The following is a 144179-nucleotide window of genomic DNA, read 5'->3' on the forward strand; positions in this document are numbered from 1 at the left end:
AGAGGCTATCTTTTCTTTAATGTGTGTTTTTGGCGCCTTTGTCTAATATAAGGTAACTATAATTATGTGGGTTAGTCTCTGTGTCCTCTATTCTGTACCATTGGTCTATCAGCCTATTTTGGTGCCAATACCATGCTGTTTTTGTTACTATTGCTCTGCAGTGTAGTTTAAAGTCTGATATAGTGATGCTACCTGCTTCACTCTTCTTGCTAAGGATTGCTTTAGCTATTCTTTTTTTTTTTTTTCATAAAAAATACCACTTTTAATAACAAAATTACAAAATACTTAGGAATAAATCTAACACACACAAAAGATGTGATGACCTTCATGGGGAAAATTAGGTGCAATGCCTGAATGGAGTAGAACTGTGCTGTCCAAAATGGCCACTAAGCACATGTGGTTGTTTAAATTTAAGTATAAGCCAATTTAGATTAAATGGCTTTCAGAACTCAGTTTCTTAATCATATTAGCCTATTTCCAGTGCACAATGGGCACATATGGTTAGTGACTATCCCTTTGTCAGTGAAGATAAAAAAAAAAATCCATCATCACAGAAAATTCTATTAGGCAGCACTGGATTAGAATATGTCCATTCATCACACAATTTTCAATTAGAATGCAATAATTTATAATACATTGTATGTTATACTCCCATAAAGGGAAGCATGACTTAGTAAGAAATATGAATTAGGAGTTGTAAAGGTTGCTTATCTTCTAAGAGTTTGTAGGAGATATTTATCTTTTGTGGGGGACAAGCTTTGCTTGGCATCTGAAGGTCCTTCTGATGTTTTGTGAGTCTTCTCATTATAAAAGCCCCTAAGGGACAGATATTTGTTCTTCCAGTACCCTGGCAACAAAGATACAGGCAAGAGACCAAGGCTAGCTAATCAGATACTCTCTTTGAAGATCTGAATCTTTCGCAAGCAGTACAAGCTATTCTTATTTTTCCAGATAAATTTTATGACTGCTTTTTCTATTTCTATGAGGAATGTCATTGGGATTTTGATTGGAATTACATTAAATCTGCATAATGCTTTTGGTAGTATGGTCATTTTGACAATATTAATTCTGCCTATCCAAGAACAAGGGAGATCTTTCCATCTTCTAAGGTCTTCTTTAATTTCTTTCTTTAGCATTCTATGGTTTTCATTGTAGAGGTCTTTCACATCTTTTGTTAGGTTGATTCCCAATTTTTTTTTTTAGGCTATTGTAAAGAGGGTAGTTTTCCTTGTTTCCCTTTCAGAGGATTTGTAATAAATGGGCCAAGGAATTGAACAGACACTTCTCAGAAGGTGATATACAATCAATAAACAAATATATAAAAAAATGTTTACATCTCTGGCAATTAGAGAAATGCAAACCAAAACTATTCTTAAGATTTCATCTCACTCCAGTCAGAATGGCAGCTATTATAAAGACAAACAATAATAAATGTTGGCGAGGATGTGGGGGAAGACACACTCCTATATTGCTGGTGGTACTGCAAAATGGTGCAGCTAATATGGAAAGCAGTATGGAGATTCCTTGGAAAACTGGGAATGGAACCACCATTTGACCCAGCTATCCCACTCCTCGGTCTATACCCAAAGGACTTAAAAACAGCATACTACAGGGACATCAATGTTTATAGTAGCATACTACAGCATACTATAGCCACATCAATGTTTATAGCAGCACAATTCACAATAGCTGAACTATGAAGCCAACCTAGATGCCCTTCAGTGGATAAATGGATAAAAAATGTAGTATATATACACACAATGGAATTTTACTCAGCACCAAAAGAGAATAAAATCATGGCATTTGCAGATAATTGGATGGAGTTGGAGAATATCATGCTAAGTGAAGTTAGCCAATTCCAAAAAACCAAATGCTGAATGTTTTTTCTGACATAAGAAGGCTGATTCATAGTGGGGTTTGGAGGAGGAGCATGGGAGGAATAGACGAACTCTAGATAGGGCAAAGGGGAGGGAGAGGAAGGGAGGAGACAAGGGGGTAAAAAAGATGGTGGAATGAGATGGAAATCACTACCCTAAATACATGTATAAAGACACCAATGGTGTGAATATACTTTGTTTACAACCAGAGACATGAAAAATGTGCTCTATATGTGTAATATGAATTGTAATGCATTCTGCTGTCATAAATAACAAATTAGAATAAAAAATTAAAAAAAAAATCACAGGCTGTAATGTGGACAAGACCTACCTCATCACGACACCGCAAAGGCTTTCAAAGCTCTTCCAAAGCTGGTGACTAATCCCTATAATCCTGAGTCCCCATGGAAAGCCTACAAGGATGGCTCCTTCCAGCCCACCCAACATGGGCACTTCCTCTTGGATACTCACAAACTCACTGAGGAAGCTTGTTGCAGTCCAGACCCACCTACTCCATGCTGTCCTGGGAGCTCCTGGTCTGGAGAAGGTGACATGCATACTCACAAATGCCAAGCCCTGCCTTGACACACTGTGCTGAGATGGAGGGCGGAGGTCTATGGCAGGGGGAGTGAGAAAGATCTGGGGATGGGGCACATGGTGGAGCACTTGCCTAGCACACTTAAGGTCCCAGATCTCCAGCACAGCAAACAAACAAAATTATGGGAGCCTGGAGTGAGCCATTTATAGGCCAGGGAAGAGGTAGGTCACAGAAGGCCGCCCATAGGAGGTGACCTCATTCAGCCTAAGAGGTCTTAAGACAGGAGGAAGAGATTGATTCTCAAATACAGCATCTAGGCTGCTATGTCTCTGTTATTCCTCCCATAAATCAGCATCAGTTTGTTTCTCTGTTCAATGGGAGCTGTATAGATCCTTAGAGATAGCCTTCAATATCACGATCATGATCCCAGCAAGACCCCTCACCAAGTGACTCAGCTACTCAGAGGTAATTGCTATTAAAAAATAAAAATAAAAACTGACTTTTTACTTCCTAAGCTAGATAGAAGGAAGTGAGTGATGTTTTAATCTGGGTTCAAGTGCCTCAAAATACTAGGCAATAATGGCTGGAACTGGAGTGTCATTGACATGTATTGGACTTGGCAAAGAACTGTCCATCACAAGTATGAGCTTTAAGGAGAAAGAAATCTACAGAATTAAGTAGTAGGGGCAGAACATGGAGCTGGGAGGACAAAGGACATGCAATTAGACAAGCCTGGATGTAAAAACAGCCCTGCAATTTGGAACTGTGTCATTTTAGGAAATAAAAATTCTGAGACTCAGTTTCTTCAATGTGTAACATGGGTCTATAGTCCCCACTCACCAGGTCACTTTGAAAAGCAAAAATTACAATGTATATAAAGCATTCTGATCAATGCTGGCAAGTAAGGGTACTCAATAAATAGCAGGCATCACTCTTCCTTATCCTCGTGGTTACTATTATTATTATAATTATGAAGATATCTTTAAATTTTCAGGGTGTTTGGAAATAAATTTTCATCCAAACACCTCCTTCTCACCCTCCAATTGATTCCAAAACCCATTCAAAGAAGAAATTGAGCTCTAGAGTTTCATCCTGGGATAATTTGCAGATGGCATTTCTAGACTGTTTTGTAATGGGTATGCTGTGAGAAGACCCCAGAAGTACCAAAGCTGAATCTCAGGTACAGCAGCAGCTCTGCCTCTCAGACTTGTCTATAAAACAAAACAAAACAAAAGGAAGAGCCTATTGGCCTCAGCAGCCATGCATAGATGGTGAGATTTTGATTTGCAAAAATCTCAAGCTTCAAAGTGAAATCTCATCTCAATATTGATTTCTCATAAGTCTTCAGCATTGTGCAATGCAATACTTTCAACGAACACCTTAAATATGCCACAGTGCACATGGTCTAAATAGGAGGAGGATGAGGAGGAAGCAACAGCAATGGTCAATGCTCTGTACCAAGCCCTGATCCTAGCTAGCACCTTGACTTTGGTGAATAGGGGTTCGTCCTCAAGATGAGCATCTAGTCTACATTGAGTTTTCTCTGGAAAAGCAAGGGCAACGCTTCATGTGCAATGTTCTAGAAACCAGGCCTCCCAAGTCTCTTTTGTCTAACTCTCTACCAATTAGCTTCTGCTTCTCTACTACTGACCAAAAAGTATTTGGAGATCATCTTCTCCTATGCCTTCTAAACCTTAGGAACCAACCTCCTCCCCATGAGGCCTCCAGAGACCACTCTCCATTCTTTAGCTTTGCTGAACTCAAATTCACAAACCTTAAGGTTCACTTAAATGACAAAGGCTTCTTACCCCCCTCAAATTCTGCAGGATTCCCAAGCCATCACCAGCCTGCCGCTGAAATATCTCTGGTGACAGAGAGTGCATTACTGAATTGTGGCATTCACAGATTCCCCTCTTGACTGACAAGACACGTGGCCAAACTCACTTTCCCTGCTGCTTCCAGGCCAAGGGTCCAACTCAGCCTCAGGGGCTACAGAGGGCAAATCTAACTCCTCCTCCTCAGCAGGGCTGAACTCATGGCCTACAACCTATGCAGTTGCCCAGGACCTAGGAGGGCCTCTTTAGGATAGGCTCTGCTTTAACTGCAGAGTGTTCAGGGGTGTAGAAATCACGGTGGCTGCCCCCTGTCTGGAAGGGGTGGCAGACAAGTAATCAGATACATCATAAACAAGAGGTTCTCAAAGTGCAATCCCTGGACCAGCAGCAGCACCTGGGAACTTTTCAGAGAAAGAAAAATCTCCAGGCTCCACCCCAGACCTGCTGAACTGGAAATGCTGGAAGTGGGCCCCAATCTGAGTTTTAACAGGCTCACCAGCTGATTCTCATGCACTGCTCAAGTTTGAGAACCCCTGATACTATGCAATACTATGCAGTCATTTAAATGATATTTCAAAAGATATTTAATAACATTGGAGAACAATCCACTTTGGGGCAAATCAGTGTACAGAATGATATACAAAATTATGCCAGTGGGATGGGGGGCAGAAACTGCAGAGAAAGACTAGAAATAACTGCTATAACATACGAATACTGATGCTCTCTGGGATGAAAGTGGTTTTTATTTTGTTTTTCTTATGTTGCTTCATATTATCAACACTTTCCACTTTTATGGGCAAAGCTGTATGATAGATGATTATAATTCACCAAGGTCCTGCCTTCCAGGTCAAGGCCATGAAGGTCCATGCACACCAGGTCAAGTATCTGGCATGTCCCTTTCCTCTCCTAAGGATAAGACTTGGTACATGTGTCTTGATGATGGAGCTTATCCCAGATCTGAATTCTCTCCTTCAGAATGGAAGGAATCTACTCCTTTAGCCTCTTGTTTAGAGAAGGAAAGCAATAACATTTACCTCCCAGGTGCTAACTACTGGCTAAATGCTCTGCACACATTATCACATTAAATTGCCCTGAGGATCCTAGCAAGTTGAATAAATCCATCCTTATTTAACAAATGAGAAAACCGAAAATCAAAAGAATTGAGCAACTTGTCCAAAGATCACACTTTTTTCCATATATAGCACTTCAACTAGTAGTTTTCAACCCTGGCCTCATTTTAATGCCTTCTGGGGGAACTGGAGGAGGAGGAGGAGGAGGAGGAGAGGAGCAAGTCTTATCGCCTCTGCAAATCAATTAAATCATAATCACTGGGACTAAGGCTCAGGCATGGTATATTTAACACCCTAGGTAATTCCAATGAGTAGCCAGAGATGGATGGTGCGAATTCCTTTGGCATTTTACCCCACAAAACCCCAAGTGGGATAGTAAACAGAATTGTCTCCCACCAGGCCTCCTTGGATTTAGTCAGGCCAGCCCGACACATATTATACTTAATATACTTGATAGATACTGTGGGGTGCCACATGCGTATTGTAAAATAATCTGCAGGAACACAAGGAACCACAATAGTTCAAGGGCGAGGTTATATATTAGCATTTATGTGTTGATAGGACAGTCCCAGGCCTCAGCCATGTCTGTGGATGTCCCTGTTCAAACACCTGATGATTCACAAGGGATTTCAAATAGTCACTGGACAATCTAAATTTTTGCTCCGATGGCAGATGCTACACCCAAAGAAGACAGTAAAAGAATTAAAAAAATTAATTAAAGAACTTTTAAGAACTGAAGCATAATTGTTTTAGGGTGCTTCTCAGAGGCTTCTTGGTTCCCCCTTTCCTGTGTAATCACTAGGTGGTGCACAGTACAAAACATTAACCCCAAGACTGCTGATTTTGTCACTTTGCAATGACTACAAGTAAATCAGAGGGCGAGCTGCCAGATTGAGCAAAATAAAAACATGTAACTTGCAGCTAAATTTGAACTTCAGATAAAATATTGCATGGGACACACCTCTGCTAAAAAATAATTACTCTTCATTTATCTAAAATTCTATTTTATCTGGCAACTCTGATGAGAGGGAATTTTAGAGTATACGGTAGCTGTCAGCTTTTTCAAATACTAGAATGTTGGGTATCATCAGAAGACGCAAGCCAACATGAACAAAGCTGGAAAATTATTATGATTATTCCACAAAAAGGAAACTATTGCAATGATGCCTTCAGGGTCCAAAAATTCTGAGTACCCTCTAACCTCTGCTCCCGGGTTTGCCCACGTCATTGTGTTCCCGCCCTGATTGCATGGCTTGTGTAATCAAGACAAAGTTTTTGAATGCTCCAGCAAGCTCCCTTGCTTTCTTTGGCAATGGATTGATGCCTCCTAGCTCTTACAGAAAGTTGGAGCCACTCTGCTTTGAGGTATACAACCTCAATGTGCAATCTGACAGTAAACAGTATAGTCAGGCATGTGGAAGAAAAGGTTTACAAGTGATCAACATTTAATGGCCTCTCTGTAAAGCTTGGTGTCACATCTCCTGCCCTCAGCTGACATCCCTTAGCCAGTCTCAAGTTTAATATTTCCTGGAGAAAAAAAAAAATTAAAGAGAAACCTTATCTGCCTTTAGAGCTCTTTTTGGCCACACACTGGCCAATTTCTCTGCTTGACCACAAGCTCTGGACAGGAGTAAAGACCATCTTTACTGCACCTTGAATAGAGAAAATCTATAGCACAACCTGGAATCCATGGCACCACACCCAAATCTGTGTTATGCTCAATGTACTATCTAGACAACCAGTTGTCCTGGTTTTGTAACCCAAGCTGTGGTCCATGGATCTACCTGTGTGACAATAGGGGTCCCTGAGGCTAGGATGGGGAGAAGACAGAGAAGGAAATTGAAAAAGCTCAGTTTGGAAAAGTTAGCATTGAAGGCCACTCAGAGCCCACTCTGATATCTGACTGCTCCATTCTGAGGGGAGAGGAAGGTCTGAGGGTCAGAAATCTCAGTCTCAAATCCACTGTTAGGATTCTGTTTCTTTCTCCCCACAATAGATATATGGCAGGGGCAGAACCCCTACCTGGTTCCATCCATTTCTTGCTCTAATTCAGAGCTTGTGATCATGTTAGGAAGGCTCAACCCTTTCTTGCTTCCTGAAAGCCCTCCAAAGTAGAACAACTCCAGGGGATGTAGGCTCCATCATAAGAACAAAACCAGAATATTCACCTAGCAGAGGAGGAAGAAGAGTGGGGGGCCAGTGACCTCTTCCTGGTAGATTCCTGACAAACTATGTAAATTCCTGGTCTTTGGGGCATTTGGAGAGGATCATGAGATTTCCATCTACAGAATGGGTACATGATCCCTTTGCTTTGGCTCAGTGATTTTTTTTTCTTTTTTTTCTTTTTTTTTTTTTTATGATGGGGATCAAACCCAGGGCCTTACATATGCTAGGGAAGCATTCTTCCACCATGTTGGACCTTCCATCTCCTTTTAGCATCTTAATTAATATGCCCATGCCTAGAAAAACGCGGGCCTAAATTAATACCCTGTTTGACAGCCCCATAAAAAAATGTCAGGAAGCTGGGCATGAGGGCACATGTCCATAATCCCAGCCACTTGGGAGGCTGAGGCAGGAGATCGCTAGTTGGAGGCCAGCCTCAGTAATTTAGCAAGAACCAACCAACTTAGCAAGACCCTGTTTCAAAATGAAAAATAAAAGTGACTAGAGATGTAGCTCAGTGGAAGAGCACCCTTGGTTCAAGTCCCAGTACCATAAAAAATGAGGGTCTGGCAATGACATGATTTGGACATTTTTGTTCTGTGAGATATCCTGAATTCTTCCTGTATTGTTCTTCCCCCCCTCCCCCCCCAAAAAAAAAACACATGGATAAACTCAAGAAGGCAAAGAGCCTGCATTTTTCAGCTCTTCCTCACAACCCTCAAGGCATAACGGTTCTAGAGGAAGCTGAGCACCTCTACTTGGGAAGGGAGGGTAGAAATCAAAATGGGTTAAAGTGAATCACCTTTACTCTCCTGCTGAGAAGTTCCTCTCTCTGGGAAAGCTGCCAATCTGCATGGATTAATTCTCATGGGTTAATTATTGAGCATGTTTTTGGTGCCAGGTGTGGCAGATAAAAACATCATATCATTTTGCAAGTGAGAAAACTGAGATTCAGAGTTCCCAAGATAACTAGCAAGTGATGCAGCTGTGATGTGAACCTAATAGTCACACGGCAGAGAAGCTGGAGGGTTTAACCCTCATAGGAACTTCAACAACAACTGAAACAACAACTGTTCTGAAGGAAATGTTAACCAAATGAGGAGAGCAGATAAATAAAGCAATAATTAGGTAGAGATGTATCGGAACTAGAGATGAGTAACACAGGAAATCTGTGGAGTTACAACCAGTGACAGATGGGAGGTGAGTACAAGGTGGTCAAGGGAGGTCTCCTGAGATAATGAAGTTTGTAAGACAAGGAAGGATCCACCAGGGAAGGAGAGGAAGGAATGTTTCCTTGCCAAGAAGAGCAGGTACAAAATTTCTGTGTGGTAAGTAGCTTTAAGAAGTCTGTAAGGGCTGAAGAGGTAGCTCAGTGACAGAAAGCTTGTTCAGAATCTGTAAAGCCTGGATTCCATCCCCATCCCTGAAAAAAAAAATGTCTATAGAAGATCAATGATTGGAGCAGATCATTTAAGTGGACCACAAAAGTGAGAGGTAAAGCTGACGAGGTAGGTAGGGACCAGTAACAAAGAGCCTTTTATAACACGCTGAAGGTTAAGATTTTATTCTGAAACCAATAAGAAGCCACTTAAGGGTTCTAAACTGAGTAAGCAAAGTGTTCTAAAACTTTACCAAGTTCACTTCAGCAACACTGTGGAAAATGGATTGGAGGAGATATGCGTAGAGCCAAAAATATTCAAAAACATCTTCCAAACCTCCTCCAGTCTAAACCAGTTGTTCTCCAGGGAAATGCCTATGCAAAAGTCCTAAGAAAAGTTGCTTTATAGGTAAAATTTCGAGGTAGTCAACTGTCTTTATTCTGCCCTTACTCTTGGTGGATAGTTTGGCTGGGTATAGAATTCTATCTTGGAAAACCATCTTCCCTCTGAGCATTGAAGTCTAGTTCTTTGTCCTTGATTGCACATTTATAAGAATTAGTTTTTCCCTTGCATCACTTTGGGCATTGCACTTTATCTATACTGGATTTTTTGTTGTTTTCTGAACATGTCAAACTTTACCACCTACCTACCTATTGCCTCTTCCTGGACTGTTTATCCTCCAAATCCTCTTATGGCCAGCTTCCTTTCCAAAATTAGAACTGAGTTCAAATATCAGGTCTCTGAGAGGCCTTCCCTTGCCAACTTATCTAAACTAGCAATTACTAAATGTGTGAAAAATGTTTCTAAATTAATTGAAGATAGTAAGTTAATTAGTTAAATCCAATTGGGATTCTGTGGGAAATTTTTTAAAAAGAATTTGGACTGGGCCAAATTAACAATCTGATTTATTTTTCAATTGGCAATTTATGTGAAAAAAACTCAAATGCCTACTTCATATTACCCATAAAAATCAATTTGTGTGCCTTACAGACCGAAATATAAAAGAAAAACTGGAATCAAATATAAGATCTCATCATGGCATTGTAGGATGCTATACTATTAAGCAAGACACAATATTAACCATCAGTCAAAACTTAATTGGACTAGATTAAAATTTTAAAATTCTGTTGATCAAAAGACATTGTTAAGTGAATAAAAGGCAAGTGATAAAATACATTTGCAATGTACAATGCACAAAGTTTGCATTTTTAGAGTGAGTGAATCATTTTCATAATTAATAAGAAAAAGAAATACAACCAAAATGTCCCAGTAGAAAAGAGAGCAAAATACTTGAACAGACACTGTACAAGAGACCATATTCAGTGGCCAAGAAATGTGAAAATATTGCTCAATTTCACTATACATCAAAGAAATGCAAGTTGAAATTTCAATCATTACAAGCATTACACATTACACATATTATTACAAATTCACTAAAATGTCTAAAAAGAAAAGTAACAGCAAACATCAGCAAGTTCTTGGGTTCTTGGAGCTTCTAGGACTCTCATATTTTGTGGTATGAAAATATGTGTGTGTGTGTGTGTGTGTGTTATACACATCCTTTTGGGAATAGCCATTTAATCTAAATATATGCATATCCTATGACTTTAGCAATTTCACTCCTATATAACTACCCACTAGAACGGTGTACATCAACAGATTTACCAAAAGATTGTTCACAGGAGTACTATGAATAATAGTCTAAAATGGAATACTACCCAAATATCCCTCAATAGTAGAATGGATAAATAAACTGCAGTGCCAGGCTCTGTGGCACATGCCTATAATCCCAGCAACTCGGGAGGCTGAGACAGGAGGATCACAAGTTCAAAGCTTGCCTCAGCAACTTAGTAAAACCCTATCTCAAAATAAAACATAAAAAGTGACTGGGATGTGGCTCATGGTTAAGAGCCCCTGGGCTCAATCCCCAGTACCAAAAAATAAAAATAAATAAATAGGGCTGGGGATATAGCTGGGTTGGTAGAGCGCTTTCCTCACAGGCACAATCCCCTGGGTTCAGTAAATAAACAGTTGTGGTATAGTCATAAAATGGAATAGCATTTGGCAATGAGGATGAATGAACTATCATTACATGAAATGACATGAATGAAACAACATAAATATATTCTCAGTAAAAGAAGCAAGACACAAAATATTTTCTATTCCATGATTCCATTTATGTAAAAGTAAAATCAGTCAAAAACAATCTGTGTTTAGAATTAAGATATTGTCTTTGCTTTCTATTGGGGTGGGTGGGTAGTAGAGAATTGGGGAGAACCAGGAGAGCACACTAGGAAATTTCTGAAGTGGCAGTAATACTTTAGTTTTTTGTTTTTTTTTTTTTTTTTGGTACTGGGGATTGAACCCAGAGGTGCTTAACCACTGAGCTACATCCCCAGTACTTTTTTTTTTTTTTTTTTTGGAGACAGGGTCTGGGTATATTGCTGAGGCTTGAGATTACCATCCTGCCTCAGTCTCCTGAGTAGCTGGGATGACAGGCCTGGTGGTGTCACCAGGCCTGGCTCTATTTTAGCTTGATCTGGGTGCTAGTTACATGAGTAAATTCACATTGTGAGAAGTCCTCAATCTACAAATGTGTAATTTGTGTGCTTCTCTGTATATATGTATGTTATATTTCAATTAAAAAATTGCCAAAAATTGTGTTGTGAAGATTAAACAAAATAATAAATTGAAGAACTCAGTCCAGTGCTTAGCTAGCACAAGGCAAGCACCTATCAAATGCTAATTGTTAAATTTCATAGTATTAATAGTGACCATAATAAGCCAAAGTGAAAAATGCTCATTTAGAAGCACAAAACATAAATTTTATTTATTTTTTTAAATTTTTTTTGTAGTTGTAGATGGACAGCATACCTTTATTTTATTTGTTATTTTTACGTGGTGCTGAGGATCGAACCCAGTGCCTCACATATGCTAGGCAAGCACTCTGCCACTGAGCTACAGCCCCAGCCCCACAAAACATAAATTTTAAAAACCCAAGTCATACCCATTAGGATGGCTATTATAAAAGGAAAGAAAGAAGAGAAAAATCACTGGCAAGGATGTGGATATTAGAAACCTGCACATTGCTGATGGGAAAATAAAATGGCATTGCCTCTGCAGAAAAAGGGCATGTCATTCCTTTAAAAAAATTAACATGGAATGACCACTTGATCCAGCAATCCCTTTTCTGTGTATGTAACCAGAGGAATTTAAAGCAGGGGCTTAAAGAGATATTTGCACACCCACATTTGTAGCAATAGCATTTCACTATAGCCAAAGTGTGAGAACAGCCCAAATGTGCATCAACAAATGAATGTATAACAAAAATATGGTACATTCATACAGCAGAATATTGCTCAGTCTTAAAAAGGCATGAGATTTTGACACTTGCTGTAACTTCTATGAACCTTGAGGACAGGATGCTAAGTACAATAGGTCAGGCCCAAAAGGACAAATATTGTTGAAAAAATCCTTTCCCCCACTGCTCTGCAGTATTGTCTTTGCCATAAATCAAGTGACTACATAGAAGTTGGCCTGCTTCTAGACTCACTATCCTATTAATCTATTTGTTTACCCTTAGGCCAAAATACCATGCGATCTTATTTCCTGTAGCGTTACAGTAAGGCATGACATATGGTAGTGTGACCTTCCCAGTTCTGCTTCAAGATTGCTGTGGCAATTTGCCTTTCTATGTATATTTTAGACTCTCTGTGCCTATTGGCTTCTGTTTAAAATAACAACCTGGGATTCTGATTGGAAATAAACTGGCTCTGCAAATCAATTTGAGAAGAATTATTATGCTTCAAATTCGGAATTATCTCTATTATAGGAAAGAGAAAACTGAGGTTCAGAGAGATTAAGGAACTTGTCCAAGGCCACAGAGCCAGGATCTGAACCCACACTACACTCTTCACTTTGTGTCTGATTTCAGAGGCTTCTTATTGAACGATTCCTTCCAGGTAGACTGAAATAGTTCTAGAGCTACTGTCACCCCTTGCTACCTAGGGACAGGTATCATCCTAGACAATGCCCAGGATTAGAAAACTATTCAAAGTTTGAGAGGTTGGTTAAATGGTTCAATTGGTGAATGAAGAGCTTCTGAGGACATACACCACACTGGCAGCTCAAGGCACCTGTATGTGTCTCTGAGATATGAATGCCCAAACAACAAAGCCAACATTCATTAAGGTCAGACTTTGTTTTGTTAGATTTAAACCCCTCAGCACCTCAGTCTTACCACCCAGTTATCATCTGATTTCCTCTAGGCCTCTGTCCAACTCACCTTCTGTCACCACTGACTTGGAATAGCAACCACAGTGCCATATGACCAGAGCCATGAGTATGACCCAATTTCACTGGATTTAGACGGTCCTGGGGTCCACTTTTATCTTGACACACGACTAAATCATTCAGGGTCATTCCAGGTGAATTGGGTTTGGCACAAAATAATCACACACACAGACTGAAAGTACCTTTTTCTTAGGGTCCAGTGACAGCTCTTGACCTTAGGGGTCTGTTGGAAACAGAGAGAGCCACCTGAATTCTTCATTCTTATACAGGGGGACACACGAAAGGAAGGTTCAATGGAATGTTCTTTCCAAATAAAGCACAGGGTCAGGTTTCAGGGAGTTGAGTCTAGCTTGCTGATGTCTTGTGGTCAGTAGATTAATTGACATCTTGGCGAGTCACACCCGTCTCAGGTGCTATGTGGAAACACGGGCAGAGCGAGAGGAAAGTGCACATGTGTGTTGCATGGCCCAAAGAGCATTCGACATCAGGCCAGTCCTCTCACATGCTCAAATGCTCATAGCTCCCACACACAGCCCATGGCTGGCCCGCGACACACTTTCTCTCTCTGACGGCATCCCAGTTTCCTGTTTTGGAAAGACATTTTCTGAACCAGGCATGTGGTCTGACGGGTCCTACCTGCTCCTAGCCGAGATGTGGCAGGTGACCCAAGGTTGGCCAATCTGAGGATCCTTCCTTAGAACTGGAATCTTGAGGAGAGAGCAAATAGGCAGGAACTGACTGCAGCACTATCCCACCGTGTCCAGCACTGACCATGCAGCGCCTCCTGGGAGTCACCCTTCAGATTTCCCAGTCATGCCCTTCAACTTCCAGTTGATTCTTTGAACCCCTGGTAGTTTTTAACAAATTTCCTTCCTTCCTTCCTTCCTTCCTTCCTTCCTTCCTTCCTTCCTTCCTTCCTTCCTTCCTCTCAAGCCACATCCCTGCTTCTGCCTCCCAAGTAACTGGATTATAGGTGTGCACCACAACACCCGGCTATTTTAAATTTTTATTTATTTATTTGCCTAAGTTAGAACAGCAACTAAAAGATTCTCACTGATACAGAATCTCTTACCAGAAGTGAGATGTTGCAAGGCTAGCCGTAGAAGCACTTGAGTGAAGGGAAAGAATTGATAGCTAAGAATTTTGTCAGCCTTTGTCACAGTGTGGTCAACAGAGAGTTAAACTGTTGGTTAAGGAGCCTTGTGATTCGCTCTGTGTGCTTCCTGAGGCTTTAACAGGAAAGGATACTGCAGGGAAAGTTTGGGGTTTAGGGTTTGGGAATGTGCTGATGACTTCTCAGTATGTTCTTCCAAGGAAGGAAAAAGCATAGATTGAAACCAGCTCACCCAAAGCAAAGGCTGAAGAGTTGCCTTTTGGGTCATTGACCTATAGCTACAGTTGTCTGGGAATATGGGAAAAGTTCCATTTTCCACTCTCAAATTCCAGTGAGCAGAAGAAAGAAGGGAACATGGGGCCCAAACAGGAAATCAGAGTAAAGCCTGGGAGAGACCCCTCCTGGCACTTCCTCTTAGGCCTTGAACAGAGAAGTCCTGGATGTGGCCTGTGAGCCATGTGCCATGGTGGTTGGGGCTCCACAGAGACTGTGGGTCCAGGCTGCCAGGGTTTGACTCCTGCTCTGTCACCTCAGAGCAAATTTCTTTATTGCTCCATTCCCAAAGTGCCAAGGTCAATGGTTCCTGTCTCATAGGTTGCTATGAGGGTTAAGAAAGCTAATACCCACAACCTTTAGTAGAGTCCCTGCCCCGATAATAAATGTTACCTGTAATATTTTGTGGTAGTTTGGTGAGCCACCCCCACTCAGCCTGTTGTTTGGGATGTTTTTGAGTAGAGGCCATGACAGAAACTGAACAGATAAGGGCATGGTCAGAGCACCTGGGCCCAAAGTGAGGAGGGCAATCGTCTCAGGTAGGTTCTTGTTTTAAAGAATAGGACATGATAAGATCTACAGCTCCGGGTACTATCCATGACATCAGTCAGAACCAGACCAGAATCTTATCAACTGTTCAAGGATGTCATTTTTCCCCAGAGAGATCTCAAGCCTGGCCCACAGTGTTCTGAGTTAGTGATTTCCAGGCTCCCAAAATCATCAGCAGAAAGAGAGTGGCCCAATGGGTACAGATCCCAGAAGGGACATTCCTCTAGACATATGCGTTGTGCAGTCCCAGCAAGGACAACACCCAGGGGAGATTCTCCCAGAGAGAAAAGCAGGGGCCACAGAAGGAAATGGGCAAGGAGACCCTCTCAAGGGGCAGAACTAGGGGAGGCCCCATTCTCACTTCCACGTGACATCCATGTGTTTTCTGGTAGTGTATGAAGGGGACAGTGAACCAGTGACCAGTGTGAGTTGTTTCACTTTCCAAAGGAGAATTCTTATGGCCATTACCTTGTTCTCTCTGCACTATTGTTTTCTGAGTGTCTCTGGGGCTATTAAATTTACCATTTAGCCTCCATGGTCCACACCATGTGTGAAGCCTGCACATCCACCCAGAGAACCCCAGCCGCATGACATGGTGGATTGTCTCTGGGGGAAAGGAGTCGACTGTGTTTTCTATAGAAGGTGGATTTTTTTTTTGAAGGAATATTTATAGGAATGTGGGTAAGTGTGGATATTGGGCAGCTCAAAGGGTGGACTATACTAAATATGTGTTGTTCTGTGTAACCCAGCATCCACACGTTCTTCCGATAAAAATAGTCTTCATATGTGGTTTGGTTGGCATCCCAGTCCTGCCGGCAAATCTAGAGGTGGGTTTTGATTCTCTTAAGCCAATGAGCACATCATATCCCCAATTATGTAACGAGAACTGGTGAATATATGTTCTCTTTGGTACATATATGCTAAGTCTGGGGAAAGAAGATTTCCTCACTTCTCTCTTCAATGGAAGGGACAGGGAATTAGATTTCTCTCTCCCTGGATGGCATCATGTGAAGACACGAGACTTGCCATCACCATGGGCATTTGTGACTATAATGATTTCATAAAACCAGGGGATGAAGCCAAACCTGACACCACAGAAGACAGAACAAGGATATGGGGAGAAGCCCTTAATGACATTGAGTCTAGACTTCACCTGAATGGGTCCTACTTCTGCCCTTCTCAATTACAGAAGTCAAAAATAATCCCCTAGGTCTGGGGTTGTGGCTCAGTGATAGAGTACTCACCTAGCATGCATGAGGCACTGGGTTCGATCCTCAGCACCACATAAATATAAAATAAAGATATTATGTCTACTTAGAACTAAAAAATAAACAAAAAAAAATCCCGTGTTTAAGCCAATTTGAGGCAGGGTCCCTGTCACTTACTAAGGAGTTTCAACAGGTACATTAACACTACTGGTGATTTTTATCTTATAATAATAAAACCTGTTGTTTATCAAGAGCTTTATGGTTTATAAAACATTTGCATGGACAGATCTCTTTTGATCTTGTCACCTCCCCAGTAGGGCAGGCAGAGTTTACATCATTATTCTCCTTTTACTAGATGAGGAAACCAGGCTCTGAAAGGGTCTTTGCCTACCGACACTCAACCAGAGGGGCTGGAGCCTGAGCCCAGGACCCCTGACTCCCAGCCAGTCTGGAGCTTCAGTAGCTGCCAAGACTCACCCATCATAGACCGTAGCTTCTGCTCTAAATTCTGCAAGTAAAATGAGAGCCACACATCTCCCATTGGATGTCCTCTTAGCCTCCAATTCTCAGCAGCAGTGCTTGGCTTTTGCATTGCGAGCCCCAGGACCGGTGGCTTCTGCGGGAGGGGGAAAGGACTGTTGGAGATATCTGGGAGGCAGTCATGCAGGAGATCATTTTCCCTTGTGGTTTCATTGATTTTATGGCGAGGGAGTCTGTGATCTTAGATGGAATTATTTATGCTTTAAGGAGAGAACCTCGGGAGTCTCGGTCGAGTCCGTAGGCCACTGACTCCCGCGGACCTTCTTGATTCAGCGATTCCTCCCTCTGGCCCCCCCTTCCTCTGTCAGTCTTCCTTTTCTGCAGGGAGGGGCTGAGTGGGTGATGTATTTATGAGAGCCGAGCTCCAGGACCCACGTGGAGGAGTCAATTACAAGTGAAAGAGCCTCCAGGATGGGGCAGCCTCCCTTGTCCTGGCGGTACTTCAAAGCTTCCTGAAAATTCTCCAAGGAGAGTGACCAGTCACAGTGGGGTTCCCTCAAACCCTCTGATGGCTTTGCCAGACACCTGTCCATAGATTCGTCAAGATTTGCAGATTTTTTTTTAACTCGTTGGTCTCCATGTCCTCTGCAAAAGGAGACACTGAGGCTCAGAGAGGCCTGGGTTGTAAACTTAGCAGGCTCCGGAGCTGAAGCCATCCCCCAAAAGGTTCCATCTGCCAGAGCTACCATCCCCAAAGGGACAGGACTGTGTCTTATCAACCTTTGAATCCCCATCTCTAATGCCAATCACGGCAAAGGACTTGAGCTCAATAGGTTTTTGTGGAAATTATGGGACTATTTTTGCTATCTGGATTTTTAGGCCAAATTTGATTCAAGTCCAATTTAAATTTGCAATTCCTTCAGGCTACATAGACCAAAGAACACAAGATGCTCATAGACACTGGATAGTGTCCAATCTGATCCCTTGGTAACTCTGCCAGTAACTAAAATAAAAATACTTTACTTTAGTAATATTGCTTGACATGTACAAAGCCCTTGTTCTTATATCCTGCTATTCATCTCTATGACTATGAAATGAGCTAGGCCCATTTCAGAGTTAAGGAAACTGAGATACAGAAGGGTTGGGTAATTCGCCCAAAGTCACACAGCTAAGTAACAAAAGACTCAAACCCAGGTCTTTTTACTCTGAGTCCAGAGCTCTTTGCACTGCATATAACAAGGGATATATTTTGCCACTGCCCTCTCAGGGATCTGAAGGAGATGAAATTAGGGATGGGAAATCCCTGATTCTGCCTGAGGCAATGGAGCAGGAAGAGAAGGGTCGTCTCCATGCTTCTCCCATTTCCTTACCACCTACTACATGCTGGGCCAGTGAACTCAGGGGCACTCAACCAGTGCTGTACCTTACCTCCTTTCAGAGGAGAATTTGCAAGAGAGCTGGAGCTTAAAGCTCCTCTCCTACCTAGGCCCCTCCTATGGACATGGATGATGGATATCACTACCTTATAAAGGTGTTCTCAAATTTGACAACCCTCAAGGTGTGCATGACATTGTGAACAATAAGTTGTGAAGCTGAACAAGCAGCTCTCAATGATCAAAACCGAAATTGGAGCCAGGTACGGTGACACACACCTGTAATCCCAGCAGCTCAGGAGGCTAAGGCAGGAGGATTGCAAGTTCAAAGCCAGCCTCAGCAAAAGCGAGGCGCTAAGCAACTCAGAACCTGTCTCTAAATAAAATTAAAAAAAAAAAATAGGGCTGGGGATATGGATCCTTGGTCAAGTGCTCTTGAGTTCAATTCCCTGGTACCCTCTTCCACCACTAAAAGTATGTAGTCAAAGGATAGAAAAGAAAGTATCTTAGAGTGATAGGCTCAAGTGGCTAATGTTTAAAGCTTCTCACTTCTCTGGATTTTGTGGTATTCATGGCATTTGTTTTTAACGTGTATTATTTTTGCCATTTCTTATAAATAAATGTTTATCTTGTGCCTAACCTGCATTTTTGTATTCCTTATTTTAAAAGAAAGCTTGATCAAATTGTAAAAGCATCAGGTCCCATACAAGTTAGACCTGACCCTGTATGGGTCATCTCATTTAAATATTATAATAACTCTATGAAAGAACTGCTATTATCATCTTCATTTTACAGATGAAGAAACTAAAGTTCAGAGATGATTGTTTTTGCTCCAGATTCCATAAACTGACAAAGAGCAAAACTTGATTTCAAACTCAGATTTGACCCAAAGTCCCGGCTTTTCCTGCTATGCTATTATTACCATGAACTTTTGTGGAACTGCATCTCAGGCCCAACCACTTAATCTGCTGGGAAACTGGTTTTAAAACATTTCCACAAACCCTTTGACACTCTTCCTCCCAGAAGGCAGACTCTAACTCATGGCCTTCCGTGCAGGCTGGATTGAATGATTCGTTCCCGACAAGCAGAACATGAAGACAATGGCAGCAACTGCACTGTGGCTTCATTTTTGCTCTTTTCTTGGATCACTCACTTTGGGGGAAGCTGTCTAACATGCCATGAGGGTTCTCAGGCAGCCTGGAAAGAGGCCCTTATTGTGAGGAACTGAGGCCTCCAGCCAACAGCCATGTAAGAAGCCATCACAACCTGCCAGCCTTAGTTGGGCCTTCCGATGTCTGCAGCCCTAAGAGCACCTTACCAGCAACCTCGTGAGGGAGTCTGAGCCCAAACCACCCTGCACTGACCTGTTCCTGGATTCCTGACCCTTGAATGCTATAAATGTGGGTTGTTTTCAACTGTGGTCATTTGTGACGCAGCAACAGAGAACTAGTATGGGAACTGCTTAGTGCTTTTGAAGTGGAGACTGGTCAGCTGTTTCCACTTAGACTCCGTGAAAAACTGTCACCCCTGGAAACCAGCCTCACACACATTTTGCTACCAGTGGATCAATCACATACTTCATACTGCATTTTCAAACATTTAGTGCAACAGAGGAGCGGTGGAGTGCACGTACTCCAGCTGTACTAGCATCACCAAAAAAAGTCTGTTTCAATTGAGGATCAAAGTCAGGGTTTAGAGGAAAATATTTTCTTTCTTAATTTATAACCTGCCTCATTTGATAAAATATTTATACTATTTATTTGAAGCTATTTATAATATTTCAGTCTGCCCTCCCTGTGATTCTGTATATGAGGATTCAACCAACCATGGGTTGAAAATATTTGGAAAAAATGCCAGAAAGTTCCACAAAGCACAACTTGAAATTGCTACATTCCAAGTACTATCCATTTGAATGATGCACTGTGTCAGGTATTTGAAGCACTTTAGGGACAATTTAAAATATATGAAAGGATGTACACATGTGATTTGCAAACATCATCCCATTTTATATGAGGGACTTAAGCATTGCAGATTTTTACATCCTTGGAGAAGACTGGAATCAGTCCCTGCTGATATCAAGGGACAAATGAATATCCTTATAGCATATGAAAATGGGAAGGAGAAGTCAAAACTAGCAAAATGCTGAGAGAGCTGAAGATCAAGAGTAAAGTTGACACGTGCCACACAAATCTCAGGTCTTCCACAATGATTACAAACAAGCCATTTCCTGTAATCCCAGTGTCTGGGGACGCTGAAGCAGGAGGATTGTGAGTTCAAAGCCAGCCTCAGCAAAAGTAAGGCATTAAGCAACTCAGTGAGACCCTATCTCTAAATAAAATATAAAATAGGGCTGGGGGTGTGGCTCAGTGGTCGAGTGCCCCTAAGCTCAATCCCTGCGCCCACCCCCTTCACCCTGCAGAAAAAAAAAAAAAAAAAGGCCATTGACTTTGGCTCTGAGCTTGCCAGAGGCAAAAGAGAACGCAGAAGCATAGTTAGCTGCACATTCCCATTGTCAGGGCTAGTTTCTTGTGTCTGTAATTGGCACCGTCATACAAGGCTCTGTGCTTAGAAGTCCCAATACTATGAGTCTGCCATTCAAAATGCTTAATATTTTTCTGAATTTGTTTTGTAAGTGGCATCTGACAGATCAACGGAGCATGCTCCAGGAGCTTAGAGATCATTTCACTGGAGGTTCTGCTTCCTGCTGCCTCCCCGCCTCCTTGTACAGGTTCTTGGTTGCCTGTTCCTCTAACCCCTGGTGGCCTCTTCCTGTCCAGGCTTCCCTTTCTTAGCCCACCCTGGCTCCAGGGGTGACTGGATCACACTAGCAGAGGGATGGCAGAATTTTGCCTTCCCTCTCTGCAGGAACAGGGGTATAGACCCAGGTGGGGTAGAGGTCAGGTACACATACCACGGTGTCTAGGGGCAAGGTGGTAGCTGTCCCTAATCCTGGCTGGCACTAGACTACAGACTTGGCAGGGGGCCTTCCACCCACCCCTGATTCAGGTGCCAAGCACATCCTGTCACAGAGCTCGCAATCCCTGGGGGCTGCCCATCCACTGTAGGCTGGTACAGTGGGTCTGTGGAAAGAGACACTGGCTTCCCTAGCCCCGGCCAGGACCCTAGATTTTCATTTTATACTCGGCTCCACAAATGATTTGACCAAGGCCTGTTTATTGTACCTTCCTATGGGCTAAGGAAATTTTTCTGACCCCTAGGTCTGAATGGAATCCCTACTGTGGCTTTCAGAAAAAGAGAGGCTAAGGAGCTTTCTTCTCTGCTATGGCCACACTGAGGCCCAGGGACAGAAGTGAGGATGTGGTGGAGAGACTCCATCCAGCCTCAATGGGTCCCAGTCCACAGCTCAGCTAGGCCCTCCCACTCACCCAAGAGGTGTAGAATAGGCCATGCCGCATTCTCAGTGACCAGAAACTCCTTTTGTGAGCAGCAAGCCAATTTGCGAGGTCTGAGGACACCACAAAGTGTCAGGACACTGAAGGAAAGGGGCACACAGGTTTGAACGGCCGTGTGTCCAGAGAAGAACTTCTTTGCAAGGGGACAAATCCCAGGGCTCTGTGCAGGCAGGCAGGCGGGGTGAAGTGAAGGCCTGGTGCATCCCACTGGGGCTTGTGGGGTCCAACGAAACTGACTTCAAAGCAAGAGAGTCTCTTGGAACGGATGTGATAGGTTTATCACGCAATCCTCCTTGACCCTGTCCTCCCATTTCCTCATTGTCAAGTAAGGCATTTCCTGGCAGTGGGTATGGTCCCATGCAGGGGCTTCAGAGCCAGGCCGGCCAATCTGTGCAGAGTGGGACATGCATTGAGAGGAATCCTTTAGTCCTTCCTCCCTAACTGGTGAGCTTTTCTGATTTCCAAGGAATAAATTTCATTTTCCATCAAAAAACTCCCAGTGAGCCCTTGGACTAAGGAGTCTACGGGATTTGTCACTGGCATTTTAGGGTTTATCCAGGACCCCTGGGGCATTTTTTGTTTGTCCAGGAACAACAGGTTTCCCAGGATGTGGAGTTTTGAGTGTTTACATGGGGTCAATCCCAGGCAAATAGGTTAGCTGGTTGTCCAATTGGCATTTAGATAAGTGGGAAGCCAGGTAAATCCAGATGGTCATTTAACAACAACAACTACAACAAGAGAATATATAAACATTATCACTCACCTTCAGGAGAGCAAATCCTAACAAGAAATCAAACTCTCTGTACTGAACTTCCTCAGAACAGCCCAGAAGTCTTTGTGGGGGAGGGAGTAAGAGAAGGGGGAAGGACAGAGATCTGCTTACCTCCTCCCTCTTCACCTTAAAGTAGAGTTCTATTAGAAGACTTGCAAGTGATAACTTGCAAGAGATAACTCACCTGGAGGAATGCTTTTCTTTCTAGAAAGAAAGCATGGTGAGAAACAAGTTGTTCTGTGTGTGAGTATGCCTGCTAGGGACTAAGCTCTTTCACTTAAAATGCTAGAAAGGCTCTCCCGGGGACACCCGATTTCCCTTGTACTGTTCTCAAAAATGGATATCAGCAAACAAAATTGATTTTGCAAGAAAAGTAAATGTTTCTTTTTAAAAAGCTCTTAGTATATTCTGTTAGGAGTCTCCACTGTACTGAGGTGATACGAAGTTGATCTTAATCAATTCTGGAGTCTCCCCCCCCATATTTTCTTCAGGGTTAATAGCTAGTTTTGGAGGGATTGAGGAGGGATTACTTAATGCAGTGGGGTGCAGGGTCAGGGTCTGGGCAGTGTCATCTCCTACTGCTAAAAGCAAATATTTATGGAGAACTTCTGCTGGGCCAGATACAAAGTGCTACGTCTGTATTTGCTCTCTCTCTCTCTCTTTTTTTTTTTTGAACTCAGATCAGTATTGATCTGTACTATTTTAATTCCTACTTTATAGATGAGGCATAGAAAAGGTGAGAGATTTACCCAAGCATTATATAGCTAATAAGAGGCAGAGCTGAGATCTGAAACCAAAGACCTCGTTCTAGAGCTGCCCACCTAATGGCGTTCATTTACCAACCGTTGATTAACTGCCCATCTCCTGACCTAGCTGCAGGATTGAGCAGTGAATGAAGCAGAGTTTCCATTCTGGCCACTTGCCACCACTTCCTGCCTCAAAACCTCCACTCTGCATCCTGGTCCTGGGGTACCACCTCCTCCTGGTTGCATTTCCCCTTGCTCCCAATCTTTTTTTTTGTATCGGAGATTGAACTCAGATGAGCTTAACCACTGAGGCACATCCCCAGCCCTCTTTTATTATTTTTTATTTTGAGACAGGGTCTTCCTGAGTTGCTTAGGGCCTTGCTAATTTGCTGAGGCTGGATTTGAACTCTCAATCCTCCTGCCTCAGCCTCCTGAGCCACTGGAATTATGGGCATATGCCACTGTACCCAGCCCACTTGGTCCAATTTTAGGGCACCCTTCAGGTCTGGTGACTCTACTCCCACACCTTCCTAGGAAGGTGGACATTCATTCTACTACCTGCACCATACTGCCAGAGGGAAACTTCATGTCCAACACTTTCCTACTTCTATCTGCTCTCAAGCCTAGAGCCCTGCTGTCTCGTCCTGTGCAAGACCAGGCACGATGGCACATGCCTATAATCCCAGCAGCTTGGGAGGCTGAGATCATGAGTTCAAAGCCAGCCTCAGCAAAAAGTGAGGCACTAAGCAACTCAATTAGACCCTGTCTCCAAATAAAATACAAAATAGGGTTAGGAATGTGGCCCAATGGTTGACTGCCCTTGAGTTCAATCCCTTGCACCCGCCCCCCCAAAAAAGGACACAAATTTGAGTTCATCCTCAGAAATTTAGTGAGACCCTTATCAATTTAGTAAGACCCTTTAAAAAAATTTTATTAGTTGCAGATGGACACAATACCTTTATTTTTATTTATTTTTATGTGGTGCTGAGGATTGAACCCAGGGCCTCACATGTGAGAGGCAAGCGCTGTACCGCTGAGCTACAACCTCAGCCCAGTAAGACGCTATCTTAAAAAAAAAAATAAAAGGGCTTGGGGATGTAGATCAGTGGTAGAGTGCCCCTGGGTTTAATCCTTAGTACCAAAAAAAAAAAAATCAGACCTTTGATGCAGGAAAATTACTTTGCCACCCACTTCTAACCTTAGCAGATTATATTCCTTGGAATGTCAGGAAAGAGCTGAGAGATCATCTGTTCTAACCTTGGTTTACAAACAGGGATGATGAGCCCCAGGAAGGGGGGAGTGAAGTGCCTATGATCACCTGGTTAGTACAAGGAAAGGATTTATAATCCAGCAAGGGGGTAGGTATTTTTTTGAGTGGGGATACTGGGGATTGCACTCAGGGGCACTCAAATACTGAGCCACATTCCTAGCCTTATTTTGTATTTTATTTAGAGACAGGGTCTCACTGAGTTGCTTAGTGCCTTAATTTTGCTGAGGCTGGCTTTGAACTCGTGATCCTCCTGCCTCAGCCTCCTGAACCCCTGGGATTACAAGGATGTGCCACCGCGTCCTGCTGGAGGGGGTAGTTTAACCACTTCTTTTGCATGGTTGTCCTCTGAGAAACAGAGCTCATCTCTTCCTCATACTCATTATACATTGACAACTTTAATGTACGCTCACCTGTGGGAAATGTATAGGCGCTGATGCCAAATAGACCAGGGTTCAAATCCCAGTTCTGCCACTTCACACTGCATATCCCTGGATAAATTGAGCCTCACATTGCTCATTTACAAAATGGGACAATAATACAGAATCTGCAGCAGTTTTGTGGGGATTAAATGAAGTAGCGTGTCATGTTTCTAGCACAGAAGAAATGCTGTTCCCTTCCCCTCCACTCTGGAGGCAAACCAGAGAAGCAGAGGATGGGCCCTAGTCCTCAAGGAGATCAGAATTAAAGACATGATTGTATATTTTTGTAAAATGGAGATTAAGCAGAGATGAGCTGAAGGGAACATCAAAGATGGGGAGAAAGTAGTGGGAGATGTTTAGTGGAAGAGGCAGCCCCATTTCTGAAGGAGAGGAGGAGGATAGACTGCCATGTCGAATTGGAAAAGAGGCAGCCCAGCCTCCACCATCACTACCACCATGCCCAGCTGTATTCATTCACTGCATCAGGCCCCAAGCATACCGGCCTACTCATTTGTCTTGCTGTCTTCTGTGTCCCCAGTGTTCACTCCATGAGAACAGGAGCTTCATCTGCTTTTCATTCGGTGCCCCTGTCCCTAGAACAACATCTTGAGCACATAATAATTGCTCGAAAAATTTTATTGGGGCTGAGGTTGTGGCTCAGTGGCATAGCGCTCACCTAGCATGTGTGAGGCTCTGGGTTCGATCCTTAGAACTGCATATGAAAATAAATAAAATAAAGGTATGATGTCCATCTACCACTGTGAAAAATAAATCTAAAGAAAACTTTTTGTTGAGTGAATAAGGAAGGCCAAGTTGCAAAGGTAGAAACAGAGTTATCTTGGGAAGAAAAGAATGATGAGAACAGAAAGAGAGATTATATATTTAAAGGTGGTAAGGTATCAAAGGCTGGGATTTGACCATTTCAGATGGTGGAAAGAAGACGTCTTCTGTGGAGCCGTGGAGGAGCAGCCCTCTTTAGAAGACCCACATTCCTGACCTTTGATGGGTCCTATTACTCTCATCCCAGCTGGTGAGCCCAGGGAGACAACTACCACCCACTCAAGACTTGAGCTCAGCCCCTGCCATCTGAAGCCACAAGTGATTCTCAAGAGCATCCAACTTTTGAGGGTTGGTCCAGCAAAGTGTTAGAGAGCAGGGGTGCTCAGAGCCCTCAAAGCAGCATGGGTGAACCACCAAGCATCTTGTTTGTGTTGGAGGGTGAGGTAAACTCTAGGAGTCGTCACCCATGAAACCTTCTGCAGCATTGAAAACATGTTTCATAAATACCTCCCTGGTGATCAGGAATGTACCCTTCTAATGTGGGAGGTGACTGAAAACACTTCTGAAAACCCTACTACAGGGTGCCCTGTTTTGCTCATGTGCGGTAGGGGGCGCTGTTGATATAAATTATTTTAGTAATACATTGACTCGGGGACATTAACCACGGTCTCACTGTATTTGCAGTATTGCACAGGTGCTTGGCCCTCATTCTTACAAAGCAGGTGTGCCAGAAGAAGAACGATGACTCAGTCGGAAGGATAACATTTTCCTGGTTGGCATCCTATTGACTATAACTAGCTCTCTTCCTCCAAAAAGAATTCTTTCCCCATTTTTCAATTCTTGCCATAGAAGATTGTTTTTTCTCTTAAAGAGACTATTGATGCAGTTTATTCCAAGGATTAATGTTTGGTGTCCTGAGAATCTCTGTATGAGAGGAAGGTTGAGCTATCTGAAATGAGGGAACTCAAATCCCTCCTGCTGGCTTGAAGGAAATCCAGACAAAGTAGGGTGAAGCTCAACTCTCCCCGAAGATAAACTTACTAGGACTTCAAAGGTAATTGGGAAACTGCTCTTGGTTCCCCTATGAGTAATTCAAAGGAAGAAAGCTACTCCTTGAAGACCCATAGCTGGGTACATGAGAGTATCCAAAGGTCCTATGCTGTAGGAATGCTTACCCACGTAGGCATTGGGCAGGAGATTTGCATTTCTGGAAGCTCAGAGCCTACAGAATAAGGGATAGATAAAGGGAACCCTGGACCATAAATAAATAATGCCTTCTTTATCCCCAATCCTTTATCCTCTCTTTAAGCAACAAACCCACACTTCTGGCTTAATTTGACCAGATCCTATGTGAACACTCTAAGATGCCCAAGTCACCACAAGAGTCAAGAAGGAACCAAGATGGCTGGGAATATGCAGATACTTTGATCTTTTCTGAAGTCTAGAGCCTTCACTATCCTCAACAAGTTTGTTTCTAGTTCTTCTAGCAAAAAAAGGACAATAAATTCCCAGGAAGTTCCCGTGCTCCTCGTGGCTCAGAGGCTTTGAGGCTGAGCCTCCAGGCTGACTCCATGTCTTAAGACCAAGCAAGGGGGCAGCCCCTCGACTCCCTCAACTTTCTTCCACATGACAGCCGTGGGTAGAGGTGGCAGAGGGAGGCTGGGAAACAAAGGTGGCTTTCACCCAGAGTCTGCCGAGAGGAGACAACTGAGGCGCAGACTGTAGCCGCAAAGCAGGGTGCCGTCCTGTGACTCTGAGCTCAAAAATGTGTGAAATTTCTTTTTGCTGGGTATTCTACATCAAGCGGAACCTGTTCTCAGAGAAACATTCCATTTCACAGACCCTAATGGCTTTCCTCTGTGCCAGCGCATTAATGAGGCTCTGGCTCGTTCTAATCAGAAGGAAGCCATGCAGATAATTGCCTGAATTTTTAATTCAGGGTTATGATAGGGGAATCAAAGTCACACTGCAGTTGCTGAGCTGCCTCTCGTTCCAGGCCATTGACTTTTGCAATTTTCTTTGATTTCCCCCTCCCCATCTCTTTCTCCCACTCTCTCTCTTTCTCTCTGGCTTGGTGGAGAAGACAGTTTCGGGTTTGGGTGGGGTGGAGGAAGAGGGGAAGCTCTTGGGTTCCCTTACATGGTCTTTCTTCTTCTTCCTCCTCCTCCTCCTCTTTTTTTTCATTCCCTGCCCCCACCCATGCACAAATCCACCCTGCCTGCACCTGTCACCCCAGGGCTGGTTCTGGGAGAGTGCCCTGCAACTGGCCTCTCCCCTCAGGGTCTCCGTGCCCATAAGCAAAGACAGGAAATTTGCCCCAGGAGAGGATCTCCCTTGGCAATTGACTTCTCATTTCATCTTAGTTTTTAGGGCTGGGGAGAGAGATTAAAAAGGAAAAGGGAAAGAAATCACATGTCCAGAACAGCTCAGTCTTCTGATCCTTCGCAAAAGCAATTTGCTCTAAATTGGTGCTGAGACTGACAGTGGGTGGGTAGCTAGAGGAATCCAAGCCTGGGATCCTCCCTGGAGTGATACATCTCCTAACATAACAAACACCAAGTGCCAGGACCTTAAAGAACGTACAGAACTCTGAGAACTACAGGTGTTAAAATGAGATGAATGCAAACTGGTTGAATATACCACCAACCTGCAAATGAAAATTTCCCTGACATTAGCCAGTTTCCCTGATGTTTGGGACCATGGGATGATGTAGAATTTGCCAGGGTGAGAGTCGACCATTTTGGCTCAGCTCCAACCAGGCGAGCTGGCTTTTCCAGGAGAGCAACTATTCCTGCAAGGGAAGTTTGTTCTGCCAGCATCCTCCAGCACCAGCTATACCAACAGTATAAGCAAATGTTCACATTTTAAGCCAGTATGGATAGAGTGATTCTTTCCCTTCCAGATGGGGCTCTGAATCACTGGGCACCACTCATGTGATTTCTAAGAGCAGAATATATCTCCACATCTCTGGCTCTTCAGAGGCCCAGGATTCCTACTTTTGAGAAAGAGAAGATATTTGCATTGTGATAGAGCATCTCCTAGCTGCTTTATGCTGTCATGCCGAATCCTTACAAGTACCTTGTGAAAAAGACACGACTTTCTCTACAGATTAGAAAATGGGCTCACCAGCAAGAGGCAGAGGCATTGATGCCCCCTGCCCACCTGCTCCTCCTCACCTTCCAAATAGAAGTTTTCTGTTTTCTTTTCTTTTCTCCTTCTCCTTCTCCTTCTTTTTCTTTTGTGTGTGTGGTACTGGAGATTGAATCCAGGGACACTTACCACTGAGCTCCATCCCCAGGTGTAATTTTTATTTTGAGACGGGATCTCACTAATCTTTCCTGGCTGGCCTCAAACTTGCAATCCTCCAGCCTCAGACTCCCAGGTTGCTGGGATGATAGGCATGTGCCACTACACTCAGCTCCAATTTGAAGTTTTCTTCTATGGAATCCAGAAGTCCATTTTAAGATGCACTCCCAAACTTACCACCACTATTGCTAACAGTCTTTCCAGTTGCAGGCTACAGATTTCAGAAATTATAAGGGGCAGTTACCTTTATTATGCCAGTGGAATTTGCCCTCTGTGGGGCTTGGGTTTCCTCAATAAAATGTTGCCTCATGCTTGAATGGTATCTCTCTCTCCTGGGAATGCCAAAGCCACCTTAAATAAGCTCTGTGGGCATCCAAAGGTGGGGGGGTTGGCGGAATAAAGTAGAGAATAGTATACTCTTTAAGAATATTCCATCTCTTTTAGACCAGGGGACCTCATCATGACTCTATATTTTATGATACCACAGAGTATCTCAAGAGGTTTGCGAACTTCTGTTGAGCTTTTAAAACACAATCAGTGGGATTGGAGCTGTAGCTTAGTGGTAGAGTATTTGCCTTGCAGGTGTGAGGCCCTGGGTTCAATCCTCAGCACCATACAAAAATAAATGAATAAATAAATAAATAAATTTTAAAAACCATAATCAGTTTACATTTCTTTTAATTTAAAAAAAAAGGGTGTGTGTGTGTGACATGTGCTTTAGAATACCTTCAGACAAAGTTAGGATCTCATTTACTCAATGAGCACCAACCATGTTTCAGGCTTCAGGGACCAAGGATGACAGAATGAAAACCAGAGTCCTTCCCTCCCTGGGAAGCAGGGTAAGTTCATTGGATGAATTTAGTAGGATCAATCGATGGACAGCTACTTACCCTACAGAGAGAGGGCTATAGCAGATCACAATCTGCTCTGGACATCGAAGGGAAGTCCTGAAATCAAGCTAACAAAATGTTGTGTGAACCCCAACAAAATTGAGAGTAACAGCAAGAGCCCTTATTCCTGAGTCCAGAGTATAGATCCATTCAGAAACAAACAAACAAAAAAGCCCATTCTAAACTTTGGTTCCTTCCCACCTCTACCATCATCGTTTTCTTGGCTCCCTGGCTCCTGTGCATTCCAGCTCCAGCCCTGTGAACTTGGAGTTAATGATTAAACCCAGCGTCGGTGCTGAGGCTGGAGGCCGAGGCTTCCTTGGGGTGAGCTGGGCAGCTCAGTCCTGGAAACTGCCCCGCTTCTGGCTCTGCTCCAGCCTGGGAGAGGCCAGAGGCAGATCCCACCCCCGCACCCTCGAAGCTCATTTTCAAAGGCTGGAGTCTCACCGCACCTCCTGCTGCAAACCGAGGGCCCTGTGGTCCAGAGTAAGAAGCGGGATGTGAAGGAGATGGGAGTCTTGGGCACAGATCCTGGCCCTGCTACTAATTAGCCAGGTGACCTTACAATTGTCTCCTTTCCTTTTCTGAACTTCGAGTCCCTCATCCTTAACAAAAGAAGATTGGGACCAGGATGTGCCATGTTCCATGCGTGTGCACAAGCTGTCACCCTTGTCTGGGACACCCTTCCTATCTTTTTTTGTCTTCTTGCCCATCCCTCAGGATGCACAGTTGGAAATCCATGTCTGACCCTCCGTGGGCTGTTAGATGTCCCTCATCTCAGACTCACAGTGCTGTCATGACACTTGGCCATCATCATCATTGCTTTGCTTGTCCCCATCCCCACGCTGACCTACCCCCTACTAGACCACGAACTTCCTGAAGTCAGAAGTTATCATTCATCTATTTTTGTATCCTCAGTACATAGTACAGTGCCTGGTATCAAGTGTGAGCTCAGAAATTTAGTTTCATCCAATTAGATATTTGCAGTTAGTGATATTTGTGGACTTGTTTCTATAATTTTATTCTGTGCCTCTTCCCCTCCTCTTCCTCCTCCTCCTTCTTCCTCTTCCTCTTTCTCTCCCTCCTCCTCCTACCCTCCCTTCTAGCAAAGTGATCCTATTTTATTTTCCTTCTACTTGGAAGTCTTACATTCTATTTCTATTTTTTTAATAGGAGCCCTTGACATTTTAATATAAAGATCTGTCTTGATGAGTCTAAAGTTAATTAGCATGTTCATCCTCTTTCCTCAGAATATAAAAACCTTAGAATACTTGAGTCCTTCCCAAGTCCCTATTGTATCCCAGAACTTTTAGTTCCATCTTATTTTTATACCTGCTAAATTGTAAAATTTTATAGCCAATGATGACTTAGATAGAGCAGGATTTTTTTCCTGTTGCTGTTGTTGTTTGCTTTTTTGTTATTTGGGGGAGTATCTTTTGTTTCATTTTGTTGGTTTTTTGTCTTTTGTGTGTGTGTGTGTGTTGTGTGGTGCTGGAAATAGAACCAGGTCCTGGCACAAGCTAGGCAGATACTCTACCACTGAGCCAGACCCCAACCACTATCATATACATTTAATAAAATGCTTTATTTTATTTTATTTTTGCATCTTGCTTCTTGCAAAACCATTCCTTCCCTCTAAGTTTAATTCCCTTCTTCCTGAAGTGCAGCTTTCATTAGATGTATATTTCATTAGTGCATCTTTCATTAGATCATTCATTGAGAGTTTGTAACAAAAAAACACTTTGCATGAAAATATCATTATTTCCCCATGGCTCTAGAATAATATCTTAGCTGGGTACAAATTTCTACATTGATAATTATTCTTTTGCACTTTAAAGATTACTTCCACTGTGTTCTGGAACTTTGGGTTGTTGATAAGAGATCTTCTGTCAGTCTAACAGATTCCTGTATAACTAATGTGTTTGTATTTATCTGTAGTAGCTTCTCTCTCTCTCTTTCTCTCTCTCTCAGTTGTTTCATCAGCTTCATTATGATATATTTAAGTATATAGCTTAATGGGTCTTGATATACTACTTTCACCTAAGGTCTCATAATTTTTTCAATTTTAGAAGCCAAGATATTTTTTTCAATATTGCACTCTGTACATTTTCTATAGGCAATCTCTAAGGATATCTATTAAAAGTATGTTGGAATCTGGGTGCAGTGGTGCTTGCCACTTGAGTGGGGGCAGGGCTGAGGCAGGGGGATCAAGTTTAAGGCCAGCCTCAGCAACTCTATCTCAAAATAAGATTTTTTTTTTCTTAAAAAAAAAAAAAAAAAAAGCTTGTAATTCAGTGATAGAGTACTTGCCTGGCATGCGTGAGGCCCTGGGTTCAATCCCTAACACCACCAACACAAAAATTAACCTTTGTAGATATATTTATTCTTATTTATTATTTCATTCTTGGCGTGTTTTTAACCTCTCTAAATATTTTAAACATGTGCTTTGTAATCTCTTTCAGAATGTTCTATTATTTGAAGTTTGTGGACACTAATACTATTTGTTGTTTCTGTTAACTCTCCTTTGGGTGCTTGTTTCTCATTATAATTTGTAACTTTTTATTTTCTTTTGTGGTGCTGGGCATTGAATCCAGACCTTGCTAAGAATTTGCTCTACCACTGAGCTACACCCAGCCTAGTTTATAACTGTTATTGTGGGCTCATCTTCCATAGGGATTATCTTTTGTGCAGTTTCACACAGGCCTCTTGAATGGTATTAGTGATTTTGTTAATTTAAACTAGTTCCATAAACAGCCCCATCTGAGTATATCTTAATCCAGACTTCACACCTACATGTTATAGGTAGGTGGGGCTTACAGTTTTGCATGAATGTCTATTTTTCCACCCAGAATCCCAGTGGGTATTGTGCTCTTTGTAAATTCCCTAGGCTGGTAGGCAATTTTCCAGTTACCATTCTTTAGCAGGGTAACCCCTGGAACCCACTCCATATTCCCATTTTTCTCTGCTCTCAAAGTTTCTCTTGTATGCCTTCACTGGGTACCAAAAATTTACTTTCCAGCACCCAGATCAAATCTGAATCTGAGACCTCTCTTTCTTTTTTTCTTTCAAGTTCAATGATGTATTTGGAAAAAAGAAAACAAGTTGTTGTTTTAATTAATCTATATTTTTATATCAGCTCATGTCAGTTTGTTTCATTAACCGGAAGATTCCAGAACAATGCTATTTCTGCATCCTCAAGGCAGTCTCCTGCAATCATGGGCTGGGGGAATCCATCCTCTCACGTACCCACAAATGATGCTACAGCATTTGGGGCCATAACTGGACCAGATCACTTAATCAGATTACATTGGCCCATGCTTCAGTTTCCCAGGCCCCTCCATGCCCACCTGCCCTGGGGAATCTACCCTGGAAAGGCTGTGAATGCCTGAATTCTTGGAATGGTGTTGGGAGAGGGGGAATTGCAAGGACAAGGGCTGGCCATCTGCCTAGGAATCTTCATGCCTGTGGCTGGCACTGCTTAGTGTCAGACCTTCACTGTGCTACTCTGAAACCATGCACCTGGTGGTGGTGTTACTTTTTCTTAATGAGGAAAAACAAATACTAACTTTTCGTACATTTAAGTAGATCGCCCTGGGTATTTTTCTCTTACTGGCAATGAATGTGACCTAGAAACAGTATCTAGGGCCTTTAGATCACAGTCACTTCCTACGAGAGAAACTCAGATGGAGTCCCCTGAGAGCCCAGAGCTGCACAGGTGCTGGGGCCTGCACTGGTCCCCAGTGGGATGCACACACCCAATTTGACCATGAGCTCCCCAAATGGTTCTTTGAAATAGACTGAGAAAGAGAATAAACATGAGAAAGAAGTCCTCCTGAAGGCCATACAAATTGTGTTGATGGGGGCCCAGCTCCCCAACTCTGAATATTTAATCTTTTCTTTCTAGAAGATGGACAGAGGAAGACAATAAAATCCACAGGTACCCAAGTGCAAGGTCAGAGCAGAACAGTGGTCAGTGCAGCAGAATTATAACAACCCTTGACTTTAGCATGGGGTGAGGGCAAGGGACGGCTTTTCATAGGGCAAGGGACCCGAGCAGTTGTCTAAATCAACTCAGGCCCGGCAAGGGGAAGGGATGCCTTACCTGCAATTACCCATAGGGTATTTTAGAAGCTTTTTTTTTTTTTAATGTGGAGATGGATTCTTTCATTAGAATCCCCTTGGCGTATTGTCACCAGAACTTCAGAACAGATTCATCAAAGCTCAAGAGCTGCAAACCAACAATCACCAACCACATGGTCACCACGGCTGATGGAAAGCATCAGAATTTGGGAAAGGAGCAGGGATTTGCCACCCTCACATTGTGAGGTAATGAGAGATCCAGTCCCTGCATCCCAGGACAGGCCAATCCTAACTCAGTGTTTGCTTCACTCCACTGCTGAGATGTGAGATGAAACATACAGTGTAGCCAGGCACAGTGGCACATGCCTGTAATCCCAGTGGCTCCGGAGGCTGAGGCAGGAGGATCATGAGTTCAAAGCCAGCCTCAGTAAAAGCCAGGCACTAAGCAACTCAGTGAGACCCTGTCTCTAAATAAAATACAAAATAGGGCTGGGGATGCGGCTCAGTGGTCAAGTGCCCCTGAGTTGTTCAATCCTGGAAACAAACAAACAAACAAACAAAAACCCCACACAATATATACGAAAATACCACAGCACTGACCTCCACAGCCTCCCAAATAAGAAAATGGAATCTGTGCTCCAGAGTTTACTGATTGGCTAAATGAGATACACAAACCAACCATGTGTTATAAAAAGCAAGCTTCAATGTGTTTAAAAAGCAAGATTAGATGAGTAGAGGAACTGTTTTTAACAATTTAATAAATTCCCAAGGCAGGTGGGGGAGAAGCAGTGAATAAAGAGAAAGAGTTAACTGTAAATGCAAGTTCTAGGCAGAAATTTCATTTTAGTCTTTAAGCCAGAAATAAATCTGGGAAGAGTCATGTTTCCCCATCAAGTACTTGAGCCCCGATGGAGTATACCCAGAGGGTGAATGTCTTCCTTTAGCTGCTCTGGAAGTCTACCCCGCCTCAGTTCCTTTATTTCCATAGTGTCTTCAAATCCCTGACTATGCAAACTGCTGGATCTTGGATCCTAAAGAACATGCTTAATACTGAACTATAATGCTAGCAGTACTAGTCCCACACTTTCCTTGGCCGGGAGCTTAGGATCACAAATCAGTTACTTTGGCAATGACTGGGTGAATTTGCATTCTTTTTCCAGAAAGCAAATTGGCAATGCATATCCAAACCCACAGAAATGTCTGTATGCAAGAACAAAGTAATTCAGACACCAGGAGGAATGGCACCAGGAGATCTAAGAAATGACTATCCCCCAAATTAACAAGTGAACAGAACTCCGGACAGAGAACACCTAGGATGTAGCTTTTGAAGCATCTTTAAAAAACAAAATAAAGCAAAAAACGAAAAAACACCCTGTTCCCCCTGATGGGCAGGATCAGTGTCTCTGGACTCTAGTCTCCTGTATTTCTCTTTTGCTAACAAAGCAATAAAACTTCTTTCTCCTTTTCCTTAAAAAAAAAAAAAAAAAGTCCATCTCCTTGGACTAAATAATCTTATTCCTGGGAAGTTATTATTAAACAAAAGGAAAAGAAAAGTTGTAAAAGACGTTCACTATGATACTCCTGAGAACTACCCAACAACCCATCAACAAGGTGACTGATATCACATCTCTATAACAGCCACCATTTGCTGGAGAAATTCTGAGCCAGTTCTTTATATACTTAGCACCTCTCAACCTCCCAGCAGCTCTGCCACCTCGCTTTACCCTGGCTTCACAGATGTGCAAACTGAGGCTTGAAGCACAAGGCAGTAACCAAGTCAAGGTCACATGTGTAGTCAGTGGCAAAAGCAAGGCTGGAACCTGAGGCTTTGTGACTGTGATATCCCTGCATACCTGCCTGTTCCACTCATCTCAGTGGTTGCTTGGGACCAAGACCCTGGAAAAGTGAGTCTTCTGACGAGCATGCAGAAGGTGCAACAATGTCCAAATAGCCTTCCTGAAATATCTTTTGGGAAGAGGGAAGGAGCCCAAATGAAACCTACTATGATTAGAATTGCCATCTTTAAAAGCCAGGCATGGTTGTGCACGCCTATAATCTTAGTGTTTGGGAGGCTGAGGCAGGAGAATTGCAAATTCAAGGTCAGCCTCAGCAACTTAGCAGGGCTCTAAGCAACATTTGGAGACCCTGTCTCAAAATAAGAAATAAAAAGGGCTGGGAATGTGGATCAATGGTAAAGCACCCCTGGATTCAATGTCTGATATCAATTAACAATATATATTTTTTATATATTATATATGCATATTATATATATATATTTTTTTTTAAAACTGAAGATGATCACAGAGGGAAATCATAGAGAAACATTTGGTGGCCAGGGAAGGAGAAGGGGATTTATTCTATTTGTATTTCCTTAAATGTTGTTACACCAGTGTCTTAAGAACAAGCGTTAAAAAGAGAGAGAGGCCAGGTGCAAGTCTGTAATCTCAGCAGTTCAGGAAGCTGAGGCAGTAGGATCATGAGTTCAAAGGCAGCCTCAGCAACTTAGTGAGACTCTGCCTCTAAATAAAATATAAAAAAGGACTGGAGATGTGGCTCAGTGGTTGCGTGCCCTGAGTTCAATCCCCAGTATCAAAAAAAAAAAAAAAACAGAGAGAAAGAAGAAAAAAGATTGATCTGCCCACTGACTTGAGCTTAACACAAGCACGTGAATGTTTCTCTCTCTCCTACCTTTGAGTAACTTCTCCACCCTGCTGGTTCTTCTCTCTCGGTTTCGGTTTCGTGATGTCTGCACCTTGCTGAAACCACAAGTTCCCCTGGGGGTTGCTGAGCACCCAGGAGGGAATCCCTGGTAGGTCTTTTTCAGTCGAGGTAAGAGGATGTTAGGATAATTGCATCACAATGCAAATGGCGGAGGAGAGGGGGAGAGAACCAAACCACCTCAACCCTCAGGAGAAAACCAACCGGTGACTAGGGGAAGTGCCTGGCCAGCTGACAGGTCAGAAGCTGACACTTCCAAGGCACTGAAGCACTGCATGAAATTGCAAAAATAGAACCTTATAAAGATTCAAAAGCTCATGAAACACCCACTTGACTGTACAGGTTAGGGGCACCATGGCCAAGGTTCTGTCAGACTCTAGAAGAAAAGAACCTTAAATGCCATAGGCCCTTCTCCTAGCAAAACAGATATTGATAGTTATCAACATGCATTGAGTGCTTACTGTATATCTGTCCCTAGGGGAGCTCCTCCTGTACTAACTGATTTAAGACAACCCTATGGATTTAGTATACAGCCTGATGATAGATGCTACTGGTTTACAGATGAGGAAACTGAGGCTCAAAGAGGATTAAAAACTTGCCCAACAGAGATTCAGGCTCAGATCCGCCTGTGCTCTGCCCGCTCCCACATTGCCACACAGAAGCTCTTTGTTTGGTCTGTTTCTCTCAACATTAGGTGACATTAGGTGCTGCCTCCTTCACGTGGAGGACACAGCCCCCCACCCGCGTGATCAGGCCTGAGTGAAAGTTCACTGGGCCTCCTGCCTTTTCAGTATAAGAAAGAGGTAACATGGCCTGTGGATCAAATGCAGCCTTTGGAACACAGTGAATCCAGTTTCGCATTTAGATTTCTGCATTCAGTAACTGAGGAAGTCACTGAGTGTCCTTGAACTTCAACATTTTTGTGTGTGAAATGGGGACCCCTCTCTCAGTGGTGAGAACTGGAGTCCAGCACAGCCTTTGGCTAACCTGGGAGCTCTTTTACTTGGTTACCAGTTCTAGAAGAACCTCTAAAATCCAGGGCTCGCCCTCTCTCATGAAGCTTCTTTGAGAAAATAACTAGTTATCAGAAGTACTAAGTTGTAAAGTACGAGCAGGAGGGTCAATGGCTTCCCACTGATAAGGCACCACCACACTTAGCTTGATCTGTCTACCAATGGGGTTTCTCTTTCTTTTGATGGGAGCTTTCTCTCTTTTGACTATCCATTCCTCTATCTCTTAGACATTTATTTTTAAATAATTTTTTATACTTTTGAGACAGGATGCCAGGGGTGGTGGCGCATGCCTGTAATCCCAATGGCTTGGGAGGCTGAGGCAGGAGGATCAAAGGTTCAAAGTCAGCCTCAACTTAGTGAGGCTGTAAGCAACCTCATGAGACCCTGTCTCAAAATAAAACATAAAAAGAAAAAAATGGTTGAAGATGTGGCTTAGAGGTTAAGCTCCCTTTGGTTTCATCCCAGGAATCCAAATACTACTACTAATAATAATAATAGTTGAGACAGGGTATCTCTAAATTGCTAGCCTGGCCTGAAGCTTCCATTTCTCCTGCCTCAGCCCAGTGGCTGGGATTACAGTACTCATCACCTGTCCAATCTTCATTGGGTCTAGTCATTGATGTCCTTGTTTCACCTCCCTTTCCAAATGCACCAGGTGCTGGGTGTTTTGACTGCCCATTTCTTCCTGGAGAAAACTCCAGGAGGGTCCCCTCCACAAGGACAGTGACCAAATCTGCTTTCCTTATCCCCAGGCCCAAGCACTATGCTTAGCATATAATAGGTGCTCAATCAGTGATTGTATGAATAAATACTTGAGTGATTAATGAGGAGTTTGTGTGGCCTCAGTGGGGAGTGGCTCATCCTTCAAGGACGCATTATTGGCTGGGGGAGGAAAGTCACAAAATAGAATGTCTCTTAGGCTCCACAGGAGCCAGGGTAGACTGTGTGTAGTCTTTCTGTTATGTTTGCTTGGTTTTTGGTTTTGATTTATTTTGGTTTAGTTTCTGTTTTTGATTTATTTTGGTTTAGTTTCTGTTTTGATCTAGTTTGGTTTTGCTTTGTTTGCTATGCTGGGGATTGAACCCAGCTATTACATGTTTTATAGACATCATATCATTTAATCCTCAAAAGAACCTGTACATGCAAGCGAAAAAACCCAGATAAGACTAACACTAACTTGCCTGATGACCTCACTAAGTGTGGATTCCAAGTCTCCCTTACACCAAAGCCATTGTCAGTTCTCCCACGGGAAGGCCATTTAACATTGTGGTGAAGTGCACGGGGCTCTGGCACCCGACAGTTTGGATTCATATCCCACTTCACCTCTTACCAGCAGTGTGAACCCTGACAATTCACAGGATTTTCCAAGTCTTCATTATCTTATCTGAAAGACAGGGATGATATTCTTTCTAACTTCAAGGATGGTTGTAGGGATTAAATGAGCTAATATACGTAAAATACCCTGAGCCAGACACACAGTAAGTCTTTGGTAGTAGTTGTTAGTGGTAGCAGGAATGATACCAGGGGGATCTTACTTTCAATGGATGGTGCTGACTTGAAGGAATCAAGTTGGCATGTCAGTTTACATTCTTCCACTCTGGGAGACGATGGAATGAGAATTGAAGTGGGACCTGGGTTAGAATCCATCCCCAGGGAGCACGATGAAATTGCAATTTCTATGCTGGGAGCCCTGCAGTCATTTTGAGCAAGAAAGCTGCAATTCCCCAGTAGGGCCACAAGGGGGAGCAGTAATGTCTAACCAGTCCTGGGGGGGAAATGATTCCTTCAGGAACTGGGAGTCTCCTGATCAATCAAGGAGAGTTGTCAACCCGAGCTTCAGAAATGATTTATCCCTAGCGCTTAAGACAGATGTCAGGAAAGCAAGGTCAGCCACGGGAAAGCATGTGTGACATATGCAAAGTGGGAATAGCAGGTTCTCAAGTTTTCCAACTCACTGATGATGTCGGGGCAGGCTTCACTTGAGTCCTTCATTTGCAGTGGGGTGGAAGCAAGCCGGCCCAGAGACTGAGGGATTCCCCTTTCTCTTCCATTCATCTAGACTCTGTTCTGTGGAGGCTGTTCCTGAGAACTCCTGATCTGGTCCAGAACGTGGTGACCAGAGCATGAGGAGAGAAAACTTAATAGATGGAGTCCTAAATTGAAGAAACCATGTACCCACAGAGGCCGGGGTAGGGCAGAGGCTGAGCATGGGCTGGGGGTCAACACTCAACACACAGCTTTAGAGTAAGAAGAGCCTGGGTTCAAATTCTGGCTCTTTGCCGAGAGGTATATGACCTTGGGCAAGGAGATCATATGGGTGCCAACCTGATAGGGTCATTTTGAAGATTAAATGAGACAATACCTGTGACGTGCTTAGCATGTTCCCAGGAGTAACCACAGTAACTGCTCAAAGAAAGGCAGTTGTTGTTGTTGTTGTTGTTGTTGTTATATTGTTGTTATTACATTGTCATGATGATGAAGAGAGGCTGCTTCTACATCCCCTCCTTGCAATCCTACTAATGTCACAGAGTCTTACAGGGAAGGGTCTTGAATTTTGTCCATTATGTGTCCTGTGTGACAGATCTGGCTTCCTGGTGAGATGTCAAGGCCCTCCAGGGTAAGAGTAAAAATCTCAGGCATGAGCCGGGTGCTGTGGCACACGCCTGTAATTTCAGTGGCTTGGGAGGCTGAGGCAGGAGGATCGCGAGTTCAAAGCCAGACTCAGCAATGGTGAAGCTAAGCAACTCAATGAGACCCCGTCTCTAAATAAAATACAAAATAGGGAATGTGGGGAATGTGGCTCAGTGGTTGAGCACCCCTGAGTTCAACCCCTGAAAAAAATCACAGGCATGTGTCTTGACTTTTGCACAATTTAAAGCATAACTCCATATGAGGTTCCCAGGATGGCAGCTAAGGGGGAGTCCCACACAGGATTGCTGAGTACCTGCTGTGTGTCAAGGTCACTGGGATAGTCTGCTTTGAGGCGGCTGTCCTGGGTCAAAGGGTCCTCTTTTCTTTACTGCTAAGCTGTGGCTCTGGGGGAGTTCATTGCACCTCTGTCCCCCACTGACCCTCATTCTGCACAGAAAACTGGCATGGAACAGAAGGGACAGTACAAGAAACTAACTTGGTTCAGTGAATTTAGGCATTTGTTCAAGTTCACAAGGGCCACTTCCTGAGGGACTAGACGAAATCAATGTATAAGTTACTCCAACAAAAAGAACCAAAGGCCCTGCTTAAGTAAACTCAAGAGAAGCCAAAGGAACGAAGGTCCATTTTTAAGTATATTCTTTGGCCTCCTAAGTCTTCCTTGGCCTCACTGCTCTTTCTACCTTCTGAGTCTCTGTTTTCTCATCTGGAACACGAGGGTGTGATACCAGCATGTCACTGAGGGCTTTTTTGTGTTGCTGCTGTCCTTGTTTTTCTTTCAGTGTGGGGGATTGAACCCAGGGTCACACCACTGAGCCACATCCCAGGCTCTTTCATTTTATTCTGAGACAGGGTCTCTCTAAGTTGCCCAGGCTGGCCTTGGACTGGCAATCCTCCTGCCTTGTCCTCCAAGTAGGTGGGATTACAGGTGGGATTACACCTCCCCCAGCTTTACTGAGGGCCCTGGACATACCACCTTGTGGAGACTCCAGCTGGGAGAATTCTGGCTCCTTCCGGGTCACTAGCTCCCGATGTGTCTGGGGCTCCAGAGTCAGGTGTCCTCTCTACCCCTCAAACTACCCAAGTGCCGACGACCTCAAAGGTTGCTCTGGATGACCTCTAAGGACCATTTCAGCTGGGGCACCAATGTCACTTCTGAACTTCTTCCCAGTTCTGTGTGCTCTGCTCTCACCTTGACTCAACACTGTTTGGGGTTGGATCAGAGTGGGTGAGTTTCACTTCTCTTTCTTGTTCTCAGTGGTGGGAACTTCCATGATGACATACCCCGCCACAGACTATCTGAGACATTTCAGGTAAGACACAGGTGAACATTCCTTGATACAAAGAGAAGAACTGATTGTGGTGCCGCTGTCTCTGGACAATCACCAACCCTCTCCATGGGGCTATTTCCTCCACTGCAAGATCACGCTTCTTTTATTTTTTCTAATATTTATTTTTTAGTTGTAGTTGGACACAATACCTTTATTTTGTTTATTTATTTTTATGTGGTGCTGAGGATCGAACCCAGGGCCTCGCACATGCTAGGCGAGCGCTCCACCGCTGAGCCACAACCCCAGCCTACCACGCTTCTTTTTGGATCAACAGCATTTTCCCTAAAGAAATTGTGAAGGACAATTCAATTATTCAATAGCTCATGAAGAAACTTGGATACATGACTCCTTTGCAAATTGCACATTGTGCTTCTGTGCTCTCTTCAACCCAGAAACTTGGGGGATCTTTCGAGGTCATTTGCCCCGTAAGGTCATTTGCAGGCTTTCTGTTCATCCCAATTCACCTTCATTTCATTGCTGGTTGAAAATTTCCCGTACAACAAGATGCATTTGAATAATTAATATTCAATAAGCTGAACGGTTGACCTCCACTGCTGACGAACTCCTAAGGCTGAGTGTGGGTGGTCTGTGAGGGCAGGGGCTTAAGGGGGAGTGGGGGTGGTGCCTGCATGAAAGTCCCTGTTAATTCATAGATTACAGGATGAGCTCAACCACAGCTCATCACACAAGCTTTTGGCTGTGGGGGGAACTTCTTAGGTGGAAACTGGGCTCAGGTGAAGAGCTGTGATGAATGAGGGGTGGTACCATGCTTGGGAAGAGTGATCATGTGACTGAGATAAAAATGATCTGCTCTGCAGATCAGGAAGAGATGAGGCGCTTCAGGGCTGAGATAGGCACCTGTCAGGGAACAAGGTAGTTTCATTCATCATTCATTCATAAAATTCACTTGTGGCCAGGCCTGGTGGTGCACGCCTATAATCCCAGCAGCTTTGGAGGCCAAGGCAGGAGGACCATGAGTTTAAAGCTAGCCTCAGCAACTTAGCAAGGCCCTAAGCAACTTAGTGAGACCCAGTTTCAAACTAAATTTTTTTTTAAAGGGCTGGGGAGGGGCTGGGGATATAGCTCAGTTGGTAGAGTACTTGCCTCGCATGCACAAGGCCCCAGCACCACCAAAAAAAGGGGAGGGGCTGGGGATGTGGGTCAGTGATTAAGTGCCCCTGGGTTCAATCCTCATTACCAAAAAAATTTAAAAAATTGTGGATAGCTACTAAGCACCAAAGCACCAGGTGTTAGAGTTACAGCAGTGAATCAACTGCAGGCTCTTCTCCCCCAAAATAACCCCTGCCTTTGTGGGGCTTACATTCCAGTTGGGGAGACAAATGACAAACAAAATTAATTGGTTCAATACATAGTTTGTCAAAAGATGACAAAAAAAAAAAAAAAAAAGGCCAGGGACTAAGGGACATCAAGTAGGAGATAAGCTGGGTAAGCAGGAAAATCCTCACTGAGAAGATGACAAATTAGTAGAGACTTGAGAGAGGTGAGAAACAAGCCATGCAAATATCTGGGGAAGAGAGTCCCAGGGCAGGGAAACAGCAAGTGCAAAGGCCTTGGGGCAGGAATGGGTCTGGAGTGGTCTAAGAATATCAAGAAGGCCATGTGGCTGAAGTCAGTGAAGCCCCCACATAGGGCTTTTGCGCTGAGTGAGGTGGGAAGCCATTGGAGTATTTATCAGCAGAGAAGAGCATGATCTGACTTTTGAATTAACAGGATCCCTCTGGGGAGAATAGACTGCGAGGCACGAGAGAAGAAACTGAAGGATGAGATGTGAAGATAGGAAAGACGGGCCTGAGGGGACGCCAATGGAGGTGCCAAGAAGTGGGCAGATCCTGCATATATCTTGAAGAAGGCACCGAGAGAAGTTGATGAAGGTATAAGAGAAAAGCATGAGTCCTTGTTTGGAGGCACGAACATGTGGAAAGATGTAATTGCCCCTTATAGGAGAGATGGCAGGAGAAGCAGGTATGTGAAGAAGAAAATAGGAAGCTGTATATAAAGAATGGGCCAGGAGTTGGGCCGTCTGCCCCACAGGGCGTCCAAACATCTTACAAAACCAGGTCAGCAGGGCTGAGGATGTGACAGAGTCCCTGGGTTGGATCCCCAGCACCACAAACAAACAAAACTGTGTCAGCCAAAGCATGTGGCATGAGCATGGTGGCAAAATCAGGAAAAGCCCTGGTGTTCTGGTGGGACTCCTGGCTTCAAGTCCCATGCCTCCTTCTTCAGCCCTTACACCCTCTGTGCATCCACCTACTCAACTTCAAACTCTGGGTGTATTAACAGGCTTTGGAAAAATGCAGACCATCACACCCAGAGGCGGGATGTGCAGGGAAAGACCAGGCTCCGGAACAAAACAAAGTCGAAAACAAAAAAGCTGAGTTTGGAAACTCTTAAGAGCTTCATGATATTGAGCATGTTTCTCAGCCTCTTGGAATCTGGTTCCTTCATGTGTCAAATGGAGACACCACTGTCTACCTCACAAGATTGCCCTGGGGCTTCTCGAGGTTTTTAGATCATCTAGCAAAGGTTTCAGTATACAGTAGGAGGTCAATATGTTATAGTTCTTATCAGACATAAAAGTAACTGGTTTATTATGGTGTATTTATTTGAAGTGTGTGGTCACCTATACAAAAACTTAGGGTGGCCTCCAAGTCTGGAAACACAGGTGATGTTATTTCATCATGGGCTATAACGTATTATCAATAAAGGATTTATCATCCATTTGCCTGCAGTCATCCTACATACTCCAAGAGATTATGAACTCCTGGGAAACTTCTAGGAGCTGGAAATATAATGAGGTTTAAACATGCAATCGAGCTTTCCTGAAATGAGACTCTTTTATAATTCCCCTTTTTTTTTAAAGAGAGAGTGAGAGAGAGAGAGAATTTTTTAATATTTATTTTTTAGTTTTCGGCGGACACAACATCTTTGTTTGTATGTGGTGCTGAGGATGGAACCTGGGCCGCAGGCATGCCAGGCGAGCACGCTACCCCTTGAGCCATATCCCCAACCCCGAAATGAGACTCTTCGTCTTAACTTTTCTTTGGTGCCTTCTGCTGCAGACTTGATTCCACAACTACCTGAGATTCACTTAAGGTACAGTCAAACTATCCAAGAAAGGAATCTCAGAGATCATTTTGCTCAACCATCTTCAATTAAAACTAAGAAAATCAGAGCCCAGAGAGAACCATTCACTTGCCAAAGTGACCCAGCAAGTAGCAGATCTAGGGTTGGTATTAAAGCCCTAGACTCTTGGGTCAATGGCTTTCCCATCTATCTCTCCGAGACACAGAATGAAGGAACTGATCTTAGTGAGATCAAGATCTTTTGTGGACTTGGACCCTTGGATGGGTTCATCTAGCTGACAAAAGTCCAGAGGGTTTCCTTGTGATGACCACAGGATAGAGCAGGGTTCTTGAATGGTCGCTTGAGCTGCTGGGATTCCTCTGGGGCCTGCAGTGTTTACCCTGGTCTAGACATTTTCCACCAAACCTCCCGGCAAATATTTGAAGGCCTTGATACAATGCCATACAAATAACCATATCTAAAGCTCTCCCGTGTAAACAGCTTGAAGGCCTTGGTCAGTCAGCAGGGATCGGGAGGAAAAACAAAACCAAAACTGGCCTCCCAGAGATAGTTTTTTAGAAAAAAACCTTAAAGACAACCTAAAAAGCGGCCCACTTTCATGATTAAAGTCATACTTGTTATTTATACAATTCATTGAAAGTTGGGAAGGCTTGTGTGTGTGCGTGTGTGTACATCTTTTCCAAGACACAGAAGAAATTCTCCCCAGTAGTAAGTGTTGTCTTAAAAATAACTTTTAAACTTCAAAAAATTGTGTGCCTCTTGTTCGGGCCCAGGTTGCATGGACGACATTGTAATTTTAGTAAGGGGCAGGAGAAAGACTTTGGAATTGGATTAAATGGAAAAAGAATTTTTTGCTGCAGAATTATGAGATGGTTTATATAAGTTTCCCAACCGTGGCAGAGAAAAAAAAAAGGAAAGCATGATCTACCCACACATCTGGCAGGAGCACTAAAGATTTCTTCAAGGAAAGGAAGAAAGGCATATGAAATCTTGGCAATAGTCATTCAACTCTATACCAAAAAAAAAAACGTAGCCAGGAACCAGAGATTAGAAACTTGGGTAACTTTGCCTTGCCTTACCCCAATCTGAGTAGGATCTTAGAATGTTTGTCCTTTTGGATTTATTTCACTTAGCATAATGTTCTTACAGTGCATCTGTGTTGTAGCATGTGTGGGAATTTCACTCCCTATAAAGCTGAGTAATATTCTAATGCATGTGTAGGCCACATCTTGTTCATCCTTTCTTCAGAAAATGAACATCAGGGTGGCTTCCACATTTTGGCTATTGTGGATGAAGTTGCTATAAACAAGGATGTGTCAACGTCTCTTCTATGTTTGTTAGTTTTGTAACTTAAAAAAACAAATGTCTTTTTTCTTTAGGTGAATGCTTATATAGATTAGAAAAATATTCATCAAGGAGACAAGGAAACAAATGATAAAAACAACTGGCTTGCAGGTCACCGCAGCTGTCACAGTTCTGGAGGGTGCCTGTCAGGTTGTGTGTTTCCAGAGGCAGGGGCCAGCTTTGTGGTTTGCAACCCACCTCACACCCAACACCGGGTCTATCTTCTTGCGGGTGCTCAGGGTATTTGAACTAAACTCCGCTGTTCTAAAGGAATGACTTCACCAGAACACCCAGGCAAGTGACAGATCTTCCCTCAGGAAACCAAAGGACTCATGGAAGCAGTGCCCGGATGACCGCAGGGGACAGGAGTTAGCGCCACTCACTCTCTGCATGACCTTCGGCCCTTCACTTCTTGTTGTCCTTAGTTCCATGAAGTCCCTGCCCACTTTTCTTTTTTTTTTTTTAATATTTATTTTTTAGGTGTAGAGGGACACAACACAATGAATGCCTTTATTTTTATGTGGTGCTGAGGATCGAACCCGGGTCCCGCCCGTGCTAGGCGAGCGCTCTACGGCTGAGCCACAATCCTAGCCCCTGCCCACTTTTCATGAGATCATTGTGAAAAGTCACCATTCATTCATCCAATAACAACCAATATCACCGTGCCTCTTGGTCCAGGTCTAGTTCAAATGCAAAATAAAAATTTTGAAGTGTTAAGTATCGCTTTCGTTTTTATTTTGTGTTATTTTTTTATCATATTTGGGTACTACTTTATTTTGCAACCTTTGATTTGGTCTACATTGAAGCCCCTAGCCTCAGCTCTCAGTCTTTTCTTTTAATAGCAAGGATCTAAAAAGAAAATAGTGCTCAGCGTTCTCTAAGACCTTGGAACACGATTTTCTCCACTTCCTCTGAAGGCTCTGTAAACCAGGTCACCTCCCATGCCCTGCAGGGGAGAACTCTGGGTCAGGAGCTTCTGGGAAACCAGGCACAGCTCCGCTCTCTGAAGAACTTGGCAGTTCTTCTGCTCCATCATGGCCACTTCCAGCTGCAAGGAGAAGTTAATGAGGTGTGCAGGACGGTGATGGGAAAAGGTCAGGCTCTACATCACTCGGGACACCACGGGAAGAGAGGCCTCGGAGGGGAACCCGCTATAGGCTAAGAGACATGGACCAGAAAGCCACAGCCACTTCAGCCGCTGGTTCTGAACGTGTGGAAAGAGGCCAAGGTCCAGCCTATAGACTGTGACAGAACATTCCTCCAGCGTACAGGGATCCAGAGCAAAGGCCGGCTGGAGACACAGGCACCACCAGACTCGGTGGCATCTGGAGACACTTCACTCTCACCTTCTGCCTCTATCTCCCTCTCTCCCTCCCTCCCTCCCTCCCCCTCCTGTCTTTCTTCTTTCCTTTTACTTATTTCTTTTTCCTTTCTTCTCTCCCTCCCTTTTATCTCTCACCCTTTACAAAAGCTTGTTTCTCTTATCTCTCTCATTCTCTTCCTCTTCTTGTCTTCCTTTTCCCCTTGCCCTCATCCTACACCTCTAATCAATTTCCCCTTATTTTTTTTTTCTGAACCTTAAAAAATTCGCGAGAGACAGCTATCTGCTACTTCTAACCAGGTTTTTTTTTTATCTAAAAATAAAATAAAATGTAGTACTTTTATCCTTGAGAATAGGGGTCTCCGGGTGGGGGTGCACAAGATGATACATGGAAAGAAAGAAGGAAAACCTTAGGTCTAGTTTTCATATCTATGTTAATGCCCTCTTTTTATTAGTTTTTATTAGTTTTATAATACACATAGAATATTACTACGAGGGTACATGCATGTCATAATTAATGCAAATCATAGAAATGAGGTGCTCAAACTTCTGTTCTTTTTAAACTGCTCCTGACCTACTAACAGACCTTCCCCCACATCCTGTCTGCAGAATGCAAGAGTCTCCACCAGTGAGGTCTCCACCAAAAAAACCACTGGGTCACTTTCTCTCTAACTATGCCTCTTGGGGAAGTCACCATCCTCATAGCTAGAAATCATGAAGAGCTTATTGTCAGCTTATCTTCTAATTGATTTTCATATTTACTCATTTATTCTTTACAACTTCCCTGTTAGATAGATTCGATCTCTATTCCCATTTTAAAGATAGGAACACCGAGACACAGAAAGTTTTAATCAATTGCCTACACACAATCTGAATGCAGACATCCCAAAGATGAAAAGTCAGGTAGTGTTTAAACAGTTAATCATTTCACTCTGTGTTGTAAAATGCAGACAATAAGAGTAACTTCAGGTAATTTAAGGATCAAATAAAATGCTGTAAATCTTAGCAGTGGATATAAGCACCGAATAAACAGGCACCCTATAGTCATTGGAGTTATAAGTATTCTTTTGAAAAATTAAGTTAAATAATGGTATACACCTCCTTGAAAACTTTCAGAGATGATTCCTCCTGACCTAAGGAGACAAGTTCAGAGCTCTAGGCCTGGCATTGAACATCTGTCGCCATCAGCCCCGACTCTGCTTTCTAACGTCATTGCCAGTAAGATCCCTCAATAGTCCACACAGCCCAGCTTGCCCTCCACCCACATGGAATAGCTTTTGCTCAGCTATTCTTTCAGTCTAAAATGCTCTCTGATTTTTCCTCAACAAAAAAATTCTACTTACCCTTCAAGGGCCCTGGGCTCCCAAAGAACTTGGTTGGTCCCTCTATTTCTATTAAGATTTGCTCCTATTTATTAAGTGTGCCAGGGGCCTTGCATGTTATCTGTCCTGCCAATTTCTAGACAGTCTTCCTTTTTACAGATGAAGAAACCGTGGTTCAGAGCAGCAACTTGCCCGAGGTTATGTTTAGAAAGCAGCAGAGGCAGATTTCAGAAGCAGATCAGACTCCTGACATCCCTGTGGCACCTCTCTCTTGGCTGGTATAGAAAATATTTGCATTTGAATCTCAACTCAGGATGAGCAGCAACAAGCTCTCTGAGCATCAGCTATGAAAACTAGAATGTTGGGGGAAAAAATCCTGTCTCATGGACAATCACGAGGAGCGAATGAGATGCTATGTAAGGCAATTAGCACATCACTTACTACAAAGCCTACTCGGTTCTATCTAGCAAGAGAGGTAAGTGCACACGTGTCTGTATCTCCCCTCATCTAACCAACTCCTTTAGAGCAGGAATTGAGCTCCTTCATCCCAGCAGGGCCAGAAACCCCCCACAGGGCCCAGCACACAGTGCATGCTCAATAAATCTTGGCTATTGCCTCAGCATCCCTGTATGCAGCCTGTGTCTGGTCACCAGGGCATAAAAGGATACCTTGGTCATCTCTTAGTGTGAAGCTGAGGGGGCCACTCTTGTGCCCAAGGCCTGGATAGCACTCCTGACCAGGCACACCACACAGAGCTGGGGCAGAGTCTACGGTTCTAACCCTTGGACTGGAGGAGAGGAGATATCAGTGGGGGAGACACAAGGTAATATTAAGTGGGTGGAGGTTCCTAACTCTAGAGTGGGCTCTTTCTGGGCACCTTTTCATAAGGAGGAGTGGGGTGATGGGGACGAGGTCCAAGAGAAAAGAGCTTCTCTATCACCCAAGCATGACCTGGGGAGTGGAAATTAGAGTGTCTTATTGTGTCTTAGGCCTGTACCTGGGCTGCTTTGTGCCAATATTACCATGACCCAACCAACATCGTGGGGAAAACACGGATTTTAGATGCAAAAGGTCAGGAGGTGGTGATCCTGGAACCATCAGAGGTCATTCTTCCTCTCTGAGCCTCGGTTTCCTCATCTGTTAATTGTGGATAGTAATACCTGCCTTACCTTCTTCATGGGACTCTTTGGAGGATTCAATGAAAGGAGAAAGCTCTTTGTATGTCACAAACCACTGTGTAAATATTAGGATTCTCCACATGTCAGGTGCCTCCTTTGATGGGAAAGATCTTGAGGTCTCTTTGTCTGTATCAGATTCCTCTCTGTGCTGACCAAGCAGGGTACTTATGGGTGTCTCCTCTGTTTGACTAGGTAGAAGGCTCGAAAGGTATGAAAATGCAGATGTGAGGCACTTCTTAACAAGAGATTGGGGGCCCTCAGCCCAAGTCGAAGGCTCCAATCCCAACCATTTGTGTTTTTGTGCCAGTCCTTACTCTTCTGGAACTTCTATTTCCTCATATGACACTTCCTACCCTGAAGGTTTGTGAGGAGGGAAAGGGGCAAGAAAGCACATCAGTTACACTTATCTGAATATTCATGTGGAAACTGATTCCAAATTAGGTGTAAACACAGCGTCTTGGGAGGCTGAGGCAGGAGGATTGTGAGTTCAAAGCTAGCCTCAGCAACTTAGTGAGGCCCTAAGCAACTCAGTGAGACGCTGACTGAAAATATTAAAAAAATGCTGGGGATGTGCCTCAGTGGAAAGCATCCCTAGGCTCAATCCCTGGTTTAAAAAAAAAATAAAACAAACAAAAAACCAGATTCCAAGAACTTTTAATAAAGATTATGGCTTTTTTCCCCCTGATCGCTACAGCCTAGCCCATATCGTCTATCTAATAAACATTCATAAAATTCCTACTATGTGCTGGACCCACATTTATTCACAGAGCCCCTACTGTGTGTGCTGGGCCCACTGTCAACCTTGTTTTTCAAGGGTGTTGCAGAATGAAAAGGAGGAGTAGGTTATTGTTCTGGAGTGAAGCCTCTTGACATTAAGTGTAGTATTTATTAGTTTAATATCATACCAGCTCACTGGTTTTTAATTTAATCTTTTACAAGCTCCTGGGAACACCTTATTTCTAAAAAATGACCCAGCAGAAATATGTGCATTGTTGAATCAAAAAAAGATGAATTGCCTCTACCCTTAGGAGTTTCCCTGGCAAGGCTGACCTATTCGCAGCATGTTTGGGAAGTAAAAGCTCAGGCCTGGAAGGAATTTCTAAAAAGAAAACCAGTGACTGGGATTGGTGGGATTTGGAATCTTCCTGCATCTAATTTGCTATTCTCTTACAGCACTCTCCAAAGGCGTTCCACACTGAACACTTGGTAGTGTTACCCTGTCAGCTGTGCATTTTAGAAGGAAGGGAGGGAGAAGGGTGGAAGGGAGAGGGCCCCTGAGCCAGGCACTGTAACCGAGCAAGCACTTGATTTGTGCTCTGCGGTGCCAGCCCCATACAAAGTGTTTCTCTGTATCACTTCAATTCATTCTTCCAACCACCACATGAGGCATAAATTCCACTGTTGTCAAGATTTGTACACGGTCATAATATAAAGACCGAAAGAAATAAAGTAACGTGCCCAAAGTCATGCTCCTCATCCCCAGACAGCAGCTGATCTACCTGACTACAAAGCCAGGATTTCCTTAGTGCTCCATGTCATATTTCTTTTCTTTTTTTTTTTGGTACCAGGGATTGAACCCAGGGACGCTTAACCCCTGAGTCACACCCCCAGCCCTTTTCTATATTTTACTAGAGGAGACAAGGTCTCACTGAGTTGCTTAGGGCTGAACTCATGATCGTCCTGCCTCCTTCGCCTCCTCCGAGTCACTGAGATTACAGGCATGTGTCACCATGCTGGGCTCCAGGTCATATTTCTTGAGAAAGTAATTTCTCCTCCCAAATGAGAAATCTGCTTCCTCATCATGAAGAATTCAAGTGAGATGACTTCTAAGGTTGCTTTCAGCTCAACAGATTTTGACCTGCATGAGTTGATGAACTTTGGTCCATGGGTCAAATCCAGCCAGCCAAATATTTTTTTCAAATAAAGTTTTATTAGAACATAGTCGCACATATTCTTGTTTGTATTGTCTGTAGCAGCAGAGTTCAGTAGTTGTGACAAAGATTGTGTGGCTCACAAAACCTAAAATATTTACTATCTATTCCTTTATGGAAGAAGTTTGCCCACTCCTAGAATATGTTAGTCTATATATTTTAAAGATGAGGGACTATACTTGGTGAACAGAAGAGATCCTGCAGGGGCCACACATTACCTGTAAACACTTGAAGAGGATAAGGAGGTGACTTCCACTGTTTACATTTTATACTTTGAAATTGGCTTTATTTTTTTACTGAATTATAATTTACATATTGCAAACATACATAATGGCAATATGCACAAATCCTGCAGGTGTAACCTGATGATGTATCCACTATCCTGATCAAAACACAGAATCTTGGGCTGGGGTTGTGGCTCAAGTGGTAGAGCACTCGCCTAGCACACGTGAGGCACTGGATTCCATCCTCAGCACCACATACAAATAGAGATGTTGTGTCCACCTAAAAAACTAAAAAAAAATATTAACACACACACACACACACAGAATCTTTTACCACCCCAGAAACTTCTACCTCTATGGGTTAATGTTCCTACTTTTTAAATTCATATAAATGGAATCACGTAGCATAGACACTTTTGTGTCTGGGAAAGTTATTTTTAGACTATAGTTTCCTTGCTGACAGTTGGGAAAATCTGAATAAATAAGGAACAAAAGTCATCCTTAGCAGGATCATTCAGAGACAATCATCTGTTCATTTAGTCAAAAATTTCATAGAATAACCCACTAACTAGATTTTAAATGATTTTACACTAGGAATTCCATCTCCCATAGAAAACCTTGGGATTTGAACTACAAATTTATTATTTGGTAAAAGAACCTAATATGGTTCCTCTAAATTTGGTAACTCTTAAGAAAACAATCTGGGAGGCCTGGCACAGTGGCACACCGTGCTGAAATCCCAGAAACTTGGAAGGCTGAGACAGGATGATTGCAAGTTCAAGGCCAGCCTCAGAAACTTAGCAAAGCCCTAAGCAAGCAAGACCCTGTCTCAAAATAAAAATTAAAAAGGGATGGGGATGTGGCTCAGAAGTTAATCATCTCTGGGTTCAATCCCTGGTACCAAAAACAAACAAAAAGAAAAAAAGAAAGGAATCTGGAACCAAAGAGGTCAGTTGCCTCACTTAGCATGTTTTCATGGTATATCTCTTTTTTCTGAATATGTGAAAGCCTGCCATAATCCAGGAGCATGCAGTTGTTAATTCATTTCATCTTTAAAAAAACACAACACAGGGCTGGGGTTGTGGCTCAGCAGTGCGAGGTGCTGGGTTCAATCCTCAGCACCATATATAAATAAATAAATAAATAAAATAAAGGCATATCGAAAAACTTATTACAGAATCATTATCCTTTTGCATGTGTAGGTATCTTTGACTCCAAAGTTCTTTCTGTGTATCCTCCACCTCACTCCCATAGAATCTCCCTTTCAACTTTCCTTCTCCCAAAACAGTGAAAGCCATAGACCCTCCTCTTTCACCCTAAAGTCCTGCACTGAAGTCCTGAGCCCCAGTCCCAGCCCTTCCACTAACTTACTCCAGTGGCTACAAGCAACCTCCTTAGACTCTCCCATGTCTTATTTAGGAGTCACTATCTGAGTCTATCACTACATTATACCATGTGAAACATAAGCAGAGATTATTCAAATCATACTGTGTCTTCCTCTATAGGAGGGAAGTTTCACTGAAGGGTTTCAGGAGATAGCTCATTTAATTAGCATCTACAACCTGAATCCTGAAGAACTATTTGCTGTCCTATTTATACTTTTCTTTTTAAATCTCCACAGGAAGGAATAGGTATTGAATCTTTACAGATCTCTAGACATGATGCCTTGGTGAGCACCTACACTGCACCAAGGGGCATATACAAGGTGGGTGTGGGCAAGAGGACTGCGGGAAGTTGCTAGATATGAGTAGCCAGATTACCTGGAAGACAGACCTGGACACTCAGAGGAAGTTCTCCCTGTACTCTGTGTGCAACTTCCTGTGCATCCAGCTAAGGTGACTGGGGTTCGGGTTTGCAGGCACCTGAATTTTGAGAGAGAAGGAGGCCTGGCTGGCAGTCTGATGGAGCACACAGCAGTTGGAAATACAAAGCTGTGCTGTCAAAGGGAAGTGATGACTGGCTTTTCAATGGGGTTTCCCAGGTTAACACAAAAACTTGATGATTCTGTCATGATTGTAACAAACAGAAAAAAACGATTGCTCTCCAGGGACATTTACTTTGACCACTTCATTATCCCGCTTAAAGGGAGTTGGGGAGGCAGAGAAAGTTTTACTGGGTGGAAAGAATTTCAAGAATATGCCATATGTCACAACAAACTAGAAGACAAGGAGATGACATGAAAGGCGCTGATGTCTATAAATTTCTTACCCCTTTTCTCAGAGAAAGGTCAGAGATAGGGATAAACCTTCTTCGGGGTTCCATGTATACAAGCTTTTCTCTTCTTTCTGACTCCCAGTACAGAAACCCAAGCACCTGTAGCCCAGCCTGTATTCGAAAGTGGCATCCTAGCTCCCTAATAGCTTGTCCTTGGTCACTCACATCACCAGCCTTCCCAGATCTGAGCCTGTACCTAGCAGATGAAAGCGGGTGGACCCTTCCCCTCATCCTGAAATTCTTCTCTATCCCTAGCCCAAGCCTAATTTCCTCCTACTTGTCTCAAAGGAGGGAGAGGTAGGAGACTGTATTTAGAAGTTTCTTTGCAAATTTCCTGCTGATTCTGAATTTTTGTCCCTAATGTCCTTGCTGCTCCAAACCCAGCACTGCAAGTCCCTGATTCTGAGAACTCTAAGCTTCCAGAAGGGCTAGATTTTACTACTGGGAACAGGCCTCCTGCCTTCCCAGTCAGGAAAGTGTGAGCACCATTGTTAGACCAAGGGTTTACACAGGTGGTCTCATTCAATGGCACAGTTGCCCTGCACCTTAGCTATTGGTATCCCTTTTCACAGACAGGAAACTGAAGCTCCCAGGGTAGGTGGGATTATAAGAAGCCCCTCCCCTGTTCTTCTGCAAGTCAGGTCCAAGCCTGTAGATTTGGGAGCCCTTACTTTGGCCCTCTTTTCCCCCTCAGCCTTTCAGGGAGATGTGGCAGAAACTCCTGTAATAATGAAAGGCCGTTGGCTTCCTTCCTGGCCAGGCCTGGGTGGAAAAAAACTTCTTTCAGTGGCTTGTGGGTGCCTTCTCTACTTGGCATGCTGCCACAATGACCTTGCATTTGCAGAGAGCGTCTCTGGCCCCGGGCACCGAGGTTGTCCTGGAACAGAACAAACCAGAAATGAGTGGATGGGGAGAAAACGCTGCTCCATCTGTCCATCCAGCGGCAGGCCGAGCTTTGCTTTCACTACTAGAAAGGAGTCCCCACAGTCCTATTTTTGCCTCCAAAGCCGAGGCACTTTGATATTTCGCTTTTAAACAGGCAGCACCACCCACGCATCCAGCTCCCCCGAGGCCTGACCAGGCTGGGCGCCTGCTGCTGGGGAAGCTCCATTTTGGCTACTCCCTCTTGGCCATAAATTAGTCCGTGCCGCTTTCCAAGCCTCCTCCCGGCTTCCTTCACCCCTTCCCTACGTTGTCCTGGCCGGCAGTCCTACAAATCCAAATGGCCAAACCCGGCCGGTGAGGGCCTGGGGCCTGGAGAGCAGTAACAGAGGTAGAAATAAATGGGGTCGCTCCGGGGCACGCTCCCCCCGACCTAACGCCACTCCACTTCCCCCGGGTCTCTGCGCCCATTCCCAAGGGGTCAGTTCCTCCTCCACCAGCTGGCTCTCCTGGTAAACCATCAGAGATCGCGGAGGCTGTGTATTCTTCGCATCCTCTCCATCCACTTCTTCCAGGGGTCCCCCAACTTTATCCAGCTCTCACCTGAAACCCCCGAAGCTCAGTTTCTTCTTTCTGGGCTGAAGCCGAGCCTGGCGCCAGTGGAAAAGCCCCCGCGCCTAGGTTGCAGGCCACTTGTTTAACAAGTCCAAAGGTCAACTAAAGTGTGGCTGATAAACAGAACCAGTAAAGAAGGTCTTCAGACCCCCAGCGTGAGTACAATGGGCTCTGGCAAACCGAGCTCCTGGTCCAGGTCTCCGGCTCCCCACGACTGCCCCTGAGTCTCTCCCTCTCTCTCGCTTCCCCCCCTCCCCACCACTATTTGCATCTTGCCGAAAGCTGGTCCCTTCCCACTAATTTGCATATCTTATATGGCCTAATGGTGGCGATCATGGCAAGTTAGAAGTTTTCTGACTCCTCTCAGAGGAGACTCCGGGACCCCGGGGGAGTAACAGGTGTCTGGAGGCTGAAGGGTGGAGGGGTTCCAGAACTTGGGGCTTGCTTGTGGAACTCCCCTCCACCCTCCTCACTTGCACCCACCCACCCCCTAACCCCCTTCTTTTCCGTCCTTGGAAAATGGTGTCCAAGCTCACATCGCTCCAGCAAGAACTCCTGAACGCCCTGCTGAGCTCCGGGGTCACCAAGGAGGTGCTGATCCAGGCCTTGGAGGAGTTGCTGCCATCTCCGAGCTTTGGGGTGAAACTGGAGACGCTGCCCCTGTCCCCTGGAAGTGGGACAGATCCGGACACCAAGCCGGTCTTCCATACCCTCACCAACGGTCACACCAAGGGCCGCTTGTCCGGGGACGAGGGCTCTGAAGACGGTGACGACTATGACACCCCTCCCATCCTCAAGGAGCTGCAGGCTCTCAACACCGAGGAAGCAGCGGAGCAGCGGGCAGAGGTGGACCGAATGCTCAGGTAGGCAGCAACCTAGGTGCAGAGTACCTGCCAGCGTCCCTGGCGTCCCCGGCTCCTGGTGCCTGGTGCTTTGAAGGAGCCTGGGTCGACCACTCTGTCCATCGGTTTTCTACCAGAGAAACTGCCCCCCCCCGGGGGGTGGATGCTCCGCTTCTCTTCCAACACCTGGACCCTTCCCAGTCCCTTAGCCAGGTGACCCTAGGGCCAAAGGCTTCATCTCTCTTGGCCCCCAGGCTAGAGTGGAAAGACCCACGGGCCTTCCCAGTGGGACTGGGACTCGGCCTGAAACAACCCAAGGTATGAAACCTTTTGACTGGAGGTTTGACCCTGAAACTGAAGGTGCAGGTAGATGCAGTGATTTTCTCAGGAGCAGAGGCTTGCGACCTCACAAACCTCAGGCCACTCATTTTTCCCCCGGCTCGGCCAGGCCGGCCTCTGGAAGAGCAGCAATCTGCCATTCTTTACCAAGGGACTGGCAGCACTGGAGCTAGGATCTGGGAGGCCAGCTCTCTGGTGGGCAGTCCCCTCCACAGCAACTATGCAAGGGTCGGGATTTTCTCGAATCCCCTTAGATTTGTAAAGGGGAACTTTTGCTTGTAGGATGAAACTGGACCCGCACCGGGCATAAGAAACCACAAATCTAAGCAAGCCGAGATGGGGTGGGGTAAATTCAGATAAGACCCCTTTCACAAAGATTTGGTCTCAATCAGAGAAAGCAGGGCTTGCACACATCTCGCCACCAGTTCTGCCGCTAGGAGAAGTCAGGCAGGTTGGAGGTCTCTCCGGAGGCCCGGGGTCGTTTGCTGGTCTTCCCCAACCGGCCTACGCTTTGACAGCTAGTTACTAATTATCCAAGGAGCCAAGCGGTTCCCTTAGATTGCACGTCGCTCCCCGGCCACTCAGCTTTAGGAAGAAACCCCTTGCTTGGTCTCAGACACTTAACCGCCACGGCGGGTTCCAAGGTTTCAGGGGCCAGTGCAGAAATCGCGCCCGGACTCAAGCGGCCTCGGTCGCACTCCCGCAACGCCAGTTTGGGGTGGGATATGAACTTGCATTTGAATTTGTGCGCTGAGAATCTGGCGACTTGCCCTCTAGCCAAGGATATCCAGGGGACTTCCAGATCCCCCTCCAAAAAAAAAAAAAGTGTTTTGCTATAATTTGTAGACTGGAGGTTCTTCCCTCGCCTTTTCCCCGCTTGGTGGTAATTTCTCCCCGACCCGGGTTAGGGAGTAGGAAGGTGCGAGTCGAGAAGGCTGAGACGAAGGAGGAGACCCTTGGAGAGTCTGGGGTGCCAGAGCGATCAGAAGGTGTTTAGAGCCTGGTGGACCAACCGGGCTGCCGCCGCCTGCCATCCCGGCCTAGGCCGTTTGTGCCCGGCCTCAGGCGGCCGCTGCTTATCGTGGCTCCGGGAGGAACAGGGGAAACCAGAGGAGAACTGGGGCGCCCCTCCGCACGCGGTCTCTTTTGGGGCTGGACGCGGCTGAGATGTAACATAAACTGTAGCACGTGGAGTTGGGGTGTTATTAATTTATTTCTATAAATCATCAACAGAAAGATACACAAAGAGCCGTGATTAGGTTGAAACGAGAGGCGGGTTATTCATTGGTGAAGTTGTAAACGCGGCTTAGAAAGGGAAGGAAATAAAAACGCCGACGCGGGCTTGCTCCCCAGGACACACGCACAGCGCTGAGGGGCGCGCCCCCCCCCCCCAAGGCCTCGGCGCCGCCCCAGCGCCGCAGCAGCGCGGCTTGATCTCTGCAGCAGCCCGCGGAACTCCAAGGCCGCGGACACCAGCAGGGCCCTGCCGACCGAGAGCCAAGGCCCGGTCCGAGGTGGTGGGACTCAGCCCGCTTTCCTCCCCAAAGTGGGTTGGGGAGGAGGGCTAGGGAGGCCGAGATTCTCGCTGAGGTAGGGACGCAGGACAGACCCCGAGGCTTGCCTCCCTTTCCCAGGCGAGCGCTGCCTTTCTCTCCACCGCCCCCGGGAGTGGCCGACTTTATTAAAGCAATTTTTCAAGAAATTGCTAGCGGTTCCCAGGTGATTGCACAGTTGGCTCCAGAGCGCCAGGCGAATGCATTTTTCCTCCCACCCTGTTATCTAAGGCGGAAAAAAAAAAAAAAAAAGAAGAAGGAAAAGAAAAGATCACTTTGGGGGAGCGGTTGGATGCTTGGGGAGCTTGGACGCTCCACAAAGGAGATAGGCCAGAAAGGAAAGGTTGGGGACTGCGCGCTTTCCCCGTCCCCGGGTCCCAGCCGAGCGGGCTGCGTTAGGGAAATCGGGTGCTGGCTAGGAAATGGAGTCTGGGCTTCTGAACGAAAGCTTGGCAACCAGGAGTGGGGCCCCCCAGGTCTTTTCTGCTCCTGGGCAACAAAGTCATTGTTTGAGAGGTGTGTCGCGCGGACAAAGCGGGCGCCGGGTCTGGCGTTTGACACCTGCGCTTGGAACACAATGGCTGCGAGTGAGCGCTCCTAGGGAACAGAGCATTTATCCGGGTGCGGAACACCTGAAAGTGAGCTCTATTTTTCAAATTAAAAAAAAAAGTAACCAGCTCTCTGAGCTCTTCCCAGTGAATGCACGTGAATTCTCGGCTCAGAGAGGTGTAAAGGTATAATAACTACGCCATCTTACCCCCAACTCTAGTCTTTTAATTCGTGCTTAAAGGTTGGGCCTCAGTTTATAAGGTTTATTGTGAGCTTTGAAATACTATTATTTATCTAATCATCTCGATCGTTGAGCTAATTCCCTCTTTTCACAGAAACATTCGCACTTGTTAGAACGTTAGGCTATTTCGATAGATTTCTTAGGCACGCAAAAATGAGCACAGGTAAAGAAATTTAAACAAAAGGAAAACAGCCAAAAGAATCTGTTAAAGCGATACAGTATTAACTTTTAAAACCCAAATATTTTTTCCCCTAAGTTTTGAAGCTATTGTTCCTGTCTGCTGAAAGTGTTTTCCACCCTAAAAATATCTGTGGAAATATTCGCCAGAAATAAGTTTTTAAGTGATCTCTCATGAGTGTCCAAAATTTTGCTTATTACCTTGTTTTTCTCTTACTCAAAGTGAATTCTCCACGTTTGAAACTGGAACTCATTTTATTTGTTTTTGTTCTTGTTTCTTCATTATGTTGTAGTCTTTGGAAATTCTTTTGTAAATACTTGAGAAATTCGTTATTAACTAATATATAATTAATCTGAAAGTTTGCATTTCTCAGAAACATCTCTTTCAAAGCCTGGATTCTCATATATTTAATATCAAGGTCTTGCTAAAATAATCACAACTATGCAAATGCTTATAAAATATTTCCATTTGATGACTGGAGATCTTTTAATTCATTAAACAAGATTTATTTGACGTAGAGGCACCAATGATTATGCATTACAGTAGTGTATCTATTTTGGCCTCTGCTTTAACTCCTATTTTTGTAGATTCATCTGAAACTAATTTTTCCCTTTATTTTTATTTCCTCTCAAAAGGATATGTATATATATCAACATATACTAAAGGAATTTTTAAGTTAACTGTGTAGCTGCAATTTTTAAAATTACCTATGTGAATTTGTTGCTTCTTGAATAATTTTCTGCATTATCTTCTCTTTTTACATCTTCTATTCAATAAACAAGAAAATATATTAGAAAAGTTGAAAATATTTTATTTTACTTTGAAAACATTTTAAATAAATAAACCTCAAAGTCAAATACGAGTTTTTTGCACACTTATGTTTATGAGAAATGAAATGTATGACTACATTCCTAGCTCAGGCTTGAAATTTGTGAGAAACATTACCTTCCAGGTTCCCTTCCCCTCTCAGAAGAGAAATGTAAAAATACAGGAAAGCAAGGCACTTGGGATCATTAATGTTTTACTCCAAAATTGAAATCATTCCTCCCCATTAAGTTTTATTTGGGAAGTGCAGCTGTGGATAATTTTTTTTTTTTAAACTTTGCTTGCCTTGCAAGTGGTGTGATTCTTCAATCATGGTATTTTGTGAAATTTTTTCCAAAACTCTGAAAGTTATTTGATATTTGGCTAAGAAGTCCTCCTTGCTTCTCAGGAGCTGGACCCTTACAATCCACGCCTATTTCATAAGAGACCAAGACCGACTTCTAGAAGGAGGTTTAGACAGAAATTAAGTGAATTTAGAAACTGACAGGATCTCCTATCATTGTAGGATCAGCCCGCCCCACCTCAAGCTTCCTAGTGGGCCTCTCACTTTTTAAGTCTCTTGAATTACAGAAAAATGAGAGAAAGCACAATAAAACATGAGTTTGCTTTCTGCTTAATGAGAGAGAGTGCTGGTGGTCCTTGCTCTTTCCTGAAAATGAGCAGTCATCTGTTCTCTGCTAACATCAGAAGGAAAAGAGTGTACCGTTCAGGGGCCTGTAGCTCCTCTTCTGATTAGATTTGATTTAACCTCACACCTCTCTCAAGGTTGTAGCTTGAACAGGTGGAGAAGGCCATGAAGACAGGTTTTGTATAGAGTGTAGGTAGAGCCCTAGCAAGAGCATATTTCTCCCCAGACATCTCCCACAGCACCCTAACCATCTGCTTGTCTGTCTAGTGAGGACCCTTGGAGGGCTGCCAAAATGATCAAAGGCTACATGCAGCAACACAACATCCCCCAGAGGGAAGTGGTTGACATCACCGGTCTGAACCAATCACACCTCTCTCAGCACCTCAACAAAGGCACCCCTATGAAGACCCAGAAGCGAGCTGCCCTGTATACCTGGTACGTCAGGAAGCAACGGGAGATCCTCCGACGTAAGTGTTCTTTGCCTGCCTCTGCCTCAATCTGGAATGATCTGTGTCCTCACTCTGACTTCTGTGGGCTGCCTCGGTTTCCCCTTCGTCATGAGATCCATCGTGAGCACTTGGCAAATATAAGGAAGATGGCAGGTGCATTTGACCTTCACAGTTGATAACACAGTGGGTTCACTTGTATCATTTTCATCTCTCCCAGCCCCTTACCATCCAGCTAGTTGCTCTGACAGGTCCTTCACCGTGTGCCTTGTACCTTGAATAATTTGGTCCTTCTTTCCAATTTCCTTTTCTTTGACACCAAATGATAAAAGAGTGGAATATCTTCCACCAAGTACACCCAGCATCCCCCATTGATATATGGCCCCAGGCCAGAGTTTCCAGAGAAGATATTTCATAGCTGTCAATAACTTCCAATCATTCATAATAACTATTCTTTTCCTCCCTACTGGAAAAGGTATTTAAAAGTAAAGGTGTTTGTGTAGATAAATATATGCAGAACCTGACCCTGTTCTTTGGGAGGGGGAGTAGTAGGATTGAATCCTGAAGCAATTTAAAGTACTTATGCACATTTACAAACATCAGTAGTTTGGGGACCTCAGCTGGTGACTGTCTAATGAAGATTATACTTATGACTGAGGAAGGGCACAATAAAAGTTTCTATGCTTGGAACTTTGACCCATCCATTCATGTTATTCCCACCCTTATCCCCAGATTTTCTTTCTGTCTCAAGATTTCTTTTATGGAATGATACTGGAAGGAAGGTCTTTGGTTTAAATTCTAGGGAAGCTTGCACTGCGTTGGAATGATGGGGGTACAAATAGCACATTGTCTTTTAATTTTAGGACAGTAACCTTGACATCATACTTTCATAGAGTTTGACCTGGACTACTCCTAGGAAAATTTTTTGACACTTGTCTCTCGCAGCACACCATTCTCTGGGCCATGGCTGTATCTCCTTGTCAAGATGTTTATTTCCACCGCTTTCTGGGTAGGGCATTCTCCCTCGCCCCCTTGCTGGATAGTCACTTTGAAAAATCACTAGTTTTTTTATGCTACACACTGCTCTGAAGTAATGGTGACCGTCTTTGTGATCTCAGTGTCTGCTGGAAAGCCCTTCACTGTGGAAGGAAAGGTTCTAGGTATTTATCTCATGTGCATGGTGATTTGCTCTCTTGTTGGAAGCATTACATGGAGTGATGGGAAGAAGCCAATTGAGAACCATTTGTGGCTTGGCAGGGGAGGCCTTTTAAACTATGGGTTGACCCCCATCCACGATGACTAGCTCTGGAAGAATTTGTGTTCCTGACATGAAGCAACTCAATAGTTCTTACAAAGTCCAAGAAAAATCTCAGGAGCCACAGTCTCCAGAGGCCCGAGAACTGTTGGGGGCCCATTCTGCACCATCTCTGGTTTTCTGCCTCTCTGTGTTCACTGGGAGTTTCCTTCAGAAAGGACAAGGGGGCAGGAAAGGGTGGCTGGGCCTTCTAAAATGGCAGAGGTTCCAGATTCTTCAGATGCTCGAGAAGGAATGATTTACAAAAGCTGATGGTAGTGTTTGCAAGGGACTTTTTGTTTGTCATTGTTATTGTTTTTAAGTCACAGGAGACATAAAGCTTAAGAAACATTTCTTTCCTCTGTTAATATCATACACACACCTAATATGTGCCCAACACTATGCCAGGCTGTGGACACACAGGTCCTTTTCTGCAGGGACTTACAATCCACTGAGGGAGTTGAGGTGTTTGGGTAAATAATGACAGCTGCTCTCTAAGAGCTGTTATAAAGGTGTACACAAGGGGCAGCAGGGAAATTACTAAATCACCTGGAGACATCATGGAGGGCTTCCTAGTGGAGGTGACATTTGAATCAAATCTTGAAGGATGAAGGCAAGACACATAGCATGGGATCAGAATTAGGAAGGGAGATGAATAAAAGAAGAACACAAGTGAACGGAGTGAGTGGAAAGAGAAAGAGAGAGGGAAAATTTTTTTTTAAAAAGATGGTACATGAGAACAGATTTTCATAAAAAAATCAAAACTAATAAATGGTAATATTCATGGGCCTGACTGCACACAGAGTCTCCTTGTCTAAACTACCCCCCAAGCCTATAAAGAGATTGCTTAAACCAACCTCTCTAAGTTAATTTTATGGGCAAAGAACATTTTCTACCTCCCTCCCCCTCCCAATGAATCCAAAAGGAAATAGGGGATTGGAGGTGGCTGGAAGGCAATCTAGTGGGAATCTAGTTCCTCAAGCCCCTGAGGTCAGTAGATCTTGCACATGCAGGCAAATCCCCCTAGCTGATCCAGGCATGCTCTGGGCCAAACACCATTCAGGCTGCAGCCTCCTGAGGGCAGGTGACTGAGGCAGCCCCCACACTAGTGGAGGCTGTGTCTCTCCGACCACAGACAAAGCTTCCGAAGTCAGTTTTATCACCTGCACAGAAGTCAGACTTGAGGAGTTTGGGGGTGTATTATTTAGGTTTTCTTTTTAGCCATATGTGATTTATAAACTGGTGGTTAGAAGCCCTAGAGTTTCCAGGCTGAGTTTGCATCTTGGTCCCTGCCCCTCGCCCATGTGATTTGGGACAAGTTGTTTACCCACTCTGAACCTCAGTTTCTTCATCTATAAAATGGAAAGGGTAAGAATTCTCACAGAGAGTGCTGTGACAATGGGTGGGATGAAGGGATACAGTGAGAAGATGTTGTACAAAACCTCACCATAGAAATAGCTCACTACATGTCAACCATGACAACATCTGTTCGCTTCAAATGAAAAATCTTACATTGATCCCAGGTCCTTGGGATTATCTACATGGGCTTTGGCTATGTCTCAAGAGTGACTCAACAGGTGCTTTGCCAGATCACAGAAAGGAGAGAAAATATGGAGCAGACACCCTGGTCTTGTGCAGGCAACTTCTCTTTCCCCTTTTTGATCATCCCTTAGGCAATTGCACACAGAGAGCGCCGTGAAGACCAAATAACACAAGCAGCGTGAAAGCACTTTGGAAAGTATGACCACCATAGGAATTTGGGTCATCATCGTTGTCCTGACCAGGGGTTAATGTTCTTAAAGACTGTTTAGTGCCCCTTTGGCTTTCAGCCCAGTCCCATTCCGTAAGTGGGGAGGCCGAGTGACCAGGAAGTTAAGCAACTCATCTGGTATACCACATTATCACAAGGAGTCAGTGACTTCTTCCTTCTAAATTTACCAGAGACTATTTTAGATCTCTAAGGGCATTGTTGGGCACCAGAGAAAACCGTCCTAAGATGGCCTGAGAATCATCCAAAAGTGGGTGAGCCCCAAATCAAAGGCACCAGTGATAGTTCAGTCCATCTGCCAGGGGGAGAGTTCATGATCTGGCTACTGCTTAAGCCAAGGCCGACCCACCTGCAGCTGGGATACTGGGTCCAGGTTGGTTAGAAGTCCACTGTTTCCCTGGGATGGAAATGGATTCTTAGGCAATGAGTTCACAACTGCTGGAGGAAAGTGGACTGAAGGACCACACTGGGAAGGGGGTCCTCCCAGTAGAGGGGGTTCAGCTATGAAGTAGTGATCTTTGAACCTTAAGGATTTGGGGTCCAGTTGTCCAGAGGAACAGGAAAGAGAACATTTTAAAATGATGGCACAGCCAGGTGTGGTATCACAAGCCTGTAATCCCAGCGACTCAGGAGAGTGAGACAGAAGGACCACAAGTTCAAGGCTGGTCAGCACAACCTAGTGAGATCCTGTCTCAAAATTTAAAAAGGGCTGAGGGTGTAGTTCAGTGGCAGAAGGCCTCTAGGTTCATTCTCCAGTACTGAAAAAAGAAATGATGGTACATTGAGTCATTACCATAGGGCTCTGGAGGTTGTGGCCACCAATGCTCTGAGACCTGCAGGAGTTACTCGGAATTGAGAAAGAAAAACATCAAGGTCCAGAACATGGGGATCAGGAGCTAAAAAATGAATTTATTATATGTCCTTGCTCAACAGAGTGCTTGGCCTCTATGTCTATTCATCTGTAAAAAGGAATCAATTACCCCTGATGAACTCTGCTTCATGCAGAAGCGAGGAAGAGGACATCATAAACCTCTTTAATAAAGTAGATATCGAATCTTATTTAAGCTGTCATAAAGTGAATATAAAATTTCATAATCTGGACCAAATTGCCATCTTTTTCATTCACTCAACAAAAATATGTATGCCTGGACCCTGGAAGCAGACAGGGAACACCATTCCATCTGTGTATATCTTTCTCCAACTCATTGAACCTCATTCCTAGAAAGGTCCTGTATTTCAGTCTCTGCACTTGCCATCTTTTAGATTTATTAGCAAATCTGTAAGACTTTTCCATCTTGGTTTGTCTTAAATTGACCCCTGGCACCCACATGTACACATACATGCACACACATACCTTTGCTTTTGAAATTACACTTGAAATCTAAAGTGCATCTTCTCTTCTTAATACAAAGCTCCAGGAATGTTTATTTCAAAGCATCATTTAAAAGGTTTTGGGCTTGGTATTTTTCCAAGAACTTATAGAATGCAAATGCCTAGGATATGTGAGGAGACAGGAAAGGTGGGGAGAGCTATCTGCAGTCTCTGAATGTGTTATGTCAGTGTAAATTGCACCTTTGAGCAGTTTCCCCCTGGGCCTGAGACTGGGCTGGGTTCAACCCCTTGCCATCCATATACAAGAGTTCAGGATGCAGAGTGTTGCTTCCTGTCAGAGGGCCAGGGAACCAAAGGAAAAAAATTAATCTCAAAACAATGGCTGGCTACGTTTGAGCTCCTTCAGGGAAAAAAGGAACCGAGTGGCTTTGCTGGAGCAACTGAGGTGGGTAGTGAGCGGCCTGGCTCGAGGCCTCCCCTCAGGAGCCCCACGTGGAGTCACAGCAGCTTGCAAAGCAGAAGGGAGAGGAATTATGGGGTCTTTGTCCGTCCGTCCGTCTGTCTGTCCGTCCGTCTGTCTGTCTGCTGGGTGAAGGCTACCGGCCCTATCAAATCTACTCCTTTCTCTTTTCAGAGTTCAACCAGACAGTCCAGAGCTCTGGAAATATGACAGACAAAAGCAGTCAGGATCAGCTGCTGTTTCTCTTTCCAGAGTTCAGTCAACAGAGCCAGGGGCCTGGGCAGTCCGACGACGCCTGCTCTGAGCCCACCAACAAGAAGATGCGACGCAACCGGTTCAAATGGGGGCCCGCGTCCCAGCAAATCTTGTACCAGGCCTACGACCGGCAAAAGAACCCCAGCAAGGAAGAGAGGGAGGCCTTAGTAGAGGAGTGCAACAGGTAACCCCACCAGAAGCCCACCTGTGGACCCAAGATCCATCCCCCTCAGTCCTGGGATATTGAGACCCTGATGGTCCAGAGAAGTGTGGCTAAGCGGGATTTCCCAGAACCCTCATTTCAATGTATTGAGAAATAAGTTTGAGAAACATCATCTGGATACTTAGAGAGTCACAACATATGTTAATATATGAATAGCTCTGAGAAGTCCTCCAGCCAAGAAACCCACGTGGCATCTTCTATGAAATACTTTCCAACACTCCCATCAATTCTTATTCTAGAAGATACGCTGGAGAATTCTGGTATAAAATATGATGCCAGTGAAGTGAAAAAAAAATGTTTCTTTGACCTTTTTACAGGCCAGGGCAAAACTATTTCTGAGCCACAGATTCCGTCTCTGGCCTCTACCAGTTGTTGTATACCCATTGGTCCAAAAGGAAACTTGGCCGGAGCCTAAGAATTAGTCGGACGTGTTCTTTCCACTCTGCCTACATTGACTCTAATAGAGTTCTTTTTTTGTGTGTCTTAATAACTATGTGTATTTTTAAGAAAGAACTTATAGAAATCCTTGGAATATCTTTTTGTTTCATCCCTGCCCTAGTCGCCCTGGCTCCAGTACTGACTTTCTAAAACAGCTTCTCTTGACTCTGGCCAGGGCCTGTGGGCCCTTTCTTTGTCCCTGGGCTGGGTTGGCTTTGGCAATGGTAGGATGAGGCCAGGAAGCCCAGGCTGGAAGCAGGGAGGCAGAGAAATGGACCTGTGCATGCCACCGGTTCCTAGGGTGTGCTGCTGAGAATTCCCCTGGCATCTAGTGGTATATAAAAATATTACTCACACCTGGGTTTGGGGTTTAATCATCACTAATAAAACTAGAGACTGGCCATCTCCAGCTGCTCTCCTTTATATCCCGCCCAATCTTCCCTCTGCAGGAAGTTCTTGGGTATGAATAAGGAATCTGACTTTCCTGACACCCTTTTGGGGTGTCCAAACCCTAAAAGCCCAGAAGTTCTCTCATAGTTCTATGAAGAGACTTAGTCAGAGCCACCAAGGGACTTTGCGTTTTGTGTCATGGGAAGAATGGCAGAACAAGGAGGTGTCAGGAAACCTTACATGGCCCCCCTCCCTGAACTAGCTCCCTTCTCATTAAGAGCCACACCAAAGACCCAAGCCCCTGCTTTCCGGGGCAGCACAGCCTACTCTGTGTGTGCTAAGGCCTCCCCCTGGTCATCCTATCAGATAACTACATGGATCTACCTTTTTTCAGGACAGGGTTTTCCCAGCTCCCCACTCAGCCATCCACCTCTGCACACTCCTAACCAAGACTCCTACAGTTGTATGTCTGGCAAACACTAGGAACCCTCCTTCCTCCCACCCCCTCCATTCTCACCATCCCCACTCTGTCCATTCCAGGGCAGAATGTTTGCAGCGAGGCGTCTCCCCCTCTAAAGCCCATGGCCTGGGCTCCAACTTGGTCACTGAGGTCCGTGTCTACAACTGGTTTGCAAACCGTAGGAAGGAGGAGGCATTCCGGCAGAAGCTGGCCATGGATGCCTATAGCTCCAATCAGACGCACAGCCTGAACCCCCTGCTCACGCACAGCTCCCCCCACCACCAACCCAGCACGTCTCCTCCAAACAAGCTGCCAGGTAAGCAGGGTTTGGGCCTCACTGCACCGGACCTCACCATCCTGGTCTTCCCCACTGGTCTTATCTTGTTCGAGATTTTTTTCCCAAGAAGTAAATTTTGAGGATGGCCTTTAGACTCCCATTGCCAGAATATTCTTGTGAAAAGGGTGTGTGGCTCTGTTTGGATTTCTTCCAAACCCTTATCAAGCTTTGGGTGTAAGGGATAGTCCTTTGCTCGATTTGCCATTCCCGTTCTTCTCCCTGTGTGGCCGCGGACTCAGCTGGTCAGATTCTACCCCTCAAAGGCTGCATTGTTGGTATCAGGTCCAAACTGCAGGCAGAGGGTTTGCAGACGTGCATCACCAATCCCTGTGATGGAGGATGGCATCCTAGATACCCTCTGCCATCCCCGGTCATGTCCTACACTGGAACTCTCTCTAGCTCCATCAGGAGAAGCCCAGTGGCTTTTAGGGAAGGACCTCTTAGTGGCAGCCTCTGCTTATAGGCTTTTAATCTCCGTCATGGTTAGGGCAGAGTCAGTCACTTGAAATCTATTCAGTGATGAGTTGGCCCAAACTGACAGACTTCCTACGGTGTGCCAGGCCCAGGCCTGGATTAAGATGTCCGTGCTGTGGGGTTTGGGTTTGTCAGAGTGGAACCTTACAGCCTATGGTATGGTAAGCACCCCTATACTGTGAGTGCTATCTTGGACACAAGCTAGGGGTTCAGTACTTCTGCACCTTAATTCTTCCAGGAAAGCTGGGATGTGCTTATTTGGGTCTGTTTGGTACACATGTTGACCAAGTGTGGCACAGCCTACTTCTCTTGGTGAAGTCTTGTGAAGGGAAGCCAGCAACTGATTGTAACTCAGGTGGTTCTGAAACCTGTTCCTTCTCTTGCTTGCTAGTTGCCTTCTGATGGGAAAGGCTTAAGAACTGAGATCTGACCCAAGTGTTGGGGTGACCATGTCACCAGGACAGGTTCAGAGTCACCACCTAGGCAGTATATGCAGTATGCAAACATTTGTTCTGAGCGTGCCACACCCATAGCGTGGACTCTTCAGTGGTCTCTGGGAACCTGATAGTTCTCAGCGTGAAATAGGAGCCTCATCTGGAGTTTCTCTGGCTCCTGCTTCCACAGAAAGGAAGGGCTCAAGTATACAGAAGAAGAAAGTGGGTTATTCTTGAGAGGCAGGGAAGCCCTCAGGAAAATGCCAGCCTCATGGCAAAGAAACTTAGCCTCTTTAAGGCAGTTTAAAGCAGGGTTCAAAGGGCAGGTAGATGGCGTGTGGCCTGCATGGAGAGGGATGGGAGTACTTGCCCACTATGGTGATCCACAGGGCTGCCTGGGAGCTGCAGGGGGCGTGGCTGGGGCGAGGAGCATTGTTGAGAAGACAATGGCCATTGTGCTGGGACCTGTGATCTCCACACCAAAGTCAGGGAGCCTGCAAGCCAAACAAAGGCCAGCAGCTTTTTGACAAGCTGGGGTTGTGCTGAGGTCACCATAGGGTCGTTAGCTTAGGCTTTCTGTATCCTGAGGAGAGATACGGAGAACTAGGGCTGGAGGGACAGAGAGCAGGTACTGGAAGCAGAATGGGGGGATGGAGGTGCGCAGGAAACACAGCCTGGATACCCCATGGATGGGAATCTGATTCTCTGGGATGTCCCAGAAGTCTGGACCTTTTATATAAATCATGGAATGATAGAAACAAGAGGGACTTAAAAGAGAGAAACCGAGGCCCAGAAAGAGGTAGTGATTTGACAAGCCACCAAGCAATGAGAGCAAACAAGGACTGGATCTTAGGTCTGCGGATCCTCGTGCTATACTTTCCCTTTAACACACACGTTACCATGTCCCCACAGCAATGCCAGGAACTCACAGCCCTGCCCTCTCAGAACTTGTTCATAGGGAAGATATCACACCAGCATGGCACCCCCACAACCAGCTGGGGATCAGTATTATCTTTGGTGGCTTCCTGATTCTTTCTAGGGGGAACAAAATCCTATTGCTATTTCTTTTCTTTTCTTTTGGATACCAGGGATTGAACTCAGGAGCACTCAACCACTGAGCTACCTCCCCAGCCCTATTTTGTATTTTATTTACAGACAGGGTCTCACTGAGTTGCTCAGCACCTTGCTTTTGCTGAGGCTGGCTTTGAACTCACAGTCCTCCTGCCTCAACCTCCCGAGCCGCTGGGATTATAGGCTTGTGCTACCGTACCTAGCCTCCAGCTATTTCTGGAGCAGCATTTTTGGGACTTTGTTCCTATTTTCAATGGCTGCTTCTCCTCTGCCATAATTCTTACTTAGGGCTTATCACAAGAGTCATTTTCCCCAGTCCAGGGACTGGATTCTCTAGGTATAATTTTGAATCTCAGGTTATGAATGTGGCTAATTCACGTAACTTCTCTGAGTTTCCTCTCTTTAAAATAGAGAAGTAGTACTTCACAGTCCACATGAGGATTAAATGTTTTCAAGTGTGTGAACACCACCTTCCCCAAAAGACCACACAATTTTTATCATCACTCCTAGAAAGTTAAACAAGCAGTCGTAGAAAGAATGACAGGCAGCAGAACTCTATTTTTTTTTTACTTTCATACTCTGAGACATTATTTCTAATAACGAGATGTATGAGATATATCCTGCCCCTGGACTGGAAGCAGAGGCAACTGCCATGCTAGTGCCTATGGTGCAGGATCAGAGCACTGTGTCCCCATATCAGGCTGCCGGGATGGCACATGAGCTGCGATGGGGCTCCTGGGTAATAGACCCAGGGTAGGTGGCCAGCAGGTTGGAGCCCAGCTCTCAGAGAAGGCTTTGGCAGTGCCCACAGCTAGGGCATGATCTCTAACTAAGCCCAAAACATAAACTGAATGCAGAATCCCAAAAGAACTCTGTGTTCCTGAGGCAAGACCAACACCCAGAGTCAGTATTAGCAAGCTCTAAGGCTGAGCTGGGTGGGGGAAACAAGTCCCCCAGTCTCATGCCCCTGACTCCCCACCCTGTCTCCTCTGCAAACACTAGCACCTGAGCCGGGAGACAAACCTTTCCCCTAGGGAGGCAGAGCATCCTTTCCCTTACTGAGCCCTTCTTTCCCAGCCACGCTTACTGCCTTGTGGCCCACTTGCCCAAGATGACCACAGTGTGACCCTGGTCCTGGAATGTCCGGCACAATAGGGGTGGCAGGAGGAGCACTTTGCCTCTGTCAGCGGCTGATTGGTTACAAGGTGCCCTACAAACACATTGTCAGCAGAATCAGCTGTTTTCAGCGTTGGCCCTCCTCGGCTTTACAATCACACACCAGCATGCAGCCAGGGGTTGTCATGGCTTTGTCTCCCTTATGCATGCTTAATTGACAATTAAGTTGGGGCTTTGAACCAGCCTGGCTGCCGCTGATGGGCCTTCATCTTTCCAGGGAGTGTCACAGGGGCACCCTTTGTCTACTCTTCTTGGGGGCCTGAAGTTACTGTAGCAGGCTGCAGGCAGCCATTTATCTTGAGCCTGGAAGGCCTTTATCTGCTTCCCCCTCATCCCAGCTCTCGCCAGCAGGAGCTGTCCCTGGTTATAGGCCCCATGACAGCCTATTCTGAGGCCATTGAGCAGGCTCGGAGTGATGGCCTCTACCTCCATTCTGGAGCTGAATCAAGAGAAAGGCCCCCAAAAGGTCAGAGGGCAGGGCGGCGGCAAGAAAAAGGACTGGTTGGAGACTGGTGCTGGTATTGATTGGCTTGAGGAGAAGGAGGAGGAGGAGGAGGAAGTTGGGGTGGGATGGAGGCTGGGCTAGCCTTGGCCCAAACTGCAATATCTGCTGCATGATCTGGGGTGTCCTTGCTCACTGTACATTTCGCTCCAGTCCCCAGATAAGTCACCTGGCCACTGCCTCAAGGAGACAAGGGTGGGACAAATCATCATCCTTCACTCACCCATACATCCTATCCTCACCTTTGGGTAGAGAGGTGAGGGCCCATTCTCCTGGAAAGAAAATGAGGCACAGGGAAAAGACAGAACCTCTCCAGGGTAGCTCTGAGGTATCCTGAGTCTCAGCCTCTTTCCCTAAGAGGAGACGGTGTTTCTGCAGCTGCTTCTCCCTCCCTTTGACCTCTATTTGTCCCATTCCCAGCCCAACCAACTTGACTTCCCTGATTTGAAATCAGAACTTGCAAAACAGTGCCTGCCTCCCCTCGTCCTCCTTCATACCTCCTCTCAAGTGACCTGCAGGAATCTGACCTTGGGTCTTAGACAACCCTGACTCTGGGCCAGGTTGCCTGTGAGGATGCTGTTGTCCTCCCTAACACAGAAATATACAGGACCCAGGGAAACCTCAAAAGCACCCAGTGGCAAGATGGTAAAGAATTCCATCAGCTAGTGTTGATTGAGTGCTTCCTGGGTACCAGGCCCTGGCTGAGCACCTACATGCATCATCTTATTTAAGCTTCACACAGCCTTGAAGGGCAGAGACTATCTGCACTGGTATCCCTATTTCGCACTCAAGGGAAGTAAGATGATTAGGGTGTAATTCCCCAAGTTCAGAGAGTTAGTAAGTGGTGGAGGCAGGTGTTGAGCTGTTATACACCAGCCATCTTTCTTTGCTTTGAATGACAGGGGCTGTGGGAGAATATGGCCAAAGAGATGGTAGGGATCCCCAGCCTGGCTAGTTTACTATTTCCTCCCCAACTGTTGCCCCTGGGGGATTCTGTGAGAAGAAATTGAAGCCCCCTCTTCCACAGCTCATCCCCACATGTGTGGAGATTTGAACTGCCCTTGCATTCGGGCCTGTCTGGGGCACTAAATGTCTTAACAACTTAATGGGGCCTCTGAGACAGTGCAGGCACTCCAGCTCACCTCTGGGAGCTCCGCCTCCTCCCTGGACAGCAGACAAGGGGAGGGAGTTTATGAGGGTAGTTGTAAAAATATTCATTCAGCAGCAAAGGTTCTCAGAGTAAATGAGACCCATTGTCCCTAAATTGCAGATTATTTTAGTTTGGAAGAGGGACACATCCTGTCGTGGGTCATGCTGCTGTAGGAGACACTTTCATATTGACTTGGGGTTCCATGGTGGACATGGCTTCAGTGTTTTCCGGCTAAGGGACTTTATCTGATTGCCATTTTATCTCTTGAATTCCAAGGTCATTTTATCTTGCGGGTGCCACCCCATTGGCTCCCACTAGATTGGAGAAGACAATCGGGATATTAATGAGATTAAGAGGCCCAGCCTTCAATGTATTCTGCTGTCAGCCTCCCCTGATAGGGGACTATCCCTGGTCTGCATACAAAGAAGCCAGGCTGCCGGGCTGGTGGAGCTCTGACCTCTGTACAGAAGCCGGCAGATACTGGATTCCTATCACTGAAGGCAACCCCACTGGCCATGTCTAATCCCCCTGAAGGATCCTTAGAGGATTCAAGGACTTCTTACCAACCCCAGTCTGCTCTGAGGAGGAAGGAAACTTCCTGCAAGCACAGAGCTCCAGCCTGCAGCTTATGGCAGAAGTGCTCTTAGGACCTGTTTGTAAAAGGTGTGATGGGAAGTGACAGGAACTTAGAGAGAATTAAGCACTAGAGGTGCAGAGAGAGGCAGAGATCTGTGCAAGCCTTTGAAGCCACCTGCTTAATGGGAAGGCACAAGATCTGGCCTTTTGCCTCCACTCACTTTTCAAAGGGAAGTAAAAACACAAATGAGGAAGGAGAGGGAATATGTGTGTGTACATATATGTATATAAATGTGTACATAATGTACACACATGCATGTGTGTGTGTAAATATATAGTTACATATAAAACATATCCCCCAAATAAAATAAAGTCCAGTGAAGCTCTCAATCCTGGTAATTATCCTGGCTGTTCACAAGTACTCTAGAATAGGGATCAGCAAACTTCTTTGGAAAGAGCCATAAAGTAAATATTTTAGACTTTTCAAGCCATGCTATCTCTGTCACAGCCACTCAGCTGACTTTGTGGCACAAAAGCAGCCACAGACTGTATGTAAAAAAATGAGTGTGGCTGTCTTCTAGTACAACTTTGTGGAGCTGAAATTTGAATTGCATGTAGTTTTCATCTGTCATGATACATTCTTCTTTTGATTTTTTTTCATCCATTTAAAAATGGAAAAACCATTCTTAGCTTATGCATCATATAAAAACAGGCTGCTTTGACCAGCAGACTATCAGTTTGCTGACACCCTCCCCGCCCCCCCAACACATGCCCACTCTGGGACAATGGTTCATACACTTTGACAATCTTTAGAACCACTTGGGGAGCTTCTAAAAGTCCCAGTACCCAGGTTGCAACCCAGCCCTGTGAAATCACAGTCTCTGGGGAGTAGGACTAGGCATCAGTAGTTGTTGAAATTTTCCAGGTGAGCCCAGTGTGCAGTCAAGTTTAACCCACAGTGTTACAATGCATTGCTTATCAAATGGGCATGTGTTCAAATGCAGATTTTGATTCTGTAGGTATTGGGTGAGGTCTGAGTTTCTGCATCTTGGTGCTGTTGAAGAGGGTGTTCCAGGGTCCACACTTTTAGTAGTGAGTATCTTGGAGGTACGCAATTAACAACTAAGCTCCCTTTGTCTCCCAGCCTACCATTGCCAAATGATCACCAACTCTGACATTTAATATGCACTGAAGATACTCTGGGGAAAGACTCTTAAAAAATACAGTAGGCATGGCAAATTCGTGAGCTATGGAGGCAGACCTGAAATCCAACCTTACTTTGGCTACTTCTGGGTGACCCTGGACAAGTCTCCAAAATCTCTGTGACTCAGTTTATTGATGTATAAAGTGGGAATACCTACCTGGGCACATGCTGAAAGGATTAATAGGATGAAGCATGTGTATATGTATATGTAAAGTACCCCAGACATAGCAGACCATCATAGATGATAGCTATTATCATTTCTTGCTGAGGCTCATGTTTTGTTTTGTTATTTGGGGTTTTTCCCTTTCCCCATCTCTCTTCAAGATTTCATTCAATCCTGGTTTTTGTTGTTTTTGTTGTTTTGTTTTTTGTTGGTTTTTTTTTTTTTTTTTTTTTTTTTTTTTTGATGATGCTGAAGATTGAAGCCACAGCCTTGAACATGGCAGGCTAGCACCTCACACAGAGCTGCATCCCTAGTTTTCAATCTGGATTTTTATGGAACTTGAGTATTTCCAACTAGATACTCATCTTGGTGTTTGCAACAGACTGTGCCTAGCTTCTTGTAGCACCTTGGCAATTTCCCACTCCTCCTGAGAGAACTGCTCTGTGATACCATAAGGCATATCCAGGGTCATGAGGCCTTTAGTGCAAATACAAGACAGAGTAAAAGGAAGTTGGAAAGGGTCATGAATTGGCATTGGGGGTGAGGGCTCACAAACATGGAGCAGGAGGTCAGGTTCATAAGATGACCATGAATTTCCTATACCTAATAGGGAATTTTCCTCTGTGAATGGATGGAGGTGTGAGTACCCCACTTATGTGTATTGCTTGTTAGTAATTAGCCCTGGGAACCTGCCAATTAGAGGGGGTGTGGTTCTTTCCTGGTGGAGGCCACCTCTGAAGAGCTTAGTGCTCTTTGTTCTTAGAAGGGAAGTTCCCTCAAACTTCAGGCAAAGGAGCTGTAAGAAGAGGAGGTGAATATAGACCTGCAATGAGCCCAGGAAACCTCAGAAGCTCCTGAGGGCTCATGTTCTGGAAGCCACTTGCTTCACCCTGTAGCATGCTTTGCCTTACCCTCTGCACTGACTCAGCAGCCTCAGCAATAGCACACTTGTGTGACTTCAGCCACCAAGCAGTCAATCAGCAAGGGAGGCCGCCACCTTTCTAACACTTTTGGGAGATCAAGAGCTGAGTCCTCTCAGGAGTCATACTCTGCATGTTGGGGGAACACAATGGACATGGTCTTTAGCATTTAGTGACCTGGGATGTCTGTATGACCTGGGATGAGCTGCTCACAGGTTGCCTCTTTCAAGATCAGACTGAGCATGTGCATCCAGGAAGCCAGGAGTAGCATTCAAAATAGACTTGGCTTGAATTGTGCTTCTGTCGTTATCTGACAGTGTCATCTTGAACAAGTTCTTTAGCATTTTTGAGCCTCAGTTTCTTTGTCTAGGAAATAGGAATCATGACACCTATCTTCTAAGGGCTGTTGTAAGGCTTAAATATGATAAAACACACCTAGAGCCAAGCACAGTGCCTGACAAGGAAGGTTGGATGCCCTTGGTGAGCAGTAAGGCTGACTCAGGAACCTTTGGGGTGTTGAGAGCAGGGAGGGGCTGTGGATAGCACTGGGTTCTTGGCAAGAATGTGGTTTTGCAGTTTCACTCTGGAAGGATTTTCCTTCCCATGTACTTTGTCATTTGAGATATCAGAAACCATGAAAACCAAGTATTGTCAAGATCTGTGATTCTCAAGTCTCTCCCAGACCACATAAAGGTCATCCAGGGAACTCTTAAAAGTTCCACCCACCTACTTTAGGATCAGAATTGGTTGTTTCAGCATAGGAAGTTGCAACAAATGTCTTGAGAGTTGGATGCACAGCCAGGATTACTAGTCTAGAGAGAGCAGGAAAGTTCTGGAAGGAGTTGACAATAACCCTCATAGTGCCTTGCTCAAGTGGGAGAGGAGAGGCAGCTGGAATCAAAAGCCCTGAATGAGGATTCAGGAGACCAGAGCCACTAATGAGCAGGGGTGACCTTGGGCAAATCCTATGACTTCTTGAGGATTCTGGCAAATGAAGGTGTTGCATGAGGACCTTTCTTCTCTGATGGGTTATTTTGGAGATTGTGTGTAGCTTCTAGACTTGGGGCCCACAGCTCTGATGCATGAAGTGCAGAGGGAGGTTTGCCATTGTGGTACTTTAGAATTGAGCTCATCATCTGCCTCCCTCCTCCTTCTCTCCCTCACTCTCTCATTCTGTCCCCAGTTCAGGAACTGTGTGCTGTTAGAAGCCTTCCACCTTTATTAGGGATCATTAGAGCTTTACAAGCACCAGCATATCGGGTGGGGCCAGTCACAATAAACAGATTTATACTGGGTATAAATGAGACATCTATAACTGCTGGAGGTTAACACTTTCAAGGCCCCTGAGTGGCAGCCTGCATGCCCATGCTTTTTGGCCCTGTCTACCACAAGGTCAACATCTGCTGAACTGGGTTGATAGTGAAATCCAAGCAAGTCCTTGTTCAGCAAGGGTGGAAGCCCTCTAAACAACATCTCCTTTTTATGTGACATCAGTTTACACACTGGACACCAAGTTAGTGCTTCATTTATCTCTAGGTGTTTTATAGATGGAAATAGAAATGAACAGCCCATCCTCTTTGCTGTCTAGAATCCTACTGCCAGGTGAATTATAGGGTTTGCATCCCTACCTGCCAAAGAAAACCAAAAACAAATAAGCCTTATTCTTACCATGAAGAAGGCCCCTGGAGTTTGTAAACACCTACCTCACTGTGTGCTTTCTGGGTGGGAGAATTGTGGGTTATACTGACATCAAAGCCAAAGCTGGATTTCTTCAGCCAGGCCTGGCACATAGCAGATGCTCCACATATTTGTGGAATGAAGATATCTGTCAGAGAGCTTTCTGTCCCAAAGCATGATGCATAAATGCTCTATTTTGCAAGTTTAATCTCTTCCCTTTTCAAAAGACAGTGTCAACCAGCTTCACCCCTATTAACACTGTTTACCTAAAGTATACAGTTCACAAAATAATATCACCATTAATGCTACCAGGAAGTTTTCAAAGAATATAATATGACTTTCTCCCTAATGTTCCAGAAGCTTAATTTCCTCTAGTCTAGTTTGCTAGTTTAGTCAATCCATTTAGTTTCATTCTACTAGTTAGTTTAATGTTCTCCCAGTTAAGTTCCTTTTATAATCTGTTACCAGTAGCCCCAGGGCAAGAAGAGACTGAGAACTACTCTTTCTGAGTTTCCACTGAGTGGAAACCATCTGGAGAGACAGAAGCCAAAGTGCCTGGCTCTGGGCAGACATCAGTTCTCTGAGGGTGCTCCCTGAGCACTTGACTGGTGTTTCTGTTCTCCCAGCTGAAGGGAAACTAGTCATTATCCACCTTCCAAGGTCTTTGTACCCAACACCTGGTACTCCTTGGGGCCAGCATCCACAAGCCTGCTGGGTGATCAGTGGCTATCTGTCATGATGATGATGCTGATGATGCTGCTGATGGTGATGGTGATGAAGAGGCTGGGGTCTGGCCAGGCAAACCCACATAATGAGGCAGCTCTGACACTTGCCAGGCCTCAAAGGACCTTCTCTCTGGGTATCACCTCCCAGTAGGATATTGCTTCTGAATGGGTTGCAGTGGAAAATCTCTCTTTTCTAAGGCAATTTTATTAGCCCTTCAGTCACAATACAGATGTCTGTTTATAGGACCTTACTTTGTATGGACACCCAGTGGCTCAGTCTGCTGATAGCTTTATAGCCTTTCTCCCATTGCCCACTCCCACTAGGAGCATCACCATTCTCCTCAACAGCCAAGCCTAGGAGCCTTTGTTGCAGCCATATTATCCCTGCCTGCAAAGGCAGCCTCAGAAAAGACCAGACCCCAGGAGCCAGACTGCAGCAGGTCACTGTCTGTCCCCACAGTCTTTACACCTAACAACACCCATGGTTAAGCCTTCTTAATTTTGCCCCAGGTTTGTTTTTTTTGTTTGTTTGTTTGTTTTGTTTTGTTTTTTGCAGAAAAAGGCATTTAAGTTACTCAGGTTGCCATAATAAATCCCCATTAGATGACTTGACTCCTTACTTCTGAAATCAACCTAATGGACCCCCAAAATGGGTTCTAACACAACACATCACACTCACCCTTGATGGACCTCTCTGGTGCCTTCAGACATGAAATCACTCAAAACTGACAGTACTATTTCTCCAATTTTGATTGTATTTTAATCTCTCCTTTCTTTCTCCCATTCTTCCTCCTCAAAAAAATATTTGCCTCTCCTAACCACAGAAAAACCAGGAGTTTGAGAGGACAGATGTATACCACTGTAGCTTCTCCACCACTCAACTCCTCCAAGCCAAGTTGAGGGAGGTGGGAGCCCTCCATCAGATTTGAAGCATAGGTCATTCATTCCTAATTTGTTCATTCAACACATATTTGAGTGCCTGGCACAGGCTGGCCAAGGTGCTAAGGAGAAAACAGACAAGGTCCTGCCCTCATGGGGCCTACATTCCCCTGAAGGGTGCAGCCAAGGAACAAATCTATAAAATCAGTTCAAACTATTAGTGGGTCATGATGGGTGGCTCCACTTATCTAAAACTGATGTGGGGCTTATGGGGAAGGGGGGAAAGTGTCAAGTTCAAAATAACAGACTTGCTGAATGTCCCCTGAGAAAAGGCAGTGGAAATGACCTTGTCCTCTCTGAGCCTCAGCTATTCACTCTGCCAAGTGGGCATCTGTGACACATTGAGAAGCAGACAGTGGGAAATACTCACAAGGATGAAGACTGCTCAAATTCTCAAGGGCCTGGAGCAGCCATCTCCAGGCTGAAGTGATCATTGCAAGCTGCCTGATGTTTGCCTGCCAAATGCTGCAAGGACGAGGCGGGGCACCTCAGGTAGACCCAGTGGGAAGACACTCGAGGTTTCTGTTGTTCTTCTGCCTCCTCCCTGTGTGATGTTTTCAGGTGCACGGGGCACTTCTAGCTCCTGATCTCAGCCAAGATGTTTTTAGTGGAAGATTTTTTTTTTCTTGGTTACATTTGCTTTGATTTTTTTATAAGAAAACCAGTTTGTGGGCTTCCCTGAAGTGTCACTCAACTTTTTACTCCTTGAGTCAAGAATGTTTACCGTCCCCACGGGTCTGTCTGTGTTTCTTCTCTTATGAATTGGGCTCCTACCTAAGCCACCTTAGGATCTGGAATGGAAACTAGCCCAGTGTTTAAATTGCTTTCATCTCGCACCAGCTTTTTTTCCTCCTAGGCTCTCAGATTTTTAATCTCCTAAACTCTTTGCAAACATTAATCTTTTTCCTTAGAAGGAAATATTATTAAGAATTGGCAAAAAGTGCTGTTACAAAGGAGGAAACCGAGGCAGCAATGCGAATTCATTTGAAAGCTTTCATTTCTAGGGTTCCTGGGTTTCAAGCCAGGGAATTTGTTCACATTCTTCTAACCTCAGATGAGTGTCTCACAAGTTCACCAGACTGGATCATTTGTCTCGCTGCCTCTGCCCTCAAGAGAAGCAACTCGTGCTTGGAGTAGGGGGAGGTTAGAGTTATCAGCACACAGTAAAAGGCCATCAAGACTAGCCTAACCCCTGCCCCCCCTTCTCTCCCCTACACAAATTTGTGGTTTCGTGGGAAAGACAGCTGTCTGCACATAATTTATGGACATGGACATTTCCTTTTGGGAGAGTTTCTCCTTCACATGCTCTCTCCTGCCTGAGTTTAAATTCCCAGTTTCCAGACCCAATGGGGCTGGGCCACACTCTGCATGAGGTTAGGAACACAGGGGAAGAATGTGTGTGATAGAGCCCTGGCCAGTTGAGTAATGTTTACTCTGTTGGTGGCGGGGACGCTCACTTGTTGGCAGAGGTCCACCAGCCAGAGGAACATTCCTGCATTATCAGGGATGGGAGGTTGGCTTGAAATGTCAAGGGGGAAAGGCATCCCACCAGGTTCTGGGTGCAGCTGGCAGACTTCAGTGAAGGGAACCCCCAGGCTTCAGTGCCAAGGACCACTTGAGGACAATCTGAGCCCCCATATTGCAGGAGAGTCCGTACTTCCTCCTCTCTTCTTATAAAAGAACAATTCTGGATGTGAGATCCTGGCTGATGTTGCTCTTTGATTAGCCTAACATTTTGTCTCTCAGCAGAATCCAGAGCTTCTTTGATATTATTCATCATTCTAGCATCTGAGGAGAGGAAATCTGTAGGCCCATTTTACAGATTGGCTGACCCAGAATCATCACATCTTTGAGAGAGAGAGAACTGATTTAAAGTGTCAAGAGGTGTCTTGTTGATCTCTGGAATTGTGGAATAGGGATTGCAACCATTTTTCCAAGATCTTAGAGAATCATATATCTAGGGCTCTATGAGCTACAGTTATAAACCCTGAAGTACAGGTTTCTATGGTTAATGACACCTGAGCATCTGCTCCCTGGGGTCCTCCTGTAAGACAGTTGTGTCTGTCTTTGAATACATGTGCACAGTAGGTTCTATATAACCTAAAAATCACCATGCTTTGCTAAGGAAAACCACAGCACTGTTGGAAAAATAAAGTTTAAAGGCACAATTTTTGAAAACTTTATCAGTGACACATTTTAAAAAGATAAGAATCCAATAAAAACTTTAGCAGAGTTTTACACCTGATAGTTAAGAAGTACGTAAATGCTATGCAGCCATAAATATGTACTTGAGCTTGAAAAACTCCTGATGTTTGCTTAAGGAAATGGGTGTCAGAGACAGAGGGATGTCTGAAATCAGAAGAACACTGTTACTCTTTTTGGGGGGAGAGGGGGTGCTAGGGATTGAACCCAGGGCCTTGTGCATGTAAGGCAAGCACTCTACCAACTGAGCTATATCCCTAGCCCCATGTTGTTACTCTTGATGGTCATGAATGTAGCTTGTGGCAACATTCATCTCAGAGTGACTGAGATGGCTCGCAGATGTTCAGGATGTATGTGTGCGTGTGTGTGTTTGCACACGCATGCACACAAAGGTGGATTTGGTTTAGTCCTGCACGGCCCCATTCATCTGGATGCAAATTTCTGAATTTACTTGGTGTTTTTCGAATGAATTTCACGTGACTCTCAAAGTATTCCCTAAAACAACAATGGATTGAAACAGATTCACACTTTTAATACAATTGCTACATTAGAACTGATCATATTTTCTCCTGCTAGAAGCGATGCCCCTTGTTCTGGGACCTGGGTTCTCAAAGCAGCTGGGGTCTCATTCCTTCATTCAGTAGATAATCACAGTGCAGGTGCTGTGTGAGGCTGAGGATGAGGCAAGGAGTAAAAGCCATTCTCCTCCTTTAAGGAAAGGGGAATAAACACATCAGGGTTCAGGATAACACAGTCCTGGGGGACGAATCACCAGCACAAGTAAATACAAAGGATGGAGCAGACAATCACCAGGACCAATCAAGAAGGGCTTCCCAGAGAGCCGACAGTTAGTCCTCTCTAGGATGAGACGTGGAGAAGGGAAGAGCTTTTCAGGCAGAGCAAAGAGTGTAAGCAAAGCACAGAGGCAGGGCAGGCAGGGCTATTTGAAGCGGGGCCGGTGATCTCTCTTGGCTGTATGGGATGTGGCAAGAGATGATGCACATAAGACAAGTTGTGAAGTCCCGATTTCACCCGTTTTAGATTTCTAAGCAGAGCAGCGACTTGGTATGGTTTTGTTTTAGAAAGAAATCCCAGGCCATAGTGGGGTGAAGGACATCCTAGAGATGTGTACTGGCCCAGGAGGGCAATGCAGGGAAAGCTGGCTCTTTGGAACCACAGGCTTGGTCTGTGCTTTTGACACTTCTGATCAGTCATATTGGATAGAAACTGGACAATCTGGGTCTGTCCCCTATGCTATTAGGAATTTAGCAACCACCCAACCCCCATGGAGCTGAGGCTCAGGAATAGGGGAATGTGGATGACCTCAGCAGTGCCTCAGGAAAGTCTCTCTACTCCACCCAGGATGCCTTTTCATTCTGGACACACTTGCTGTGGTTCACTGGGGACATGGTCAATTAGAGGCTTGAGTGAGGGAATGAAGGGTGTAGGCCACCCTCTGGCATGGTCATTTTTCCTTCGGGTGCTCTGTGGCTGATTACCTGGCATTTTTGGCAAGTCAAGGCTGGTCCAGAGCCCTGTCATATCTTCAATTTCAGAGCTTGCCGTGGTGAAGGGAAGAGGCATTCCCCTTCTTAGCAACGTGCCTGCATGACAGGCACTCAGTAAGCTTTTGTGATCCCAGCATTCCAAAAAGTGTCTTAAAGACAATCTGACAGTAGGAGGATATGTTGTGTTTTTAGCAACAATTATATGCCAAGTATGGCCTGGGTGCTTTCACATCCATTAATTCTGTCTTCTTCCCAGTTGATCTCATGGGTGCATGTTGTTGACAGTAATGAAACTGAAGCTCAGGAAGGCTAAATAACCTTCCCAAGGTCACATAGCTATTACATGATGGAGCCAGGATTTAAACCCAGGTCACCTGGCTCCACTGTGCACTCCACTTTTATTCTCATTTCAAGTGTTCTTCTGAATTTGTGAAACTTTACTTGGCTTCTCCTTCCTGTAATGAGCACCTATTTCTATTACGTCACCCTAAGAAAAAGATGGCTGGCTGGGTGCAGCAGCACTTTCAGAGTCCAGTGAGGGTCCAAATCCCTGTAAGAGGAGCATCAGTAGAAAAGGATGCAGGTAGATCTGGAGTTGAGGAGCAGCCCCTCTACTGCCCCCACCACGTATCTCCCACCATACTGCAGTGACAGTGGCCCCCTCCCTGCAGTGGGCATTCCCTTGGCTTGTAGGTGAGGAAGCTGGAGCTTACCCACAGAACAAGTGGCAAAGCTGTGATCCACACAGGGATCCCCCTAACTCCCAGCCAAGACTCTATCCCTGAGCCAGAAATTTTCAAATGAAGGTTCAGAGGCACATCAGTCTCCCAGAGTCGCTCCCAGGTTGTGTAGCTTGTGTAACAAAATTCCACTGGGGAAGAAAAAGTATGTAGACTGAAGCAGCCTTGGCCGAGCTGCCTGGACTCTTAACAAATGGCTCTGGACTCTCTCCTGCCATGCTCCCTTCTAAAGAAGGCTTTTGTTTCCTCTAGATATCCTTGGTTAATTATTTTTAAATAAATAATTGTGTAGATGGTGGCAGGGGAGAAGCCTCACTCTGACCCATATTTGATCATGAGAGGACTGACCATTTTCCTTCAGCCAAATTAAATAGGCTAAATCCAGAGACTGTTTGACTTGAGACCAAATCGATGGCGGGGACAGGCTGGGAGGTGAACACACACCTGACTCCCAGCGTTATCACCATTCTCTCGGAAGCAGAGCATCTTGGGGAGGTAAATAGCTGGTCAGGGAGTCAGGAGAGAAACACAGTGAATTCCAGTTCCTCTGAGAGAAAAGGACAACAGGGCAGAGGCCAGGCCTCCTCCCAAGTTGCTTCCAGGGCAGGACATCAGTGGTTCTGCCTAAGCACGATCCTTGGGGGAGACAGTTGCATTCACTATTTAGAATCTGCCCCCATGTTGTCTAGAATTCTAGATTCTTAGGACAAATGTCAGGTCTATCCATTCTCTCCCCCCAGCATCCCTACCCCCAGTTGCCATGAATTGGAGATTAAGCTAGGAGCTGTAGAAATGTTATCTCTAATCCCAAAATATCCCTGTTCGTAGGGGTGGGGGGTGTTGTGGCTCAGTGGTAGAGCACTTGCCTAGCCTATGAAAGGCACTGGGTTCGATTCTCAGAACCACATGTAAAATAAAGAAAGAAAACAAAAGTCCATCAACATCTAAAAAATTTTATTTTAATAGTTCTGTTAAGGCAGTATTCTCTTCATTTTAGGAAAGGAAGCTAAGACACGGAGAGGGAAAGCAATGTTCCTATGATCACACACATGTGTGATTAAGAGCGAAGGCAAGATTTGAACCTGAGTTGGTCTAGTTCCAGAACCTACAGTCTTCCCACTGACCCTTCTTGCCAGAAAATCTGTCTTTTTATGGATTGGAAATCTTCAGTGTTCACGAGGTTCACATTTCTTTCTTTTTCTATCTATGACTCTTTGAACTGTTGGCAAATCCTGCTGGTAACTGGGTGGCCAGTGTAAGTGGAGAAAAAGGACCCAATTTAATCCAATGGGATGGAGTCGAAGGTGGTGAGTCCTTAGAGGACTGCAGACAGGTACAGAAGAAGACAGACAAGACTGGGCAGGGTCTGTTGATGTGGAGAGATAGAGGTCTTTCCTCTTTTAACTTCAGGGCTCCTGTTCTTAGGGGGGTAAAAAAGTGTAGTGCCCTGGACCAGAAGCCATTCCAGTGCCAAACTCACCCCCATAGCAGCCTTTGAATTGAAGGATGAGGGGGGAAAAAAACAATAGGAAAAGCCTGCAGAGCAAAGCATCAAGCCACTTCCTAGTCAAACAAGTTGCTCTAGAAGGTTAGAACCTGCTTTAGCATTTGTTTTTGTTTTTTTGCCCTAGTCCTCTTAAACTCTAGGTCAAAATAGCCTTGGGTCATATCCTTAGGAGGATCCAGGGAAAACTGGCTTGAGTCTCTTCTTAAGTTTTAGATCAAGGCTACTGGCTATGACAGTTTGCCAGAGGGGACTCAGTAGCCTCCCCTGGAAGGTGGGACTCTGCTTGGGGCAGGAGGCAGGGCAGGGTCAACAGCCACAGAATTTGTATACAGGGATGGTTCATCTTGGAACACTGGGCAAGGAAAAGGATGGCCTAAGAGTCGGCCCGCTTCTTCAAATGATTCCAAGCCTAAAGCATTTGGTCTCCCTCCCTTGCAAGACAGGACCCACTCCCTCCCAAACCTTTTCGTCAAATCGAAAACAAAATACAAAGTACATTGTCTAGGAGGGAGACATTGGAAGAGAGATGCCCTCAAGGACCCCCAACCTTGTCCTTGGCTATTTTATGGAGACTTCAAGCAGGACTTGCTTCTGCAAACTGGCCCTGGGTTCTTTGTTCTTCAGCTTCCTTCAGTTGCCTGGTCTCTGTCCAGCACTTGCCCGAGCAGACCTCCTTTTTGATTCCTAAGGAGGGTCAGAGCAGTGAGGGTTAGATACGCTTGACTCTCCCGTGGTTTCCTAAGCGTTCACCTCCTGCCCATGTGTGTTGCCTGCCTCACCTCTGCAGACACACCTTTCCCTGGGCCCTGGAAGTCAGACAAAGGGGACCCATCAAAGGAATGTGGGATCCAGGGCCAAAGACGACTAATTATAACCCCATCCATTCCCTGCTCTTCCTGTGTCCCCTGGTCTCTAGGTCTCAGCCAAAAAGTGGTAGACAGAGACCAATGCCTGAGCTGTGGCTCCTATAGAGGTCACTGGACAAGTGCCTCTTCTTTGCCAAATGGTCTACTTTGCAATTCCATATAGCCAAGAGACACCAGGAAAGCATTTCTAGAAGGTATATTGAAGAATAGAAGAAATATTCCAGCCAGGATGAGAAGGCTGATCTCAGCCTCCAAATCCAAACAAAACAAAAAAACCAAAAAACTATGCTAAAGCAATAACAAGCAGGATTCATTCAGTCTTTGATTCATTCAGCAGAAGTTTACAGATGGCTACCAAGTAGCAAGACTCTGGGTATACATCCTATTCTCATGGAGCTTACATTCTAGAATTAAAGTAGAGGCATGCTATTCTTGTTCCAAAGACAACTGGTAGGTGTGTGTGTGTGTGTGTGTGTGTGTGTGTGTACAGGAGAGGAAAAGGCATCTTGTCATCCACCCCTGAAAACAAGGGGAGCTGAGTCAGTATTCTGGGGCCCCTGGTGACACTAATGTTCCCTATTGGGTCTGTTGTTGTTTTGCAGGAGTACGCTACAGCCAGCAGGGAAGCAATGAGGTCACTTCCTCTTCAACAATCAGTCACCATGGCAACAGTGCCATGGTGACCAGCCAGTCAGTTTTACAGCAAGTCTCCCCAGCCAGCCTGGACCCCGGCCACAATCTCCTCTCACCTGATGGTAAAATGGTGAGTACACCTGGGCCATTGTAGCTCTGGAGCTGATAAGATAAGAGGCAAAACAAACACAACTTCTCACAAGGCCTGCCTCAAACAATGAACCATTGTAACCCCACAGGGGAAAATGGGGGCTGTCCAGAGCTGGAACGGAAAGGTAGAGCTGGTGACCTAGCCTTTGGCGGGTAGAAGAGGTGTTCGGTTTGAACCTAGCCAATAAATCTGACAGAGCTCTGCTCTCATTTTATTGATTGAATGCCTCATAAAGGAGCAAGCCGGGTGGGACGCTGTTTGTTTTGGGGCTGCCAATGACATTTGTGTTGATAAAATGTTCATTCATCCCTCCCCTCCAAGGCCTCCAAAGCCAGTGTTTTTAACCCAGAAAGCACCTCACTTTGAAACATGCCCTCTCTTTACCAACCTCCTTGGTACTGGTGAGAAGAATCATTGGCAAATCAGGATTTAGTGAATAGCAGGAGATGGAAGAAGTTTCTGGAACTGAGATTCTGAAGGACACGCATGTCGTGTCCATGAAGATGGAAGCACAAAATGGCAGGTGGGGTGGGGCGGTCACTTGGAGCAAGAAAGGCGGACTTTGAAGTTACAATTACCTGCATTTAGTTCCAGCACTTAATAGTGGCGTAGCCTTGGGCAGGTTAACTGAATTATACCTTCAGTCTCTTTTCCTCATCTATAAAATGGGGGCGATAGCAATAGGGTTGTTGTGGGGAGCATAACAACACGTGCAATATTTAGCAACAGCATTCAACACAGTCTAGATTTAATAAGTGGCAGTGTTTCTGTTATGTTAAGGTTGATGTTATTCTCATTAAATGAAATTTTCTATAACTAGACCCAGAGCCCCACACCCAGATGTAAGTTCAGCCAGCCTACTTGATAAAGGAATGGATAATTTGAATTTTTCAAGGTTCTAATCCTGTGGCAACACAGGGCAGGGGAGAGCAACTTGTGAGACAACAGAGGTATTTCGACACTAGTGAGAGTAGGAAGTGGAAAACTCTATTCTTTGGGTCATGCTCTGTGTTTCGGGGAGGGAGGAGCTGCAGGTTCCTGACTTCCCCGGGGGAGGTGGAGCTGCACACATTCCCGCAAGGCATCTGACCTGGAGGCCAGTGGGGGCCTGAATGGGGAGAGGGCAACAGGGAGCAGATGCCATTTTAGACCTTGACGTGGGTGCTGTGTAGGCAACACAGGAATAGTGAGTCACAGGTGACCAAGTCCCAGCTCCCTGGAGGAAAAACAAAGTGTAGTTTCTGGGGGAGAGCTGGCCCAGCCAACTCCAGTTTCAAGGGACCTGAGCTGGTCTCCCTGGTGAAGGGCAGTGGGGAGGGGATGGGATCCTTGCAAACCAAAAAAGGAAAGGACACCCAAGTGGGAGGCATTTTGCAGCTCTCTTGCCCTTCCCCCATCCCTTAAGAAAGATCCTTCTTCCTGAAGAACAATTCGTGTTGGCCACCTCATGAGAGACACGGGAAAGTCTTTATGATTTCTCAAGAGTCACGTCAAGACCCAAACAAATTAGAGTTAAGCATTACCCAGGCTTCCCTAGAGTTAAGCAACAGGTCTTCACTTTTCAGTGGATAAACTCTTCCAAGGCCCAGGCTGGGGATGCAGTTCTGGGGTATAGCGCTTGCTTGGTGGTGAGAAGCCTGGGGCTCCATCAATCCCCAGCGCCACCAAAAGAAAAAAAAAAAAAAACAAGTCTTGGCTCTTACAGCTTAAAAGTCCTTGGGGTTTCCCTTGGAGCTCTCCCACTCTCCACTCTTCCTTCTAAGAGTCCAGCTGCCTCGCCCAGGTCCAGGCTGCTCCAAATGCAGCCTGCAGACACTTTTTCTTCCCTTTCTGTTCCATGGTGCCCCACTGGGCAGTGTATTATTGGATTGATGATTGACTAAGATAGCGCTCCACACTGTTAGCAAACATCTGGAAGCTTGTTGGCAGGGACCAGATTTTCCCCTGTCTTCAGCACTCTGGCTCTTATGCTATGTCACTATCACTGGACACCCCAAATCAAGAGCCTGTTCCCTGTTAATATATAACAAGTCCATCACAGATCTTGGCCCACCAAAGCAAGAGTAGAATATGGTTTAAAAGGAACACAGGTAAGGGGACCCACATGTCCAAGTCTTGTCTCTCATGTACCAGCAGAAGGGTGGAAAAGTGCTTAACCTCAGTTTCTTCATCTGTTAAATGTGGGATAAAAGGGCCTACGTCATAGGGTTGGTGCAAAGATTGGTTACAGCTCTGTTCTAGGAATGACAGTTTCTGTGTGCTAACTTTCAATAGGACACGCCTTTCAAATCTGCCCCCAGGGATCGGTTTTAGAAATAATGTGATCTATTTGACTTTCTTTTGCATTGTTGGCCCCCCACACCTTCTTACCAAAATGATATGCACTGACAAAAAGCTGGCCAGGTTTAGGGTTGAAATCTGTGTGTGTTGAACTTAAAAAAAAAAAAGCATACACTGGATACTTTCACAGTATCAAGGCAATATGGCCCAAGGTTGAAAAGGTCAGGCCCGAGAGGCAGATTATCTACTTTCAACCCCATTCTACCCACTTGGGCACATTTCTTAACTTCTCTAAACCTCAATTCCTTGTCTACAAAATAGGGGTAATAATACCACCCACATAGGTGGTAGGCATGTGAAGAAATTGGCTCAGGGAAAGGACTGTCATTGGCAGCATTATATAACTCAGCTCTCCAAATTGTCATGTTAGGGTCACCATGATATCCTTGGCAGTTCTCTGGCTTCTCTCAGTCTTTGAGCAAATGAAAAGTAGTAGTCACCTTTTAGAGTAAGAAGAAGTAACTTGTCCAAGGTTACCCAAACAATAGTGAGTGGAAAGGATTCAAACTCCAGCAAAACTAGGTTTGAATTCTGGCTTCCTCTCTTACTTATCAGGTGACATAGAATTAGTCTCAACTCTTCTGAGGATCTGTTTCTTGATCTGTAAGGCAGGAACAATAATAATAATAATGCCTGGGTCACTATCTATTGAGAACAACAAGTGAAAGCAATTAACAAGCTCTAAAGCTATACATATTTAAATTGTTTTTAATCATTGGCATCCACTCATCTGTTGCACCATCTAAACCAAATGTTGAAATGGCAGTAAGATGACTGTCACTTCATTGACTTTCTCCAATGGACTATATTACCCAAGAGATTGAGTCTAAGAGCAGGTTACCAATTTTTTTTTTTTTTTTATGACTCTGACATTTTGAAAAACAAGTCCAGCAAACAGGCTGGTTCTCTCCTGTTTGATGTGGTTGGAATTCCTTCTTGGTCATGTGACTTCTAACTCATTTCTGGATGCTCATTTTAAAAACACAAACAAACCTGTTTGGGTTTTTTCATTCTTTTTTAAAATTAACCTTGGAAACTATGGATTTGACCAGAAGGGCAGGGCCAGAGATAGCGTCTTACCCGAGCACTGATTTGAGACCCATAATCTGAAGAGCTCTGGGTAGAAAAAGAAGGAAGAAGGGAAGCTAAATTGCTCAGACACATGATGTATCCTAACCCTAAAGCATCTCCCAGGGTTCCTGATACTCTTCACAACATCTGAGCTTGTTCAGAATGAGGGGAAACAGTCCTTTCCTAATAACAAATTTAGAAATTATTTTAAAACTATAAATAGCAAACTATCGTGAAAAAAGTGTGTGTGTTAAACTGATAACTCCATTCTAATTATAATTAATGGGAACATTAAAAACATATCTGATAACATCAGGATCAAAACAAGCACACCTATTACAGTTGTTTTTGATTAATACTTTTCAGGAAGTTCTAACCGACAGACATGTAGACGCGTTTGTTCTAGCAAGCAAGAGCCTCTGTTAACATTTTTTATTGCTTTTTTCTTTTTGTTGTTGTTGTTGTTGTTTTACTTGTAGATGAAACAATGCCTTTCTTTCTTTCTTTCTTTACTTATTTATTTATTTTTATATGGTGCTGAGGACTGAACCCAGTGCCTCACAGATGCTAGGCAAATGCTCTACCACTAGAGCTACAACCCCAGCCCTCTCTGTTAACATTTTGTGCTTGTGATGCAATTATACACTTGGAAAAAAAATATATGAGGGAAAAATATTGGTAGGAACAAGTAAAAGGATTCAATTAAGTGGCTGAGATTAAAGTAAACACCCAAGAATCAGAGTAGATTTTCCTTACTAATCTGTCATCAGAATATAATGGAGAAACAAAATGGGGAGCTTGCTTAGTAGCTTGTCATTACAATATTAGCCACTTGACAGGAGGGAAGGAAGAAAGGAAGGAAGAAAAAAATGTATAGTGAAGAGTTGGGAGGAGAAAAAAAACCCAGAATTATCCAATAATGTTTTAGCTCCCCCAATCCTTAGTAACAATTATGGGGGGAGGGGGAGGGGTGCCCCACATAACAGATAAGAACTTGGGCTTTAGGGTCAGACAGACCTGGGCTTGAATAAAAGGGGTGCACGTTTACTAGTTAGAGAATCTTAAGCAAAATAAATATCTACTCTGAATCTCGATTTTTCATCCATGAAATGGGCAGGACAGAAGTATCCTCCTGGGATTGTAGTGGGGTCTGTGAGTTAACCCATGAGCAGGACTCAGGGACAGTTTCCCTGTGCTCCTGCCTGGTTCCTAAATACTCTCTCCAGGAAACCCCAGGGCATTTCTTGAGCTATGTTTTTCATAGTTGTGTCTCTACACCCATAATGTAGAAGGCAGAAGGCAGAACAGAGGGTGCATACAAAATGACCTGGGGACACATAAGCAGGATTTCTGAAGCAAAGGTAACGTGCAAAGACGATCAACAAATGCAAGCCCCACTAGGGCAGCAGCCTTGCCGGTTTTACTTGCTGCCCTATTCTCAGCCCCTAGAGTATTTGTCCCACAGTAGGTGCTTCATACTCATTGAGTGAATGGATGAATTAGCGAGTTAGCTGTGCCAAGGAATTGCTAAGTCCTGTCATTCTGGAAACTGCCCTCGGTATTTCCAGTTGCACTCATGTTACTCTTGTTTATCCTCTCCAGCAGATAGCAGTCTCAGGAGGAGGTTTGCCCCCCGTCAGTACCTTGACGAACATCCACAGCCTGTCCCACCACAATCCCCAGCAATCTCAAAACCTCATCATGACCCCCCTGTCCGGAGTCATGGCCATTGCACAAAGTAAGTTCTCTTCTTGGTCAGAACACTTGGGGCCAGGGAGAAGAAAAATGGGAAGCAAATCAACATGATTTTTAAAAAGGACCATAGGCACTCCGCTTTGTATCTAACTTCTTTAGTTCCTTTTCTCTCTCCTTAACAATATTCATATTGTTTAGTTCAAAGCGAGAGGAAAATTTTGGAATGGATTTGAATCCTGATCACTAGCTGGACGGCACAGGTCAAATCATTGCACTTTATGAGGTTCAATTTCCTCATCTATAAAGTGAGTTGTTGAAGCCATCAAATGGCAGTGAATGCAGACATGCTTGTAAATCTATAAAGCATGAATATGTATAATGTCACAGCTTATGTATGTGGCATATTTTTCAGGCAGTTCTTTGTGTTGGTGAGGATGGAGCAAGACATGTTGGGTTTCCTTCTGAATAGGAAATTTTATGTGGAGCCAAGACCTCTTTATAACTAAAGGTGAAAATACATGGGGAGGATCCAGAGGGACACTGTCACAGTGTGTCTGAGCTTTGGAAACTTTAAGGAGAAATAGGTAATTTAGGCACATGCCTAAAGACAGAGAAATGTACCAGTTCCTTTCGGCACCAGGAGGCTCCCGTTCCAATACAGGCTGCTTCCCATCACAGACCGGCCATTCCAGCCCATAGGAAGCCAGAAGCAGGCTGTGGCTGTGGATATCTCTGAAGAGTTTTCATGTTGACAAGTGTTCTGTGTATTCGTAGACTCACTGGGACAACTCAGGGCAAGTCACTGATTCTCAAAACCACCATGGTGACCCTCAGAAGTATTCTGAGATGACTCAGGAGAGATCTAAGGGTGACACATTGGTCATCTTTTACTTCACTCTGTATTGCCCTGTGTCCTCTTGGCCATTCTTGTGTCTATTGTCCGTGTGAACCACCTCTTTGTTTGCTTCCTGAATTTTTCTTTCCTTCCCTCATCTCTCCCTAAACTGGCTCTCAGATTTTAGGATCACTCGGAACTGGGATCACTTCCTAAGGGAATGACTTACGTGTCATTTGAGGGCAGAACAGGGCTGGGCCCACTGGAGGCACATAGATTTATTGACTGAGTTTGACTGCTGGGAAATTAACACATTCTGCATTGATTTATGCAGAAGGAGAATGGGAATGGAGAAGCCTTTAGAAAACTTGCAAACTAAAAAATTATTTAAAATTTACTCTCTTTTCACAAACCCTCTGGTATGTGTGTGGACAATGATAACCTAACTAATAGCAGGGTTTGGATTGAGAATGAGATAGGATACCTGAAACCAGCTTGCTTGCCCTCTAAAAGATTAAACTAAAAAAACCCATGGGTAAGATAGGCACTTCCATACTTCTATAACCAAAATAATACACCAGTGTTCCACTTGCCTTCCTTCTTCCCATGTCAGGCTTTGGCTGACATACACAGTTGTATATATTATTTTGGGTACAATCTGAACTAAAGTTTTCTATAGAGCCATTGCATATTTTTCAATTTTGTTCTTCTAAATCTCCTCTGCCATACTTCTCTGTCTTCCCACAGTGGCCTCTGATAGCAGGTGGGCAGCACTGGAAGGTACATTAGATGGGTGGGTGTGCATGTGTACTTGGGGCACTCAGTGTGAAGAATGGCGAGGATCAGCTGCAGACTTCTGCAGAGACACAATGGTCCCACCCCAAGGAGTATCAGATGAAGAGCCAGTTGCAGAAATTCTCATTGAGCCAAGACTCAAATGTTGTTGCGTATGGAGGCTGTGTCTGGGGATAAGAGGACTCAGGATACAGGATCTGTCCATGCCAACTCCTCATTCTCTATTCGTCCACTGGACTGCTTCCAGCAGAAGCTGCTTAAGCAGGAATCTGTGCCCAGAAAATGGATGAAAATATCAAGAGTCACACTGCAGGAACTAGAATGACATCAGAGGCTCTCCATCCTGGAACTAAGGCACATCAGGATCGCAGACTCTGTGGAAAATAAGATTCCTAGGCCCCACCTCTGAAGGTTCTGAGTCATTAAGCTTGGGCAGGGCTCAGGAATGTATATTTCTTTTTTTTTCCCCGTTTTTTTTTTTCCTTTTGCAGTTCTGGCGGGGGGGGGGGCGCCTCACACATGCTAAGCAAGTGCTGTACCATTGACCTACTTCTCCAACTCCTGGAAGGTATATTTCTTAAAAGAGTGCCCCCAAAAGGCTCTGAAGCTCAGGAAAGTTTTAGAACTATGCCCTCAAATATCAACCATAGTAAACAGATGAATTTGCTTTTTCTGGCCAGAGATTTCCTCCCACAAGAGCAGTGACCATGGACTCCTGGAAAAATAGCCAATCTGTGGGGCTTCCTAGGAGACTGAGACCACAAGTAGGGGGTGGCATAGTGAAAAAAGATATCAGAGTTTCAGGTGATAGGCTGGCTTGGGGAGAAACCGACCCCTCCCCAGTCAATTGGAGATGGTGCTATTCTGATGATGATCAGAGGGTCCTACCCCCACCTCCACCCAGGAGAGTCAAGAGGAAGATTACTCCCCCTTCCTTTCTGTTCAGGGGTCTTAGCTTTTAGGTTTCTGATAACAATATCAGCTAAAGCTCTGTGAGTAAGCAATTGTTGAGGACTTTGTGCTATCTCCACGGAGGACTTCCCACAAGGCTACTTATGAAACCATCTCTGATTCAGGAAAGGCTCTCTAGGTGTCCTTCCTGAATCTAGATCTTGTTTCTGGATTTCTTTCTTCAATCCCATTCTTCCCCTTACTTCGATGAAAGCATGAACAAAGGAACTTTAATCCAAGAAAAAGGTTTGTGTGTCTTCTCTTGTCCCCACTCCAGCCCTGCGTCAGGTGTCTTCCCCAGAGTCCTGCCCAGGGAGTAAGCTACAGAGTGCATACCAGGGGACCTAGTCCTACTCCAGGTCCTAAAAGAGGTCTCAGGATATAGATACAATCCCAAGCCACAGAGGCCCTCATACCCCCAGAACAGAAAGATGGCAAGATCCACTGCCACTGTGAGGGCTGACCTTTGACTTACTACTTCCTCCTTCCCAAACCTGGAACTTTTGATACCACAAGCCCTGTGCAGACAGTTATGATATACTTATTTCATAGACCCACTGAGTTCCAGTGCTTTCCTCCGGCTCTGCTATAATCAAGAGAGTTGTCACTTGACTTCCCTCTGGGTCTTTGCATAGTCTGCTATATAGGGTCTTCAGACCTTTATTTTGTTTTGAATCAAAATGTGGGTCCCTACACACCACTGCCCTCTACTGGAAAGACAAATCTGGGCGATAATCCATGACCTAGAATGAACACCTATAACTCTGCCAAGGGCACCAAGACAAGCATTTTTTTCACAGTCCAGCGTGGGTGGGAGCAGGCAAGTAGAGTCAGCTTTCCCGGGTTTCTGGTAACCTCAAGGGAGCTGAGTTGGGGAGTTTCACAGGATTTTGGGAGTTTCTCCAGCTCCAGTCAGATTGTTTTCATGAATGTCTTCATTCCACAACCCACTGTGGAATTTGAACAAGGAAAATCATCTCTCCAAGTCTCAGCTTCCTTGTCTACAAAGTCGCCTCCCATGCAGTCTCTTACCTAACAGGCTCATCCTGCATACATTGAGCAGGAGTTCTGTCAATGATGGTTGTCATGTGGTCACCTCTTCTCATCCCTGAAGCCATCTCTGACCTTTCTCTCTTGCCCCCACAGGCCTCAACACCTCCCAAGCACAGAGCGTCCCAGTCATCAACAGTGTGGCCAGCAGCCTGGCAGCCCTGCAGCCCGTCCAGTTCTCCCAGCAGCTGCACAGCCCTCACCAGCAGCCCCTCATGCAACAGAGCCCCGGCAGCCACATGGCCCAGCAACCTTTTATGGCTGCTGTGACTCAGCTGCAGAACTCACACAGTAAGGACACAAGAGTGATGGGGGAGGAGGCACCCCGATCACTTTCCTCTTTGGGTGGTGACTTTCTTGGAAGGTTATTGGCTTGGTCACTTTTCCTTACCCATAATCAATCAAAATGATTTATCAAGCACAACTCTTTGTCATGTCTTGCTCTTCCTTTTTTAGTCCTCTTACCTACCCACAAGATTCCCAGGGGCAGGTGTGTGAAGAACAGCTTAGGCCTCCATGTAAAGGGGAGTTGGAGATGGGATGTGGAACACACAGCACAATTTCTCATTCCAGTACCTGTGGGAAAGGTACCACTGATCAGCTGTGACACTTTCCCAGGGAGGCTCAACTTAGGCTCTTCAATCCAAGATTCCAAGCAGCCATTACCAAATAATTCGAGGAAGCATATAATGTGTATCTTGTTTGTCTCTCTGAAATAAAAGAATCTTCTGGAGTCCCTACACTCTCAATTTATAGGCCCTAGATATTTCTAATCAAAAAAACACAAACATAGGTGGAAACTATTACCTGCACACCAACCCAAATGAGTGTCAGAGTTTATACCCTTCACACAGAGGAGACCCCACATCCAGTTTCTATACCTCCCCTAAGTTTGCCTATCTCTGTCTTGCATCCTAAGACAGACTTTCAGGCCTCCAGGCCTCTGGCCAGGTCTGCCTATGGCTCCTGGACTCTGAGTTTGGGAGGAGTCATGAAAGAATGGATGGTGTCCCTGCTTCAGAAATACCAGGAAAGTGTCCAGTGTAGACTCATCCTAAGTCAGACAGACCTGGATTTGAATCCTGGCTCTGACTCTTAACAGCTGTGCAGCAACTGGCAGATTACTTACCTATGCCGATTCTGTTTCTCCCTGGATAAAATGGGAATAGTATGCTTTATAGCGTGGTTATGCAAATTAAATAAAAATAGGGATGAATTGCATAAAGAGTCTACTAAGCATAAAGAGTATTAGAACTGCAAGTGATTTCTTACTAAGGGGCTCTCAGAGGGCAAGGATGGAAAAGGGGATTTGAGTTTCTCCCCTGGAAACTCCTGAACAAAGCTGTAGGTCTGAAAGAGAACAGCCAAGTTCAGCCTTCTATCCTCAGGGCTCAGTCCCTACTCGGCCGGCAGAGCTGGTTTCTGGGCACCATCTCACATTCCAATCACATATTCGTGACTTCTAAAAATCTGCCACATCCTGTAGCAGAGTCTCAGACCACAAGTGGCTCACTTCTCTCCCCCAGAGCTAGGTGATATGCTCCTTCTTTGCTCCTACCCCCTTCCTTGTCTGGGCAGGCTCCTTTCATGGCCAAGCCTGGGACAGTCAGAGTGGTCATCGGTGACCTGTGGGTTGCTGAGGCCCAGCAGGCCTGGCTAGCCACAAAGAGAGAACACAACAACCTCCCTGCATAAGAAGGGCAAATTGAGGCAGCATGTGACCTTCACTCCCATTCCCCACTGGAGGACTCCTTGGTAGGCTCTGTGTTCTGACAACAGGCTTGTCCCTCCCTTATAGCCAAGCATCCGCATGTTTTCATTAGTTGATCATGTGACCTGGAATTTATTCTTTTTTAAAAACTTGTATTTGTTATTTTTAGATATTCATGACAGTAGAGTGTATTTTGACATATTATACCGACAGGGAGTATAACTTATTCTAACTAGTATCCCATTCTTGCAGTTGTATGTGGTATAGTTTTACTGGTCGTGTGTTCCTATATGAACATATAGAAAGTTATGTCTGATTCATTCTACTGTCTTTCCTATTCTCATCCTCCCTCCCTTCCCTTCATCCCCCTTTGTCTAATCCAATGAACTTCTATTCTTCCCTCTCCCCTAGATTATTCTTATTGATAACTAACCTGAATCAAAATGTTCCAGATGTGGTAGACAAGTACTGGTAAAACAGAACGTTGAGTCACATGCTCCTGAAAGATTTATTTGAATCTGGTCTCCTTTGGTTTATCCTTTCTATGTCTATGATGTCATAAGGCTATGACATCATTTCAGTGCCAACTAGAATAGCCCAGAATAATACAATTAATTGTACATGTGTCTAAATGCAGTTGTCAATCAGTCTACAACTCTGGCAGAAGACCTGGTGTTTTGAGTCATGGCTGAAAGAACAAACCTGTGCTTGGCCGTGTACTTCATGTTGGCTGGCTACTTAGAATTTTTTTTCTTTTTTGAGAACTGAGCTACATTTCCCACTGAGCTACATTGCCAGGCCTTTTTATTATTTTATTTTGAGACAGAGTTTCACTGAGTTGCTGAGGCTGGACTCAAACTTGTGATCCTCCTGCCAATGTACCTGGCTAGAACATTTTTTGACTTAAAATCTTAGTTGTGCCACAAATAATTAAGGATCACTTGCTGATAGCCAGGCACCTATTATTTTATCGAAAGTCAGAGGAACAGAAGTGTTCCAAAGTACTACTGTATACAAGACACTGTGCAAGGCTGTTCATGATATCTCCTCACCTACAATAGCTATCAGCACCATTTTACAGGTGAGGAAACTGAGGTTATATAACTCAATGAAGGAGCCAGGTCTTTGCCACATTGCATTCTTTCCAAACATAACCATAACCCTCTTTTATCTGCCCAGGGAAACAGGAGCTATACCATGGAATGTGGAAGTCTGTAGCTGCATATGTAACTACATCTACACTTTGATTTTGTTTTCCCTCTCTCTGCAGTGTATGCACACAAGCAGGAGCCCCCCCAGTATTCCCACACCTCCCGGTTTCCATCTGCGATGGTGGTCACAGACACCAGCAGCATCAGTACACTCACCAACATGTCTTCCAGTAAACAGGTAATGCCTGCGGGATGGGGCAGGCATGGGGCGGTGCGGATTCAGCCACTTCCGAGGCTCCTTTAGTTACTTGCTAAAAGAATTTCTGAGGTCACAGGCCAAAGGGGCTTATGCTCCCCCAGCATCCCTAACAAGAGCACTAAATGAGGACTGAAGTTTGCCAGGTCACTGGAGCCTGAATCACACAGAGCCATTAGGCGTTGAGATTGAGCACTCTGCAATGGAATGGCAGAGGGTCATAGAAAAGGTGTTTCCATGCAGGACTCGGGAGATGGTCAGATCATTTGTTGAGTTTCTTACTTTGCAAAAGTGGTCAGTGGGGAAGGTGTGTGGTGCATCAGGAATCCTGAAGCTCATCCCCCCAGGCCAGGATCCACGTTAGACACAGACACTGGAAGCTCCAGGGAATGACCCGATTCTGCCATCCCATGGAGACTCCCCCAGTAGACAGTGTGGCCATTTCAGGGGTCTGCATTCAGTTGGTGTTTTATTGAGAAACCTAGAATCTACTTCCTGGTGTGCTAAAAGTGGGGAATCCAGAGGCTTAGTCACTGCTCCAGTTGATGAGTAATTGCCACTTCCCCACAGAGGAGACGACTAGTAAAGACAAGCAACCAACAGCAAGGCTCATGGCTGCAGCTCAGATATCTGGACTGCAGCAGGGCCCTGTGGGTTAAAAAACAAGACGCCATGTCTGCACACAGATGATGAGTCCAGAGTAACACAATAAGGCCTTTTAGTACCTGGGGTCTGAGAAGTGTGGGAACTGTTTGGCCTTTATTGATTACTAGATAAGGAGGCGACAACCTTGAACTTCATGTCAGAGGGCTCTGCAGGATTGTCTAGTTGATGGTCTTTTTCCATCTGAGCCCTGCAAATCATACCTCATCCACTACCTTGTGCTTCTGAGATTCTTTCATGGGCTCAGCAGTCCTTGCTCTTTACAGTGCCCCCATCTTCTAGGCCTAGAGTGAAGTGGAGCAGGTGGGTTCTATTTCTCATTCTGCCATTAACTACTCCTGTGAACTTGACCTCCCTGAGCCTTCAGTCTTCATCTTTAAAATGATGATGATTGTAACATCCTCTTGTTCCAAGGATTCAGTGAGGTCTCGTAGATTAAGTGCCTTGCACATCTTAAGTGCTGAAATAGACACATGACCTGGGCAGCTGGGCTCTGGCATTGGGGGTGGAGGGAGAGGGGTGTGGGACCTGCTTTGCCACTCTTCTCTCACCCAATAGAAGATGAAAGGACAACCCCCACCCCACCCCGTTGCCCTGCCCTTCGACTCCCGTGCAATTTCCCACTCTTTGTAGTGAGCAGGGAAAACATTTATCTGTGCTCACAAATCTCAATCAGGAGGGCAGCCAGGCACAGCAGCCCTCCTTGGGAATACCTTCCCCTTTGAAAGGTTTATCAATCCATCTGCCACTTGGTCAGCCCTAGACAGGACCGTGATTAATTATTCCTGTCTTTCCCAAGTTGACTTTGATGCTTGCTTGTTGAAACGAGTCCTATGAATCCAGGAAATGGTCTCTTAATCAGAATGCTTTAAGATGCTCCCCAACATGCTGCTACCAGCGCCCAAGTGGCTTCTCTCCTCTATTGGACACAGTAGCCAGCCAACCTTGACATTGTGTGAACCGCCTGTTAATGTACTATGAACTTGTCTCTGCATCCTCAGATAGTTCAGGAGTCTGGCAAGAGACTCGTTTTGCAATTATGAAGATGATTATTATACTCAGTAAGGAGGAAAAAAACCCTCATGTAGAACTTTATAGTTTATATTTCTCATGACCACCATATCATCATTTTCTTTTTATTGCAATCTAAGTACAAAGAAACCAAAGCTCAGAGACAGAGTGTGACCTGCCCAAGGTCACACACAGATTGTAAATTCTAGAGCATGACCTCTGGACTTTGGTCTTTGACTCCAAATCCTGGACTCCTTCCATTTAAACAACATTTGCCTTCCAATACTCATCTTTTTATTTATTTATTTTTTTTGTTGAACCCAGTGCAGCTCTTCCACTGAGCCATATCCCTAGCCCTTTTAATGTTCTATTTTGAAACAGGGTTTCTCCAAGATGCTTAATGGGGGCTTGCTAAATTGCTGAGACTGGCCTCGAACTTGCAATCCTCCTTCCTCAGCCTCCCAAGTCATTGGGATTACAGGTGTGTGCCACCACACCCAACCCAATATCCCTCTAAAATTCCCATGGTAATTGTTACTTGTTCTGTTGTCTGTGGTGGTAAGGAACCAAAGTAAAAAATTAAGCTAAGTTCCAATCAGATAAATTTCTTCTTTCAAACCAAAGGACAAGGAAGAATAGAAAAGCAGAATGAAATAAAATGAGGTTCAAGTGCTATCTCCGGACAGCACAAAATATCCAAGGTGAAGACAGTTTTTACAAACTCTGTTCCTAGGGCAAAAAGTCACAAGTGAGTTGCCAAAGAGTCCTGGTAGCAATTTTTCTTTTTTTTTAAACTATTTTTTTTCCAAGAGGGATTTTAAAACCATTGCTAAGTGTCAGGAGGCATATGAGGTGAGGGGAGAGAAGTTTTTCTTGTTAAAAATGTGTTGGGAGAACTTCTGGATTAAACATAGTTAAACACCTCAGGCAGGGCTTCTTGGAACATTTCACTTGAGTGTAGAAGTGGGTCATTAGTGTGCACTGTGCTCAGGTCACAGGGACACACTCTGGGCAATGCTATTTTAGAGGCATGTGCAGTGGTAGGAAAAGCTGAGAGACCTAAGTCTGCTATGTGACCTTGGGCAGTTAATTGCCCAGTGTAAGACTCAATTTCCTCATGTATAAATGGGAGGAAATCCTATTCCCATCTCACAAAATATTCAAAGTGGAGCTCCTTCCCAATTCCTCTCCTGTCTGAGATCCTTTCTGAAGACTGGTGTCTTCCCTTGTGCCGATGCCTTCAATATTGCACTCAGTGCCTGGTCTACGTGGTCAGAGGAGTTCTGACAGTAACCCAGATCCTGGACCTGAGCTCCTGATCCCTGTTTCCCATTCTGCTGACACACAGGTCCCCTCTCCACCAGCTCCTGGAAAAACAGCAAGTAGTCCAAGGACTACTCAAAGCACCCAAGCCCTTTGTGTTCACCTAACTGCCTGGGCTAAAGTAGATATTCAGTAAATATGGATGGATGATGGATGATGGATGGATGGATGGATGGATGGATGGGTGGGTGGATGGGTGGATGGATGGGTGGATGGATTCTGAATTAGTATATTTTGAATACCTTCCACTTTCTAAGCATCCCTCCAGGCACTTTTCTATCTTACCTTGTCTGGCTAACCCCCTACTCATCCTGCAGAGTAAATATTTGTATGCCTGATTTACAGAGCAGAAAATTGAGATTCTGAGATGGGGAGGGTTCTGGACAAGTTTACACAGATGATAAATTCCAGAGTTGGACTTCTCATTCCAAATCCATTAACAACATTCACTTTCCAATGTCCATTTTTAAGCACCCATACTCAAGACCCAAGATTATGCAAGTATAAGGCTAAAACCAATCTGTGAACTTTTGTCTGTCTGACCCCAGAACTTCCTGTTGTGAAGACAGGCATGCCTCAGGGGCCTTGGGGATCACGTTTCAGGAACCCCAGGCTGGCACTTTCTTCTGCCAAGAATCCTTCTGCAGCTACTGCCATCTGTCCTTCCCAGAGCATATGTCTCCCCCTCCTCCTCAAGTCGTGGGTGCTGGCAAGTTGCTTTCTGAGTGGGTTTGTGCCTGAGCTCTTGCATAACAATGCCCCACTGGTCTGGAAATAAGACCGCAGCAAGCACTGACCTTGGTTAGGACAAGTGTGGGCAGGCTGTAAGCCGACTCTTGTTTCCACAACTTTCTCTACCCCACTGCTTCACTTCCTACTTTATAGGGAGGGCAAGAGAGGCCCCCAGAGCAGTCACTAGTCAGGGGTGCTGACAAGAAAGAGGTGGGCAGCCTCACCATAAAACCTCTGTGGCTGTACCCTCTCTCCCAACTCTCTTCACTGCGGGCGGGGCGGGGCACAATGGTCTGAGGGCTAGGCACCAGCCCCAGAGTTAAGCAGATCCAGGCTCCAAATTCTATCACTTTCTACTTGTGTGACCTCAGGGAAATGGGTTAGCCTCTCCGAACCTCACCTATAAAATGAAGGGAATGACACCTCTCTCATGGGATCATTGAAAGGACTGGTTGTAAGAGGACTTGTAACACATGTCACTTGGTGCCTGGCCCAAAGGAAACAGCCAGTTCATGGAAGCTGGGTCACACTCGGATTCCCGACATGGTGACCCTGAGGATTTCCAGAGCTTGGGAAGGAGGTTTTTAAATGACAAAGGGCATTTTTGTCCCTGTTGCCACATGGAAGATAGAAGGAGATGGTCTTATATAATCGTTAGGAGCACGAGCTTGGCTGTCGTGAGAATCTGGGCACAGGTACTTACAATCTCTTTGGGCTGTACCTCTGTAAAATTGGAATTATAGTTTTTACTTTCAATTAATAGAGCAACACTTATAAGTTAATAATGATAGAAGTGGGTTATCTGTGTTAGCCTTCTCTCCTTCCTCGCCCTCCATTCTCTCTAGAGCCCACTGCAGACTGGCTTTTGACCCCATGTTCCCCTGTGTACTGCGCGCTCACACTGCTATGTTGCTAATTCCAGCAGTTACTTTTCAATACCTTTGACACAGCTGTTCACTGCCCTCCTTTTCCCTGGATTTTAGGGTGCCATCTTTCTGGTTCTCCTCCTACAGCCCCTTCTCATCTCCTTAACTAGCAACTCATGTGTTGGAGAGAACAGGGCTCTTTCTTCAGCCTTTTCTTGTCTATACCCACACCTGAGTGTCCTCCAATCCCATAACTTTGGATCAAGTGCACACACTGACAGTTCCTTAATTCAGTTCTGCCCACAGAGGGCCTCTTGACAAATGCAATACCTTTGACAGGGACATGAACATGCCAAATATATCTGATATGCCTCTCAAACTGAACATACCTAAAATAGGAACTCTCCATTTTACCCCTATTGGTCCCCACCCAAATTTCTTCCTCCTTGGGCTTCTCCATTTCCAAAAATTGTACCATTTGTTTACGTAAGATACCTGAGAATACTGTTGATTCTTTTCTCTATGCCACACATCTGGTCCATCAACAAGTGTTGCTGGGAATCCTTCAGAATGCATCCTAAATCTGGCCACTTCCCACCATTCCCATTGGTACAATTCTAGCCCTAGTTCAGGCACTCCTTGTCTCCAACTAATCCCCTTAGAGGCCCCATCAGTAGCCAGAGTGATCTCTCTCTTTTTGGGGGGGTGAGGAGGGTACCATGGATTGAACTCAGAGGCACTCAACCGTGCTTATTTTCCTACAAAGTACTTATCTCCATTTAAAGTTGATTATATAGGAAGATATGTATTTACATTTACTTGTTTGTCATTCAAAACTCCCATTAGAACAGAAACTCTGTGAGGTTGTGGGTAGACCTTGTCCACAGCTGCATCGCCTTACCCCTAAAAGTGCAAGTCCATGGCGGGCACCCAACAATGTGTCCAGTGAATGAATGGCAAGCACCTACTTCAGAGGGTTGATGGGAGAACTACTTTGCAATGTTGGGAATCAAGCCTAGGGCTCAATCATGCTGGACTAGTATTCTACCCTTGGGCAACACCCCCAGCCCACGATGGAAGAAATAATTGCAAGAATGTGTATGAAGCCCTGAGTGTGGCTCCCGGCACAAGGAAGGACCACAGTCTGTGTAGCTGTTACCATCATGCAATGAACCTTCTCAAGATGAGGGCCACTGCTACCCCATCCCAGATGGATAGTCACTCAGGGATCTTATGGGGAGGCTCCTGGGGGGCTGGGTATGCTGGGCCTCTAGTACTAAGGGACCACAGTGCACCCCTTATCAGATGTTTGTGTTTAGACTCTGAAGGGGGCAAATAACTCTAGTTCCTTTGACAACATTTAGGGCTCTGCCACCATTTTATTATTTGAGCAAACATTTGATAGCTGGGAAGCCCATCCCTAATGACAGGTCATAGAATCTCACTGGCGTCTCCTTATCTGCCCTTCTTGTTTGCTCTTCTATTGAAACCTGCAGGGTCACAAGCCATTTTCCCTCTCCTCTACCTGAAATCTGAAATTTGGAAAAAGGCTGATAGTGGGAAGTAAAGAAACTCAAGAGTGGGGGTGGGCAGAGGGAGAAAGAGAAGACAAAGGGTATGAAGAGAACCCTGGCCACGCCCTCAAGAATGTAGGAGGGACAGAAACCTGTCTCCTTACATGAATGCACAACTCAGGCCCACTCTAAGAGCCCTCAAGAGCAGCATGGAGAGAAGCCCCCTGTGCAGGATTGTGCCAAGCACCATTTAGAGGACTTCAGCTATATCAACCCATCCAAACCCACCACAGCCTTCATTTATATGGGAAGAAATTGAGGCAGAGAGGGAGTAACTTGGCCAAAGCACAGCATAAGTAAATAAAAGACTCCTAGTCCCATAAAGATCTCACACCGGGACTGGGGGTATAGCTCAGTTGGTAGAGTGCTTGCCTTGCATGCAAAGGCCCTGGGTTCAATCCCCAGCACACACACACACACACACACACACAAAATCTCACATTGGGAGATCATCCCAAACCCATTTGAGTCTCTGCACACTCTCCTATTTTCATAATCATTAGCTCTCTTTAAGCCTTGTTTTTCTAATCTGTAAAGTAGACAAAAATGGTAACCCCATATGGGGTTGTGGTTAGGAACACTGATTTATGAGATAATAATGGAATGATAGGCCTCTGGTAGTTGTGGTAGATATGTGTGTGTGTGTGTGTGTATGCACATGTGCGCTGTGGGCAGGGAGTCTTGAGAGAATAAGCCACTAAGCCAAAAGGCAGAACCCTGGATGCCAATAAAAGTGAAAGAGGAGGAAGAAATAGAAAAGGAAAAGGAGAGGAGGATGTTGCCAAACAGTTTAATTAAAAGAGGTCCAGTGCTCTGGAAGGGGGAGCTGCCCCACACAGGTGGAGTAACTCCTCTCAGAGGGCTGCTCCAACCATTCTGGGGTCTCCTTTTCCAGCCCCCAAGAAGCATAGCATCAGAGGCTTCATCCCTTGAATCCTTTCCCTAGTCCTTCAAGTTTCTTGTCCTAATAGTAACAAATCTTGAGAAAGCACTTTGCAATTTCTAAAGTTCCTTCCTGGATGGAAAGTTTGAGTAAGGGGTCATTTTCTCACATGTCTTATGGCCTCGCTGCTCCACGTAGATCAGCGCATGGGAACAGCCTGGGAAATTCTTAGAAATGCAGATTCCTAGGCCCACCCGGTCTGAGAATCAGAATAGAACCAGAGTCTATGTTCTAATGGGCTTTCTGTACTGGTAGGGCCATTAAAGTTTGAGAAGCAGTGATCTAGGGCACCCCTGTGCTTAGAGATCTTAGGAAGAAACACTTCCATAAGAGGCAACCCACCCAATTGCCTTTGCCACTGGCCTGAGTGCTGTATAAATACCACTCTCACAAAAAGAGGAGCTCAATTTCAGGGTTAAGGTCAGCATGTTAGGACTATTACAAGGTCCCCAGCAATTTACTTCTCTCCACTGAAGTGGCCAGAAAAGCCAGCTCCAAGGAAGTGTGCTTCAGAACCAACATGTAGAACTGCCTAGCCCTAGATGCCCAGTCCCCCACCCCCAGCTCTCTCCAGCTAAGCCAGGTGTCAGCTCCCTTGGAGAAGCCAAACTAATGTCCCTGCCTAATGCACACAGCTGAGCTCTCTCTCCTCTCTCTCTGCAGTGTCCACTGCAAGCCTGGTGATGCCCACATATCACTTACTTGGTGCACAGCAACAAGGACTCTGTTTTCTACACCGTCACCCTTTGGGCAGCTGTCATGGAAAAGCCCAGTGACCTGACAAGCACCTGTGAGAGGTCCCTGCTTAGCTGACATCCTGCTGGCACCTCAGACAATCCGCTCTCGGGAGGCGCAGCCTGAAGCCCAGCTTCCCTTCTATGCAGTATTGTCATGATGCCTCTCCCAAGATGTCGAGTGCTCCTGTCCATCCTAGAGGTGGGCCATACGAAACCGCACAGGAGGCAGAGGGAAAACGGTAGAGCCCGTGTTGTGACCCTTCATTGAACAAACTGATGCGAAAACTTGAATCTGTTACTGAAACAAGGAGAGGAGGACACGCACTGTTGAACTGAGCCAAACCCACTGTAAATATCAGCAAATCCCTCTCCCCACCCCCAGCCCAAATGATCTCGAGATTTCTTTTAAAGAAGTAAATTTGTCCAATGGGTGTAAACTATAAACTACTGTAATTAAGTGCAATTTCCCCTCCGCATCGTCTCCCTCTACCCTGTATATAATACTAAAGTGCCTATTAGTTTTCTTTGTAAAGGTCAGAGCTGAACTTTCAAAAGTGATTTGCCACCTCTCTCTTCCCCATGGAGAAACACCCCAAATGGGAAGTGAAGCCCTTCACCCACCTCCCTCTGGCCTGGACACACAGAAGGACAGCATCCTTTGGACTGACCACCAGCTAACATCCATCTCCCAATGTTAAGACACACACCTCTGGATGCCTGGAGGGGCTGGAGATGTCAGAGTGACATCCTGGCTTCCAGTGGGGCCAGGAGTTCAGCCAGGGCACACCCAAGAAACCTCAGGGCAGGGACACTGACTGGCTGATAGCAAAAAAAAAAAAAAAGAAGAAGAAGAAGAAAGAAAAAAAAGTGGCCATCTCAGGAAGCCTCCTATTAAAACAGTTTATTTTATCACTGCCCAGAGTCTCATATTTCTGTCTCAGACACCTCCCCTGCCATGGTTCCACCCAGAGCCTCTGGCCCTGGTCTCCTTGGGGTTTTCCACTTACCCTAGGGATCGAAGCCTGTGTCCCCTGGAATGTGGAGGAGCCTGCACCTGCTGTCCTATCCCTGGAGTCTTTGCGTCACCTTGCCTGCTATTCAAAGTAGGGGAGCTTTGGTTCCCCCAGTCTTCCTCCTGTGAAGGGGTCTGGCTGGAGCAGGAGCCAGTATGGCCGCCTTCCCTGCAGCTCACAGAGGCAAAGCTGTGGAGCCGGTTCTCGGGGGCATAGAAACAGGCAAAAGGCAGGAAGACTGAAAATGCAGTGGGTAACTTGTTCCAGCCTCCTTTTAAGCATTCATTCCAGCCAGCCTTCCCACCTTCTCTTCCTTCTGTAGGGCTGCCAGGGACTAGGAGAACGGGCTCCTGTGGATGTCACCACTTACCCAGATCCTCTCCCCAAGTGAGGATGCTGATGAACACAAATAGTCCAAAAGGTGAAAAGCCAAAGGGCTGGAGACGCTCAGCAAGGACTTGACTACCAAGAACCCAACTCCAAGATAAGGGGGAGGGGCACGTTCCTTTGCTGTCTCCTTTTCTGCATAACTGGGCCTGCTGGCCTGTGCTTTCTCTACTTCTAAGGGTGCATTTCCCAGGAAGGTATGAGCAAGGAGACTGTGCTGACCAGGCCTGACCAGGCGCTGAAGGACAGGTTTTTCAAAATCCCAATGGAGCCAGACATGATGGCACACTCCTATAATCCCAGAGACTCAAGAGGCTGAGGCAGGAGGATCGCAGATACAAAGCCAACCTCAGCATCTTAGTGAGGCCCTAGGTAACTTAGCCATCCTGTCTCAAAATAAAAAATAAAAAGGGCTAGGATGTGACTCAGTGGTTAATTGCCCCTGGGTTTAATTCTGGGTACCAGAAAAAAAAAATCCAGTGAAGTGAAATACCTACAGCAGGCAGGCAGGCAGGCAGACTACCTTTGAACATCCGTGGATAGGAAATGAAATCAGTAATGAAAACCTACCTTAAATCCTATTAAATTGTTTCATGCCAAACAGTTGTAAGGTATTCCCTCCAAAGGAATAAACACCCTGTTCAGTGCTGAATTCAGGTAGATAAGAATACGATGCAGACAGTCAAGGAGTCTGAGCTCCTGGCCCACAGTTGGAGGCAGTACTTTGATATTCCATACTTATGGGTATGGAATACTGGCCTCCATTGGTTCCTCGGTCCCCTGGGATGAAGTGATTGAGAGAAAGTTCATGGGTGGGGTTAAAAAGGGTTAAGGACATGGCCAAGCACAGCACCAAGCACTCTATGTGGAAAGATGACAAGACCCATTTTACGAACTGAGATGATCCAAAAAAACATCTCAAGTTCCAGGAAGAGGAAGGGAATATAGGCATCAGCCCTAGCCTAGAACCCCATATTAGAACCCCATATCTGGATCACATTGTTGCAGGAACAACAAGTGTCTACATTTAGCAGATTTTAGAACTAGAACTTTCATTGGTGTAATAATCTTCACAGCCCAGAAGGTCATAGAAGTCTCTGGGGATTTTTCCTAACCAAACCCTATTTGAACCAAGACATGTAAAAAGATGACCCTGGCAATTGAGAATCCCTAGAAAATTCAGCAGGTTTTTGTTTTGGTTTTGGTTTCTTTGTGGTGCTGAGGTTTGAACCCAGAGCCTTTGCTAAGCAGCATCCCTGCCTCAACCTGTAGCCTCATAGCAGCAGCTTTCTAAACCAATCAATTAACTGAAAGAGAGGAAAGGGTATCCACTCTGTCCAGACATGGGGGGTCCTGTGTCTGTCTGTACACACTGAGTCCAGGCTAACAGACAGATAGATGTTCCAGGACCCGCTGTCATGTTCTAGGGTGAGCACTGGGGGAGTCAGACTTCCTTCAAACATCCATGGATAGGAAATGAAATCAGTAATGAAAAACCTACTTTAAATCATATTAAATTGGTTCATGCCAAACAGTTGTGGGGTATTCCCTCCAAAGACACAGATAAACACCCTGTTCAGTGCTGAATTCAGGTAGATAAGAATACAATGCAGACAGTCAAGGAGTCTGAGCTCCTGGCCCACAGTTGGGGGCAGTCCTTTGATATTCTTTTTGGAGCCAGAATGCCTTGATTAGAATCAACAACCCTACCACTTAACCTTTCTGGTCCCTGTGTACAATTGGGATGGTAATTCTAGTACCTACTTCGTAAAGTCCCTTGAAGTGGGCTGGGGTCTTAGAACAATGGTAGAGCACTTGCCTAGCATGTATGAGGCACTGGGTTCAATTCTTAGCACCACATATAAATAAATAAAAACAAACATCCATTGACAAAAAAGAATTTTTAAAAAAGACCATTGAGGAGTTAAAAAGTGAATACATGTTAAATACTTAGAATTCTGGCTGTACCATGAGTACCATGTGTTAGTGAGGACTCTCTCATCCCAGAGCACCCCTTCATGGAGTCTTCTGGGCTTGGGCAATATTTCCAGATAACCTCATCACCAGTTTGATGCTTTGGTAAAGAAAACTGCCAATAATTGGTAAAATGCTTTTGTTTGTTTCTATGGCAAACAAAGCTGAGTCAGAGAGGCCCAAGGATAGGGGAGAGGCTTGACTGGGGTGAGGCCTTGTCTTCCTCAGGGAAAGAAGAAGACACAGCATGAGGAGTAGAGGGCCATAGAGCATACCCTGAAGCTGGGGCTAAAACTGGCTTCCTGCTCCTACAAAGGTTGGTTTAGAATATGGGGAGCCAGGAAGGTTAAGTTCTGGAAAAGGCAGAAGCTAATTTTTGCCCAAGGATGAACAGGGCCCTTGGGTCCCCTTTGAATTAGGAATGAATTCAAACAAATGCCCATCAATAACTACTCTGGAAAAAATGGCAATTGTCAGAAATGGATGGTGCAATGGAATAAGACATGCATTTATACTTCTTACCCATCACATAGGCTGAATACTTATGAGAAATTGCAATGAGCTGAACCAAGTGCCTATAAGATTCTGCCTTCCCTCCCTCCCTTCCTCTCTCCTGCTCCCTTCCCCTCCCTCCTTCCCTCTTGGGTGCAGAGGTCATTGTGGCTAGGCAAATACTGGATTGCCTGCTGAGATTTACAACATGACTATTTTATAAATGAATCTCGGGTGTGCAGGACTTTGCACACACTGGGATGAACTTTCTTTTTCCTGGGTGTATGTATATAGAAGAAACACTTTCTAATGGAGACCAAGCAAAGCAAACATGGAGCAAGCAATATCAAAGGCAGGAATCATCAAAGCAAGTTTCTTGTGGCCTTATGTGTACATTTTTGTCAACAGATCACACAACACAAATACGAGATATTTCCTTTGCACCTATTTTATTTTCTCATCAGATATATACTGTTGTAATCCCAAAAGGAAGATTTCTTTCCTGTACTCTATTGTCTTGACATCCTTAATAAACTGACAGATTGTTAATCCAAATAAATTATGAAAGGGATAAACAGATAAAGCTGTTTTTTCAAGGTTTGGTTTTGTTTTGTCTTGGTCCTGGGGATTGAACCCAGGGCAATGTAACACTGAGCTACATCCCCAGACCTAGGTAATAGAGGTGATAAGAGTATTTGAAGATACCAGGATTTCCTGATGGCTTAAACATGAAGAAAGAAGGAAGGTTAATTTTCATTGCTGTAACCAAAACACTCAACAAGAACAACTTTGTGGCAATAAGGTAAGTTTTCATTACTCCCCTCTCTTTGGTTCACAGTTTCACAGGTTTAGTTCATGGTCGGCCAAGTCCATTGCTCTGGGCCCACCCAAGATGAGGCAGAGCATCATGGTGGAAGGGTATAGCAGAGGGAAGCTGCTCACCTTGTGGCAGCCAGAAAGCAGAAAAAGGGGAGGGGTCCAAAGGGAAGATAAACCATTCCAAGCCCCCCCCCCCCCCCCCCCCGTGATCCACCTCCTCTGACCACACCCTGCTGGCCCAGAGTAACCACCCAGCCCAGTAGTCCATTTAAACTGGAATGGACTGATTGGGTTCCAGCTCCCATAGTCTAATCATTTTACCTCTGAACATTCCTGCATTAACAGGAGATTTGGGGAATATCTCATATCCCAAGTCATAACAAGAGGCATCAAAACTAATTTCAGGGTTGGTTTGGGCTCTAAACAAAGTAGGAAATAGAAAGTAGGAAATGAAAAACTGTTAACTGAGCATGGGCTCTAGCTTGGTTATTCTCTAGAGTGGCACCTTAGGGAATGCCCTGCAGTACGTCATGCTGTGATGACTGATTACTGAATCTATAAGATGTCAGGTTCTCCAGTAACATGACATTCACTCAACAAATGTTTACTGAAGCTATGTGCTACTTCCTCTTCTAAGCATGGAAAGAAATGCAGCTTTTGAAAGGTCACTTCTTCATGGAGCTTACATTCTACTGGGAAGGAGTCAGCAATAACTGAATAGCAATATACTAAATACGTACTAAATAAACCAATGTGTTGGGTGTTAATACATACTAGGGAAAAAAAAAGAGAAAGAGGAGAGGGGAGGTGGGGGTGCACTGGTAGTTGAGACTGGGGTTGTGGCTCAGCGGTGGAGCACTTGCCTAGCACAGGCAAGGCCCTGGGTTCCATCCTCAGCACCACATAAAAATAAATAAATAAAGATATTGTGTCCAACTACAACTAAAAAATAAATATAAAAAAGAGAGAGAGAGAGAGAGAGAGACTCCATTATATCCCTTTAGCTGCTATAATAAATGACCAAATGAGTGCCGTGGTGCACACCTATTAATACCAGTGCCTCAGAAGGTTGAGGCCAGAGGATTGCAAGTTCAAGGCCAACCTCAGCAACTTAGTGAGGCCTAAGGATTTATCGAGACCCTGTCACAAAATAAAACATAAAAAGGAGTGGAGAGGACTCAGTGGTTAAGCAGCCCTGGATTTAATTCCTGGTACCAAAAACAAAACAAATGACCAAAAATTTGGTGGCTTACAACAATATATGTGTTCTCTCCCAGTTCTGGAAGCCACAAATCCAAAATTATCATTGCTGGGCCCAAATCAGGTTGTCAGTTGGATTATACTTCCTCTCAAGGCTCAAAAGGAGAATATTTTTAGTAGCTGTCAGCATTCCTTGGCCTTTGGCCACATAATTCCAATCTCTGCCTGTGTGGTCATTTTGCTTTCTCTTCTGTGTCAAACCTTTCTCTTCCTCCCTTTTATAAGAATACATGAGATTGTATTTAGTTCTCGCCTGTGTTCTGTGGAATTCTCTTCCTTAAACACCTCTGTAAAGACCCTTTTTCCTTTTAAGGTAACGTTTGCAGGTTCAAGGGAGTAGGACCTGATACTTCTAGGGGGTCATTGCTCAGCCTAGTACAGAGACTTTACAGCCAACTCAGAAATTCAAACCCAGAAAGATAAGGTGATCATTTATTTTTTTATAGCCCTTTCCATTCTAATTCATCATTATTTTTATAAAATAGCTTGTCTTGTCTTGTCCAGGTAACATAGCTAGTAACAAGAAAGATACTTGTTCCTTAATCTTTATAAAAAATCTTAACAGGAGCCATGATTTGGGACAACCCGAATCAATAAGTAAATGATAAACTTAAACATGTTGCTCATGTTTGTATCGCGGTGACAAAACCACAGGCTGCCACCGTAATTAGGGTTAACCATTCATCTACTCATTTGTCCATTTAGTAAATATTTACTGCTGCCATAAAGAGTTGTGGTTAAGAGCTCAGCTAGGGAGTCATTCGAATCTGAGTTCAAATCCTGACTCTACCACCTACAAGCCATATGATAGTTGGCTTTTTTTTTTTTTTTTTTGGTACCAGGGATTAAACTCAGGGCACTCAACCACTGAGACACTTCCCCAGCCCATTTTGTGTTTTATTTAGAGACAGGGTCTCACGAAGTTGCTTAGGGCCTTGCTAAATTGCTGAGGCTGACTTTGAATTTGTGATCCTCCTACTTCAATCTCCCGAGTTACTGGGATTACAGATGTGCACCACCTCGCCCAGCTGGAAGCCTTCTTAACATCTCTGAAAATGGGGTTGGCTGGGGATTAAATGAGAAAAAATGCATAAAGTCCTTTGCCTTGTACATGAGAAAGTGCCTGGTAAATGTGATCTAGCCCTATGAGGAGGACAACATGATATAGCAAGATGGTCTCCCTCCTTTGGTCATCAAATGTCTCCCTCTTCTAGAATGTAAGTTCTGTTAGAGCAGGGACACAGCGTTTTATTTGCTGGTCTGTCCCCATCTGGCACTTGGCATATATGAAGCACCCAGTAATTGTTTTTCTTAATGAATATATGTATGCACGTTATGGACTTCACCAGTTTATGTTTGGACAATGACCCAAGTACACACCTATCCCCACCACTACCCCCACTGTTCTCTGAGCACCCCTGAGATTCAAAGAAATGAGTGAGTCATTGGTACTACTTTTGTAGATGGGGATGAAGAGAAAGCAGAGAGGAAAAAAAAAAATGACTATTCAGGGTGGAACTTTATAGCTCATGAGGACTCTGGAGAGTTAGACCTGCAGCTTGTTTAATGCTTTCCTACAAGTGAAAGTTAAAAGGATCGAAAGAGCTAAATGAGAAACAGGCCTCTTCTCTAATTCAATTCAGCTTCGAAGTTGACACCCAAAGAAAGGAGGAAAAATTAAAAACCACTTCCATCTATCCATAGGTCCAATCTCTATACCCCATTTGCAAATATGCCTACCATTCATCAGATTTCAGATTACAAACTACTTTAAGGCAGAGATCCTCTGTTATGCCTTATTTACCAGCTTAACTAGATCTTCAAACTTCATTCACTTTCAATAAGCAAAGCACCTAGTGTGGAACGGGAAAGTTTTTCTTATTCAAAAGTACCTCTTTTACACACCAACTTTGGGCCAGGAACTGTGGTGGTAGCTGGAGATTCTAAAGTTCCCTGAAGAGGATCCCAGCCCAGCTGGGGAGACAAACAAATTAGCAAGTGATTTCAATACAATATATATGTGTTAGAAAGTATAGTGGTAGAACAACGGAGGAAATTCTGCTTGGGTGGAAATCAGAGAAGCTTCCTTGGTAGATACATGAATGCTGTCATGAAGAAGGAGTGACAGTTAACCAGGCAGATTAGGGGTTAGGGGTGGGTGGAGAAGGCATTCCAGATGAAAGAGCCACAAGTTCAAAATGACTGTCTAAATCAAAGAGTTCCTGGAATTGTTTTCGTCCAATTTTTTCTTCTGTCCTCACTGATTTTGTCCACCAGGTCTGCATGCCTGGGACCCTGTCTGAACTTCCCTGGCTCTGGCCCTATAAATTAGTATCTGACACAGTGAAAAATATTCTTCAGGCTGTAGGGTCCCCAGGTCAAGGTAATGGGTCACTAGCCAGCCAGTACCTGGACAGAGTGAACCAGGGACTGAGAAACAAATCTGTGGGCCCCACATCTCCCATGAGCAGAGGTAGGCCATGGGGTAAGGCACGTGATATTTACGTTCAGAAACTGCAAAGCCACTAGCTTGCAAAGTGTCTGCAGGTGGAGGGTAATTTTCCTGTTACTCAAGGACTTCTGCCCAGGCTCTGATTGGCTTGGGGTGAATTGCTTTATGACCCAGAGCCAGGCAGTGATAGATAGGAGATGTGGTTTAGTAGGCAGAAGTTTAGAAGGCAGGAAATTGCTTCACTGGGCACAACCATTCATAAGAAACACCTCTGGGAAAAGGAGACCCAGGCTCCTGGCAGCTCTGCCCTGGCTATTTGTTTACATCAGCAACAACCCGTGTTCCTGGTTACACAATGCAGCAGCGTCACTTTGAGTGGGGGATCTTTGCCCCTTGGAAGAATAAACACATTCCTCACTTGCAGTGGAATTAGCCGGCCTCACAGACTTTCCAGTGACTCTCCTCGAGATCTTAATGTCATAGAAAGGTGACTCTAAACATGACTAGCTGAACAATCCCACTCACTCCAAATGCAGCTGACTTTTCCTTTATGGCAGTAAAGGCTTAGATGAAGATACTCTAAAGATGAATGGTGGCAAAGAGCTGCAATCCTTTGTCAGGCAATTGCCAAAGCCATGCCAGGTTTCTCAGGAACAATCCAGTCCCGGTTCTGGGGTCATTGGTCAGTTTTGGCAGAGGAGGGTGTGGAGTGTGGTTTGTTTGAATATGTTTCAAAGCCCGTGTTTCCATTGTCCCACCAGCTGTGCACGTCCTTAGCTGTGTTCTAGAGTCCAGAGATCTTGCTGCCTAGAGCCATCCAATCTGTGTGCACCATCCGGAGGAGAGATAAAGGGCAGCGGTTAGAGTCTCCAGATCCATGGGGGTCTGTCTAGCAAGTCATTGGCGGCTGCCTGCCCAGCACTGTTGAGAAGAATCAAGAGTCACACCCTGGCCAGGTGTGGTGGCCCACACTTGTAATCCCAGCAACTCCTGAGGCTGAGGAAAGAGGATCACAAGTTCAAGCCCAGCCACAGCAATTTAGTGAGGACCCGAGCAACTTAGTGAAACCCTGTCTCTAATAAAACATTTTTTAAAAAGAGCTAGGGATAGTCTGGTTTCTCTTCAGATCATATAACTCTTTCACCTTTTACCGTGGGGAAACAATTTCTGTGGGGAACAATTCTGAGACTTAACCCAAATTTTTGAGGCCTTGCATTTGCAGGGCTGATAAAGGTGTGCAAAGATTAAAAAATAAAATAAAAAAGTTCTGGGGAGGCAGGCGCAGTGGTGAATACCTGTAATCCCAGCAGCTCAGGAGGCTGAGACAGGAGGATTATAAATTCAAAGCCAGCCTCAGCAAAAACAAGGCACTAAGCAACTCAGTGAGACCCTGTCTCTAAATAAAACACAAAAAAATAGAGTGGGGAATGTGGCTCAGTGGGCAAGTGCCCCTGAGTTCAATCCCCAGTACAGTAAAAAAAGGTGGGATGGGGTGGGGCTGGGGATGTGGCTCAGTACCCTTGGGTTCAATCTCTGGTAGCAAAAAAAAAAAAAAAAAAGTAATGCCCTGGGCCCACTCCCTCCAGTCTCATTCGCAAACCTCATCTCAGTCCTGGCCTGGCCCTGGGCTTTGGCAGGCTGCCTCACTTCTCTTAGATCTTGGGTTCTTGATCTGTGCAATGGGCAGCACCAGGTCACTAACCTCCTAGTACTAAGGTGAGAATGAAATGAAGCAATGGATTTCCTCATTCTCAAGTGTTTATGCGCAGGGTTTGATGATGGTCTCTGTGGCTGTGGAGCAGGTGGAGGGGCTTGGAGGAGAATTTCATTTTATGATTTTTCAACCTTCATATGAGAGATCACAGACAATTCTTCATTACCTCTGATTTAGTCTGAGACCTACCAGCTGTATCTTTACACAGGCAGAACACCCAGAGGCAGGAAAATTATCGACAGAAAACCCTGGGCTTACCCCACCTGGGCTTGTTTGGTTTGATTCCCTAGAGGCTGTTTGATTCAATGCCCATTTTCCAGCTCTAAGGGCACTCAGACTACGCCATTCTGGCTCCCCACCCTCTCATCAGCACCTCACACAGTGTCCGCTACATAGTAAGTTCTCTAAAAAGATTTGCTGAGTGAATAAGCATGGGCATGAGAGCATCAATCAATCAATAACTGGGTTGCATTTCTTTTAAAAATGTGAAAAATGCTGATATAGTGACTCCATAACAAACCTACTATGGACTTTGGAAGGCCTTACTTCTACATCATCAGATAAGCAGGCAGTCTGGATTTCTAGTTTCCTTGAACAGATAAAGCAGTCCTGTCAGGAAAATCAAAGTGGGGCATTATCCCAAAGGTCATACAAGGACAATCCCTAGTCCAGATTATTAGTTTTAAACTCCCCTCGGGGTCCCAAACTCACTGCTACCCCTGCCCTGCTCTTTTTCTCTGAAAAACTGTAAAGACAGGATCTTCCTGTGTTACTCAGACTGGCCTCAAACTCTTACCTCAAGTGATCTTCCTGCTCGGCCTCCTTAGAAGCTGGGATTGCAGGTGTGCACCACTACACTTGGCTTGGAAAAATGTTTAGAGCCACTGACCCAGATACTTGGGAAATAGGATTGCAGGATCCATAAACTCTAAACCCTTCTAGAGGGACCAGGATAAGCCTAGAAGTAGAGAGACAATCATTCAGTTATCAGACTGGAGGAGTGTGTGGCCAGGGTGGCATAGGACAAATTTGGAGGAGTAATTTGGGATCAAGGGCAAGAGCTGTGCTACTGTATTAAAGGCCCACATTGGGGTGGCTCTCTGAAATGCGGTACATGTATCTGGGCCCTCTATCCTAAAAGGCAAGTTTATTGAGCCACAGGAGAAACAGCTCAGCTTCTGGTACCTGGAATGGAACCCAGGGGTGCCTAACCACTGAACCACATCCTCAGTCCTTTTTATTTTTTAATTTTGAAACAAGATCTCACTAAAAGAGAAGGGCTTAGGGTCTTCCTAAGTTGCCAAGACTGGCCTTGAACTCACTATCCTCCTGCCTCAGCCTCTAAATCACTGGGATTATAGGTGCGCACCACCAACACCTGTCTTAACTGCATTTATATATAAAAGCAAGTTCATACATTGCGGTAGGAAACATAATTTAAATGCATTTTAAGATAAAATATGAAGCTTCAAAGAAATTTCCTGTTTGCAGTGCTCTAAAATCCAGACCCCTTTGAGAAATACTCATCCCTGCTTCTGTGCCACTAGTGGTACTTCAATCAAGAAATTCCAGAGAGAACCATGCAGGGAATACTGTGCATACAGGGCACTGTCCATGCGTGTTGCTGAACCTCATCCCATGCAGTAAAGGTCCCCTTCATGCAACAATGACATTGGTACTGCAACAACTTCTCTATCACCTGGTCTGACCCTTGGTTCCAAGAGATCAACTTATTCTTCTCCCAGGTTCTCAGATACGAGTCCCGTGTATGCCTCTGTTATTATTCTCTCTGCTTCAGTTGGCCATGACAGCATTTGGCACAGGTGAGACACTCCATAAACATGTATGGGGATGAACTGAGTTCTGGGCAGATGCAACAGTCTCCTCCTTCCTTCCTCCTGAGGTCAGAGGCAGCTCTGATACTGAATCCACAGGGAGCGCACAGGGCAGCATGGGCACAGCTCTCAAATGCAGCTCCAGCTGGGGCCCAGTGGGGACAAATTTCACTTCTTTTTGTCCCAGGGCTAATGGGCTGAAAAAATTTTTTCCAAGTAGAGACACAAGAAAAAACTTTGATCCACATTTTTGAGAGGATACTAAAATCACAGGGAGCAGCTAGACCTGCAGCAGGTTGGTGAGTTAACAGGGCAATTCTGGAATGTACTGAGGTTGAGGGTGAATGGGTATCTACCTGGGTCTGGGGCATCTGGTAATCTCTAAGTTCCTTCTGGGCAAACTTTCTTTTTTTTTTTTTTAAAGTTTTTTTAAAATATTTATTTATTTATTTTTAGTTTTTCGGTGGACACAACATCTTTGTTTGTATGTGGTGCTGAGGGTCGAACCCGGGCCGCACGCATGCCAGGCGAGCACGCTACTGCTTGAGGCACATCCTCAGCCCCTGGGCAAACTTTCTTAAGACCGCAGATTTCCAATTTGTCAAAGCAGGTTCCCTAGGGTCCCCATAGCCTATCTCCCTCTTCTGGCCCCCAGGGCCCTCAGGGCCCCCAGGCAAGAGAAATTTCCCTACACCTCCTTGACTCCAGCACAAGCCCCTTAGAGTGGGAACGGTGTCTCATTAATCACTGTGCCCCTACTTCTTAGTGAAATCACTACACATAAGATACCCTCAATAAATATTTGCTGGTATATGAGACAACTGCATTCACCTAGTCGTAACAAATATTTATATTCTGTGCTGTCTACACTGGGCATAAGAATAGGAAATAGTTTGGGGCTGGGGATGTGGCTCAGTGGTAGAGCACTTGCCTCCTGTGTATGATGTCCTGGGTCTAATCCCCAGAGCTGCCAAAAATTAAAAAAAAAAAAATGAAAGCAAGGAAAAAAATATTCCTTCCCTCAAGAAACTTATAGCTTAGTAGAGAAGACTAATGCAGAAAATGCCCAGTGTAGTGGACATGACCCAGTGCCCATTGTATAAGTACCACAACAGAGGCATGTCCAAAAATAAAAGGGATAACACCAGGGCCTTCCAAACAGTGCAGGTCCTGCCTCCTAATAGTGGGTGGACCCAGAAGCCATCAAGGTGGCTGAAGTCATGGGGGGCAGAGGAAGGGTCAACTTTGAAGGTGGGTTTTCACAATCACAGGAATGCCCAGAGTGGGTGGGCTGAGGGTGACCTCCCCATCACCCTGTAGGAAAGTGAGGCCCAGCTAACACCTGTTGAGACAGGTAACTCTTATTTGCCCATTGTCCTGTATTTGCAGAGGAGGAGCGAGGAGCTCCAGGCAGTAAGAGTGAATGGGTCACAACCAGGTGAGCCTCCTTTTGGCACCACAAGCATTAGCACAGAGATAGGCAGTCATCCTAAGCAGGATTTATACTCCAGATTTCAAGGTCTTATCATAAACAAGCTCTTTCTCAATTGCAACATGTCTGGGTAAGGGGAATAAATAGATAGGGAAAGCTGGAGAGAGGGGATGGGGGTGGGGGTGAGAATCTAGTAACCATGTGCAGGGTAGGATATGGCAGAAGAGAGAGAGAAGAAAGAGAGGTAGTAGAGCTGTTCATGGCTCACTGTCGTATGGGACATTGAACTGGTTAATAATAAGGTTTTACTTGTCCCATTCCTGTGTCCAGTCACCATGCTTTAGAACATGGTGAAATCCTGGAGCAAGCCCAAGGAGCCAGCCTCATGAGAACACGATCTCACTTAGGTCCCTCCTCTCACAGAATTTCTCCCCGGCCCCTACAGGACTTCTCTCCAGTTCATTTTATTGGTTGTGGGTAGAAGGCAGGTGGCAGTATCTCTGGTTATAATCTAAAGCTTTGGAGGCAGGAATTCAGCAGAGCTGTCCCTGGGAAATGGCAAGTTGTTTGCCCATGCTGCTTTGGCTTGGAAGAAAAGGGGTGGGGCCTCGTGCTGGAGTCAGGGAGGCAACGGATGGAGGGTAAGAAGGGAGAAGAGAGTGAGTCAACCTCAAGGCAAAGCACATATACTTGTCCTTGGCTCCTGAAGGCCCCAGTGCTGCCTCTGGATGCCTCTTTCTTCCTTCAAGTCTTCCCCTGACTCTCACCTGATGCTGCCTAAATAAAAGCAGTATCCAAGGCAAGCAGCAAACCCCCCTTGTGCCCTGGATCATACCCTGCAGACCACTTGAAGGAAGGGATCAAGTGTTCTTTCCACAGCAGGCCTGTCATCAGCCCTTCAGGATGTGGACCTAGTATATGTCCTGCTCCTAGGTGGGACTGCAGGCTCAGCAGGATTTGGGAGATGTCCTTGGAGGACCCCCAGGGTGCACCTCTCACCTCCTGCTTCTCCGGAGACATCAAACACACCAGGCCTGGGCAGGCAGGGCGGAGTTAACAAACACAGCAAGGCTGGGGGAGGTTCCCAGTCCTCTCCCTCAGACTCCCAACTCCAGCCTGAGCAAATCCCCCCTGTGACTTCAAAGCCAGCAGCTTGTTTGCCTGAGGAACAACAATGCTTAGGGAACACAGGGCAGCAACAATGCTTTCCCTTTTGACCTAAGAAAGCATCCCTGGCATCATTGCTAGACAACTACTGGCCAGGAGGCCTACCTATGCATGGAATCCTGCTCAGGCTCTGATGTGGGTATTCCTGCCAGCCTGCATGGTTGATCTAAGACCAGCGGAATGTGTTGAGCAGGCCTAATAGGAATTGTGTCCCCACAACTCTATAAAGACTTTCTCAACTGGGTGCAGTGGCACACACCTGAAATCCCAGTGACCCTAGAGGCTAAGGCAGGAGGATCACAAGTTTGAGGTCAGCTTCAAAACTTAGTGATACCTTAAGCAACTTAGTGATACCCTGTTTAAACAAACAAACAAACAAAAACATTTAAAAGGACTGGGGATGTAGCTCAGTGGTAAAGTGTTGCTGAGTTCAATTCCTAGTACCAAAAAAAAAAAAAAAAAGACTGATCAGGTCTCAGGATAGAGAAGATAGGCTCCTCCACAGTCCCACCCCAAAGCAGGGCATGACTGGCCACATCCATGCACTAGGAATGGAGACCACAACACCAGGCACTTTTTGCTCCTCTTTGTGTGCAGGGACCTCTCATCACAAATGTGATGGTGTGATGCTTGTCTATGCCAGAAATATGTGTGTCATATTTGTGTGTCTGCACAGGAGTGTGCATATCCCAGTGATCCCTATCACCACCACTTGGAGCTCTCAGAACTACACCCTTGACTCATTCTGAAAGCAAATATTTATGTTTGATCTAAAAGCAAGGGCCAAAGAACAGTATAGGAAAGCAGTACAACCTGTCAGCTCAAGAGTCAGAGGAACCTCTCTCAGGGCTGGAGCCTTAGTTTCCCTTCAGCTTACTTCTGCAACACACATCCTTTTGGGACTCACTTTGAGATTTGAAAAGTGCTCCCAATTGCAGCATCCTGCAACCAATCAGACCTTCCACAGGATTTGGGAGTAATAGTTACAATAATGATTTTTCCGTATAGAAGAGCCCCTGTGCATTCTCCACCCCATGCAAAAAAACAGTATGGAGAGTGTCCCTGCTCTTTATGAAGACAAGGCCCTGCAACAGATGCAGTGTAGGGTAGGGAGAGGTATATGGACCCAAAGATCACCCAAAGCTGCCACTTATTCTCTATATGACCCCGAGAACATTATTTTCCTGAGAATATTGTATGTCTTCATCTGTAAAGGTTTAAAATCTTCTGGAAGATCCTGCCTTAAGAAAGTAAAGTTCTGGGGCTGGGGATGTGGCTCAAGCGGTAGCGCGCTCACCTGGCATGCGTGTGGCCCGGGTTCAATTCTCAGCACCACATACAAAGATGTTGTGTCCGCCGAAAACTAAAAAATAAATATTAAAAATTAAAAAAAAAAAAAGAAAGTAAAGTTCTTTACCAGGCATACTGGCACACATCTGTGATTCCATCTATTGGGAGGCTGAAACAGGATGATCATGAGTTTGAGACCAGGTTGGGTAACTTAGTGAGACTTAAAAAAAGAAAGAAAGCTGAGCATAATGTTCAATTTTCTAGTCCTGAAAACAAAACAACAATGAAAGAAAGTAATACTCTTGGTGATTATAAGGAGAAATAATTTGTAAAAAAAAAAAAAATAGCTCTTAGGCAGTAACCCAGGTCCAGGGCTGCAGACTGTACATGCCCAATGCTATTCCCTTTCCAGCATAGAGAGAAAGTGTAGCACAGTGGTTAAGAGCCCAGATGGTAGAGCTGGACTATCAGGGGTCCAATCACACTCTGTCACTTGGAACTTTCAGTAAGCATTAATCTCTGTGCCTTGGTTTCTTAATTATCTGTAAAACAAAGATTACAATAGTATCTACCCAAAGAACTGTGGATAGAATGAAATGAATGAATGTATATAAAGTACCTAGAACAATTGGCAGCACACAGTAGCACATGCATGTTTGTAACTTATTACATTTCCAGTACTAGATACACCTAACACCGTCCTTGTAGATACTATACAGGGTGAATATGAGGACTTGTTGGGGTGAGGGCATCTTGATGCATCTGCAAGTGTGGATTTGTGAGAAGGGCAGGGGCGAGGGAGATTGGGTAACTAGAATTTCAGTCTCAAAGACATCCCCTGAAGTGGATTTGTGCTAGTCCAGTGAAGGGCAAAAGGCAATCCTACTAAATTCCTAAATGAGGGGGTCTAGAGCTAAGCTGAACAGAGCTTTTTTCTCCTGATGCTCCTTCCCTACCTGTGACTCTTCCATCATCAATTAAGGTTTAAAAAGAAATCATGACATTTTTGGTTTCATGTAAAACATTTAATTTCAACTCTACAGCAAAAATTCCACAGTACCAGTGTTCTAAAATTCGAGGACAGTGTTTCATCCTGTCTTGGAACAGCAGTCCTACTAACCTCATCCCTGCCCCCTGACCAAGCAGATATTTCCTGTAACCTGTTGGCAGCCACCAAACTATAGACACTACCCCAGAATAGATGCTACCACTGTTCTGGTTGCTTCCCCACAGACCTCATCCTGACCTAGAGAGCTCCCAAGCGCTATAGTAAAAACGGGTAAAAGGAATGGATTTTTTTTGTTTCATAATCGGTATTTTATTGGTCGCATTGAGGATCGGTACACAGACATTTCACTTTATAAACAATTCTTAATGCATGTACCAAAAATCTAAACAATCTTATAGTGTGATTCTTTTTCAGTTATTTCAGTGACTTTCCAGGTTCAAATTTGAAGGCAACTTTTCTCCTTAAGAGAATATCAAGAACCAGTATCTTCCAATGCTGCTACACTGTCACATAGGTCCCATTCATTCACAATGTGGTCATTCATATAAACTACATACTACAAACAGGTAGTCATAATCAACAGGCATACAGTTTCATTCACTCAAGCAAGATGAATAAGCCCTTGATATCTGCAGTACAACATTGTACCTACAGTCAATATAATATATTGTACACTTAAAATTTTGTTCAAAAGGTAGATCTCATGTTATGTGTTCTTACCCCAATAAAATAAAATAGAAATTAATGTTATTACAGAGATGGCATCACAGATCACCAGAGAAAGGATGGACAGTTTAATAAATGGTGCTAGAACTCCTGATTATCAATATAAGAAAATAAAATTAGAATCCTACTTCGTATGGCTTATATGTACAGATAGCATGGCATGAAAAATTTAGTGCTCTAAAAGAAAAATTTGGAGAATAGTTTTGTTCCCCTCAGGTAGGGTAGGATTTCTTAGATAAGATCCAAAAAGTACAATATCAGAAAGAATAAATTTCACTGTATTTAAACAAAAATTCAATACATTATTAAATATGCTAACTACATTAAAATGGAAAAAAGTCACCACAAACAAACTTCAAAGTCAAACCACCAAATAGGAGGAAATCTTTACAATGAGTATTACTAAAAAATGGTTAAGTTCCAAATTATAAAAGGAGTGCTAGGTCAACTAGTCAACATGGAGGCGGAGGTCAATAAGCTCACACTGATGAAAAATCCAGTTACAGTCTTAAAGGAACTATCAGTGATAAAGTCTTTATATGCACTTTTTTTTAAGTATTTACTTTTTAGTTTTAGGTGGACACAGTATCCTTATTTTATCTTTATGTGGTGCTGAGGATCAAACCCAGTGCCTCATGCATGCTAGGCAAGTGCTCTACCACTTGAGCCACAACCCCAGCTCTATATGCATGTTTTAAACCAGATGTTGTTGAGCACAAAGAGACTAAGAGTCACACTTATGCTACTTTGAATAAGACTATGACCATGATACAAGAACTACAAAAGCAAACAGGCCTGGAGCTGTCAACACTGACTCAAGAGGAGAAAACTGTGACAGTGCAATTAAAATCTCACATGCCAGACTCATGAAGAAATGGACTGGCAAGAGGGAGCTCTAATGAAGAGATAAGTTCCTAAGAAATTTAAGAAGATGGCTTGTTATCACTTGATGATTACAGGAGTGGGGCTGGTAAAGGACAAGGAGGTTTGGCTTGAGTGACTGGGTAGTGATACCTTTAATATGAATGGAAAACATAAAAGCAGATATTATCTTTATAAAATTTAGCCAAAAGAATGAAATGAGAATGAAGGGATTTAAAAATATATACACTTAATTTTGTAGTTATTTTGTTAAGGAAGTCCCTTAACACTATTTTGGACCTGATTTCTTTTTTTATAGTTGAGATAATGTAGATATTCTGGCCTGTCATAAAAAAATGTTTCTATGTATTTCAGTCACTGTCTGAATGAGTGAGTATGCTTTAGAAATTAAAGAACAGGCAAAATATTTGTATTATATAATTCATATTTACACATATATGCATACATACATATATATAACTTTCAGTTTTGGAAGTGTTGATTACAGATGGGAATCATTATTGGCAAGACCATTGATATATGATGTGTAATCTCTCATAAAACCTAGCTATTCTGTGGTGGCCTCACTTTTATTTATTTTTTTTCCCCCTATTCCTTCTGCCTGCTAAAGTTGAGAAACACAAGCTTGTCTTCGAATGTGGTTTTTGGCTGTCCCTGTGGTATTTGAGTAATCCCTTTGTTCCCTTTCGGCCTATGTTTGTAATTGTTTTTGTTTGTTTTTGCAGCACTGGGGACTGAACTCAGAGCCAGCATGCTGGGCAAGAGTGTTCTACCACTGAGCTACATCTTTAGCCCTGTAATTGTTCATGCTTTTTCTTTTTAATTTTTTTTAGTTGTCAATGGACCTTTGATTAATTAATTAACATAAGGTGCTGAGAATAGAACCCAGTGCCTCACACATGGTAAGTGAGTGCTCTACCACTGAGCCACAACCCCAACCAATAACTGTTCATTCTGTGTGAAAGAAAGCCAGATAGAGTGGTGCATGCTACCCAGGAGGCTGAGCCAGGAAGATTTCAAGTTCAAGGCTAGCCTATCTCCAAAAAAAAGTAAGAAATGTAGATAAAAGCTGCATTGAAATATTTATCTGCTACTCATAAGTTTTGTATGTGCAAGCCCATTTTCCCTACTTATTTTTAAATAAATTTTGGCAATAAGGTGATTGTCCAAAGTAGAAACAAGACTGGGGAAGTAGCTCAGTGGTAGAGTGTTTGCCTAACATGTGTTCTCAGCCCCACAAAAACAAAAAAACAAATAGGGACAGATTTAAAAAATAAATTATGGGATGGAGGTTATGGCCCAGTGGTAAAGCATGTGTTTAGCATATGTGAAACCCTGGGTTCAATCATCTTCAATAATAATATATACATACACATACATATAAAATGGAGTTATTTATAACAGCAGTTCACATACATATCTAACTAATAATGGGAGAATAGGGAAATAAATCATGGTGTATCTATTACTGTTAATGTTCTTGCAAATGCTGAAGCTATGTCAAATTGGGGAGAGGAGAAGCAGACGCTTCAGTTCTATAGTTAAGATTGGGCTTTGAAGTCATACCTGAGATATAAGTAGCCCTGCCTTGATCTGTGGTTTTGCTTTCCATAGCTTGAGTTACCTATGGTCAACTGCAGTTCAGAAACATTAAATTTCAAATTCCAGAAATAAACAATTCCTAAATTTTAAACTTTAATAAAAAGGAGTGCCAGTAAATAAATAAGAGAAAAATGTGAAAAGAATATGAACAGGAAAGCAAAACCAATGGCCAAAAAATGTATCTTTTAAAAATACTTGGCCTCACCACTATTTAAAGAATTACAACTTCAAACCACAAAAGGGAGCTGGATGTGGAGGTGCACACCTACAATCCCAGCGACTCCGAGGCCTTAGTCAGAAGGACGCAAGTTTGAGGCCAGTCTCAGCAACGTAATGAGACCTGTCTCAAAAAATAAAAAATACAAGGCTGGGGATGTGGCTCAGTGGTAAAGAGCCCCCAGCTGTACAAAACAAAAACAAAAAAATCACTAGAGAGATTCCTAGGAAAATAGCAGATACATATAGCTTTCTCTTCTAAAGACCTCATATTTTAGTGATTATTTTTATGAAAATCATAAACTCATAATGACTAAAGAGAAAGAGAGAGAAGTGTATAGCAACAAAATTTTGAAAGCTACTGACCCAATAAACCTAAGAAAGCTAGATCCAGCCTAGAAGTGGGAACAGCTGGGAAGTCACAGGTTGTTCTGTCTCAGGTCAGGTTGCTACCAAAAAAAAAAAAAAATACCATAGATTGAGTGCCTTTATCAATAAGCATTTATTCCTCACAGAACTGAATAAAAAGGAAAAACTACTGTTGTATCTGAAACAATATGAATGAATCTTTTCTCAAAAACATGTTTAACAAAAGAAGCCAGATAAGCCAGGCACAGTGGCACAGGCCTGTAATCCCAGTGGCTGGGAGGTTGAGGCAGGAGAATTGAGAGTCCAAAGCCAGCCCCGGCAACAGTGAGGCACTTCCAAAGATTAAGTAACTATGTTAAGGTCACAGAGATAGTGGATAGCTTTCTAGCCCAGGGTGTCTGACCCAGAGGCTGAGCTGTTAGCCATAGCATTCTGCACAAGTTTTCAAAGTCAATATGTTTCTGAGAAGTGTTTTATAGGAAAAAACAAAAAATAAATAAAATAAAATAAAACAACTTTGTCCTGGGAGAAAAGCTGAGTTCTGATTCCTCTTCTATTACTTTCTCTGTGAGCTCAAACAAACTGCTTTTCTCATATCCCTAAGTAGGAAACAAGAGAGCTGAACTAGACAGTTACAAGGCCCAAGTCTAACTTTGGGGATCTATGTTCCAAGCTAAAGTTGTCAATCATCCTCCTCTATCTGGAGTGTGCCTCACCCACATTTCTGTGGGCATCTAATTAGTATGTGGAGATGATAATGAGGATGATGGATGAATGCTTGGATGAATGAATGAAAGAAGTAGAATCTTTAATATTACCCTCACAGATAGCTGCCCCTGGTTAGATGTTCTGAAAGGAGCAAAGAGGGTTCCTGTCACCTTTTTCAGTTTCAGTTGCTATACACCAGTTGATTTGGCCTTAAATCTGGGGCAAACATAAATAAAGCCAGCGTTGTCCCACACTTTCCTCTCTGGACCCAGCTGTAGGCTAGAAGCAGAAAGTGAATATGCAGAGTGGCCAATTAGTTCACTGTGGTGCCCTTATGACCTCTGACCCCTGCTGGGCCACCTCATCTATTAGCTGTCTTCATCCCTTCCACCCTCCTCTCTCTGCGTTTGAGCTGTTGTCCTGCCATTCTCTTTCAGTAAAGAGACATGCTCAGGCACTGGGCCAGCAGCTTCCACTTTTGCTCTTTTGTCTCCTCCCTCTGTTGCCCTTGTTGCTAACCTGATCACCACTCCTTGACCCTACTGCTCTTGCCCCTCCTGGGGTTGGGGAGGATCAGTACTCCAAGGCAGGGCTTGCTGGGAGGAAGAAGGCAAGCTCTGCTTTCCCTTTCCACTTGGGTTTCATTCCACAAACAAGCATCGATCCTTCTGCAAGAATGTCCTGGAATGCTTTCCCTGGGATTATGACTTCTTTGAAAAACAAGTGTTTTGAAAAGTCCACGCGGGTGACATCATCAGTATGTTCATTTAAGATGTTGGCTAGTTCTCTGTGAGGTGGGAAACACATGCACACATACATATGTAAATATATATATGCATATATAGTCTGTTGATTGAGGGGGAAAAGCTAGTTCAAGACTATGGGTGAGTATATATTTGTGTACAAATATTAAAGCAATCATCCAAAGAAGAAAAGAAATCTACTCATTAATTTTACTATACTTGAAAGAAAAGCCTTTCAAGTGTTGATAGCATTAGCTAATTCTTTGGAGTGCCAGCTTGGAGAGAAAAGGAGTTGGTGGTCCCCTTTTATCAGAAAAGGAAAGTGCTTTGGCATCAGACCCACTGGGCTTAAATCCAAGACCTGCCACTTGTCAAGTGGGTGTCTTCTGGTAATAATAGTGACTCCCATTTGTTGAGTGTGTCCTATGTGCCGAGCACTTTATACACATCCTCACTTCATCCTCATAATAAGCAGTGTGTTAGATGTTATGATCGATTTTCATCTTCATTTTACACATAAAGGAATGAAGGCCAAGAGAAATGAAATTGTTATTGGCTTAGGGTTATATAAGAGGTAAAGGGCAGAAAGGAACGTGAACAAGGCATGTGCGACTCCTGAGTTCTTAAGTCCAGAGCTCTGCTTCCTCCGACTTAAAGTACTGAAGCTAATTAACCTTTATGAGCTTTGGTTTCCTTCCCTGTGAAATGATCATCTTTAAAGCACATAACATCAATGACGAACAACTGAATGCTTACTTATTCTGGGCATTTTTCTGGACACTGACATGCCTTATTTCATTTAATCCTCACAAAATCCTAGTAAATAGGAACTATGATCCCCATTTTACAGAGAAGGAAAAGGATTAGAAGTTGAGGAAATAACTGGGATTCTAATTTGAACCTGTTTGACTCCAGAGCCCATGATCTTTCCACTTCCTACTCCATGACAATTGCCTCAAAAAGACCTACCCAGGAAGATGGTATACATGCAAAGAAAGGGTAAGAGAAACAGAGGGACAGAAGAAATTCATTCCAATTGATGATAACAGGGACAGCTTTATGGAAAACAGAAACTCACTTGATGAAAATTTATTTTAATGCCATAAAGGCTCAGAAATACATTTGTTTAATAAAGTTAGGCACACCTTTGTTATGTACCTGTGGTGGTGCTAATGAAGCCAGCTTCTTGTCATGGACATGCCTAATAAACAGTAAGGCAGGTACTGTATCTTACTCACCTGGTGCTACCTCCTTCCCCTTTCTCCTCCTACCCTAAGAGCTCCAGAATGGTGCCTGGCACATAGTAGGCTCTTGACAGATATTTCCAAAATGAGTAAGTAAACAATCTCTCTGAAGGGACTTGAGATTGCTGCAGCCCCAAAGCTTAAAGACCCCTTTCCCTCTCATCTTTCTCCCTGAAGCTCCTCTGACAAAGCCCACAGGCTGAGTGATGGGGGCCACTGTACCAGAGATGATTTATGGTTCTTTGTTATCCAAATCTTTTCACATTCCTCCCCATCCTCTTTCTGCAGCTAAGTCATGTGATATTGAAATGCAACTTCGGATAGTAAATCGTGATTTACAGCCCTGAAGACAACTGTTCGGGGCACTTCTAGTATTCATATCTAAAATAGACCACCTCTCCATTAGGATTTTCCTAGATTTTTCTGCTTTTCTCTGGGACCCAGATACTCAATCTGAGCAGTGAAAAGAAAGGGAGCAACGTGCATCTAATGGGCATGCCAGGGGGAAGCTCAGTAATTGCTCTGTAATTTAAATAACAGCAGCCCTAGGGAAAATATGATCTCTGTCTTCCAGCCTAGGTTGCAGAGTAAGTTTGCAAAGATACCTGAGTTTTTGTACTTAATGCTCTAGGAATCCCAGCTCTGTGGCTCAATTTACTATCCAAACAATGATGGAAAGTGAGTGAAAAAGGGTGCTGGGGATGGATCGAGGACCTCATTCATACTGGCAAGCACTCTATGACTTAGTTAAGCACCAAGTCCCAGGGTGAAGTGTTCTTGATTCTTCATGCCACTGATGTAACTTGACATTAAACAAATCAGAGACATAGGAGTAAAACAAAAGTGTCTCCTTCCATCTGTTATTAAACCTATTTCAACCACATCACACGTGGGATGCTGTATGTGCTGCCAGTACCAACTTTATCAGTGGTCAGTAGAACTGATAGGTTTTTTCAGCAACAATCACATATGCTGAGTCTAGCATCAGATCATGTAAAAATGGCCACTTTTGATTTTATTTATTATTATATACTATTGCCTTATTGTGAAATAACTATAGCTGTTTGATACTGATAACATGAATTTTTATAACTCAGAAGAGTAGATGATACCTTCTAAGTTCCTACTGTGTGATACTGAATAAACTCACTGCTTCTCTCTACATCTCATTTTTCCTTTGTAAACAATTAGCAGATGAATGTTTGAGGAGACTCAAAACAACATAAAACAACAAAGAGACATTTTATAAAATAACATGGTCAAAAATTGGGCATACATCTCAATTTCAGTGAACCATACTTTACGTTAAATGTACTAAAGAATCTCAGGTAATATTCTTTTGTAAAGCAATTGATCTCCCTTAAATACTAGTTCAGAACATTCAATTTTTCAAGTAATAAATTTAAGAGATTAAATTTAACCTACAAAGTTATATAAGTTCACCCCAGGCAGTTGTTGGCATAAAATATTTTTATTGCATATATTATCAGCTGAAATATTGTCATGTACTGTTGTTCTAGCTTCCCACTCCTTAAATGCAACCTTTTACCTTTGACCTATATGATGTTAATATTTTATTATTCATTCCAAATGATTCTTTTTCTCTTTTGTTGTCTGTAAAATAGAAGTCTATCCCAAAGCAATTAGATAAAACAAAAGGCATGCATTAAAAAGGCACAAGGAGAGCTAGATTTTTAAAATAGTATATCCTCATATAATTTGCTAGCATTCACACTAATTATGACAACCTAGTTTTTATTTTTTTCTCAAGAATTTTGTCCTCCAAACTAACAATTCTGTGGTAGAACCATGGTTCAGCAATAAGTCATTACATATTCTGCAACTTTTATTTTATTTTGGTACTGGAGATTGAAACCAGGGGCACTTAACTACTGAGCCACATCCTTAGCCCTTTTTATTGTTTATTTTGAGATAGGATCTTGCTAAATTGTTTAGGGCCTTGCTAAGTTGCTGAGGTTGGCCTCGAACTTGTGATCCTCCTGCCTCAGACTCCTGAGCCACTGGGATTGCATGTGTGAGCCACCATGCCCAACTAGCAATGTAGATTTTAAAACTTTAAGGGCAACACAGTGATACTCAACATCTGTGAGAAATCATATAAATTACTAGTCTGAGGTAGATCTCTTCTGTACTGGAGATTGAACCCAGGGGTACTTAGCCACTGAGCCACATCCCCAGCCTTTTTAAATATTTTATTTAGAAACAGGGTCTTGCTGAGTTGCTTAGGACCTCACTAAGTTGCTGAGGCTGACTTTGAATCCTCCTGCCTCAGCCTCCCAAGCTGCTGGGATTACAGGTGTCTGCTACCATGCCTGGCTATTATGTTATCCTTTTGATAATGTCAGATCTTTACAAAGCTGAGATTTGTGCAATTGCCAAGATGAAAGGCAAGTACTGTGAAAACCAATGCAGAGTAGAAAATGAACATGCGCTGCCCAACTTGAGCTCAAAGTCTGAAAGATTGTGCCACACCCAACATACTCATACATCCCATCACCAGGTAAGTGTACTTATTTCAAAATGAAATTTAAATACTTATTTTTCTTTTAAATTATATCTATTATTTTTCAAGTGACTACTAAGTTGTGATGTCATAAATATATGTTAAAATATTTGGACCTAACAATTTAGTAAATGGAATCATTAGGTATTTTTTTTAGCCTGAGTTGCTATTAAAAAATGACTGAGCAGGGCGCAGTGGCACACGCCTGTAATGCCACAGGCTCGGAACACTAAGACAGGGGGATCATGAGTTCAAAGCCAGCCTCAGCAAAAGTGAGATGCTAAGCAACTTAGTAAGACCCTGTCTCTACATAAATACAAAATAGGGCTGGGATATGGTTCAGTGACCCTAAATTCAATCCTGGCCCCCCCTCCCCAAAAAAAAAAAAAGAAAGAAAGAAAATGACTGAGACACCATAAGCACAGTTAATCAAGAAAGTTTGGGAACCTAGGATTTCTCAACTGTAAAATGAATGTAATAATACGACAACTTAGGGTTGAAATGAGATTAAATGAATTAACACACAAATAGCTGGCTGGAGTTGTAGTTTAGTGGTAGAGTGCTTGCCTAACACATGTGAGACACAGGATTTGATCCTTAGCACCACATAAAAATAAATAAATAAAATAAAGGTATTGTGTCTATCTACAACTAAAAATATTTAAAGAAAAAAATAGCATTGTATACTTTTCCAAAGATATATATAAAAAAACCTATACAAAAAGTATAGAGAGAGGCTGGGGCTGTAGCTCAGTGTTTGAGCGCTTGCCTCACATGCATGAGGCACTGTGTTCGATCCTCTGCACCACATAAAAATAAATAAATAAAATAAAGATATTGTGTGCATCAAAAACTAAAAAAAAAAATTAAGTATATAGAATAGTATCAGGCACCTTGTTGTAGCAATCAAGGTATTTTACCACCTCATTACCTAGGACAGTTCTCTTCAACAATCCTACACTCATTCGATGTGGAAGAACAAAAGAATTTTAGCACATGTCTATATGAGTAACAATAAAACTTTAAACCCCCATCATTCTTAGAAGTTGCTACTTAAAGTTACCATCTAGAAAGAGAACAAAAGTCACTTCATTTCTTTATTTTTCATTTCTTTGATTTTTAAGTCTTCTGATACTGTTTAACTATCAGAACAGTTGCTGATACATAAAAGAGTTTTAAAAATAGCTATCAAAAACTCTTTTGCAATAAGTTTATGTCATTTCAAAAACAAAACATGTTTTTTATTGTGTTCTCAGAAAAATTTAATGATACTTTGACCTGTTTCCAGGCTCCACCCCCCAACTCTGGGTTTCCATAGCTGCTCTGCTAAGGAGGTGGGAGAACTAACTTTTTATATATACTGATACAGCCTTTGTCTTGTTATAGCTTAACATAACTCAGCTAATAACTGAGCTCAGAAGTGCTTACTTTTTTCTTCTTAATTTTTGGTTTTGATATAACTTTAGACTTATGGAAAAGTTGTAAAATGTACAAAAAAGTCCCACATATACCTTATCCAGATTTCTTAAATACTGATATTTTACATTTGTTTTATCAAATATATTTTGATCATTTCATTAACATAGTGTCTGACAGATGTCTCCACTCTAAATTTACAATTTTTCTCTTTATGATTTATAAATAGTTTCTAGGAACATATTTTGTGACTATGTAAATATTCTGTCTCTAATCCAGACTTCACCCACCCATTTTATCATTCATACCATGGTTGCCAAATAGTGATTCTGATTCCATCATTCCTTTTACATTTATTACTTGATGGTCTACTGAGACTCACTTGCCTTTCTTCCACATTTATTTTCTTATTTTTTACTTATGTTTATATATTTTATTCAATGGTATATGATGCATTATGTTTATTATTTATTTTTATGTGTAATTACCCCAGACTTGGCCAGCAAGAAACCCTTCAGAATGACGCTTGTTCATTTTGACGTGTCCCATATTTTTTGAGCACTTTCTAATTTACTAGCTTAATAACATGCTCAAGATTCATATTGTATTTTCCCAGCCCTACCCCTATAATCAGCCAATTTAAGAATCTCTGCTTCTTTTTAATAGCAAATAATTTAGAAACTAAGATCTACGTGGGTATGCTCACTGATCCTGGGATATCATTGCTTCTTATCTTTCTCAATGAATGGACTCAAGAAGCAGAAACACACACATTCATGTTTATCTATACTAAAAACCATAAGTTTGTAGTGTCCCGTCCAATCCCTTTTTTTTTTTTTTCCTTTCCAGTTCTAGCACAACACTGCAGGATTCAGGATCCATTTCTTTCCATATTTGTAACTCTCTCTCAATGAGGAAACTAAAACCCCATTATTCATAAAATATTTACTTATTTGTTCAATCCCAAAATATACAGAAAATAGTTTTAGAATCACTACCAAACACACACACACACACACACACACAGAGAGAAAGAAATAAAAGTATAGAAAGAAAATCCACTATTATGGGAAAACAAACTAAAATTAAATATTCACTTATGGTTCTTTGTTTCTTTATACTGAAAGTATATAATTTAAAAAATTGTATTCTAGTTGGCACAGTGGAACACGCCTGTAATCCTAGCTAACTGAGCAGCAGAGGCAGGAAGATTGCAAGTTGAGACCAGTTTGGGCAAGTGAGACCTGGTATCAAAATAAAATTTTAAAAGGGCTAGGGGTGTAGCTCAGCACTAGGGTACCAACCTAGCATACTTGAGGCCCTGGGTTTAACCCCCAATACTGCAAATAAATAGTTGAAAATTGTTTTCCAGAGCTCCTTGGGTGTGTCAGTGCCCTACCATATACATACCTGCTTTTTAGTGTGATTAGATTGTTCATTTAAAACTGTTAGGTTGATTTGATTGTCTTCCATTTTAGGATTTTCCCCAAATTTGGAGGGGGTTGTTGTTTTTGTTTTGTTTTGCTTTTTGTAGCATATGAACATTAATAGGTTTCCAGAAAGTAGAACTGTACAAAAGAAATACCCATATGCCAGGAACAGTGGCACATACCTATGGTTCCAGTGACTCAGGAGTCTGCGGCAGGAAGATCATTTGAACCCAGGAGTTCAAGATCAGCTTAGACAACATAGTGAAACCCTGTCAAATATCACTTCCCATTCCTTCCACGCAGTCTCTAGACCCTTTATCCTTTTTACCTCATTCTCACCCACCTCTTCTGGGTCACTTATCTCATTAATTTCTGATTTGTCTTTCCTTTTTTCTTCTTGGCCAAAAAAGTGGACATATGTATATTTTCTTACTTCCATTTTTTTCTTACCCCCCAAAATAGTATATTATAGATACTCTTTTATACTTTGCTTTTTTCACTAAACAAATTGTCCTAGAAATCATTCCCTGTTGGTTCACAGATATCTTCCTTATTCCTTTTTACAGATGTATACTACTCTTCTGATTTGCTTGTAGCATATTTTATTCAACCACTCTTCTCTATATGGACAATTAGAACATATCCACTATTTTACATACAAACAGTGCTACAATAAATAACCTCACGTGCATGTATTTTCATATTGCTGAAGGTATATGTCCAAGGTAAATTCCGAGAAGGATTAGTAGACCCAAAATAAACTCATTTGAAATGTTTTTAGATACTAAATAAAGTTTTAATAGATTTAAAGTTATTTTGTGATTATTTTCAGTACATATTTGTCCAGAAAGATGATTCTGTTCTAGATTTTTGAGTCACCAGACTTTATGTTTTTTATACTGCACAAACATACCTTAACAAATGTGTTCTGCTGATGGTATGCAATTGAATAACAAAACTCTTCCTAAGTAGATTTAGATTTCATGTTTGTTTAATTATATATCAGCTCCAAGAGTAATAAATGCTGAACAAAAATAATGGAGGTGGGAGATCCTTTATATCTGAGACACAGTGATATGTACGAATAGATCACATTCTGCCTGTGGGAATAATCAGGGACATAATATTTTTGCATCTCTAAGGAGAAGGCATTTCCTCCCAGCAGAGCTGTTGATCTGAAGTTGCTGGAAACATGATGAATAGTGAAGGGAGCCAGTCTGCTGTTGCTCCAGGCTGGTTAATTATACTGTAAATCATGCAAACAAGGACATGTGGAACTAAAAGCTTCTCCAGACATCATCTCCTTCTCAATAAAAGAACAGTTCTTTAAAAAAAAATAGGCAGATTGGTAATTATCTCAGGCTGAGAATATACAAAATGCTGATACTAACCGCTAGAGATACAGAGAAGCTTGGTGGCTTTGATGTTGGTAAGGCATTTAAAAAATGCTTTATAATTATGATTTGACACTCTTGATTAAACATTCTAGGAGCAAAGATAACTAACCCCCTACACAAACACACAGTCTATGCTCAGTACAATAACATCATTTTGGGGTTTTATTATTTGTGTCTTCTTTCGGGGAGGCGTCCCTCATACAGAGTGTAGGATTCACCAATAATTCTCCACCCCTTAGAAAGGTTCATGTTTCATTTGGACATCTCTGTGCAACGTGGGATATTACAGACGGAGATCAAAGATAGGAATCAGTCCTCTATTCCAATTATGTCAACAAATCCTCCCTTGTCCCTTTGTCTTTTCTACTGTAAAAACAAAAGAATCTCTTTATGGCCCAAATACTTTACCATGTTTGCCTTATTTGTATACGCTTTGATCATATCCTTCACATGGTGTCTGCCAGGTTTCTCCACTGTAAATTGATTATTTTTCTCTTTGTAATTAATAAATACTTTGTGGGACATACTTTGGGACTATGTAAATATCCCATTTCTCATACGTGAAAGTTTTATGAAGATGCCTTAAATTCACAAGAGGGATCCTCACTAGATCTCTTTAAGTATGGTATCATTTAAACCACTTAATGCAGCCTATACAGGAGAACATCAAGTTTCATTAGCTACTACTTTGATCTTGGCATCAACAACATGAAGCAATACAACCTTTTTTTAGAGCTGGAGCTCTGATATCATGCAAATCAGATTTAAAATCCAGCATGGCTGCTTACCACCTATATAAAAACTGGGAATAACGCCAACCTCACAGAGCTGTTGTGGCAGTTCAATGAGTGCATATGATCTGAAAAGCACCTGGAATTCTACGCGACACACATGAGGCACTCGATACCTGGCAGCTGTTAATAACAATGAAAATGTTGTTTTGGTTAGTTTTGAACCCTGATGAAATTTTGGGGGGGCGGGGGGAGTGGAGACATTCTGCCACATCATATACCTCATTGCCAATCCAAGCTGATTTGCAAACAAAAAATATATTTATGCACTTAATTTCTCTGCTAAGTAAACTGTGGGTTCTATGGACCCAGAGTTCATGTCAACTCCTTACTTCCATTTGGTCTGTGTACATAGTATCAGTAAGATGAGTCCAGAGTTCTTTTTCAGACAAGATTGGAGTGCCACCCTGAGGTCAGCTTTGGTGTTGGCGATATTTCCTTGAACTCTGTCCTCACTACAAAGCTGAACAGTAACATTTACATTGATTTTACTTACAGTAAAGACTGCAAAGTACACTCCATTGGCTTTTGATGGCAAAAAAAGAAAAAGTCTTTAAAAAGACATAGAATAATTTGAATTTCTTAAGCACTTGATTGGGTCTCTTAAGTACTAGAGTATTGATGTATCTTGAGAATTTGAAATTTAAAACTCAGCCCTGGGCCGGGGATGTGGCTCAAGTGGTAGCATGCTTGCCTAGCATGCGTGAGGCACTGGGTTTGATTCTCAGCACCACATAAAAAAATAAAATAAAATAAAGACATTGTGTCCACTTAAAACTAAAAAATAAATATTAAAAAAAAAAACTCAGTCCCACACAAAGTGAGGTTTTTGTCTCACTGTATTACCCACAGCCAATCATCCTCTTCTTGGCTTAGATTTTAATTATAGCCCCAAAGCTATGGTTCAGAAGTTTCTAGCTCCCTTTGGAAAGAAATAGTAATTCCTTTTTCCAAATGACCATCAGAAACTGCACTGGAGTATGTCACAGAAATCCCAAACTCAACCTATTCAGAATTAAGCTTATTTTACTGTCCTCACACAATATAAACTTCATATCTTTTCTACCTACATTCCCCATGAACAGACCCACCCTCATTCCATCACCTAAATTGGAGACCTGGAAGTAATTTTAGTTTCTCGTCCCTTTGTCCTCCTACATCCAATCACATTATGTCCTTAATGTGACTTAGGCCTGCTCCTTTCTCCACTTCCCAATGCTCCTGCCTTCTTTCCTCACTAGACTGCTACTGTACTATTCTTCTGGACTTCTTGATTCTGGACTTGCCTCCCTTCCATGTTGCTGTGCTCTTTTAAAATTACAAAGTGTTGATATCACTGGCTTAACATCCTTGAACAGCTCTCAGAGCCTCAGTACACAGGCCCTTCATGGGCGAGTCCCTACCCACCTGTCCAGCTCTACTCTTGCTGCATTCTTGTCTCCAGCTTTGTTGAATTACTAGCAGATTCTCAGACACAACAGGCTGTTTCTGCATCCTTACATTCATTACTGCTGTTCTATTTAAGTGCTTTGACTATTGGTTAACATCTTATTTTTTTTTAAAAGCTTTGTCAACTGTATCTTCAGAGCCTTTCCTAGCTTCCCACAAACCCAGCCCATTCTGCCACTACAGAGTGACTACTCCCTTACTTCCTGTAACTTATACTGCTGGACCTAGTGAATTTTCTTGCTTTGTTGGAAAACAGCTCTTTATCCCTAGTAGACTCTAAGCTGCTTGAGAGCAAGGACTCTTGACTAATTCATTGTTGAATTAGGCCCTTGTCTATGATGGACGTGCTGTAAAAACACCACCAAAAGTTTGTTGAATGACAGGCAGGAAGTAGAGGAGAAAAAACACACTTTTTGGGCAAGGAGTGTTCATTCTGTTCATAATAACAAGCTAGGCCAAGCTAGCCAGCACTGCAGTGTTATACAGACTTTATGTTCTCACTTGCTACAGTTGAGAAACCATGTGTGTCTACCAGTCAGACCATACTAGTTTTTGGAGAAATTCCAGTTACACAAAACCATGATTCAATTTCCTCACCACTTTTATTGATGATGCTTTTAAATAGTTTTGTTTTTGTCCCCAAGAGGAAATGGTCTCTTGATGACTCAGCTGCACTTTGTTAAGGCAAGAAATGGTATAAGTCTGACAGCTTCCATTCATTCACTTAACCAAAATGTATTACAAAGCACCAAGCAAAAGACATATAGATCTATTCCTAAATTCACAAGGTTTTCAGTGTCAGAGTCTTTATCTCACTTCATTAATTCAACAAAATTTACTGGCCACTTACTATGAAACAGACTCCACACTAAGAAAACAATTAAATGAAACGCAGGCCTAGCCCCTGAAAAGCTCAAAGTCTGTAGACAAATGTGGAAATAAAATTACTATGTAACAGGAAAAGAGCTAAAATAGATGTACTTAGAAAGTGACATGAAAACTCAAAGAAAGATGAATTGTGTCAGGCAGGAGACATTCAGTATAATAAGACATGTAAATTGGGTTTTGAAAAATATAAGGAGTTTGCCAATGAAGAAAGGGAGAAAGAATATTCCAAAAAGAAAGAAAAATATGTACAAATTGAGAGTTAGAAGAAACAAAGCTGAAGTAAGATGAGAAAACTGAACTTTAGCAAGGATAAGTGACTTGTCCAAGGTCTCATAGCAGATAAGTGATAGGGCTGAGAGCTGAACCCAATCTGAAGTTACTCAAGGAAGCATCACAATTATGAAGCACAAAAAAGTTTCAGAACCACCCCATAGGACCTTCCATATAAATTATAGGAACTCAGACCACATTCAATGGACCACACAGAATCAAACAATTTTTAAGCAGAGAAGCATGATCTCATTTTTTTTCTCTCTATATACATTTATTTGCTACTGAAAATTAAAACAGCACATCAAAATTTCTTTTTATTGCAATTCAAATTTTTGAAAACCAGAAAATCTAATTATCTAGTCTAATTATTACACTCTAATCAAACTATCCAATATTCTCTTTACACCTCTTCCAGTTCCTGAGTTTTATTTCAGATTTCAGGCTTTTAAAATCTCCAGGAAGACTTAAGACCTATTGGTACTTCTTTGAGTCAAACAGAAAAGTAAAACTAAAGTATATTGAAATCATTTATGCACATTTTAACTGCTCAGATTCCTTATAAATTACTGGCATTAAGGCATGAAGGGATCCCTAACACCAAAAAAAAAAAAAAGGATGCAAAAGAATAAAGACATCACAGAACTCATACATAAGCTATTCAAAATCATTGGTATGCAGTCTAAGCATAGAAAAATGTGCCTTAAATTACCATCATGAAGAACAAGTACAATTTATGCCTATATTGACTCTGTGTCCTAATCATACCCTATTCTAGCATTCTCAGAAGGATCCATCCATGATATACGCAAAAACTGCAGGTACATTTGAATGGTACACTTCGTGATTCACTCTGAACTTCCTTAAGATTGTTGTCTCTTTCTTGTTTTTGAAGACTTAGGAGATATCTCCATTTTTCCACAAGCTCTTTCCGTGCAGATAACAATGTCCGGACTCCTCGCAGCCTGTTGGGAAAGCCCTTTCTGACCTCCCGTAAGACCCTCTCTCTCCTGTCCAGTGGTTGGCGTGGACCTTCTGGCAGAGGGGACGGCCATTTAGCACAAGGATACAGAGTCAAGTCATGAAGTTTCTTTACTAGCATTTCTGAACTGACCGGATGAGAGTCCACTGAATTTTCTTCATTTTCAGACATCGGAAAAGACTCCTGGGTCGAGGTTGGGTTAAATTTTTGCAATGGATCCATTGGGAGGTGAGCAAACCCTCCAAAAAGTTGCTCCCACTGTTGCTTGGGAGGAAGAAAAAACTGTGCATGATCTCATTTGGGATTCAGAAGTAACACAGACATGTCCTCCTCTACCTGATCTCAAAATGTTGGAGCACCAGAAGGGTCAGTTCTGGGTTCCTTTTTCTTACACTTTCTCAGTGACCACATTCATATTCATGCTTTTGGATATAAGCTTGTCACTACTTGTACAGGGATAGGGTTATAAATTAGTTCATGAAGAAAAAAAATCTCATGAATTTGATTTTTTTCTTAAAAATTCTTTTAATTACCCATAAAGTACAGTGGTTATGATTTCATGCATCTTGATTATATACATGGCTGTGGTCATATTTACATGCCAAATTGAAGATCAACAGTCCATTTCCTAATAAGCCTGAACAATTGATTTTTTTCCTCTATGTTGAAACAAACTGTTTTTAACAAGCAAATTGTTTCTACTTATCTATTGTTTATAAATAATGTGCTTGGAAAATTCCTATTTTTAGGGAGTAGACATACTTGGAATAGCAAGGTATTTCTGCTGTAAGAGTGATTCAGGGACTGAATCCACCTCAGGGAACAGCAGGTTTGCTGTTCTCTCACCTCACACCCACTCACACCTGCTTTCCTCAGATGTAAGGGAATCACTCACACTATTTGATGAATACAACTAAATTTTAAGAAGTTAAATGATTGTAGGATGTGACTCCATTGTACCATTTATATGTTGACTCCCAAATTTATTTTTCCACTCCTGATCTTTCTTCCTGAGCTTCAAGCTTATAGAACCAACTACTTACCTGGCTGAATGTTTTCACTATAATCAACTAGACAGCTTACTATGTGCAAAAATTAACAATTCCACCCATTTATTTCTTAACTCCACCAAAAATTGTTTTTCTTTAGTCTTTCTTAGCTCAGTAAATGGCACATCATATATCCAGCCAAAAGCCTAGGGATGATCTTTGATTCCTCCTTTTCCCTCACCTCTACATGAAATTCAATAGTTACATTAAGTTCTACCCACTTAACTATAACCAAAATCTATCAATTTACACAGATATTATCATAGAACAAGTTACCACCATCACTCATATTTTTACTAGTTTGTTTCTACTCTTGGCCCTTTTATGGTTCATTCTCCAAATAGCCAGAGTAATCTTTTTACAAGCATTCACTTATTCATTTCTCTAATATTTTTTTTTGAGAGCACACAGGAACTATCTATAGATGTACCACCCTGAATGCACCTGATCTTGGAAGCTAAGCAGAATCAAGTCTGGTTAGTAGTTGGATGGGAAAGTGCATAGAAACTGGAGACAGAACACAGAAGCAAACAGATCCCTGAGTTCATGACTTCCAGAAGAAAGGCAATACTGAAGTAAGCAATTTTATATAATACAAATGCAATGAATAAAATAAAAAATGATAAAACTAAATCATGTTGCTCTCTATATAGAAATTTTCAATAGTTTCCTAGCATGTTTACATTAAAATCCAAATTCTTTATCATGATCTGGTTACGAAATTTTTTGAGATCTAGTTTACTTATCCCTCCAACTCTATCTATAACACTCTCTCACTGCAGCTTGGCTCCAGTCACCCTGATCTTCTATCCCCACAATTCCAAATCTTTTCCCTTCTTCCAACACGTATTTCCTCTATCTGGGATGCCTTCTCTCAGCTCAAATATCACTACTTCAGAGTTGATTACTCTAGCTATAAGCAATCCCCCACACTCTTCTCTACCAATTACACCTTTCGATTTGCTTAACGTGCCGCGCGTTGGAGAAATTAAAAGAACCACGTCCAATACAGCTATATGCATATCAAGCCAAACCTTGTAGACTATAGAGGAAAACTGTAGTAAACTATAACCAAAATTAGGTTGTCTTATTAATTTGTTAACAGTATAATGTAAGCTCTCTTAGGACAGGAATCTTGAGATGTTTTTCACCAGACTTTCCCTAAAAAATCTAAACAGGGCCTGGGCATAAGAAGATACTAACATTTTTTTGAGGGAATTTATAAGCAGCGAAGGACTACGCGACGATAATACCATCCAGCCCACAATCACAGGCAGGCTCCTCCCCCGAGGCACTTCCGCCGGAAGCAAGGCCGTCCGGAAAAGGAAGTCGACTGCGCAGACGCAATGAGCTCGCGAAGCTTTCTGGGTAAAGATGGATGTCCACGATCTCTTTCGCCGTCTAGGTGCTGGAGCCAAATTCGACGTGAAACGCTTCTCAGCAGACGCAGCTCGATTCCAGGTACTGTGCGTAGGGGACCGAGGCCGGAGTGACTGAGAAGAAGCAGAAGTGTGAGAATAAACCGGCTTCGGAGGGAGCCAACGCACTCGGGAGACCCCGTGTTCTGGCCCTGCCCTTCCGTGGGGCATTTTTCCTTTTGGGAATTCAGCTTACTCGCAGGCCTAGCCAGTGCTAGCTTCCGAATGAATCTTTTTAGAGCCTTTGGTAGACTTGGTTGATCCTGATGCAGAAACTCTTTCCCTACTTCTTATTCAAAACAAAATCGGAATTCCTTTTAAAAGGAACTTTTCCCAAAACGGGTGGAAAGGAATTTCAAAAATATTTTTTTTCCATTATAGTCGACCAGGTTTGGCTTGATATGTATATAGCTGTATCGGACGTGGTTCTTTTAATTGCTCCAACTCGCGGCACGTTAAGTGACCAATGAGAAGGGCAAGTTAGGAATAAGAGATCTTACATAGGGAAAGTAGTGACAATTGAGAGAAATCATTTGGGGTCCAGTGTGGAAAAACTTGAATGTCAACCTCTCTATAAGGGAATAGAGACACCACCCCAAACTTCCACCCCACCCCCGCCCCGTGCAACATGTGTGTTTCTTTTGATTGCAGTTTACTGTAGTTCTTCAGCCAC

The 144179-nt window shown here is 43.8% G+C and overlaps 2 protein-coding genes, 1 long non-coding RNA gene and 1 other non-coding gene across 10 annotated transcripts in view; 3 read left to right on the forward strand and 1 right to left on the reverse strand.

Annotated features, from left to right (window-relative positions):
- Positions 1-51720: 51720 nt before the first annotated feature.
- LOC125611970 lies at positions 51721-55904 on the reverse strand. 2 transcript variants are annotated; one of them, XR_007342209.1, is made up of 3 exons: positions 55667-55904; positions 54853-55058; positions 51721-53829 (listed from the first exon to the last, which is right to left on the reverse strand). It is a non-coding gene; the product is annotated as an uncharacterized LOC125611970 (long non-coding RNA). The 2 variants fall into 2 exon arrangements; XR_007342208.1 differs by having other exon boundaries at positions 51721-55058.
- On the forward strand, positions 55897-107474 carry Hnf1b (HNF1 homeobox B). Of its 6 annotated transcripts, none has more exons than XM_015495329.2 (9): positions 55897-56541; positions 61101-61300; positions 66308-66572; positions 67980-68215; positions 86673-86833; positions 91868-92003; positions 95688-95882; positions 98573-98691; positions 106485-107474. In XM_015495329.2, exons 1-9 carry the CDS (start codon positions 56198-56200, stop codon positions 106503-106505), a joined length of 1677 nt encoding a protein of 558 aa, XP_015350815.1. In that variant the 5' UTR covers positions 55897-56197; the 3' UTR covers positions 106506-107474. The 6 variants fall into 6 exon arrangements, with proteins under 6 accessions (XP_015350815.1, XP_015350816.1, XP_015350817.1 ...); XM_015495330.2 differs by having other exon boundaries at positions 91871-92003; XM_015495331.2 differs by having other exon boundaries at positions 66386-66572.
- Positions 107475-116061: 8587 nt separating this feature from the next.
- Positions 116062-116180, forward strand: LOC125613070. Its single transcript, XR_007343567.1, has one exon. It is a non-coding gene; the product is annotated as a U5 spliceosomal RNA (small nuclear RNA).
- Positions 116181-143389: 27209 nt separating this feature from the next.
- Ddx52 (DExD-box helicase 52) overlaps positions 143390-144179 on the forward strand; it is a 24446-nt gene continuing 23656 nt past the window's right edge. The window contains 1 exon segment of the mRNA XM_015495335.2: positions 143390-143549. Within this exon segment, the coding sequence (XP_015350821.1) occupies positions 143463-143549 (87 nt within the window). The 5' untranslated portion in view covers positions 143390-143462.

Source organism: Marmota marmota, unplaced genomic scaffold (assembly GCF_001458135.2).
Source record: "Marmota marmota marmota unplaced genomic scaffold, marMar, whole genome shotgun sequence".
Taxonomy (NCBI): Eukaryota; Metazoa; Chordata; class Mammalia; order Rodentia; family Sciuridae; genus Marmota; species Marmota marmota.

Bases quoted from the DNA above. Each gene is read 5' to 3' on its own strand.
- Hnf1b (XM_015495329.2), top strand. From the start codon at position 56,198: ATGGTGTCCAAGCTCACATCGCTCCAGCAAGAACTCCTGAACGCCCTG. The intron at 86,834-91,867 runs GTGAGTACACCT...TATCCTCTCCAG, and splicing joins TCTCACCTGATGGTAAAATG to CAGATAGCAGTCTCAGGAGG. The intron at 92,004-95,687 runs GTAAGTTCTCTT...TTGCCCCCACAG, and splicing joins AGTCATGGCCATTGCACAAA to GCCTCAACACCTCCCAAGCA.